The sequence below is a fragment of the Manis pentadactyla genome, chromosome 10 (genome assembly GCF_030020395.1).
Source record: "Manis pentadactyla isolate mManPen7 chromosome 10, mManPen7.hap1, whole genome shotgun sequence".
NCBI lineage: Eukaryota > Metazoa > Chordata > Mammalia > Pholidota > Manidae > Manis > Manis pentadactyla.
The window spans coordinates 43,535,636-43,679,814 of record NC_080028.1 but is presented as its reverse complement, the minus strand read 5'-3'; positions in this window follow the sequence as shown (position 1 = coordinate 43,679,814).

The window sequence follows — 144,179 nt, the reverse complement described above, 5'->3', positions numbered from 1 at the left end:
TGTTATATTTGGTTATCTTTCTATTAATGTCTACAGCATCTACTATCAGTTCCTGGTTTTTGTTACTTTATGGTTTATACATGATGTCTTACATATATATAGGGCCTATGTTAAGTTAATGGTCTCTAACACTTGAACATATTCTATCACTGTTACTGTTTTATTTCCCTTCCTTCACATTTATCATTTTTGTCTTCTTTTACCTCTTTTCATTTAGTGATTCCCTTAACTAATTATTAGAAGTGACTGATTTTACTACTTTCATCTTTCAACCTTCATGTTAGCTTTTAAGTGACAGATCTACCAAATGTTATGTTTGCTTTTACTGGTGAAATTTACATTTTATCATTGTCTTGCTTCTAATCTTGGCATTTTCTATTCCTCTTAATATTTCCTGTAAGGCTGGTTTAATGATGGTAAACTCCTTTATCTTGTGTTTATCTGGGATGTTCTTTACTTCTCCTAGAATTCTGAATAATAACCTTGCTGAGTAGAATATTCTTGTTTGTAGAAATTCCCCATTCAGCACCTTGAATGTATCAGGCCACTCCTTTCTGGCCTGCAGAGTTTCTGAGAAATCTGCTGATGGCCTTATGGAGTTTCCCTTCTATGTAACTTGTTTCTATTCTCTTGCTGCTTTTAATATTCTCTCTCTGTCTCTGTCTTTGCCTCTGTCCCTTTCTCTCTCTCTCTGATTTTGGACATTTCAATTACTATGCGTCTTCATGTGGGCCTCCTAGAATTCATCTTGTTTTGTGCCTTTTGTGCTTCAACGACCTGAATGACTGTTTCTTTCCCCAGATTAGGGCAGTCTTCAGCTATTATTTCTTTAAATAGTCATTCAGTTTCTTTCTCTCCCTCATTGTCTGGGTCTCCTATAATGCAAATATTAGGACGTTTGATCTTTTCCTAGAGGTAAATGAATATATCCTCGTTATTTATGCCCTTATTTGTTTCTGTGGTTCAGCTGGAATGCTTTTATTCTTTCTACCAAACTTCTGATCCTTTCTTCATCCTCTAATTTGGTGTTGTTTACCTCTAGTGTATTTTTCATGTCATACTGTGTTATATATATCTGGTTGGTTCTTTTTATATTTTCTATATGTTTCTTGAAGTCCTCCCTTAGTTCATCTGCATCTTTGTATCCATTCCTTTAAAATCTTTGTTCCTTAGATTTAAAAAATTTGTCTCATTTAGTTCTTTTTCTGAAGCTCTGTCATGTTCTTTCATTTCAAGCATATTCCTCTGTCACTATATTATATTTGACTCTATCTGTTTCTCTAGGTCAGTTGAAAGGGCTCTCTGTCCCCATCTTGCAGGTGCAGCTTGGGTAGGGATGTCCTCTTGGTAGACAGCCTACGTTGTAGTTCTGGGTGGCTGGTTCTAGGCTAGGAGGTCATGGGCTGTGGTGTGTCAATGACAGAGCTGCTATGGTGTCGGGTGAGGTCTTCCAGGTTGGATTCAGTGGGGCCCTGGTGGTGGGGTGGCCACGGCAAGAGGCATGTGACCCAGGGGTATCTTGTGTGGGTGCTGGGCCTGGGCTTTGCTGGCTGGGCAACTTGTGGGGGAACAGCATCATCCACAGTCTCCCAGGTGGGTGCTAGTTACAGCCTCACAAACATGGTGGCCAAAGTTGGATGGGAATTAGGCATGTGAATATGTGGGGACACAATGCTTGTTCTATCTTGGCAGGACATGGGGATCAATCTCATGTGTATTTGGGTGCATGCAGGTTCCAGGAGACCACACTGTTTAAGTCTGTAGCTGGTGTGTGTACCCTGACCCTACTACCATCTACACCTTAGGATGTGCGTGTAAACAGTGGTGCTCACACTGCTACCTCTTCGCTATCAATGTGTGAGGGCAACATAAACAATGGAAGTCATCAGAACCTCTGGTCCCAAGGACAGTTCTCACACTTCCCTCATTGTTTGGCTGATGCTTTTGTTCTGAAAACTGTTTTTTTCCAAATAGTGTGGTTCCCTTTAAATGCCTTAAATCCTGTCCTGTTTTCTGTATCCATTGCAATTGAATCTTCATTCTGGTCTCTCAGTGATAAACTTCCCTATGCAGGAGTGAGTTGGGGTGGAGATCCTTCTGTCAGCACGTGTCTGTCTATTCTGTCATTTTGTACATGGTCTTTTTATCACTTTCTGTGCCTAAGGTGTTCAACTCATGCTTCAGTTCTTCCTCAAAATGATTTCCTCAGTGTGTCAGTGTAGATTCTCTCTGTGTGTGGAAAGATGTGGTTAAAGGCTTGTGGGTAAAATTGCAATATTCCCAGAATCTCTCTCCTGGCATTAATTCATCACCATTCAATGAGTGTTTCCAGGGGATAGAGAAGAGTAGTCTGTCTCCATATCACTAGGTAATTATAAGGGTGAGAGAGGGTTTATCTGGACCAGAGAGGTTGGGTGGGGGCAGCTGGGTCGTGAGAGACTTGTGAGAGCAGAAGTGAACTGCTTGTAAGAAATAAACGAATTTCATAAACTTTATTTTTCCCTTTGACCTATTTCTGTTTCAAAGGTGTTTTGTGTGGGAGTTTCCCCCCAGAGTTACAAGGCTCTATCTATGCTGACAGCTAGGGCCCACTTCTCTCCCAATTGTTTTAGTATGAATTTCTTTGATTAATATCTACACAGAACACTCTCTCATGTGTTTACTGGTCATGCCTATGTTCTTTGGAAATGCCATTTTACGTTTGTCCTCAATTATTTATAAGGTTATGTCTTTGTTGATGTGTAGGTGTTAGTCACAAAAATAGATATGAGTGGGGTGGAGAGAGAAATAAGGCCAGTAAAGTCCACTAAAAGGGACTTAAAGAATTAACCAGTTAAAAGCAGAGCCAGAAAAGACTCACAGAGTTAGTTTATCAGTTGTATATCCAAAGGCCAGGAGTAACTTGAAACGTCCAGATATTTCCCAGAGAAAGAAAAGTATCTGAGCACAGCCCATGCCTTCATTGTGTCAATTAGATCATGCCATTGAAAGATTTAGTATCAGTTACTAAAAAGCCCAGCTTATTGTTTAACTTAACCTATATACTCTTTTATTTTTTTCAATTTTTTAAAATTTTGGTATCATTAATCTACAATTACATGAGTGACATTATGGTTACTAGCGTCCCCCCATCATCAAGTTCCCACCACATACCCCATTACAGTCATGGTCCATCAGTGTAGTAAGAAGCTATAGAGTCACTATGTGTCTTCTCTGTGTTGTACAGACCTCTCCGTGTTCCCCACCTTCTACATTATGTCTGCTGATCATAATGCACCCTTTCCCCCCTTGTCCCTCCTTTCCCACGCATATTCCCCAGTCCCTTTCCCTTTGGTAACTGTTAGTCCATTCTTGGTTCTGTGAGTATGCTGCTGTTTTGTTCCTTCAGTTTTTTTCTTTGTTCTTATACTCTACAGATGAATGAAATCATTTGATACTTGTCTTTTCCGCCTGGCTTATTTCACTGAGCATAATACCCTGTAGCTCCATCCGTGTTGTTGCAAATGGTAGGATTGTTTTATTCTTATGGCTAAATAATATTCCATTGTGTATATGTACACACGTCGTCTTTATCCATTCATCTACTGATAGACACTTAGGTTGCTTCCATATCTTGGCTATTGTAAATAGTGCTGTGATTAACATAGGGGTGCATATGCCTTTTTCAAACTGGGCCTCTGCATTCTTAGGGTAAATTCTTAGGAGTGGAATTCCTGGGTCAAATAGTATTTCTGTTTTGAGTTTTTTGACAAACCTCCATACTATTTTCCACAATGGTTGAACTATTTTACATTCCCACCAACAGTATAGGAGGGTTCCCCTTTCTCCACATCCTCGTCACCACTTGTTGTTTTTTGTCTTTTGTATGGTGGCGAGCCTTACTGGTGTGAGGTGATATCTCACTGTGGTTTTAATTTGCATTTCTCTGACGATTAGTGATGTGGAGCATCTTTTCATGTGCCTGTTGGCCATCTGAATTTCTTCTCTGCACAGTGTGTGTTCAGATCCTCTGACCATTTTCAATTGGATTATCTACTTTCTCTTTGTTGAGGTGTGTGAGCTCTTTATATATTTTGGATGTCAGTCCTTTATGGAATATGTCATTTATGAATATATTTTCCCATACTGTAGGATGTCTTTTAGTTCTATTGATGATGTCCTTTGCTGTGCAGAATCTTTTCAGCTTGCTATAGTCCCAATTGTTCATCTTTGATTTTGTTTCCCTTGCCTGGGGAATATGTTCATGAAGAAGTTCCCCATGTTTATGTCCAAGAGATTTTTGCCTGTATTTTTTTCTAAGAGTTTAATGGTTTCATTACTTACATTCAGGTCTTTGATGCATTTTGAATTTACTTTTGTGTATGAAGTCAGACAATGATCCAGTTTCATTCTCTTACATGGAGCTGTCCAGTTTTGCTAACACCAGCTGTTGAAGAGGGTGTCATTTCCGCATTGTATGTCCATGGCTCCTTTATCATATGTTAATTGACCATATGTTTGGGTTAATATCTGGAGTCTCTATTCTGTTCCACTTGTCTGTGGTTCTGTTCTTCTACCAGTACCAAATTATCTTGATTACTATGGCTTTGTAATAGAGCTGAAGTTGGGAAGCGAGATCCCTCCCACTTTATTCTTCCTTCTCAGGATTGCTCTGGCTATTTGGGGTCTCTTGTTGTTCCATATGAATTTTAGAACTATTTGCTCCAGTTTCTTGAAGAATGCTGTTGGTATTTTGATAGGGATTGCATTAAATCTGTAGATTGCTTTAGGCAGGATGGCCATTTTGACAATATTAATTCTTTCTACTCAATCGCATGGGATGAATTTCCATTTTTTAGTGTCCTCTTTAATTTCTCTTAAGGCTGTCTTGTAGTTTTCACGGTATAGGTCTTTCACTTCCTTGGTTAGGTTTATTCCTAGGTATTTTATTCTTTTTGATGCAATTGTGAATGGAATTTGTCCTGATTTCTCTTTCTGCTAGCTCATCATTAGTGTATAGGAAAGCAACAGATTTCTGTGCATTAATTTTGTATTCTGCAATGTTGCTGAAATCAGATATTAGTTCCACTGGTTTTAGAGTAGATTCTTTAGGTTTTTTTATGTACAATATCATGTCATCTGCAAATAGTGACAGTTTGACTTCTTCTTTAACAATCTGGAGGCCTTTTATTTCCTTGTTTTGTCTAATTGCCATGGCTAGGACCTACACAACTATGTTTAATTAAAGTGGGGAGATTGGACAATCCGGTCTGCTTCCTGATCTTAGGTGAAAAGCTTTCAGCTTCTCTCTTTTAAGTATGATGTTGGCTGTGGGTTTGTCATATATGGCCTTTATTATGGTGAGGTACTTGCCCTCTATACCCATTTTGTTGAGAGTTTTTATCATGAGTGGATGTTGAATTTTGTCGAATGCTTTTTCAGAATCTATGGAGATGATCATGTGCTTTTTGTCCTTCTTTTTCTTTATGTGTTGGATGATGTTGCTTGATTTTTGAATGTTGTGCCATCCTTGCATCCCAGAGATGAATCTCACTTGATCATGTTGTATGATCCTCTTGATGTATTTTTGAATTCGGTTTGCTAATATTTTGTTGAGTATTTTTGCATCTATGTTCATCTGGGATATTGGTCTGTAATTTTCTTTTTTGGTGGGGTCTTTGCCTGGTTTTGGTATTAGTGATGCCGGCCTCATAGAAAGAGTTTGGAAGTATTCCCTCCTCTTCTATTTTTTTTGAAAACTTTAAGGAGAATGGGTATTATGTCTTCTCAATATGTCTGGTAAAATTCAGCAGTGAATCCATCTGACCCGAGGGATTTGTTCTTGGGTAGTTTTTTGATAACCGATTCAATTTTGTTGCTGCTAATATGTCTGTTTAGATTTTCTCTTTCTTCCTTGGTTAGGCTTGGAAGTTTGTATTTTTCTTGGGAGTTGTCTTTTTCTTTTAGGTTTTCCAGCTTGTTAGCATATAGATTCTTATAGTATTCTCCAATAAGTCTTTGTTTTCTGTGGGATCCGTCGTGATTTTTCCTTTCTCATTTCTGATTCTGTTTATGTGTGTAGATTCTCTTTTTCTCTTAATAAGTTTTGTAGGGGTTTATCTATTTTGTTTATTTTCTCAAATAAACAGCTCTTGGTTTCATTGATTTTTTTCTATTGTTTTATTCTTCTCAATTTTATTTATTTCTTCTCTGATGTTTATTATGTCCCTCCTTCTGCTGACTTTGGGCCTCATTTGTTCTTTTTCCAATTTTGATAATTGTGACTTTAGACTATTCATTTGAGATTGTTCTTCCATCTTTAAATAGGCATGGATTGCTATATACTTTCCTCTTAGAACTGCCTTCGCTGCATCTCACATAAGTTGGGGCTTTGTGCTGTTGTTGTCATTTGTGTCCATATATTGCTTGATCTCTGTTTTAATTTGGTCATTGATAAATTAACTATTGAGGGTCAAGTTGTTAAGCCTCCATTTTTTTGTGAACCTTTTTGTTTTCTTTGTACAATTTATTTCTAGTTTTATATCTTTGTGTTCTGAGAAGTAGGTTTGTAGAATTTCAATCAATCTTTTTGAATTTACTGAGGCTGTTTTTGTGGCCTAGTGTGTGGTCTCTTCTGGAAAATGTTCCAAATGCACTTAAGAAGAATGTATATTCTGCTGCTTTTGGGTGTAGTGTTGTGTAGGTGTCTGTTAGGTCCATCTTTTCTAGTGTGTTGTTCAGTGTCTCTGTGTCCTTACTTATTTTCTGCCCGGTGGAGTGTCCTTTTGAGTGTGTGGTGTGTTGAAGTCTCCTAACATGAATGCATTGCACTCTATTTCCCCCTTTAATTTGGTTCTTATTTGTTTCACATTTGTCTGTGTTCCTGTGTTGCATGCATATATATTTATAATGTTTATATCCTCTTGTTGGACTACCTAGTTTATCATTATGTGCTTTCTTTGTCTCTTGTTTCTTTCTTTGTTTTGAAGACTATTTTGTCAGATATAAGTACTGCGACACCTGCTTTTTTCTCCGCATTGTTTGCATGAAATATCTTTTTCCATCCCTTCACTTTTAGTCTGTGTATATCTTTGGGTTTGAGGTGAGTCTCTTGAAAGCAGTATATAGATGGAACGTGCTTTTTCATTCATTCCATTACTCTGTGTCTTTTGATTGGTGCATTCAGTCCATTCACATTTAGGGTGATTATCAATATATATGTACTTGTTGCCACTGCAGGCTATGGATTCGTGGTTAACAAAGGTTCAAGGGTAGCTTCTTTACTATCTAACTGTCTAACTTAACTCTCTTCTTAAGCTATTATAAACACAGTCTGATGATTCTTTATTTCTCTCCCTTAATATTTTTCCTCCTGCATTCTTTATATGTTAGATGTCTTATTCTGTACTCTTTTGTGTTTCCTTTGTCTGTTTTTGTGGATAGTTGTTTTTATTTTTGGCCTTTAGTTAGTATTTGGTTGGTCTGCTTTCTTTGCTGTGATTTTATTTTCTCTGATGACATCTATTTAGTCTTAGGAGTGCTTCCATCTAGAGAAGTCCCTTTAAAATACCCTGTAGAGGTGGTTTGTGGGAGGCAAATCCTCTCAACTTTTGCTTGTCTGGATATTGTTTAATCACTCCATCAAATTTAAATGATAATCATGCTGGACATAGTATTCTTGATTCAAAGCCTTTCTGTTTTCTTGCATTAAATATATCATGACTTTCTCTTCTGGCTTGTAAAGTTTCCGTTGAGAAGTCTGATGATAGCCTGATAAGTTTTCCTTTGTAGGCAATCTTTTTTCTCTATATGGATGCCTTTAATACCCTATCCTTGTCTTTGATCTTCACCATTTTAATTATTATATGTCTTGGTGTTGTCCTCCTTGTGTCCTTTGTGTTGGGAGATCTGTGGGCTTCCATGTTTGAGAGACTATTTCCTTCCCCAGCTTGGGGAAGTTTTCAGCAGTTATTTCTTCAAAGACACTTTGTATCCCTTTTTCTATCTCTTCTTCTACTGGTACTCCTATAATACGAATATTGTTCCATTTGGAGGGTCACACAGTTCTCTTAATATTCTTTCATTCTTAGAGATCCTTTTATCTCTCTGTGCCTCAGCTTCTCTGTATTCCTTCTCTCTGATTTCAATTCCGCTAACACTCTCTTGCACCTCATCCAGTCTGCTGTTAAGTCCTTCTATGGATTGTTTCAATTTCTGTCATCTCCCTCGAGACTTCTTCCCTTAGCTCTTGCATATTTCTCTGCAGGTCCATCAGCATGGTGATGACTTTTATTTTGAATTATTTATCAGGAAGATTTGCTATATTTGTCTCACCAGGCCCTCTCTCTGAGGTTGTCTGAGTGATTTCTGACTGAACCAGGTTCTTCAGCCTTGTCATGGAGACAGAAGTGCTCACAGGCAGGTAACATATGTGTCAGCTGGGAGAACAAAGTCCCTTCCTCCTTTTTGGTTGCCTTGCCCTTCTCCACTGCCTGTGCTGGGTACCTGCACAATCTGGGACAATCTCCTGAGCTGCTGTTGTTGGGGCTGCCCTTGGGCTAGCCTAGAGCACTGTGGGGAGTCACAGCCATTTCAGGTGCATTCTGCTCTGAAAAGTGCTTGCCTTAATGTTTCTGGAACTTGCTCCAGCTTCCGTTGCTTGTCCCAGCTAGCTGTGTGCTAGGAGGAGTCTCTGGGTGCTTACTGTGGGAAGGGCTGCTTTCTGGCTGCTCTGCAGCTGTGGTGATTCAGCTAGTTTGCTTGCAGCACCAGCTGGGGGGAGCAAATGGCAGGCTGATTAACTCTGTGTGGGGTTTCAGGGCTTCTTTACCCCCATGAGTTTAGGGGGCCCAGAGTTCCTCAAGATTCTCAGCCTGCTGGGCTCAGTGTGCTGGGACGATTTTGTTCAGCTGTTGAGGTCCTTTCCCTTTAATAATTTTAAAAAGCACCCTTTCCTTTTGTCTCAGGGGAGCCGGCTGTGAGGTCCCACTCACAGTCTCCACCTGGGACCATACCGTTCCATTTTTCTAATATCCAGCACACCATGTAATGTGTTTCTGTGCTTCCAGAGCAGATTACTAGGGCTGGTTATTTAGAAGTTCTGCACTTCCACTCCCTCCCCACTCCGACTCCTTTGTTCCTGCCAGTGATCTTAAGTGGGGGAGTGCTTGGGTCCTGCCAGGTCATGGCTTTGTATCTTACCCCCTTCGTGAGATGCTGAGTTCTCGCAGATGTAGATGTAGCCAGGCTGTTGTACTGTATTCTCTGGTCTCTTTTTTAGGAATAGTTGTATCTCTTGTATTTTCAAAAGTATATATCGTTTTGGAAGAAGATTTCTGCTGCCCTACTCACACCACCATCTTGAGCCAGATCCCTATATGCTCTTTTCTCCTCCTTCCCCTAATCAAGAAATCTGCAACCTTGGCAGGAGACAAGCATCATGATTAATGTAGCAAACAAGTCCAGCTATGAACAGTATATTAAAAATAGTAAGGATTCCATCTTATTGCTAACACTGCATTTTAAAACACAAGAAGTTGAGAAGTAAGATTTTTAACATACTCTTGAGTAAATAGACAGTAACTCATCCCACCTTGGGAGCAGGGCAAACAATCTTAATTGTTGTGTCCCTAGAGGGAAGCTGCTATCCTGGAAAGGAATCCGAGCAGTAAATCTCTCATGTTAATTTTGCAGAATTACCTAAAAGACTGATAATAGAAGAGACTTAGTGTCTCTCATCAAAGACAAACATATTGGGACCACTTGATAAGTCCACACCCCTAGCCTTTTGTCACATACACTGAAAAAAAACCACAACCTTTCATTGTGCACATCTCTCTGAGGTAGCCTGCACTTTTTAAGTGTGTAGCCTTAAATAAAACTTTTTCTCAATGTTTCAGTGCCTCTTCTCTTATGTAGCCCACAATCCCTTTTCTAGAATTGTGCAAATTTTTGCCTTAAATAAAACTTTTTCCCAAACTTTCAGGGCATGCCTCTCTCTGAGATCGCCCACACATTCTACCTTTAAATAAAATTTATACCTTTCAGGGGGCCTCTCCTACTTGAGGTCACCCACACTTTTTCTCTCTTTAAGTGCATTACTTTAATAAAAGTTTTACTCTGCTACACTACTGTGTCTCTGCCCTTCAATTCTTTGTTGCAGTGAAGACCAGAACCAAGGAAAATAAACAAAGCACCCCTAACATAGGGGTCCTTTCAATATATTGGTAATAGAATTTTTAGTTTGTAATTTCCTTGGTTCTCCAAATTTTATTACCTTTTTACTGAGGTACAAATTACAAAAATAAAATGCACTAATTTCACACCTACAGTCCAATGAGCTTTGACAAATATTTCTTTCTGGATTTTAATAGTTTTTATGATTTTTTCAGTTTTTATATCTGTAAATGAATTAAAGAATTATCAATGGTTGTTGAATCTTTGTCAGGGCCTGGGGGTTTTCTTCAAGGTTTTGGGACAACGTGAAGAGCAAAGAAGGCAGTGGGAGTCATCATCAAAGGTGCTCAAAAGAGGCCACTTTATTTTTCATAAAGCTATATTTCTTATACTGCTATAATACTGATTTATGGTTGCATAATTGTTTAAGACACACATGCATGTGGCCTTCATGACCACGTGTCCAGACTTCAAGGCCCTTATCTAGCTCCTTTCCCATGGGTACAACATGCTGTGTTTTCAGGTTTCTCAAGGCCAGACATACCTGGCTCCATACAAGGCCAGACATATTTGGGGAGAAGCAGCAGACAGCTGTTCTCATAGAACAGCAGGAAAAGTGGAAGAGGGATGCCTTCCCTCCAATCTCACATTTCTTTTTTTATCATTCTTCAATTTTCTTGTGACCATGTGATGATTTAGATTTATACATTTTCTAAAGTAATGCCTTCTACATAGAATGCACACTTTTCATTCTTAGTATTGTTTTTTAAAGCCTACTAAAAACCAGTTTTGGCTTTTTTGCTATTTTTTATTGTGTTTTGTTCTGGAGTCCATTAATTTTGGCATCCATTTTACTTCATTCTTCAAATTTCTTTTAATTTGATATTATTTATATAACCTTTTAAAATGTGTTGGTAATTAATTTTTAGCCTTTCCTGCTTTTTGGAGTATGAAGTTTTTTTCCAGTTTTTCAAAATTGTGGTAAAATATCCATAAGAAAGGAAAGGAAGGGAATTCTGACATATGCTATGACATGGACGAACCATGAGGACAGTATGCTATGTGAAAGAAGCTGGTTAGAAAAAGGCAACTACTGAGGTACTTAGTGTAGTCCAACTTTTCAAAGGAGAAGTTACAGTTGGAGTTATCAGTGTTTGGGAGGAGGGAATAAAGGGGAGTTTTTGCTTAGTATGTACATAGTTTGAATTTTCTAAGGTGAGTAGAGGTATGGAGATGGATAGTGGCGATGGTTGCACCTCATGATGAATGTATTAATACCTCTGAAATGTACATTTGAAAATGGTAAGGTGGTAAATTTCACATTATGTATATTTTGCCACAGTAAAATAAATTGGAAAGAAAGCATAGAATGTGATACCACTTGTGTAAAGTTTAAAACACACAAAAATTTGTGCTATGTGTTGTTTGAGATTTAGGTGTATGTAGTAAATGTATAAAATAATACAGAGAAAACAACAATGCTAAATTGTAGATAAGGATACATCCAGAGATGGGAGAAAGTGACTAGAAAGATTCCAAAAGAAACTTCCAGTGTATTTGAACTATTGAATTCCTTAAGTTGAGTATGGTTACATTATTTACTCCCCAGTATTCTTTTTTGTTTCATCAGAATATGAATATTTTCTTTTTGTTTTTTATTAAAATATAGACTTATTTAGCTTGACATAATAGTTTCCAGGTACATGCATATTGTCCAAATGACAAGATTTCTTTCTGTTTTATAACTGATTAATATTCCATTGTATATATTATACCACATCTACTTTATCCCTTCATCTATTGAACATAGATTTTTTTGCATATATTGACTATATCTGAAAACTATAAGACACTGGTGAAAGAAATATAAAATGATAATCATGGCAGTAAAGTTGATGCTTATGCATAGGAAGAATTAGTGTTGTTAAAATAGCCATAGTTCTCGAAGCCACCTATAGTGTCAGTGCAATTCCTATCAAAATACCAATGACATTTTTCAAAGAACTAGAGAAAATAATCTTAAAATTTGTATGGAAGCATAAAAAAATTAACTAGCTAAAGCAATTTTGGGAAAGAAGAATAAAGCTGAAAATATCACACTCCCTGATTTCAAACTATAGTAAGAAGCTATAGTAATCCAAATGGTATGGTTCTAGAAAAACAAACAAACAAACAAACAAAAAAAGACACATAGAGGAATGGAACAGAATAGAAAGCCCTAAAGTAAACCTATGCTTACATTGTCCATTAATATATGACAAAGGAAGCAAGAATATGTAAAGGGGGAAAGACAGTCTCCTCAAAAACGGTATTAGGTAAACTAACTGGGCAGCTACATGAAAAGAATGAAACTAGACCACTGTCTTATACCATACACAAAATGAACTAGAAATATAAGGCATAAAACCATTAACTTCCTATAGGGAATTATGGGCAGATACATTTGCATATGTATATATAAATACATGACCCTTTTCTGTATGAATTTGCTAGAAATAGTAATAATGTTTGCTTAAAGGAAAAAACATCAATGATTATGTAAAGGGGAAAACATCTTTTTAATCTCATGTGTCTCTTTGTGCTTTAAAAATTTCACATTATGTGTACATTTTAATAATTTTTAGAAAGTAGTTAAGGAAAATAATTCACCTAACAAGGACAAAAAAAGAAAATGCAGCGAGTAAACTCTTGAACATTGGCATTAGCATTTTTTGTCTGGATATGTTTCTCCAAGCAAGGGGAAAATAAAAAAAGTAAATGACTGTTTTACATTATTTTTATACTTTTTTTTGTCTGAAATATTTTATAACAGCAGTTCAGATTGTCACACAATTCCACCTGTAAAAGGTCCTTAGGCTCCTCAGGAAACTGTAATGAGTGAGTTGCACCCCACTCAAATTCACATATAGACATCCAAACTCCCTGTACCTCAGAATGGGACTTCACTTGGATGCAAGATAATTAAAGAGGTAAGAAGTTAAAAAGAGGTATTAAGGCTGGGCCCTAACTCAATACGACTACATCCTTGTAAGAAGAGGAGATTAGGACATAGATGAATACAGAGGGAACACCATATGAAGACCCAGGAGAAGATGGTCATCTACCAGCAAAAGAGGGAGGTTTCTGAGAAAACCAACCCTGAATTTGGAATTTTAGCGTCCTGAACTGTGAGAACATATATTTCTGTTCTGCCACATTTAAAAATGTATTCTGCATATTTGGGATATATATTGCTACATATATCTATTATCTGTCTTGTTCATTTTTTTTTTTTTAGATAATTATTTTTTATTGAAAGGTAGTTGATGCACAGTATTACATTAGTTTCAAGTGTACAACACAGTGATAAAACAATTATATACATAATTCTAGGTTCCAGCTATCACCCTACCAAGCTGCTACAATATTTTGACTATATTCCTTATGCTATACATTACATCCCGGTTACTTATTTATTTTACCATTGGAAGTCTGTCCTTTTTTTTTTTTTTTTGTGAGGGCATCTCTCATATTTATTGAACAAATGGTTGTTAACAACAATAAAATTCTGTATAGGGGAGTCAATGCTCAACGCACAATCATTAATCCACCCCAAGCCTAATTTTCATCAGTTTCCGAACTTCTGAGGCATAACAAACAAGTTCTTACATGGAGAACAAATTCTTACATAATGAATAAGTTACATAGTGAACAGTACAAGGGCACTCATCACAGAAACTTTTGGTTTGGCTCATGCATTATGAACTATAAACAGTCAGTCCAAATATGAATACTCATTTGGTTTTTATACTTGATTTATATGTGGATAATACATTTCTCTCTTTATTATTATTATTTTTAATAAAAAGCTGAAGTGGTAGGTAGATACAAGATAAAGGTAGAAAATATAGTTTAGTGTTGTAAGAGAGCAAATGTAGATGATCAGGTGTGTGCCTGTAGACTATGTGTTAATCCAAACTATACAAGGGCAATAAAACATCCACGTATGCAGAAGATTTCTCTCAGAACGGGGGGGTGAGGTTCTAAGCCTCACCTCTGTTGATCCCCAATTTCTCACCTGATGACCCCCCTGTGACTGTGCCTGTCTTAGGTTGTTCCTCCCTTGAGGAATCTTACCCATCTCTGGCTAACCAGACATCTTCCAGGGCCATACAGGGAAATGTAAAGTTGGTAAGTGAGAGAGAAGCCTTATTGTTTGAAATGGTTAGCTTTTTATTTCTTTGCATATTTATGCCCTGTAGCTTCTATGCCCAGCATTTGTCTTGAGGTATCTTTACCACTTGGAAGAATTATGATACTCGGTAAATTTGGTATGAGGCACGAATTCTATTTAAGGGTTGTAATTAGGAAGGAAGAAGAAAAGCTATAGAAGTAGCAGGCGGAAGAAAACATGGGAAGATTGATTATTTCTTTGAAATATCTTCTTGTAGAGTAACTTCTGCATGTATAGGTTTTAAGCTACTACTTAAATTGCGCACACACATTAACATAATAGGATTATAGTTACATAACCAAAGCATATCTGTAATTACCAGATATCTCCAGTGAAACCAAGAAAACCAGTTAGGCACCTTAGGCATTTGTGAAAACTTATCTATGATATGGTGGATATTGTCCAACTGAACTTGAACAAACTGAGAGAAATCAGAAAAATTAAAACAACCCATTCCTGGGGAATGTTCACATCCCTTATGTTCTTTTAACAGTAAATAGTCTGTAGTTGTAAGATTTTGGAGTGCTACAATTTGCAATTCTCCTAATTCTTGGTAGAGTTCCAACAGTATAGATCCAGTCAAATTTGCTGTTTTACTGTATGCACAGGCCAGCTTAGATATATCCTTCATTCCCATGGCAAGTCCAGGAGCTGGTGGGATGAGTGCATCTACAGCTGTAGCAGTGCGTGGATCTTTGTTGGGGTTTTTTGATGATCATCTTCTGGCATGAGTCTTCCAGAGAGTGCTGATGTTGGAAGTTCTCTTTCATATCGTATCTTAGTTCATTTTTGGGGTAGCACAATTAGGCTTTGATCCTCTGTATAAACACAAACAGAACCTTTGCCTACACTTTTATATGCCCTTTATACCCTTGTGTAGAAATTATTGGAGTTTACCACACAGGAACTGCCCTTTTATGTTTTGTTTTGTTTTGTTTTGTTTTTGGTATCACTAATCTACACTTACACGTGAATATTATGTTTACTAGGCCCTCCCCTATAACAGGTCTCCCCTATAAACCCCTTTACAGTCACTGTCCATCAGCATAGCAAAATGTTGTAGAAACACTACTTGCCTTCTCTGTGTTGTACAGCCATCACTTTTCTCCTACCCTCCCAAGCATGTTAATCTTAATGCCCCCCTACTTCTCCCCCCACATCCCTCACTACACAACCATCCATCCCAGTCCCTTTCCCTTTGGTACCTGTTCGTCCATTCTTGAGTTCGGTGATTCTGGTGCTGTTTTGTTCCTTCAGTTTTTCCTTTGTTCTTATATTCCACAGATAAGTGAAATCATTTGGTATTTCTCTTTCCCAGCTTGGCTTGTTTCACTGAGCATTATACCCTCCAGCTCCATCCATGTTGCTGCAAATGATTGGATTTGCCATTTTCTTATGGCTGAGTAGTATTCCATTGTGTATATGTACCACATCTTCTTTATCCATTCATCTATCGATGGACATTTAGTTGCTTCCAATTCTTGGCTATTGTAAATAGTGCTGTGATAAACATACGGGTGCACTGATCTTTCTCATACTTGATTGCTGCATTCTTAGGGTAAATTCCTAGGAGTGCAAATCCTGGGTCAAATGGTAAGTCTGTTTTGAGCATTTTGATGTACCTCCATACTGTTCCCACAATGGTTGAACTAACTTACATTCCCACCAGCAGTGTAGGAGGGTTCCCCTTTCTCCACATCCTCGCCAACATTTGTTGTTGTTTGTCTTTTGGATGGCAGCCATCCTTACTGGTGTGAGGTGATACCTCATTGAAGTTTTAATTTGCATTTCTCTGATAATTAGCGATGTGCAGCATCTTTTCATGTGTCTGTTGGCCATCTGTATTTCTTTTTTGGAGAACTGTCTGTTCAGTTTCTCTGCCCATTTTTTATTTATGTTATTTGTTTTCTGTTTGTTGAGGCGTGTAAGCTCTTTATATATTCTGGACGTCATGCCTTTATCAGATGTGTCATTTTCAAATATATTCTCCCATACTGTAGGGATCCTTTTTGTTCTAATGATGGTGTCTTTTGCTGTACAGAAGCTTTTCCGCTTAATATAGTCATACTTACTCATTTTTGCTGTTGTTTTCCTTCCTGAGGAGATATGTTCAAGAAGAGGTCACTCATGTTTATGTCTAAGAGGTATTTGCCTATGTTTTCTTCCAAGGATTTAATGGTTTCATGACTTACATTCAGGTCTTTGATCCATTTTGAGTTTACTTTAGTATATGGGGTTAGACAATGGTCCAGTTTCATTCTCCTACATTTAGCTGTTCAGTTTTGCCAGCATAACCTGTTGAAGAGACTGTCATTTCGCCATTGTATATCCATGGCTTCTTTATCAAATATTAATTGACCATATATATCTCTGTTAATGTCTGGATTCTCTAGTCTTTTCCTTTGGTCTGTGGCTCTGCTCTTGTGCCAGTACCAAATTGTCTTGATTACTATGGCTTTATAGTAGAGCTTGAAGTTGGTGAGTGAGATCCCCCCTACTTTATTCTTCTTTCTCAGGATTGCTTTGGCTATTCGGGGTCTTTCGTGTTTCCATATGAATTTTTGAATTATTTGTTTCACTTCATTGAAGAATGTTGCTGGTAGTTTCATAGGGATTGCATCAAATCTGTATATTGCTTTGGGCAGGATGGCCATTTTGACGATATTAATTCTTCCTAGCCATGATCATGGGATGAGTTTCCATCTGTTTGTGTCCCCTTTAATTTCTCTTAAGAGTGACTTGTAGTTTTCAGAGTATAAGTCTTTCCCTTCGTTGGTTAGTTTTATTCCTAGGTATCTTATTTTTTTTGATGCAATTGTGAATGGAGTTGTTTTCCTGATCTCTTTTTGTTGGTTCATTTTTAGTATATAGGAAAGCCACAGATTTCTGTGTGTTGATTTTGTATCCTGCAACTTTGCTGTTCCGATATCAGTTCTAGTATTTTTGGGGGTGGAGTTTTTAGGGTTTTTTATGTACAGTATCATGTTATCTGCAAATAGTGACAGTTTAACTTCTTCTTTACCAATCTGGATTCCTTGTATTTCTTTGTTTTGTCTGATTGCCGTGTCTAGGACCACCAGTACTATGTTAAATAACAGTGGAGAGAGTGGGCATCCCTGTCTAGTTCCCGATCTCAGAGGAAATGCTTTCAGCTTCTCGCTGTTCAATATAATGTTGGCTGTGGGTTTTTCATAGATGGCCTTTATTATGTTGAGGTACTTGCCCTCTATTCCCATTTTGCTGAGAGTTTTTATCATGAATGGATGTTGAACGTTGTCAAATGCTTTTTCAGCATCTATGGAGATGATCATGTGGTTTTTGTCTTTCTTTTTGTTGATGTGTTGGATGATGTTGATGGACTTTCGAATGTTGTACCACCCTTGCATCCCTGGGATGAATCCCACTTGGTTATGGTGTATGATCCTTTTGATGTATTTTTTAATTCGGTTTGCTAATATTTTGTTGAGTATTTTTTCATCTACGTTCATCAGGGATATTGGTCTGTAGTTTTCTTTTTTGGTGGGGTCTTTGCCTGGTTTTGGTTTTAGGGTGATGTTAGCATCATAGAATGTGTTTGGGAGTATCCCCTCCTCCTTTATTTTTTGGAAAACTTTAAGGAGAATGGTTGTTATGTCTTCCCTGTATGTCTGATAAAATTCCGAGGTAAGTCCATCTGGCCCGGGGATTTTGTTCTTTGGTAGTTTTTTGATTACCACTTCAATTTCGTTGCTGGTAATTGGTCTGTTTAGATTTTCTGTTTCTTCCTGGGTCAGCCTTGGAAGGTTGTATTTTTCTAGGAAGTTGTCCATTTCTCTTAGGTTTCCCAGCTTGTTAGCATATAGGTCTTCATAGTATTCTCTAATAATTCTTTGTATTTCTCTCGGGTCCGTCATGATTTTTCCTTTCTCGTTTATGATATTGTTGATTTGTGTTGACTCTCTTTTCTTCTTAATAAGTCTGGCTAGAGTCTTATCTATTTTGTTTATTTTCTCGAAGAACCAGCTCTTGGTTTCATTGTTTTTTGCTATTGTTTTATTATTCTCAATTTTATTTATTTCTTCTCTGATCTTTATTATGTCCCTCCTTCTGCTGACCTTAAGCCTCATCTGTTCTTCTTTTTCCAATTTCTATAATAGTGACATTAGACCATTCACTTGGGATTGCTCTTCCTTTTTTAAATATGCTTGGATTGCTATATACTTTCCTCTTAAGACTGCTTTTGGTGTGTCCCACAGAACTTGGGGCTTAGTGTTGCTGTTGTCATTTGTTTCCATATATTGCTGGATCTCCATTTTGATTTGGACATTGATCCATTTATTATTTAGGAGCGTGTTGTTAAGCCTCCATGAGTTTGTGAGCCTCTTTGATTTCTTTGTACAGTTTATTTCTTGTTTTATGCCTTTGTGGTCTGAAAAGTTGGCTGGTAGGATTTCAATCTTTTGGAATTTTCTGAGGCTCTTTTTGTTTCCTAGTATGTAGTCTATTCTGGAGAATGTTCCATGTGCACTTGAGAAGAATGTATATCCTGTTGCTTTTGGATGTAGAGTTCTATAGCTGTCTATTATGTCCATCTGCTCTACTGTGTTGTTCAATGCTTCCGTGTCCTTAATTACTTTCTGGCCAGTGGATCTATCCTTTGGGGTGAGTGGTGTGTTGAAGTCTCCTAGAATGAATGCATTGCAGTCTATATCCCCCTTTAGTTCTGTTAGTATTTGTTTCACATATGCTGGTGCTCCTGTGTTGGGTGCATATATATTTAGAATGGTTATATCCTCTTGTTTGACTGAGCCCTTTATCATTATGTAGTGTCCTTCTTTATCTCTTGTTACTTTCTTTGTTTTGAAGTCTATTTTGTCTGATATTAGTACTACAACCCCTGCTTTCTTCTCACTGTTGTTTGCTTGAAATATGTTTTTCCATCCCTTGACTTTTAGTCTGTACATGTCTTTGGGTTTGAGGTGAGTTTCTTGTAAGCAGCATATAGATGGGTCTTGCTTTTTTATCCATTCTGTTACTCTGTGTCTTTTGATTGGTGCATTCAACCCATTAACATTTAGGGTGACTACTGAAAGATATGTACTTATTACCATTGCAGGCTTTAAATTCGTGGTTACCAAAGGTTCAAGGTTAGCCTCTTTAGTATCTTACTGCTTAACTTAGCTCGCTTATTGAGCTGTTATATACACTGTCTTGAGATTCTTTTCTTCTCTCCCTTCTTGTTCCTCCTCCTCGATTCTTCATATGTTGGGTGTTTTGTGCTGTGCTCTTTCTAGGAATGCTCCCATCTAGAGCAGTCCCTGTAAGATGTTCTGTAAAGGTGGTTTGTGGAAAGCAAATTCCCTCAGCTTTTGTTTGTCTGGGAATTGTTTAATCCCACCGTCATATTTGAATGATAGTCGTGCTGGATACAGTATACTTGGTTCAAGGCCCTTCTGTTTCATTGTTTTAAATATATCATGCCATTCTCTTCTGGCCTGTAGGGTTTTTGTTGAGAAATCTGATGTTAGCCTGATGGGTTTCCCTTTATAGGTGATCTTTTTCTCTCTAGCTTCCTTTAACACTCTTTCCTTGTCCTTGATCTTTGCCATTTTAATTTTTATGTGTCTTGGTGTTGTCATCCTTGGATCCTTTCTGTTGGGGGTTCTGTGTATTTCCGTGGTCTGTTCGATTATTTCCTCCCCCAGTTTGGGGAAGTTTTCAGCAATTATTTCTTCTAAGATACTTTCCATCTCTTTTCCTCTCTCTTCTTCTTCTGGGACCCCTATAATACGGATAGTGTTCCTTTTGGATTGGTCACACAGTTCTCTTAATATTGTTTCATTCCTGGAGATCCTTTTGTCTCTCTCTATGTCAGCTTCTATGCGTTCCTGTTCTCTGATTTCAATTCCATTAATGGCCTCTTGCATTCTATCCATTCTGCTTATAAGCCCTTCCAGAGTTTGTTTCATTTCTGTGGTCTCCTCTCTGGCATCTGTGATCTCCCTCCGGACTTCATCCCATTTTTCTTGCGTATTTCTCTGCATCTCTGTCAGCATGTTTATGATTCTTATTTTGAATTCTTTGTCAGGAAGACTGGTTAGGTCTGTCTCCTTCTCTGGTGTTGTCTCTCTGATCTTTGTCTGCCTGTAGCTTTGCCTTTTCATGGTGATAGGAATAGTTTGCAGAGCTGGGACTGGTGACGGCTGGAAGGACTTCCTTTCTTGTTGGTTTGTGGCCCTCCTCTCCTGGGAGAACAGCGACCTCTAGTAGCTTGTGCTGCGCAGCTGCGCGCAGACAGGGTTTGTGGTTCCTGCCCGGCTGCTATGGAGTTAATCTCCGCTGTTTCTGTGGGCGTGGCCTGGCTCGGGCAGCTACCCCAAAGTGGTGGAGTCGCGTTTGAGCAGGAGCGGCTGGGAGGTTATTTATCTCCATAAGAGGCCTCCGTGCTCCCTGCAGCCCAAGGGTTAGGGTGCCCAGAGATCCCCGGATTCCCTACCTCTGGATTAAGTGTCCCACCCTGCCCCTTTAAGACTTCCAAAAAGCACCCGCCAAAACAAAACAACGACCATCAAAAAAATATATATATATTTGAATTATAAAAAAAAATTTAATAAAAAAAAAGAAGGTGGTCACTTGTTTTTCTTTATTCTCTGGTGCCAGCCTCAGGCCTCTGCTCACCGGTCTTGCTGCCCTGTTTCCCTAGTATTGGGGTCCCTATCCCTTTAAGACTTCCAAAAAGCACTCGCCAAAACAAAACAGCAAAAAAGCAAAAAAAAAAAAAATCGTCGCGCGCATTTCTTATGTCCTCCCACAGCCGGCCTCCAGTGCCCGCTCACTGTTCTTGCTGCCCTGTTTTCCTAGCATTTCCTAGCCCTGCACTCTGGCCCAGATGGCTGGGGTTGTGTGTTCGGCAGTCCTGGGCTCCGTCTCCCTCCCGCTCTGCCTACTCTTCTCCCGCTGGGAGCTTGTGGGAGGGGCGCTCGGCTCCCGCCGGGCCGGGGCTTGTATCTCACCCCCTTCGCGATTTGCTTGGTTCTCTCAGGTGCGGATGTGGTCTGGATGTTGTCCTGTGTCCTCTGGTCTTTATTCTAGGAAGGGTTGTCTTTGTTATATTTTCATAGATATATGTTGTTTTGGGAGGAGATTTCCGCTGCTCTACTCACGCCGCCATCTTCCGCCCCTCCCTGTCTTGTTCATTTTATTGATCAAATCTTAATTTTACTTACTAATTATTTTTTTCTACTTGTTTTGTTAATTACTTGGAAAAAGACTTCAAATATTTTTTAATCTTTTTGAATTGGACTATTTTACCTTATAGATATATACACCATAAGTGTGTATATATCTATGTAGAGGAAAAGATGTACATTATATATTTCATGTGATTTATTTGGTCTGGTCCTTGTTCCTGGCAGAGAACTCCTAACTCATGGAATTTGCTGATTGACAGGAGTGTCTTTTATTACCTTGAGGTTATACTAAAGCATCTTCCAATGGGGCTCCAAGGGAGCCTAAATGGAGTGGTCATCAGGAAGACCCAAAGATTAGGAGATCGGGACTTTCAGTACACACACTGCTCTCTGTTTCTGAGTAGTATCCATTATAATAAATTAGTAATAGTAAGTATAGCACTTACATGTTACTATGGGCAATATTGAGAAAAACAAACATCAAAACAGTAGTTTATTTTAAGATATTACAATCTCCATGGTTTTTTTCAGTTTTCATATCTACATTGAATTTACATATATTAAATATATTTGTGAATGCAATTTTAGGTAAGAAAGCTATCTTCTTACTCATCGCATAATCTGTGTGCGGACAAACATAAATGGGCAGGTCTTCGAATTGCCGCTGGAGTCATGCTTTTACAGGGAGACTCCGATTGTTGCCGTTATGGCTTCCTCGCCTCAAAAGGACATTATATCCGTGGGTGTTTGGCTTAGAACTGTTTCTGGCACAATAAATACAAGTTTAAATTCATCAGAGACTTTGAATGAGCACCTCCAAGGATTTTTTTTTCAGTTGTTTCATTCACAACTGTTGCAGATGGACAAAACAAATAGAGTCATAGGTGTGAAAACCTGTTTGTCTAGAAAAATCAGAACATGCTATTTCTCTGAGTGGCTTAAGTCCTCTTTGCTCTTTGAACATTACCATTTTCTTATTAGCTACTCAGAGTATTCAGAAGTGTTCTTTTTTAGTTAGGATGGTATTTTTTATAAATTCAGAAAGCATATATGAATATACAGAAAGAGAATATTTGGGAGCAAGTGTCGAGGAAGGCAATGCAATAATACTACTAGGATATTTTTGCTCAACTGTGAAACTCACCTAGGTCATTTGAGGGATAGATTCCTGGCTAAACAATTAAGAATGTCAAAGCTAAGTCATGGAGTATTTTCAAGCCCACCATTTAGAAACTGTGTGTAGCACTCATTTAACACATCATTATGCTGTTGCAGTATCATATACAATGATCTGACTGACACATGGAAAATGCTTTTTAATCTCTATTCTTTTTCTCTCCTTTTCTCTTTCTGTGTCTGTATTTCAATTACCAATCAGGATCATCTATATATTTATATCTCATATATGTGCATTATCATTGCAAACATTCTTTTTAAAAATAATTTTCTTTCAGTACCAGTATCACCAGTGTGCAAATTCAGCATCATAAATCCAGGAAAATGTCCCATTTTCTAACATAATATCATATCCTGTCAATGTTGCTGTTAAATCTGTACTTAGTAGGAATTGATATGACTCTTTTAAACCTCTTAGTAACTCCATGAGGTAGTATTCCACATAACTCTACTTTACATATTAGGAAGCTGAGAGCATACATGGATTAAATGATTTGCCCAACGTCACTCAGTTAGTAGATGACAGAGATGTGACTTGAGCCTAGACAAATGGTTCCAAGATCCATACACTGAAATATGTGTCACACTTTATGTCATGAAGGTGGGAGAGCAAAACATGTTTTGATATCTTACATCTGTTTACACTTTTACTCACATTTTTTCAAGTTATATTAAAACAGTTATGCATCAAAAGATTCTCTGCTTAAGAAAGAAAGTAAATGAATAATATAGAAATTTACAGGAGTAAAGAGAAAGAGCTTTAGTCAAGTACCTGGGAGAAATCTGACTTGACTTTACAAAATGCCTAGATCATTAAAGGAGGGATCTGGAGAATTTAGCTAAGGATCATTATCATCTCCTTTATATATCCATTATCAGGCACCACAACATAAATCAAAGGATTTATAAAATTTAGCTTTTGAGTATTAAAATTTGGAATGAAAATACTGTATGTACCAGGAAAACATAGCTTAAAAGCTGTCAATTCCTGATCCTAAGTGGAAATCTCTACCAAACCATGGACTTAAAATGTTAATTGGAAATAAAGCTGTGTATTGGGATATTCTTGAATATTTAAAACAATGTCAGTAGTAGTAATTTTAAGGAGAAACTTCCTATGAGCTTTGCTTTCATGTGGAACATGTCAGTTGAGGGAGTTGAAGGAATTATCTCATCAAATCACTATTATCAAATAACAGAAGGAAATGCATGTGATTGGGTTTGCTTGGCATTGACAGACACTGTGTCCCCTGACCCTGTTTGACATTGTTCTTCAGATTCAATTTCTGTGACTTTTATGTGAAGATTGGCAATAGGCGAAGTCAGTGATGAGAAATCATTCAGCAGTAACAATGTTCTTCATCCTGGGACTGACAAGTGACCCACAGCTAGAGATTCTGGTTTTTACCTTTTTGTTTATCACATATACATTTTCTGTACTTGGGAATCTGACCATAATTTCTCTCATCTTCATTGATTCTCACTTAAAAACAGCAATATATTTTTTACTTCAAAATTTTTCTTTCTTAGAAATCTCACTCACAAAGGCTTGTGTCCCCGCATACCTGTGCATCATATCAAGTGGGAACAAAGTCATTACCATCAAAGCCTGTTTCATTCAAGTATTTTTTGTCATCCTCTTTGGAGCTACAGAATTTTTCCTGTTGGCTGTGATGTCCTATGACCACTGTGTGGCCATCTGCAAACCCCTGCATTACGTGACCATCATGAACAGCAGAGTCTGCAGGAACCTCATCCTCTGTTGTTGGACATCTGGTTTACTGTTCATCCTTTCACCCCTTGTTTTGAGCCTTAATCTGGAATTCTGTGACTCTGTTATTGAACATTTTGTCTCTGACGCTTTTCCTATACTGAAGAATTCATGTACAGATACGTGGTTCATAGAGCAGCTGGCCATACTCTGTGCTGTGTTGACTCTCATTGTGACACTTATGTGTGTGGTTCTGTCCTACATGTACATCATTAGGACGGTTCTAAGATTATCCTCTTCCCAGCAGAGGAAAAAAGTCTTTTCCACCTGTTCTTCCCACATGATTGTGGTTTCCATCAGCTATGGCAGCTGCATTTTTATGTATATCAAACCTTCAGCTAAGGATGAGGTGTCCATTAATAAGGCTGTTTTTCTGCTTATTGTGTCTGTTGCCCCTTTGTTGAACCCCTTTATTTATACCCAGAGAAATAAACAACTAAAGCAGTCTTTCCATGACATCCTCAAAAGACTTGTATTCCTTTCAAATAAATATTAGATTTTCATATTGGATATTACATTAAAATAAAAACATTATATCCATTGGAGGGAAAATGAATAATGGGAAACCCAGTCTCTTACTGTTGAGAAGAATGAAGAGAATGAGAAGAAATCCTAAGAAAGCTGTGTGAGCCAGCGAGCATTCCACAGATGGTTATTTCCCTTCTTCACTGCAACTTCTATGTTTCCTCGTCCACATTTCAATCAACTCTGTTTACTCTTGTCAAATGTACATTATTCTTTAGTCTCATTTGTCCCTATCACTGTTCTTACCTCCTTGCAACACCACCTCCTTTTTTTAAAAGATAAAATTCCTATACCATCCTATATTAATTTCATGTGTATGACTATATATTTAACACTTATGTACATTATGTAATTCTCATCACAATAAATGTAGGTATAATCTCTCATCGTACAAAGTCATTACAATATTATTGAATATGTTTTCTATGTTTAATTGTTATCCCTTTGACTTAGTTATTTTGTAATTGTTAGTGAGTGGTTGTTGATCCCAATACCTATTTCCCCTGTGTTCCTAGCCTTCTTTATGACCACCAATTATCTCTTGTCTATATTTTTAAGTGTATTTGTTACTTTGAGTGTTCAGTTTTTTATTTTTAAGGTACCACATATAACCTAAATCTATGGTATTTGTTTCTTCTACCTTATTTTAACTTAGTACCATTTAAGTATATCCATATTGTAACAAATGGTTAATAGTTTTTATGGCTGAATAATATTCCACTGTATATGTAAACCTAATTTTCTTTTTCCATTCATCTAGGGATGGACGCTGATGTTGCTTCTTTTTCTTGACTATTATGATCAATTCCATAATGAGCATAGGGTGCATATACCTTTGTGAATTAGTAGTTTCCTGTTCTTCAGTAAATACCTTGAAGTGGAATTAATGGGTTGTACAGTATTTCTGGTTTTAGTTTTTGAACTACCTCTGTACTGTTTTCTGTACATTGCCACCAAAAGGATACAAGGGATTCCTTTCCTTTACAAACTCACCAACATTTGTTATTTCTCATGTTTTTGATATCAGCCCTTTTATTATGTGTCAGGTAATACCTTAGTGAGGTTTTGATTTTTATTTCCCTGAAGATTAGGTTTGATGAATATCTTTTGATGTGTCTGTTGGCTAAATATAACTTCTTTTTTTGGAAAATTTCTATTTAGGTCCTCTGTATATTTGTCAAGCAGCTTATTTGCTTTTTGAGGGTTGACTTGAATGAGTTCTTGGTATATTTTGTATATTAAACATTATCAGAATTATTACATAAAAATACATTGCAAACAGTAGGTTGCCTTTTCATTCTGTAGATGGCTTTCTTTACTATAAAGAAGTTCTTCAGTTTGACATAGTCACACTTGTTATTTTTTTGCTTTTACCCCTTGCCTTAGGCGACATGTAGAAAAAAATAAAACTATTGCCTATGTTCAAGGTTTTATGCCTATGTCTTCTTTTGGTATATTTTGTGATTTCATTTTTCATATTTAGTTCCTTAATCCATTTCAATCTTATGTTTGTGTATAGTGTAAGAGAGCAGTCTGCTTTATTCATTTCCATGTAGATCTCCAGGTTTCCCAACACCATTTTGGAAGAGACAGTTATTTCCACTTACAGCACAACCTCTTTTTTTAAGTGCCTTCTCTTTACAAGAGGATAAGAATATTGACTTTTTAAGGTAATATAGGTTGTATTAAAGAAATTCAACCTTTTTCATGCTGCATCACAATAAAGATGTAGCTTTGAACAAAATTATAATATAATAATATTCATTACCTCCTATAATCTGAATTTATTAAAATCTACAAAATAAATCATCAACCTAAAGTAAAATATATCTAATTAGTCTAATGATTATCATTTGACTTCCTCTGTGACTAACTGTACCAGAAACAACAAGTTATTAACATAAAAACCTTAGGTTGTGGCGGAAACAAGGAGGATGAGAAAAGCTGAGATTCTGGAGAGGGTAGCACTGGGTAAAAAGATGAATAATCTGCACATAGTTGCTCCAGCCTGAGGGCATTTGCAGAATCATGACTCTGATGTATTACAGATACCTGGACATCCCTTGTTACTTTCTGAGACAGAAAATGGAGCTTCCTTACTGTTCCTTTTGACCTGAACTGACCCTTTAACTTGATGCTGGCCATTAGAATGTGGTGAAATTGCAGGTGTGTCCCTTCAGGGTTACTTAGCCATGGAGGTTCCACCTCTGTCGAACATATTCTCTGGGCAATGCAGATGTCATGTGAGATTGTGGAATTCCTTTGTTCTCATTTTCTGAAAGAAAAATTCAGTCGAAATACCGGATAGAGATTTAAAGCTGCAAGGTTTTTTTTATTTAACAAATTAAAACTAAAGTGGCGTGAGTAGGACAGTGGGAATCTCCTCACAAAAACATATATACTTTTGAAAATACAACAAACACAACTAGCCCTAAAAGAGAGACCAGAAGACGCAGGACAGAGGCCAGACTGCAGCTACACCAGCAAGAACCCAGCGACTGATGAAAGGTGTAAGATACAAGCCCCGGCCCGGCGGGACCCGAGTGCCCCTCCCCCCACCTTCCGGTGGGAGTAGAATATGCAGAGCGGGAGGGAGACGGAGCCCAGGACTGCTGAACACCTAGCCCCAGCCACCCACACCAGAGGACAGACACAATGCTTGGGCGGAGGGCCCTGGATACTGGGGGAACAGGGCAGTAAGACCTCTTAGCGAGTGCCGAAGCTGATGCCCCTGTGACAAAGAAAAGCGGGGGCTTTTTGAAAGTCTTAAAGGGACAGGGACTTAACACCTTGATGGAAACAACCCAGGTCACAGTACAGGAGCTGGAAATTACAGGGAAAACCGGGCGCACTAACCCCCTGGGCAACAGCTCTGAGACCCCTCACGGAGGTAAACAGTCAAGCAGCCTCCCCATCCATTACCCCTCCGGGCACTGCGAAAGCAGAGAAGAAGCCTGAGACAAACTCAGCCCACAGAAAGGGAAATTTCTCCCTTCCGGCCAGGCAAGACACAAAGACCAACTCTACACGCAATTACCCACCACAAGCCACTAGGGGTCGCAGTTGTACCAGTAAAGAAAGGCCAGTAGCAAGTGAAAATTTTAGCTCTCCCAGCTGACAGTCAATAGCACATGTCGACATGACAAGGCAAAAAAATATGATCCAGACAAGACTAACCCAGACAGCTACAACATCTGCTACATCTTCCTCTGAGAAGGAATCTGGGGAGATAGATTTAGCCAGTCTTCCTGAAAAAGAATTCAAAACAAAAGTCATAACCATGCTGATGGACTTGCAGAGAAATATGCAAGAACTAAGGAAGGAGAATTCAGAAATAAAACAAGCTCTGGAAGGACTTCAAAACAGAACGGACGAGATGCAAGAGACCATTAATGGACAAGAAAACAGAGAACAGGAACGCAGAGAAGCTGATGCAGAGAGAGATAAAAGGATCTCCAGGAATGGAAGAATTTTAAGAGAGCTGAGTGACCAAATGAAAAGGAACAATATAAGAATTATAGGTATTCCGGAAGAAGAAGAAAGAGAAAAGGGGATAGAAAATGTCTTTGAAGAAATATTTGCTGAAAACTTCCCCAAACTAGTGGAAGAAATGGCCTCTCAGACCACAGAGGTACACAGAACTCCCATGACAAAGGATCCAAGGAAAGCAACACCAAGACACATAATAATTAAAATGGCAAAGATCAAAGACAAGGACAAAGTATTAAAGGCAGCCAGAGAGAAAAAAAAGGTTACCTACAAAGGAAAACCCATCAGGCTATCATCAGACTTCTCAACAGAAATACTACTGGCCAGAAGAGAATGGCATGATATACTTAATGCAATGAAACAGAAGGGCCTCGAACCAAGACTACTGTATCCAGCACGAATATCATTAAAATATGAAGGAGGGATTAAACCATTCCCAGACAAGCAAAAGTTGAGGGAAATTGCCTCCCACAAACCACCTCTACAGGGCATCCTACAGGGACTGCTCTAGATGGGAGCACTCCTAAAAAGAGCACAGAACAAAACACCCAACATATGAAGAAGGGAGGAGGAGGAATAAGAAAGGAGAGAAATAAAGAATCATCAGACTGTGTTTATAAGAGCTCAACAAGCAAGTTAAGATAGACAGTAAGATAGTAAAGAAGCTAACCATAAACCTTTGGTAACCACAAACTTAAAGCCTGCAATGGCAATAAATTCTTACCTTTCAATAATCACACCAAACGTAAATGGACTGAATGCACCAATCAAAAGACACAGAGTAATAGAATGGATATAAAAGCAAGATCCATCCTTATGCTGCTTACAAGAGACTCACCTCAAACCCAAAGACATGCACAGACTTAAAGTCAAGGGATGGAAAAAGATATTTCAAGCAAACAACAGAGAGAAGAAAGCAGGTGTTGCAATTCTGGTATCAGAAAAAACAGACTTCAAAATAAAGAAAGTAAGAAAAGACAAAGAAGGACATTACGTAATGATAAAGGGCTCAGTCCATCAAGAGTATATAACCATTATAAATATATATGCACCCAATACAAGAACACCAACAACCTGAAACAAATATTAACAGAACTAAAGGAGGAAATAGAATGCAATGCATTCATTCTAGGAGGCTTCAACACACCACTCACTGCAAAGGACATATCCAACAGACAGAAAATAAGGACACAGAGGCACTGAACAACACACTAGAACAGATGAACCTAATTGTCATCTACAGAACTCTACATCCCAAAGCAACAGGATACACGTTCTTCTCAGGTGCACATGGAACATTCTCCAGAATAGACCACATACTAGGACACAAAAAGAGCCTCAGTAAATTACAAAAGATTGAAACCCTACAAACCAACTTTTCAGACCACAAAGGCATTAAACTAGAAATAAACTGTTCAAAGAAAGCAAAAAGGCTCCCAAACACATGGAGGCTAAACAACACGCTCCTAAATAATCAATGGATCAATGACCAAATCAAAATGTAGATCCAGCAATATATGGAAACAAATGACAACAAAAATACTAAGCCACAACTTCTGTGGGACACAGCAACAGCAGTCTAAAGAGGAAAGTATATAGCAATCCAAGCTTATTAGAAAAGGAATAACAAGCCCAAATGAACGGTCTAATGTCATAATTATCAAAATTAGAAAAAGAAGAACAAATGAGGCCTAAGGTAAGCAGAAGGAGGGACATAATAAAGATCAGAGAAGAAATAAATAAAATTGAGAAGAATAAAACAATAGCAAAAATCAATGAAACCAAGAGCTGGTTCTTCGAGAAAATAAACAAAATAGATCAGCCTCTAGCCAGACTTATTAAGAGGAAAAGAGAGTCAAAACAAATCAACAGTATCAGAAACGAGAAAGGAAAAATCACTACGGACCCCACAGAAATACAAAGAATTATTAGAGACTACTATGAAAACCTATATGCTAACAAACTGAGAAACCTAGGAGAAATGGACAACTTCGTAGAAAAATATAACCTTCCAAGACTGACCCAAAAAGAAACAGAAAATCTAAACAGACCAATTACCAGCAACGAAATTGAATCGGTAATCAAAAAACTACCAAAGAACAAAACTCCCGGGCCAGACGGATTTACCTTGGAATTTTATCAGACATACAGGGAAGACATAATACCCATTCTCCTTAAAGTTTTCCAAGAAATAGAAGAGGAGGGGATACTCCCAAACTCATTCTATGAAGCTAACATCACCCTAATACCAAAACAGGCAAAGACACCACCAAAAAAGAAAACTAAAGACCAATATCCCTGATGAACGTAGATGCAAAAATACTCAACAAAATTTTAGCAAACCGAAATAAAAAATACATCAAAACCATCGTACACCATGACAAAGTGGGATTCATCCCTGAGATGCAAGGATGGCACAACATTCGAAAGTCCAACAATATCATCCACCACATCAACAAAAAGAAAGACAAAAACCACATGATCATCTCCATAGATGCTGAAAAACATTTGACAAAGTTCAACATCCATTCATGATAAAAACTCTCAGCAAAATGGGAATAGAGGGCAAGTACCTCAACATAATAAAGGCCATCTATGAAAAACCCACAGCCAACATTATATTGAACAGCGAGAAGCTGAAAGCATCTCCACTGCGATCGGGAACTAGACAGGGATGCCCACTCTTCCCACTGTTATTTAACATAGTACTGGAGTCCTATAAACGGCAATCAGACAAAACAAAAAATACAAGGAATCCAGACTGGCAAAGAACAAGTTAAACGGTGACTATTTGCAGATGACAAGATACTGTACATAAAAAATCCTATAGAACTACTAGAACTGATATCGGAATTCAGCAAAGTTGCAGGATACAAAAACAACACACAGAAATCTGTGGCTCTCCTTTACACCAACAATGAACCAACAGAAAGAGAAATCAGGAAAACAACCCCATTCACAATTGCATCAAAAAAAATAAAATACCTAGGAATAAACCTAACCAAAGAAGTGAAGGACTTATATTCTGAACACTATAAGTCACTATTAAAAGAAATTAAAGGGGACACTAACAGATGGAAACTCATCCCATGATCATGGCTAGGAAGAATTAATCTAGTCAAAATGGCTATATTGCCCAAAGCAATATACAGATTTGATGCAATCCCTATGAAACTACCAGCAACATTCTTCAATGAACTGGAACAATAATTCAAAAGTTCATATAGAACCACCAAAGACACTGAATAGCCAAAGCAATCCTGAGAAAGAAGAATAAAGTAGGGGGGATCTCAATCCCCAACTTCAAGCTCTATTATAAAGCCATAGTAATCAAGACAATTTGGTACTGGCACAAGAACAGAGCCACAGACCAATGGAACAGACTAGACAATCCAGACATTAACCCAGACATATATGGTCAATTAATATTTGCTAAAGGAGCCACGTACATACAATTTCGAAATGACAGTCTCTTCAACAGATGGTGCTGGCAAAACTGGACAGCTACATGTAGGAGAATGAAACTGGACCATTGTCTAACCCCATATACAAAAGTAAACTCAAAATGGATCAAGACCTGAATGTAAGTCACGGAACCATTAAATTCTTGGAAGAAAATATAGGCAAAAACCTCTTAGACATAAACATGAGTGACCTCTTCATGAACATATCTCCCCGCGCAAGGAAAACAACAGCAAAAATGAACAAGTGGGACTATATTAAACTGAAAAGATTCTGTACAGCAAAAGACACCATCAATAGAAGAGAAAGGAACCCTACAGTATGGGAGAATATATTTGAAAATGACACATCCGATAAAGGCTTGACGTCCAGAATATATAAAGAGCTCACAAGCCTCAACAAACAAAAAACAAATAACCCAATTAAAAAATGGGCAAAGGAACTGAATACAGTTCTCCAAAAAAGAAATACAGATGGCCAACAGACACATGAAAAGATGCTCCACATCGCTAATTATCAGAGAAATGCAAATTAAAACTACAATGATGTATCACCTCACTCCAGTAAGGATGCCTGCCATGCAGAAGACAAACAACAACAAATGTTGGTGAGGCTGTGGAGAAAGGGGAACCCTCCAACACTGCTGGTGGGAAAGTAAATTAGTTCAACCATTGTGGAAAGCAGTATTGAGGTACATCAAAATGCTCAAAACAGACATACCATTTGTCCCAGGAATTGCACTCCTAGGAATTTACCTTAATAATGCAGCTATCAAGTATGAGAAAGACCAATGTACCCCTATGTTTATCGCAGCACTATTTACAATAGCCAAGAATTGGAAGCAACCTAAATGTCCATCTATAGATGAATGGATAAAGAAGATGTGGTACATATACACAATGGAATACTACTCAGCCATAAGAAAAGGGCAAATCCAACCATTTGCAGCAACATGGATGGAACTGGAGGGCATTATGCTCAGTGAAACAAGCCAAGCAGAGAAAGAGAAATACCAAATGATTTCACTCATCTGTGGAATATAAGAACAAAGGAAAAACTGAAGGAACAAAACAGCAGCAGAATCACAGAACTCAAGAATGGATTAACAGGTACCAAAGGGAAAGGGGCTGTGGAGGATCGTGGGTGGGGAGGGATAAGGAGGGGGAGAAAACAAGGGGTATTAAGATTAGCATGCGTAGGGGGTTGGGAGAAAGGGGAGGGCTGTACAACACAGAGAAGACAAGTAGTGATTCTACAACATTTTGCTACGCTGATTGACAGTGACTGTAAAGGAGTATATAGTGGGGACCTGGTATAAGGGAGAGCCTAGTATTCAAAATATACGTCATGTAAGGGTAGATTAATGATAAAAAAAAAAAAGCAGTTCCTGTGTGTTGACCTCCAATGAGTTCTACACAATGATATAAAGGGCATATAAAAGTGTAGGCAAAGGGTTTGTTTGTGTTTATACAGAGGATCAAAGCCTAATTTGGCTACACCGAAAATGAACTGAGATATGATATGAAAAAGAACTTCCAACATCAGCTCTCACGGGAAGACTCATGACAGAAGATGATCAGCAAAAAAAAAAAAAAAAAACCCCAACAAAGATCCACGCACTGCCATAGGTGTAGATGCACTCATCCCACCAGTTCCTGGACTTGCCATGGGAATGATGAAGGAGATATCTAAGCTGGCCTGTGCATACAGCAAAACAACAAATTTGACTGGATCTATACTGTTGGAACTCAACCAATAATTAGGAGAAGTGCAAATTGTAGCACTCCAAAATCTTACAACCACAGACTATTTACTGTTAAAAGAACATATGGGATGTGAACAGTCCCCCGAAATGGGTTGTTTTAATTTATCTGAATTCTCTCAGACTGTACAAGTTCAGTTGGACAATACCCACCATATCATAGATAAGTTTTCACAAATGCCTAAGGTGCCTAACTGGTTTTCCTGGTTTCACTGAAGATGGCTTGTAATTACAGGTATGCTTTGGTTATGTAACTATATTCCTATTATGTTAATGTGTGTGCACAATTTAATTAGCAGTTTAAAACCTATCCATGCTGAAGTTACTCTACAAGAAGATATGTCAAAGAAATAATCAATCTTCCCAGGTTTTCTTATGCCTGCTACTTCTATAGCTTTTCTTCTTCCTACCTAGTTACAACCTTTAAACAACCACATGTTGAATTTACCGAGTATCATAATTCTTCCAAGTGGTAAACACACCTCAAGGCAAATGCTGTGCATAGAAGCTACAGGGCATAAATATGCAAAGAAGTAAGAAGCTAACCTTTTCAAACAATAAGACTTCTCTCTCACTTACCAACATAACATTTCCCTGTATGGCCCCGGAAGATGACTGGTTACCCGGAGATGAGTATGATTCCTCAAGGGAGGAACAACCTAAGACAGGCACAGTCGCAGGGGGCCATCTGGTGAGAAAAATGGCAAGCAGCATAGGTGAGGCTTAGAACCTCCCCCCTCATGTTCTGAGACAAATCTTCTGCATACATGTATGTTTATTGCCCTTGTCTAGCTCGGATTAACACATAGTCTACAGGCACACACCTGATCATCTACATTTGCTCTCTTACAACACTAAACTCTGTTTTCTACCTTTATCTCGTATCTACCTACCACTTCAGCATTTTATTAAAAATAATAATAATAGAGAAATGTGGTATCCACATATAAATCAAGTTAAGAAATCAGATGAATATTCATATTTGAACTATTTATAGTTCATAATACATGGAAAAAACCAAATGCTTCTGTGATGACTGCCCTTGCACTGTTCACCATGTAACTTATTCACTATGTAAGAATTTGTACTCCATGTAAGAATTTGTTCGTTATGCATCAGAAGATTGGAGACTGACGAAAATTAGGCTTGGGGTGGATTAATGATTGAGCATTGAGTATTGACCCCCCTATAGAGAAATTTATTGTTGTTAACAACTATTTGATCAATAAATATGAGAGATGCCCTCACAAAAAAAAAATATATATATATATATAAACACACTTCCAATTGTAAAATGAATAAGTAACCGGGATGTAATGTATAGCATAAGGAATATAGTCAAAATATTGTAACAACTTGGTATGGTGATAGCTGGTACCTAGAATTATCATGTATATAAATATTGAATCACTGTGTTGTACACCTGAAACTAATGTAATGTAATACTGTGTGTCAACTACCCTTCAATAAAAAAAAAAACAATAAAAAAAAAAAAAGTAAGGTAAGGTCCAAAGACAGATGGGGATCTGCCCCTGAAGTTGGGTAGCCACCTGTGTGATTTTATGTTGTGTCTTTTTATGGCTTTCTTGGTTTCCTGTCTTCCATCTTGCCATTTTGCATCATCCTTTGGATCCTTCTTGCTTCCTCGCCTGCAACCTCCTTGCCCAAATTCATGGACATCACTTTTTTCATGAGGGTCTAAGCAACACTCATGGTGGGGCTAAAACTACAATGTAAATTATGTAATGATGATATAATGGCCTCAGAGTCAATTTTTCCTGAAGTACATATGCTATAAAATCGGGAAAGTCCCAGTAACCCATATTTTTGCTCATTAGTTTGTACTGAATGGCAAAAGTGGTTTGTCTAAGGGAAACAGGGTGGCCTCCAGGCAGGGACGGGGTGCAGACTGGGTGCTCAGCTACCCTCTTTTCTCCCTTCTGATCATGTCTGTCTAACTGCCTTCTCTAGCATTCCCCCCTCAAGGACACTAGCCTGAAATCTTTACAGATAAGAGCAATGAGTCACTTCTGGAACTGCCTCCTCTTAGAAGGGATGATGTCTTCAGAGTAGTAGCCCTTGCTGTCCATCAGGAGAGGGAGGTGGGAGCAGTGGGGTCATTGTAGGGCAGCCACTGCAGGAGATCCTACTGGCTGTATTCAGGAGGATTCATGTGTACCTGTGTTGGTAGAAATTAGTTGATATCCTTGTAGTATGACCATTTAAAAGTAAATTGCTTCTAAACAATTAGAGACCAATCCTTTTAGTAGGTTTAAGAGACAGGATGCAAAGAGAAGAAGGAAAACAGAGACCAGAGGTCCCATGAAGGGAGGAGGCACACGAGCCAAGTCCAGGACTTTCCCCAGGAGAGCTCTTCCTGGGTGGCTCTTCCTGGAGTCTGGAAGCCTTTTATAAGAGACTTTGGCTGTCCTGTGGACTTGGCCTGTTTGTTTTACCCAAAAGCAGCATTCTGTAATCAAGGGGTAGCAGCCTCCCTGAGCCAGTCAGGGCATCTAGGCCCCTTCAGTTTCGGCAAAGAACCACTGCCAAGCTTCGGATTGGCATTCTCTCAGCTTAGCCAGACGTTCTGTCTTTGTTTCTTGCCTAAACTGTTCATGAGGTCCTAAATAGGGAGATGACAGCGACCGTCTCACTTAGGGATCAGAACAGGAAAAGGCCTTTCTCATACTAAACCTGAAACTTCTCTGGGCCCCTGCCCCCCGCCCCCTCAAGCAGGCAGGCCCTCCCATCTTTGTGTGACGGGGAAACCAAGAGTGGCTCTGAGAAGGCTCACCCCGACATGGGGTGCGATCAAGGCTTCAGGTGGTTATCCACCAAGGAAATAGATTCAGTAACCAAGATGGCCTGGCTGTCTTGGGACAGTGGCAGCCACTGTGTTCTTAGCACAAGAAGCCTCTAAAATACAATGGACCAACCCTAGAAATCTCTACTTCCCATCAGGCAGCTGCCATGCTGGGGCTGAAAGGGCCACCAGCTCTCCAGCTGTGCACTGCTGTGAGGTCAAGTCCTCAAGTCCTGCTGTTAGAGAACCCCGGCATGACCATCAGGGTGCTCCACGCGGAACCCAGCCACTCTGCTGCTTGTCTCAAACACTCAGTCTTACAGTGAATTATATGAATAATATGTGATTTATGCATATGAATTAAATACCAATGTGACTAAAATATGAACATAAAATTTTGATACAAATGAAATAGAAATACATTTTATATAGTACATATGTTCATTTGTTGATGAATACATTGTATGGATTGTATTTGTATGCAGTACTTGTGTATAATTTTATGATGAACACTTGCCTTCATTGTATAGTTTTTTTATACATAGTTGTTGAATGAAATAATTACGTTAAATTTAGTGACCTATAATAACGTTTTTTAGCACTATTAGCATTAAATATTTGTTAAACAAATCAATAACATAGATTATTATTCACATATTACTACTTAAGCCCAATTCCTATTATATCTAATGTAATTTATGGTATTTTTACATGCCCAAAAAATTATATAAGAGAAAAACATTAAAAAATATATACAGTATCTGGCAAATCAAACAGTTTTATATTTTTAAATTAAAAGACTTAAAGAATACGCAAAGCAGTAGATAACAAATATAGAAACAACAATTATCCATTTGCATGTCCTCTCTAAAATATAATATTTTTATTTTACTTTTTTATTTTGGTATCATTAATCTATAATTACATGAAGGACATTATGTTTACTAGGCTCCCCCCTTCACCAAGTCCCCCCCACTTTCCCATTCAGAGTCACTGTCCATCAACATAGTAAGATGCTATAAAATCACTACTTGTCACCAAGTTCACAGTCACTGTCATTCAACATAGTAAGATTCTGTAGAATCACTACTTGTCTTTTCTGTGTTGCACAGCCCTCCCCGTGCCCCCCCAACACTATGCATGCTAATCGTAATGCCCTCTTTCTTTTCTTCCCACCCTTATGCCTCCCTTCCCACCCATCCTCCATAGTCCCTTTCCCTTTGGTAACTATTAGTCCATTCTTGGGTTCTGTGCTTCTGCTGCTGTTTTGTTCCTTCAGTTTTCTATTATTCTTATACTCCACATATGAGTGAGATCATTTGGTACTTGTCTTTCTCCACCTGGCTTATTTCACTGAGCATAATACCCTCTAGCTCCATCCATGTTGTTGCGAATGGAAGGATTTGTTTTTATCTTAGGGCTGCGTAATATTCCATTGTGTATATGTACCACATCTTCTTTACCCAATCATCTACTGATGGACCTTTAGGTTGCTCCCATATCTTATCTACTGTAAATAGTGCAGCTATAAACACAGGGGTATATCTGTCTTTTTGAAACTGGAGTGCTGCATTCTTAGGGTAAATTCCAAGAAGTGGAATTCCTGGTTCAAATGGTATTTCTATTTTGAGCATTTTGAGGAACATTCATACTGCTTTCCATAATGGTTGAACTAATTTACATTCCCACCAGCAGTGTAGGAGGGTTCCCCTTTCTCCACAACCTCAACCACATTTGTTGTTGTTTGTCTTTTGGATGGTGGCCATTCTTACTGGTGGGAGATGATATCCCAGTGTGGTTTTAATTTGCATTTCTCTGATGACAAGCGATGTGGAGCATCTTTTCATGTGTCTGTTGGCCATCTGAATTTCTTCTTTAGAGAACTGTCTATTCAGCTCCTGTACCCATTTTTTAACTGGATTATTTGCCTTTTGTTTGTTGAGGTGTGTGAGCTCTTTATGTGTTTTGGATGTCAACCCTTTATTGGATCTCTCATTTTCGAATATATTCTCCCATACTGTATGATACCTTTTTGTTCTATTGATGGTGTCCTTTGCTGTACAGAAGCTTTTCAGCTCAATATAGTCCCATTTGTTCATTTTTGAGTTTGTTTCCCTTGTCCGTGGCAATATGTTCAAGAAGAAGTCACTGGTGACTTTACCTTCTATAAATCCTTTGTTTCTATTCTTACCTTCTATTCCTCTGTGACAGTATTCAAAATCAGGTCATATATCATAGAACAAGGTAATCTCAGATTTGTCTGTTGATTCCTTTTCTGGAATACTGTCAACATTACTTGGAACCTAAATTTGATTCTGTTAGTTTCCAGGGCATGAATATCTGTCAGAACCCACTTGATCACACTCACCTCTCTGATCGTCTTTTATGGCTTCTGTGTACAGTTGAATCACAAAGATTCTGAGTGTGACTGAAAGCTGGGTAGGTGTGAGTGACTAGAAAAGAGTCAGTGTAGATCTTGTCACATTATTTTTGTGAAACCCCACACTACTGGGCACAGAAATTCTGTAAGTTCTCCTCAGTGACTAATGTCTATTAATGCCCAGTCACCTTTCTTCTTAAGAAATTTAAAAGAACCAAATTCCAAATATATTGCTCCACTCTATCAATTGGAAAAATGTTTATATATTCTGGTTAACTGAGAAGATAGACATGGTAGAAACTGATAGGAACTCTCTCCAGTTTGGTAAATGGATATTTACGTTTCTGAACAGGGAATCGGGTCTCCCACTGAATTTTATATTTAAAAGAACACCAATAGCTATATCTGTTGAGTCTGCAAGAGGTGTGGGGCAATGAAGTGAATGAACAAACAAAAGATTCCCTTCAGTGTCAAGTTCAATTGTCATTAATTAATCTACAGTGTAAAGGATTTGAACGAACTCTTTCAAATAAAAAATTTAAATATATATCACAGAGGAGTGGTCTTTGGAGACAGGAAGATGCCACAATAGGTCATGTGCAAAACATTAAGATGAAAAGCATAAGGCTTGATTCTTTTCACAAGTGTTGGTTATTTCAGTTTACCTTGGGAGGAGGGGGTTCCCTGCATGCAACAAATTATCTATGATCTGGTGAGACTGAAGGAAAAGAAGGGCAGGAGTTTGTAAATGAAAATGTTATTTTCACAGCTCAATCTCTCCTTGCTCCAAAACCTGGCTGTCAGCTCTCTCTCTCCAGTGTGCTTCACCACCTCCTTCTCTGGCTGAACATGTGTTGGTGGGTCCCCAGTGACTGGAGGGCACCTGACTGTTTACTTTCTGGGAATGGAGATGAGGAGAGAATGAGGGATACCCATTCACCCCTACCCCGACTGGCAATCCTGTGACTGAGCAATGGCTCTGCTGCCAGTAAACATCCCATAATATGCAAACATGCTCTTATTATATACACAATGGGTGTTATAAAGCCTGGGTGGGAATCTTCGTTAGGAAGTTCCATTTCCCCACATCCAGTCTGCTCGAAATTCCCCAAGGACAGCCAGAATGGACTTCATCTCAAGGAAGAGAGAGGAAACAGTCCTGTCTCTAGTCTAAGCAGCTTATTCCTCTGGTGTCCACTCTTCATATGAGATATCGCAAATAATTAGGGCAATTTGTTTTCTTATTTTTGACTTAAGTCAGTCAGTTCCTGACCATATTCATGAAACTGTACAATGTCGTAGTTCTGTAGGGTGTATAAGCCTAGAGATCAAATGTACAACATGACTATAGTTAGTGATTCTGTACTGAATATTGGAAAACTTCAGATGTTTTCACCACACACACACACACATACACAAATGTAACTATGAGGAGTTAGGTTAAGTAGCTTGTCTGTAGTGATGTTTCAAGATGTGTATGTGTGTGTATATATATATATATATACACACATATATATATAAAATGATTATGTTATACACCTTAAATATCTACAATTTTTATTAAAAATAAAGGCCAGTTGGTAGTTGCTATTCAACTCAAAACAAAAATTGAAACAAATAGAGCAGTATTATCATTTTATAACATGATTTCTTTTTTCTTTCATTCAATAAATAAAATGTTATAAAATATTTTCTCTGTTCAGTACACTATCATATATTTGGGGTAGGATAAATGTGGGACTCTCTAATGTTATATGAAACCTAATTAGTGTCATAGTTAGGTAATTAATATTGAGGTTTTCCACATTGTCCTTGTCCTGTGTATGTTAAGTAGTCTTTATATGTTGTCTGCTATAATTCTTTATGAGAACACTTATGGGTAGGTTATATGACTGTCCCCATTCTACAATGAAAAGTTGAGAAGTTGAAAGTTGGGAAAGTAAATAATTTTTTCAAGACCATATGTTTACTAAGAGGTAAAGTTTAGAGTTGAACTTATGTTTGACTAATCACAAAGTCCATGATTCATAAATATAATATATTGTCTTCCTATGCTTCAAAGAACAAGGATTTAAAGCTAAAGATCACCTGGTGTAATTTATTGTGGGAAAGGAAAGGGGTCATAGTCAGTAACATTGTTTCTGCAGAGCCCTGAAAGAAATCCTGCCCCTGGGATGCAGGAAAGGACACACACACCACGCCCCTTGACTGCTACCCCTGCCATCATCCTAGGCCCTCCCGTGAGCTGCCCCACACATGGCAGCTTAGGGGATTAACCCAGAGGCTGCTCCCTGCATGCGGCCAACCAGCACAGACAGCGGAGACAGACACGGTGGTTGGTAAGCAGGAAGGGACTATTTTCTCTGAGCTGACACCAACGCCACTCACCTATGACCACTCCCATTGCTCCAGGACAGTGAAAAGGCAGAAGAACCTTGTTCAATCCGAAATCCCTCAAACGCCAGAATGATGGGTTGGTGAGACTGAAATCACGAATCTTCCTCAAAAAGAATTCAAAATAAAAGTCATAAGCATGCTGATGGAGCTACAGAAAAATATTCAAGAGCTAAGGGATGAATTAAGGAAGGAGATAACTGAAATGTAACAAACAATGTTGGGATTTAAAAGCATATTAGAAGAGGTGGATTGGACAATTAATGGAATAGAAATCAGAGGACAGGAATACAGAGAAGCTGAGGTAGAGTGAGATAAAGGGACCTGTATGAATGAAATAATATTAAGAGAAATGTGTGACCAATTCAAACAGACCAACATGCACATTAGAGGGGTGCCAGAAGAATAAGAAGAGAGAAAAAGGGATAGAAAGTGTCTTTGAAGATATAATTGCTGAAAATTTACCCAATCTGGGAAGTCCACATATCTCCCAACACAAGGATCCCAAGGAGGACAAACCCAAGACCTATAGTAATTAAAGCGGCAAAGATCAAAACTAAGACAGAGTATTAAAAGCAGCAGAGATGAAAAAAAGTTCACCTACAAAGGAAACCCCATTAGGCTATTATCAGACTTCTCAGAAGAAACATTAGAGGCCAGAAGGGAATGGCATGATATATTCAATGCAATGAAATAGAAGGGCCTCGAACCAACGATACTCTGTCTGGCAAGATTATCATTTAAATTTGAAGGAGAGATTAAACAATTCCCAGATAAGCAAAAACTGAGGGAATTTACCTCCCACAAACCATCTCTGCAGGGTATTTTAAAGGAACTGCTGTAGATGGAAGGGCACCTAAGACTAAATAGCTGTTCAGAGAAAATAAAATCGAAGCAAAGGAAGTAGACCAACTAAATACTAACCAAATACAAAATTAAATTAGCTACCCATGAAGTCATTCAAGGGATACACCAGATGTACAGAATATGACACCTAACATGTAAAGAGTGGAGGAGGAAGAAAAAAAAGGGTGAGAGATAAGAATCATCATACTGTGTTTATAATAGAATAATAAGTGAGTTAAGTTAGATTGTTAGATAGTAAAGAAACTACCCCTGAACCTTTGGTAACCATGATCCAAAGCCTGCAAGGCAATAAGTACATATCTTTCAATAATCACCATAAATGTAAATGGACTGAACGCAACAATCAAAAGACACAGAGTAATAGAATAGGTAAAAAAGCAAGATCCGTCTATATGCTGCTTACAAGAGACTCACCTCAAACCCAAAGATATACACAGACTAAAAGTGAAGGGATGGAAAAATATATTTCATGCAAACAATAGGAGAAAAAAGCAGGTGTTGCAGTACTTGTATCAGACAAAATAGACTTCAAAACAAAAAAAGTAACAAGAGATAAATCAGGACATTACATAATGATAAAGGGGTCAGTCCAACAAGAGGATATAACCATTATAAATATATATGCACCCAATACAGGATATTCAACATATGTGAAACAAATACTAACAGAATTAAAGGAGGAAATAGAGTGCAATGCATTTGTTCTAGGAGACTTCTACACACCACACTCACTCCAAAGGACAGATCAACCAGACAAAAAATAAGTAAGGACACAGAGGCACTGAACAACACATTAGAACAAACATGACACATTAGAACAGAGAGACCTAACAGACATCTGCCAAACACTCCACCAAAAGCAACAGGATACACATGTTTTCTCAAATGCACATGGAACTTATCCAGAACTGATCACATATTAGGACCCAAATATAGAGTCTCAAAAAATTAAAGAAGATTGAATTTGTAAGAAGCATCTTTTCAGGTCACAATGGTATGAAACTAGAAATAAATTACACAAAGAAGAAAAACTGACAAATACCTGGAGGCTAAACAACATGGTTTTCAATAATCAGGGGATCAATGAGCAAATCACAAAGTAAATTAAGCAATACATGGAGATTAATGAGAACAAAAATACAACAGTTCAAAATATGTGGGACACTACGAAGCAGTTTTAAGAAGGAAATACATACCAATACAAGTCTACCAAGAAACAAGCATAATTCCTGATAAACAGCCCAAAGTCACAACTAAATATACTAGAAAAATAAGAACAAAGAAAACCCAATGCTAGTAGAAGGAAGAACATAAGAAACACAACAGGAGAAAAACATAATATGGGTTAGAATAAAAGAATAGAAAATATCAGTGAAGCCTAGAGCTGGTTGAGAAATAAACAAAATAGACAAACTCATAGCTAGAATTATCAAGAAAAAAGAGAGAGGACACAAATAAAATCAGAAATTAAAAAGGAATATTTAAAACCAATATAATGTAAGTAGAAATACTTACTAAAGAAGTCTAGAAAAGATATATGCCAATAAATTGGACAATGTAGAAGAAATGGATAAATTCCTAGAAAAGGAAAACATTCCAAGACTTAGCCAAGATGAAACAGAAAATCTGAACAGTAATGAAATTAAATGGTAATAAAAACACTCCCAAGAAACAAAATTCCACAACCAGATAGCTTCACAGCTTAATTCTACCAAACCTTTCAAGAAGAAATAATACCTATCCTTCTTTAAGTATTCCAAAAAGTGGAAGAGGAGGGCATACTTCCAAACTTATTCTACGATACCAGCATCATTCTAATTAAAAAACAAGGCAAAAACACTACAAAAATAGAAAATTATAGACCAATATTCCTGATGAATATTGATGCAAAAGTCCTCAACAAAATCTTAGCAAACCAAATTCAATAATATGTCAACAGGATCATCCGTTATGACCAAGTGGGATTTATTCCAGGGATGAAACGATGGTACAAAACTCATAAGTCAATCACTGTGATATACCACATTAACAAAAGGAAGGATACAAACCATATGATCATCTGAATAGATGCTGAAATATCATTTGACAAAATTCAACATCCATCCATAAAAACACTCATAAAAACAAAATGGGAATAGAGGGTACATAGCTGAAGATAATACAGGCCATGTATGACAAACCCACAGCTAACATCATAGTCAGTGGCAAAAAAATGAAAGTTTTTCTCCTAAGAGCATGAAGAAGAAAAGGATGTCCACTCTCATCAGTTTTAATCAGCATAGTACTGCATGTCCTAGCCATGGCATTCAGACACAATAAAGAGATAAAACACATCCAAATTGTTTATAAATAAGTATAACTGTCACTATTGGCAGATGGAATGATAATACATATAGAACACCCTAAAGACATCACCAGAAAAATATTAGAACTTATAACTGGATTCAGCAAAGTTGCAAGATACAAAATTAACACACAGGAATCTGTGATCCTATTCACTTAAAGAAAAATAGCAGAAATATTAATCAGGAAAGCATTTCCATTTATAATTGCATCAAAAATAATAAAATACATTTTAATAAACCTAATAAGGAGGTAGAAGACCTGTAATCTAAAAACTAAAAGACTTTGATGAAATAAATATAAGAAACCAATAAATGGAAATACTTTCTGCACTGGTGAATAAGAAGAAATAATATTTGAAAATGATCATCCTGCACAAAGCAATTTACAGATTAAATGCAGTCCCTATCAAAACACCAACAGCCTTCTTCAGTGAACTAGAAAAAATACTTCTAAAATTCATATGGCACCACAAAAGACCCTGAAGAGCCAAAACAATCCTGAGAAAGAAGAACAAAACTGGGCTATTACACTTCCTGACTTCCAGGTGTGCTACAACACTACAGTAATCAAAACAGCATGGCTCTGGACCAAGACCAGAGCCATAGATCAATGGAACAGAAAAGAGAGTCTAGATATAAACTCACACAAATATGGTAAATTAATATATGATAAAGGAGGCTTAATATACAATGGAGAAAGGCATCTCTTCAATAAATGGTGCTGGGAAAGCTAGTGTGAGTAAAATTGTAATATTTCCAGAATCTCTCACCATGCTTTAGTACATCTGCATATCAATAGGTGTTTCCAAGGGGTGGAGAGTGTAGTCATTTACATATCATTAAGTAATGACAAGGACATGGGAGGGCTTATCTGCACTGGAGAGGTTGGGTGGAGTTCTCTCTTTGGCCGCAGCCTGGTTGAGAGAAACGGGATGACTGATTTTAACAAATAAACAGGTTTCTTAAATACTGATTTTTTACTTTGACTTCAGTTTCAAAGATATATATAAATATATATATATTTTGAGGGTGCATCTCTCATATTTATTGATCAAATGGTTGTTAACAACAATAAAATTCTGTATAGGGGACTTAATGCACAATCATTAATCAACCCCAAGCCTAATTTTCAACAGTCTCCAATCTTCTGAAGCATAAAGAACAAGTTCTTACATGGTGAACAAATTCTTACATATTGAATAAGTTCTTATATGGTGAACAGTGCAGCGCAGTCATCACAGAAACTTTCGGTTTTGATCACGCATTATGAATCATAAACAATCAGGTCAAATATGAATATTCATTTGATTTTTATACTTGATTTATATGTGGATCCCACATTTCTCCCATTATTATTATTATTATTTTTAAATAAAATGCTGAAATGGTAGGTAGATGTAAGATAAAGGCAGAAAACATAGTTTAGTGTTGTAAGAGAGCAAATGTAGATGATCCGGTGTGTGCCTGTAGACTATATGTTAATCCAAGCAAGACAAGGGCAATAAAACATCCACGGATGCAGAAGATTTCTCTCAAAACTGCGGGGGAGAGGTTCTAAGCCTCACCTATGTTGTTCCCCAATTTATCACCTGATGGCCCCCATGCGACTGTGCCTGTCTTAGGTTGTTCCTCCCCTGAGGAATCTTACCCGTCTCTGGCTAACCAGTCATCTTCTGGGGCCATACAGGGAGATGTAAATTTGGTAAGTGAGAGAGAAGCCATATTGTTTGAAAACGTTAGGTTTTTACTTCTATGCAGATTTATGCCCTGTGGCATTCTATGCCCAGCATTTGTCTTGAGGTATCTTTACGACTGGAAGAATTATGATACTCAGTGAATTCGATATGAGGTATGAATTCTATTTAAGGGTTGTAATTAGGAAGGAAGAAGAAAAGCTATAGAGGTAGCAGATGGAAGAAAACATGGGGAGATTGATTATTTCTTTGACATATCTTCTTATAGAGTAATTTAAGCATGTATAGGTTTTAAACTACTAATTAAATTGCACACACACATTAACATAAGAGGAATACAGTTACATAACCAAAGCAGATCTATAATTACCAGCCATCTCCAGTGAAGCTAAGAAAACCAGTTAGGCACCCTAGGCATTTGTGAAAATTTGTCTATGATATGATGGATATTGTCCAACTGTACTTGAACAGTCTGAGAGAAATCAGACAAATTAAAACAGCCCATTCCTGGGAACTGTTCACATCCCATATGTTCTTTTAACAGTAGATAATCTGTAGTTGTAATATTTTGGAGTGCTACAATTTGCACCTCTCCTAATTCTTGGTTGAGTTCCAAAAGTATAGATTCAGTCAAATTTGTTGTTTTACTGTATGCAGAGGCCAGGTTAGATATCTCCTTCTTCATTCCAATAGCAAGTCCAGGAACTGGTGGGATGAATGCAGCTACAACTGCAGCATCGCCTGGATCTTTGTTGAGGATTTTTGATGATCATCTTCTGATATGACTATTCCAGAGAGTGCTGGAAGTTCTTCTTCATATCGTATCTTAGATCATTTTCTGGGTAGCCAAATTAGGCTTTGATCCTCTGTATAACTACAAACAGACACTTTGCCCACACTTTGATCTGCCCTTTGTACCACTGTGTAGAACTCATTGAAGGTCACCACATAGGAGATGCTTTTCTTTTTTTTTTTTAAGAGAAAGGAATATTATCAGAAAAGAGAACCTCCATACACGATCATCTGAAACCCTTTAAGTGATCAAAGTTAAGAATATTTAAAGCATACCTTAATTGTTGATTCATAGTTAGTTTTATCCTTTCATGGAGTAATCCCCCTTTTCTATTTATTTTTGTTATCTTTAATCTACACTTAAATGAAAAATATTATTTTTACTAGGCTCTCCCCTATACCGGGTCCCTGCTATAAACCCCTTTATAGACACTGTCCATCAGCAGAGCTAAATGTTGTAGAATCACTACTTGTCTTCTCTGTGTTGTACAGCCCTCCCCTTTCTCCCACCCCCCTATGCATGCTGATCTTAATAACCCCCTTCTTCCTCCCACCCTTATACCTCCGTACACACCCATCCTCCCCAGTCCCTATCGCTTTGGTACCTGTTAGTCCATTCTTGGGTTCTGTGATTCCGCTGCTGTTTTCTTCCTTCACTTTTTCCTTTGTTCTTATACTCCACAGATGAGTGAAATCAGTTGGTATTTCTCTTTCTCCGCTTGTCTTGTTTCACTGAGCATAATACCCTCCAGATCCATCTATGTTGATGCAAATGGTAGGATTTGCCCTCTTCTTATGGCTGAGTAGTATTCCATTGTGTATAAGTACCACATCTTCTTTATCCGTTCATCTACTGATGGACATTTAAGTTGTTTACAATTCTTGGCTATTGTAAAAAGTGCTGCGATAAACATACGGGTGCACTGATCTTTCTCATACTTGATTGCTGCATTCTTAGGGTAAATTCCGAGGAGTGCAATTCCTGGGTCAAATGGTAAGACTGTTTTGAACATTTTGATGTACCTCCAAACTGCTTTCCACAATGGTTGAACCAATTTACATTCTTAGCAGCATTGTAGGAGGGTTCCCCTTTCTCCACAGCCTTGCCAACATTTGTTGTTGTTTGTCATTTGGATGGCAGCCATCCTTACTGGTATGAGGTGATACCTCATTGTAGTTTTAATTTGCATTTCTCTGATAATTAGCGATGTGGAGCATCTTTTCTTGTGGCTGTTGGCCATTTGTATTTCTTTTTTGGAGAACCATCTGTTCAGTTCCTCTGCCCATTTTTTGATTGGGTTATTTTTTTTTGTTTGTTGAGGCGTGTGAGCTCTTTATATATTCTGGACGTCAAGCCTTTATCGGATGTGTCATTTTCAAATATATTCTCCCATACTGTAGGATCCTTTTTGTTCTATTGCTGGTGTCTTTCGCTGTACACAAGCTTTTCCGCTTAATATAGTCCAACTTGTTCATTTTTGCTGTTGTTTTCCTTGCCCGGGGAGATACGTTCAAGAAGAGGTCACTCGTTTTTATGTTTAAGAGGTTTTTGCCTAAGTTTTTTTCCACGAGTTTAATGGTTTCATGGTTTACATTCAGGTATTTGATCCATTTTTAATTTACTTTTGTATATGGGGTTAGACACTGGTCAAGTTTCATACTCCTACATGTAGCTGTCCAGTTTTACCAGTATCATCTGTTGAAGAGACTGTCATTTCCCCATTGTATGTCCATGGCTCCTTTATCAAATATTAATTGACCATACATGTTTGGGTTAATGTCTGGAGTCTCTAGTCTGTTCCACTGTTCTGTGGCTCTGTTCTTGTGCCAGTACCAAATGGTCTTGATTACTATGTCTTTATAGTAAAGCTTGAAATTGGGGGGTGATATCCCCCCTACTTTATTCTTCTTTCTCAGGATTGCTTTGGCTATTCAGGGTGTTTGGTGTTTCCATATGAATTTTTGAATTATTTGTTCCAGTTCATTGAAGAATGTTGCTGGTAATTTGATAGGGATTGCATCAATTCTGTGTACTGCTTTGGGCAGGATGGCCATTTCGATGATATTAATTCTTCCTAGCCACGAGCATGTGATGAGTTTCCATTTGTAGTGTCCCCTTTAATTTCTCTTAAGAGTGACTTGTAGTTTTCAGAGTATATGTCATTCACTTCTTTGGATAGATTTATTCCTAGGTATTTTATTCTTTTTGATGCAATTGTGAATGGAATTGTTTTCCTGATTTCTCTTTCTGTTACTTCATTGTTAGTGTACAGGAAAGCTACAAATTTCTGTGTGTTAATTTTGTATCCTGCAACTTTGCTTTATTCCGATATCAGTTCTAGTAGTTTGGGGTGGAGGCTTTAGGGTTTTTTATGTACAGTATCATGTCATCTGCAAATCATGACAGTTTAACTTCTTCTTTACCTATCTGGATTCCTTGTATTTCTTTGTTTTGTCAGATTGCTGTGGCTAGGACCTCCAGTACTATGTTAAGTAGCAGTGGGGAGAGTGGGCATCCCTGTCTAGTTCCTGATCTCAGAGGAATAGCTTTCAGCTTCTAGCAGTTCAGTATAATATTGGCTGTGTGTTAATGACATATGGCCTTTATTATGTTGAGGTACTTGCCCACTATTCCCATTTTGCTGAGAGTTTTTATCATGAATGGATGTTGAATTTTATCGAATGCTTTTTCAGCATCTATGGAGATGATCATGTGGTTTTTGTCTTTCTTTTTGTTGATGTGCTGGATGATGTTGATGGATTTTCAAATGTTGCACCATCCTTGCATCCCTGGGATGAATCCCACTTGGTCATGGTGTATGATCCTTTTGATATACTTTTGTATTCGGTTTGCTAATATTTTATTAAGTATTTTTCCATCTACATTCATCAGGGATATTGGTCTGTAATTACCTTTTTTGGCAGGGTCTCTGCCTGGTTTTGGTATTAGGGTGATATTGGCTTCAAAGAATGAGTTTGGGAGTATTCCCTCCTCTTCTATTTTTTGAAAACTTTAAGGAGAATGGATATTATGTCTTCTCTGTGTGTCTGATAAAATTCTGAGGTAAATCCATCCGGCCCTGGGCTTTTGTTCTTGGGTAGTTTTTTGATTACCATTTCAATTTCTTTGCTTGTAATTGGTTTAAACTTTGTGTTTCTTCCTTGGTCAGTCTTAGAAGGTTGTATTTGTCTAGGAAATTGTCCATTTATTCTAGGTTTTCCAGCTTCTTGGGATTTAGAATTTCATAGTAGTCTTTAATAATTCTTTGTATTTCTGTGGAGTCTGTCATGATTTTTCCATTCTCTTTTGTTATTCTGTTGATTTGTGTTGATTCTCTTTTTCTCTTAATAAGTTTGGCTAGAGGCTTATATATTTTGTTTATTTTCTCAAAAAACCAGCTCTAGGTTTCATTGATTTTTGCTATTGTTTTATTCTTCTCAATTTTGTTTATTTCTTCTCTGATCTTTATTATGTCCCTCCTTCTCCTGACTTTATTCCTCATTTTTCCTTCTTTTTACAATTTCGATAATTGTGATGTTAGACTATTCATTTGGGATTGTTCTTGCTCCTTCAAGTGTGCCTGGATCACTATATACTTTCCTCTTAAGACTGCTTTCGCTGCATCGCACAGTTGTGGGGCTTTGTGTTATTGTTGTCATTTGTTTCTTTATATACCTTGATCTCTATTTTAATTTGTTTGTTAATCCATTGATTATTTAGGAGCATGTTGTTAAGCCTCCATTTGTTTGTGAGCCTTTTTGTTTTCTTTGTAGAATTTATTTCTAGTTTAATACCTTTGTGGTCTAAAAAGTTGGTTGTAAGAATTTCAGTATTTTGGATTTCGCTGAGATCTTTTTCTGGGCTACTATGTGATCTATTCTGGAGAATGTTCTATGTGTACTTGAGAAGAATGTATATCCTATTGCTTTTGGATGTAGAGTTCTATAGATGTCTTTTAGTTCCATCTGCTCTACTGTGTTGTTCAGTGCTTCCATGTCCTTACTTATTTTCTGCCCAGTGGATCTATCCTTTGGGGTGAGTGGTGTGTTGAAGTCTCCTAGAATGAATGCATTGCAGTCTATTTCCCCCTTTAGTTCTGTTAGTATTTGTTTCACATATGCTGGTGCTCCTGTGTTGGGTGCATAGATATTTAGAATGGTTATATCCTCTTGTGGGACTGAGCCCTTTATCATTATGTAGTGTCCTTCTTTATCTCTTGTTACTTTCTTTGTTTTGAAGTCTATTTTGTCTGATATTAGTACTGCAACCCCTGCTTTCTTCTCGCTGTTGTTTGCCTGAAATATGTTTTTCCGTCCCTTGACTTTTAGTCTGTACATGTCTTTGGGTTTGAGGGGAGTTTCTTGTAATTAGCATATAGATGAGTCTTGCTTTTTTATCCATTCTCTTACTCTGTGTCTTTTGATTGGTGTATTAGTCCATTAAGATTTAGGGTGACTATGAAAAGATATGTACTTATTGGCATTGCAGGCTTTAAATTCGTGGTTACCAAAGGTTCAAGGTTAGCCTCTTTAGTATCTTACTGCCTAACTTAGTTTGCTTATTGAGCTGTTATATACACTGTCTGGAGATTCTTTTCTTCTCTCCCTTCTTATTCCTCCTCCTCCATTCTTCATATGTTGGGTGTTTTGTTCTGAGCTCATTCTAGAAGTGCTCCCATCTAGAGCAGTCCCTGTATGATGTCCTGTAGAGGTGGTTTGTGGGATGCAAATTCCCTGAGCTTTTGTTTGTCTGGGAATTGTTTAATCCCATCATCATATTTAAATGATAGTCATGCTGGATACAGTGTCCTTGGTTCAAGGCCCTTCTGTTTCATTGCATTAAATATATCATGCCATTCTCTTCTGGCCTGTAGGGTTTCTGTCGAGATGTCTGATGTTAGCCTGATGGGTTTTCATTTATAGGTGACCTTTTTCTCTCTAGCTTCCTTTAAACTCTTTCCTTGTCCTTGATCTTTGCCATTTTAATTATGCGTCTTGGTGTTGTCCTCCTAGGATCGTTTCTGTTGGGGTTTCTGTGAATTTCCGTGGTCTCTTCGATTATTTCCTTCCCCAGTTTGGGGAAGTTTTCAGCAATTATTTCTTTCAAGATACTTTCCATCCCTTTTCCTTTCTCATCTTCTTCTGGTACCCCTATAATATGGATATTGTTCTTTTTGGATTAGTCACACAGTGCTCTTAATATTGTTTCATTCCTGGAGATCCTTTCATCTCTCTCTTTGTCAGCTTCTATGTATTTCTGTTCTCTGGTTTCCATTCTATCAATCGCCTCTTGCATCCTATCCATTCTGCTTATTAACCCTTCCAGAGTTTGTTTCATTTCTGTAATCTCCTTTCTGACATCTGTGATCTCCCTCCGGACATCATCCCATATCTCTTGAGTATTTCTCTGCCTTTCTGTCAGCATGTTTATGATTTTATTTTGAATTCTTTGTCAGGAAAACTGGTTAGGTCTGTCTCCTTCTCTGGTGTTGTCTCTGTGATCTTTTCCTGCCTGTAGTTTTGCCTTTTCATGGTGATAGGAATAGTTTGCAGAGCTGGGATAAGTAGCGGCTGGAAGAACTTCCCTACTTGTTGGTTTGTGGCCCTCCTCTCCTGGGAGAACAGTGACCTCTATTGGCTTTGCTGGGTATCTGCGTGCAGACAGGGCTTCTGCTTCTTTCCTGGCTGCTATGGAGTTTATCTCCTCTTTTGCTGTGCCCATTGCCTGGCTCTGGCTGCCGCTCCAAAGTGGTGGAGTCGCATTGGAGGGGAAGCGGCCAGGAGGCTATTTATCTCCATAAGGGGCCTTCATGCTCCCTGCAGCCCAGGGGATTAGGGTGCCCAGAGATACCAGGATTCCCTACCTCTGGATTAAGTGTCCTGCCCTGACCCTTTAAGACTTCCAAAAAGCACCTGCCAAAACAAAATGACCGCAAAAAAAAATTTAGAAAATTTAAAAAATAAATAGATTTTAAAAAATGGCCACTAGTTTGTCTTTATTCTCCGGCACCAGCCTCAGGCATCTGCTCACTTTTGTAGCCCTTTATCTCCTTCATCCTCCTTGCCCACCCACCACAACCCCTCCCCATGATAACAAGCTGTCTGTTTTCAATGTCTTTGATTTCACTGCTATTTTGTTCATTTTGTTTTGTGAAAATAAGTTAAAATTATATGTATTTGTCTTTCTCCACCTGGCTTATTGCATTTATTATAATAACTTCTAGGTTGAGCCATGTTTTTGCAAATAGCAGAATTTCTTCCTGCCTTGTTTCCCTAGTATTGGGGTCCCTATCCCTTTAAGACATCCAAAAAGTGCTCGCCAAAACCAAGCAGAAAAAAAAAATTGCCACTCGCTTTTCTTATGTCCTCTGGTGCCAGGCCTCCAGTACCCACTCACCATTCTTATTACCCTGTTTCCCTAGTATGCAGGGCCCCGCACACGCACTGTGTCTCTGCTCTAGTCCAGATGGCTGGGGCTGGGTGTTCAGCAGTCCTGGGTTCTTCTCCCTACCGCTCTGCCTACTCTTCTCCCACTGGGAGCTGGGGGGAGGGGCGCTTTGGTCCCGCCGGGCTGGAGCTTGTATCTTACTCCCTTCACGCAGTGCTGGTTTCTCGCAGGTGTGGATGTGTTCTGGATGTTGTCCTGTGTCCTCTGGTCTTTATTCTAGGAAGAACTGTCTTTGTTATATTTTCATAGATATATGTGGTTTTGGGTGGAGATTTCTGCTGCTCTACTCATGCCGCCATCATGGCTCCACCTCTCAAAGATATTTTTAACCCAAGATTTTCCCTCCACAGTTACAACTGGACAGCTACTGAATTATGCTGTCTAACCCAATACACAAAAGTAAACTCAAAATAAATAAATGACCTGAATGTAATTAACAAAACCATAAAACTCTTAGGAGAAGACAGGCAGAAATCTCTTGACTACAAGCATGATCAATTTTTTACTGGACACATATACTTCTGCATGAAAACTAAATGAAAAAATGAACAAGTAGAACTATATCAAATTAAAATCTGTAATGTACAGGATGCCATCAACAGAACAAAAAGGCAGCCTACACTATGGGAGAATATATTTGTAAATGATTGATCCAATAATAGGTTAACATCCTAAATACATAAAGAACTCATATGAGTCTTTTTCCAAAAAAGACATACAGGTGACCGAAAAGCATATTTAAAGATGATCCACATTGCTAAACAAAAAGTGAATACAAAACAAAACCACAATGAGATATTACCTCATATAAGTTAGAATGTTCACTATGCAAAAGATAAGATATACAAGTGTTGGTGAGGAAGTGGAGAAAAGGGAACCCTCCTACACTGTCGGTGGGAATGTAAATTAGTGCAGCCACTGTGTAAAGCAGTATAGAAGTTCCTCATAAAACTAAAACCAGAAATACCATAGGACCAGTTGTCTCAAGTTGTAGGAATTTACCAGAGGAAAACAAAGTCTCTAATTCAAAAAGATATTTGTACCCTATGTTTATTGCCACATTATTTACAATAAACATGATGTGGAAGCAAAGTGTCCATCAATAGGTAAGTGGATAAAGAAGATGTGGTTCATATATACAATGGAATATTATTCAGCCAAAAATAGGAAGAAATCCTGCCATTTGCAAAAACATGGCTCAACCTAGAGGGTATTATAATAAATGCAATAAGCCAGGTGGAGAAAGACAAATACATATAATTTCACTTATTTTCACAAAACAAAATGAACAAAATAGCAGTGAAATCAAAGACATTGAAAACAGACTGCTTCTTATCATGGGGAGGGGTTGTGGTGGGTGGGAAAGGAGGATGAAGGAGATAAAGGGCTACAAAAGTCAATATAAGTTTGTAACAGAAGCCTGGAGAATATATCCAAAGGTTCTCTACATCTTTCTCTATTGACAGATAAATACTGCACTAATGGGGATGATGATTTAATAATGTGTGTAACTGCTTTATCACTGTGTTGTATACTTGAAGACAATATAATATTGCATTACCACTGTACCACAATTTAAAAAAATCTAATGATAGCCTTATAGGGTTTCACTTTTTTGTAACTCATTGCTTTTCTCTTGCTAGTTTTAATTTTTTAATTTTATTTATTTTTTTGTAGATAATTATTTTTTATTGAAGTGCAGTTGACACACAGTATTACATTAGTTTCCGGTGTACAATACACTGATTTAACAATTATATACATGATAATTCTAGGTACCAGCTATCATGATACCAAGTTGTTACAATATTATGACTATATTCCTTATGCTATACATTACATCCCGGTTACTTATTTATTTTACAATTATAAGTGTGTACTTTTGTTTTTATTTGTGAGGGTATCTCTCATATTTATTGATCAAATGGTTGTTAACAACAATAAAATTCTGTATAGGGGAGTCAATGCTCAATGCACAATCATTAATCCACCCCAAGCCTAATTTTCATCACTCTCCAAACTTCTGAAGCATAACAAACAAGTTCTTACATGGCGAACAAATTCTTACATAGTGAATAAGTTACATGTGAACAGTACAAGGGCAGTCATCACAGAAACTTTTGGTTTTGCTCATGCATTATGAACTATAAACAGTTGAAATGTGAATACTCATTTGATTTTTATACTTGATTTATATGTGGATACCACATTTCTCTCTTTATTATTATTATTTTTAATAAAATAGTGAAGTGGTAGGTAGATACAAGATAAAGGTAGAAAACATAGTTTAGTGTTGTAAGAGAGCAAATGTAGATGATCAGATGTGTGCCTGTAGACTATGTGTTCATCCAAGCTAGACAAGGGCAATAAAACATCCATGGATGCAGAAGATTTCTCTCAGAACAGGGGGGGTGAGGTTCTAAGCCTCACCTCTGTTGATCCCCAGTTTCTCACCTAATGGCCCCCCTGTGCTTGTGCTTGTCTTAGGTTGTTCCTCCCTTGAGGAATCTTACCCATCTCTGGCTAACCAGTCATCTTCCGGGGCCATACAGGGAAATGTAAAGTTGGTAAATGAGAGAGAAGCCTTATTCTTTGAAAAGATTAGCTTTTTACTTTTTTGCATATTAATGCCCTGTGGCTTCTATGCCCAGCATTTGTCTTGAGGTATCTTTACCACTTGGAAGAATTATGATACTTGGTAAATTTGATATGAGGCACGAATTCTATTTAAGGGTTGTAATTAGGAAGGAGAAAGAAAAGCTATAGAGGTAGCAGATGGAAGAAAACATGGGGAGATTGATTATTTCTTTGACATATCTTCTTATAGAGTAATTTAAGCATGTATAGGTTTTAAACAACTAATTAAATTGCACACACACATTAACATAAGAGGAATACAGTTACATAACCAAAGCAGATCTATAATTACCAGCCATCTCTAGTGAAACCAAGAAAAACAGTTTTTTTTGTTTTTATGCCATACATACAACTTATGTATGCCATACATAAGTTAGGCACCTTAGGCATTTGTGAAAACTTATCTATGATATGTTGGATATTGTCCAACTGAACTTGAACAGTGTGAAAGAAATCTGACAAATTAAAACAAACGACTCCTGGGGACTGTTCACATCCCATATGTTCTTTTAACAGTAAATAGTCTGTGGTTGTAAGATTTTCGAGTGCTAAAATTTGCACTTCTCCTAATTCTTGGTTGATTTCCAACAGAGTAGATCCACTCAAATTTGTTGTTTTACTTTATGTACAAGCCACCTTAGATATCTCCTTCTTCATTCCCATGGCTAGTCCAGGAGCTGTTTGGATGAGTGCATCTACACCTGTAGCAGTGCGTTGATCTTTGTTGGGGTTTTTTGGTGATCATCTTCTGACATGAGTCTTCCAGAGAGTGCTGAAGTTGGAAGTTCTTCTTCATATGGTATCTTAGTTCATTTTTGGGTTATCCAAATTAGGCTTTGATTCTCTGTATAAACACAAACAGACCGTTTGCCTACACTTCTATATGCCCTTTATTCCAATGTGTAGAACTCATTGGAGGTCACCACACAGGAACTGTCTTTTTTTTTTCTTTTTTTGGTGTCATTGATCTACACTTACATGGCGAATATTATGTTTACTAGGCTCTCCCCTATGCCAGGTCCCCCCTATGAACCCATTTACAGTCACTGTCCATCAGCATAGCAAATGTTATAGAGTAACTACTAGTCTCCTCTGGGTTGTACAGCCCTTCTCTTTCTCTCACCCGCCCCATGCATGCTAATCTTAATACCCCCTTCTTCTTCACCCCCCTTATCCCTCCCTATCCACCCATCCACCCCAGTCTCTTTCCCTTTGGTACCTGTTAGTCCATTCTTGAGTTCTGTGATTCTGGTGCTGTTTTGTTCCTTTAGTTTTTCTTTTGGTCTTATACTCGAGAGATGAGTGAAATCATTTGGTATTTCTCTTTCTCCACTTGTCTTGTTTCACTGAGCATAATACCTTCCAGCTCCATCCATGTTGCTGCAAATGGAGGGATTTGCCGTCTTCTTATGGATGAGTAGTATTCCATTGTGTATATGTACCACATCTTCTTTATCCATTCATCTACTGATGGACATTTAGGTTGCTTCCAATTCTTGGCTATTGTAAATAGTGCTGCTATAAACATAGGGGTGCATCTGGCTTTCTCAAACTTGATTGCTGCATTCTTAGGGTAAATTCCTAGGAGTGCAATACCTGGGTCAAAAGGTAAGTCTGTTTTGAGCATTTTGATGTACTCCATACTGCTTTTCACAATGGATGAACAAACTTACATTATCACCAGCAGTGTAGGAGGGTTCCCCTTTCTCCATAGCCTCGCCAACATTTATTCTTGTTTGTCTTTTGGATGGCAGGCATCCTTACTGGTGTGAGGTGATAACTCATTGTAGTTTTAATTTGCATTTCACTGATAATTAGCGATGTGGAGCATCTTTTCATGTGTCTGTTGGCCATCTGTATTTCTTTTTTGGAGAACTGTCTGTTCAGTTCCTCTGCCCATTTTTTAATTGGGTTATTTGTTTTTTGTTTGTTGAGGCATGTGAGATCTTCATATATTCTGGAAGTCAAGCCTTTATCGGATCTGTCATTTTCAAATATATTTTCCCACACTGTAGGATCATTTGTTCTATCGATGGTGTCTTTTGCTGTAGAGAAGCTTTTCAGCTTAATATAGTCCCACTTGTTCATTTTTGCTGTTGTTTCCTTGCCCTGGGAGATATGTTCAAGAAGAGGTCACTCATGTTTATGTCTAAGACGTTTTTGCCTATGTTTTCTTCCAAAATTTTAAGGGTTTCCTGACTTACATTCAGGTCTTTGATCCATTTTGAGTTTACTTTTGTATATGTGGTTAGACAATGGTCCAGTTTCATTCTCCTACATGTAGCTGTCCATTTTTGCCAGCACCATCTGCTGAAGAGACAGTCATTTCGCCATTGTATGTCCATGGCTCCTTTATCAAATATTAATTGACCATATATATCTGGGTTAATGTCTGGATTCCCTAGTCTGTTCCATTGGTCTGTGGCTCTGCTCTTGTGCCAGTACCAAATTGTCTTGATTACTGTGGCTTTATAGTAGAACTTGTAGTTGGGGAGTGAGATCCACCTATTTTATTCTTCTTCCTCAGGATTTCTTTGGTTATTTGTGGTCTATGGTGTTTCCATATGATATTTTGAATTATTTGTTCCAGTTCTTTGAAGAATGTTGCTGGTAGTTTCATAGGGATTGTATCAAATCTGTATATTGCTTTGGGCAGGACGGCCATTTTGACGATATTAATTCTTCAAAGCCACGACCATGGGATGAGTTTCAATCTGTTAGTGTCCCCTTAAATTTCTCATTATACTGACTTGAGTTTTCAGAGAATAAGTCTTTCACATTTTGGTTAGGTTTATTACTATGTATTTTATTATTTTGATGCAATTGTGAATTGAGTTGTTTTCCTGATTTCTCTTTCTGTTGGTTCATTGTTAGTGTAAGGGAAAGCTACAGATTTCTGTGTGTTGATTTTGTATCTTTCAACTTTGCTGTATTCCAATATCAGTTCTAGTAGTTTTGAGGTGGAGTCTTTAGGGTTTTTTATGTACAATATCATGTCATTTGCAAACAGTGGCAGTTTAACTTCTTCTTTACCAATCTGGATTCCATGTATTTTTTTGTTTTGTCTGATTGCCGTGGCTAAGAAATCCAGTACTATGTTAAATAACAGTGCGGAGAGTGAGCAACCCTGTCTAGTTCCCGATCTCAGAGGAATAGCTTTCAGCTTTTCGCTGTTTAATATAATGTTGGCTGTGGTTTTATGATATATGGCCCTCACTATGTTGAGGTACTTGCCCTCTATTCCAATTTTGCTTAGAATTTTTATCATGAATGAATGCTGAACTTTCTAAAATGATTTTTCAGCATCTTTGGAGATGATCATTATGTGGTTTTTGTCTTTATTTTTGTTGATGTGGAGAATGATGTTGATGGACATTCTAATGTTGTACCATCCTTGCATCCCTGGGATGAAACCACTTGTTCATGATGCACGAACCTTTTGATACATTTTTTGAATTCAGTTTCCTAATATTTTGTTGAGTATTTTTGGATCTATGTTCATCAGGGATATTGGTCTGTAGTTTCCTTTTTTGGTGGGGACTTTGCCTGGTTTTGGTACTAGAGTGATATTAGCTTCATAAAATGAGTTTGGGAGTATCCCCTCCTCTTCTATTTTTTGGAAAACATTAAGGAGAATGGGTATTATGTCTTCCCTGTATGTCTGATGAAATTCCAAGGTGAATCCATCTGTCCCAGGGTTTTTTTTCTTTTGTTGTTTTTTGATTACTGCTTCGATTTCGTTGCTGGTAATTGGACTGTTTAGATTTTCTGTTTCACTCTGGGTCAGTCTTGGAAGATTGTATTTTTCTAGGAAGTTGTCCATTTCTCCTAGGTTTCCCAGCTTGTTAGCATATAGGTTTTCATAGTACTCTCTAATAATTCTTTTTATTTCTATGGGGTCTGTCATGATTTTTCCTTCCTCGTTTCTGATACTGTTGATTTGTGTTGACTTTCTTTTCCTCTTAATAAATCTGGTTAGAGGCTTATCTATTTTGTTTATTTTCTAGAAGAACCAGCTCTTGTTTCATTTATTTTTGCTATTCTTTTAGTCTTCTCAATTTTATTTATTTCTTCTCTTATCGTTATTATGTCCCTCCTTTGGCCGACCTAAGGCCTCATTTGTTTTTTTTCCAGTTTTGATAATTGTGACATTAGACCATTAATTTGTGATTGTTCTTCCTTCTTTAAATATGTCTGGATTGCTATATACTTTCCTTTTAAGACTGCTTTTGCTCTATCCCACAGTAGTTGGGGATTTGTGTTGTTGTCATTTGTTTCCATATATTGCTGGATCTCCATTTTGATTTGGTAATTGATCCATTGATTATTTAGGAGCTTGTTGTTAAGCCTCCATGTGTTTGTGAGCCTTCTGCTTTCTTTGTACAGTTTATTTCAACTTTTAGGCCTTTGTGGTCTGAAAAGTTGGTTGGTAGGATTTCAAACTTTTGGTATTTACTGTGGCTCTTTTTGTGGCCTAATATGTGGTCTATTATGGAGAGTGTTCCATGTGCACTTGAGAGGAATGTGTATCCTGTTGCTTTTGGATGTAGAGTTCTGTAGATGTCTATTAAGTCCATCTGTTCTAGTGCATTGTTCAGTGCCTCTGTGTCCTTACTTATTTTCTGTCTGGTGGATCTGTCCTTTGGAGTAAGTGTTGTGTTAAAGTCTCCTAGAATGAATGCATTGCATTCTATTACCTCCTTTATTTCAGTTAATATTTGTCTCAGGTATGTTGGTGCTCCTGTATTGGGTGCATATATATTTATAATAGTTATATCCTCTTGGTGGACTGAGCCCTTTATCATTATGTAATGTCTTCCAAAGTCTTTTGTTACTTTCTTTATTTTGAAGTCTGTTTTGTCTGATACCGGAATTGCAACACCTGCTTTCTTCTCTCTGTTGTTTGCATGAAATACCATTTTCCATCCCTTTACTTTAAGTCTGTGAATGTCTTTGGGTTTGAGGTGAGTCTCTTGTAAGCAGCATATGGATGGATCTTGCTTTTTTATCCATTCCATTACTCTTTGTCTTTTGACTGGGGCATTCAAACCATTTACGTTTAGGGTGATTATTGAAAGGTATGTACTTATTGTCACTGCAGGCTTTAAGTTTGTGGTTACCAAAGGTTCAGGGTTAGCTTCTTTACTCTCTTACTGTCTAACTTAACTCGCTTGATGAGCTATTATAAATGCGGTCAGATGATTCTTTATTTCTCTCCCTTCTTATTCCTTTTCCTCCCTTCTTCGTAAGTTGGATGTTTTGTTCTGTGCTCTTTTTAGGAGTGCTACCATCTAGAGCAGTCCCTGTAAGATTCCCAGTAGAGGTGGTTTGTGGGAGGCAAATTCCCTCAACTTTTGCTTGTCTGGTAAGTGTTTAATCCCTCCTTCATATTTAAATGATAATCGTTCTGGATACAGTAATCTTGGTTCGAGGCCCTTCTGTTTCATTGCATTAAGTATGTCATGCCATTCTCTTCTGGCCTGTAAGGTTTCCATAGAGAAGTCTGATGATAGCCTGATGGGTTTTCCTTTGTTGGTGACCTTTTTTGGTCTCTGGCTTCCTTTAATACTCTATCCTTGTCTTTGGTCTTTGCCATTTTAATTATTATGTGCCTTGGTGTTGCCCTCCTTGGATCCCTTGTCATGGGAGTTCTGTGTAGCTCTGTGTTCTGAGAGGCCATTTCCTCAACTACTTTGGGGAAGTTTTCAGCAATTATTTCTTCAAAGATATTTTCTAACCTTTTTTCTCTTTCTTCTTCTTCTGGTATTCCTATAATGCAGATATTGTTCCATTTCGATTGGTCACTCAGCTCTCTTAGAATTCTTTCATTCCTGGAGATCCTTTTATCTCTCTCTGCATCAGCTTCTCTGCATTCCTGTTCTCTATTTTCTAGTCCATTAATGGTCTCTTGCATCTTGTGAATTCTGCTTTGAAGTCCTTCCAGAGATTGTTTTATTTCTGTATTCTCCCTTCTAAGTTCTTGCATATTTCTCTGCAAGCCCAACTAGCATATTTCTATGCTAGCCCAAATACTGTATCCAGCATGATTATCATTTAAATATGAAGGAGGGATTAAACAATTCCCAGACAAGCAAACTTTGAGGGAATTTGCTTCCACAAACCACCACTACAGGGCATCTTACAGGGACAGCTCTAGATGGGAGCACTCCTAAAAAGAGCACAGAACAAAACACCCAACATATGAAGAATGGAGGAGGAGGAATAAGAAGAGTGATAAATAAAGAATCATCAGACCATGTTTATTATAACTCAATCAGTGAGTTAAGTTAGACAGTAAGATAGTAAAGAAGCTAACCTTGATCCTTTGGTAACCATAAACATAAGCCTGCAATGGCAATAAGTACATACATTTCAATAATCACCCTAAATGTAAATGGACTGTATGCACAAATCAAAAGAGACAGAGTAATATAATGGATAAAAAAAGCAAGACCTATCCATATGCTGCTTACAAGAAACTCACATCAACCCAAAGACAAGCACCAACTTAAAGTCAAGGGATGGAAAAAGGTATTTTATGTAAACAACAGAGAGAAGAAAGCAGGTGTTCCAAAACTGGTATCAGACAAAATAGACTTCAAAATAAAGAAAGTGTCAAAAGATAAAGAAGAACATTACATAATGATAAAGGGCTCAGTCCAAGAAGAGGATATAACCATAATAAATTTATATGCACACAATACAGGAGCACCAACATATGTGAAACAAACGCTAAAAAGAATTAAAGAAGGAAATAGAATGCAATGAATTCATTTTTGGGAGTCTTCAGACACCCCTCACTCCAAAGGACAGATCTAACCAACAGAAAATAAGTAAGGACACACAGGCACTGAACAACACACTAGAACAGATGGACCTAATAGACATCTAGATAACTCTACATCCAAAAGCAACAGGATACACATTCCTCTCAGGTGCACATGGAACATTCTATAGAAAAGACCACATACTAGGCCAGAAAATGAGCCTCAGTGAATTCCAAAAATTGAAATCCTACCAACCAACTTTTCAGATCACAAAGGCATAAAAGTTGAAATAAATTGTACAAAGAGCACAAAAGCTCACAAACACATGGAGGCTTAACAACATGATTCTAAATAATCAATGGATCAATAACCAAATTAAAATGGAGATCCAGCAACACATGGAAACAAATCACAACAAAACAAAGCCCCAACTACTGTGGGATAGAGCAAAAGCAGTCTTAAAAGGAAAGTATATAGCAATCCAGGCATATTTAAAGAAGGAAGAACAATCCCAAATGAATGGTCTAATGTCACAATTATCAAAATTGGAGAAAGAACAAATGAGGCCTTAGGTCAGCAAAAGGAGGGCATAATAAAGATCAGAGAAGAAATAAATAAAACTGAGAAGAATAAAACAATAGCAAAAATCAATGAAACCAAGAGCTGGTTCTTCTAGAAATTAAACAAAATAGATAAGCCTCTGGCCAGACTTTTTAAGAGGAAAAGAGAGTCAACACACAGCAACAGAATCAGAAACTAGAAAGGAAAAATCATGACGGACCACACAGAAATACAAAGAATAATTAGAGAGTACTATGAAAACCTATATGCTGACAAGCTGGGAAACCTAGGAGAAACAGACAACTTCCTAGAAAAATACAACCTTCCAAGACTGACCCAGAAAGAAATAGAAAATCTAAACAGTCCAATTACCAGCAATGAAATTGAAGTGGTAATCAAAATACTACCAAAGATCAAAACCCCTGGATGAGATGGATTTACCCCGGAATTTTATCAGACATACATAGAAGACATAATACCCATTCTCCTTAAAGTTTTCCAGAAAATAGAAGAGGTGGGAATACTCCCAAACTCATTGTATGAAGCCAACATCACCCTAATACAAAAACCAGGCAAAGACCCCACCAAAAAAGAAAACTGCAGACCAATATCCCTGCTGAAAATAGATGCAAAAATACTCAACAAAATTTTAGCAAACCGAATTCAAATATAGATCAAAAGGATCATATGCTATGACCAAGTGGGTTTCATCTCAGAGATACAAGGATGGTACAACATTTGAAAATTGATCAACATCATCCACCACATCAACAAAGAGAAGACAAAACCACATGATCATCACCATAGATTCTGAAAAAGCATTTGACAAAGTTCAACATCCATTCTTGATAAAAACTCTCAACAAAATGCGTTTAGAGGTCAAGTACCTCAATATAATAAAGGCCATATAATAAACCCAGAGCCAACATCATACTGAACAGGGAGAAGCTGAAAGCTTTTCCTCTGAGATCAGGAACAAGACAGGGATGCCCACTATCCCCACTGCTATTCAACATAGTACTGGAGGTCCTAGCCACGGCAATTAGACAAAACAAAGAAATACACGGAATCCAGAGTAGTAAAGAAGAAGTTAAACTGCCACTATTTGCAGATGACATGATACTGTACATAAAAAACCCTAAAGACTCCACCTCAAAACTACTAGAGCTAATATTGGAATTCAGCAAAGTTGCAGGATACAAAATTAACACACATAAATCTGTGGGTTTCCTATACACTAACAATAGACTAATGGAAAGAGAAATCAGGAACACAATTCCATTCACAATAGCATCAAAAAGAATAAAATACCTATGTGTAAACCTAATCAAGGAAGTGAAAGACCTATATCCTGAAAACTGTAAGACACTCCTAAGAGAAATTAAAGAGGTCACTAAAAAATGGAAACTCATCCCATGCTCCTGGCTGGGAAGAGTTAGTATCGTCAAAATGGCCATCCTGCACAAGGCAATATACAGATTTGATGCAATCCCTATCAAATTACCAACAGCATTCTTCAATGAACTGGAATAGTTCAAAAAGTCATATAGAAACACCAAAGATACCAAATAGCTAAAGCAATCCTGAGAAGGAATAATAAAGTGGGGGTTATCGCACTTCCCAACTTCAAACTCCACTACAAAGCCACAGTAATCAAGACAATTTGGTACTGGCACAAGAACAGAGCTACAGACCAATGGAGCAGAATAGAGACTCCAAACATTAAACCAAACATATATGGTCAACTAATATTTGCTAAAGGGGCCATAGACATACAATGGGGAAATGAAAGTCTCTTCAAGAGATGGTGCTAGCAAATCTGGACAGCTACATGTAAGAGAATTAAACTGGATCACTGAATAACCAAATACACAAAAGTAAATTTCAAATAGATCAAAGACTTGAATGTAAGTCATGAAACCATTAAACTCTTAGAAAAAACCATAGGCAAAAATCTCTTAGACATAAACATGAGTGACCTCTTCACGAACATATCTCCGCAGACAAGGGAAACAAAAGCAAAAATGAACACATGGGACTATATCAAGAAGAAACTCTTCTGTAGAGCAAAGGACACCATCAATAGAACAAAAAGGTATCCTACAGTATGGGAGAATATATTCATAAATGACAGATCAGATAAAGGGTTGATATGCAAAATAAAGAGTTCACACAACTCAACAAACAAAAGGCAAATAAACCAAATAAAAATGTGCAGAGAAGCTGAATAGACAGTTCTCTAAAGAAGAAATACAGATGGCCAACAGACACATGAAATGACGCTCCACATCTCTTGTCATCAGAGAAATGCCAATTAAAACCACAATGAGATATCATCTCACACCAGTAAGGATGGCTACCATCCAAAAGACAAACAACAACAAATATTGGCGAGATTGTGGATAAAGGTGAACCCTCCTACACTGCTGGTGGGAATGTAAATTAGTTCAACCATTGTGGAAAGCAGTATGCAGTTTTCTCAAAATGCTCAAAACAGACTTACCATTTGAATCAGGAATTTATCTCCTAGGAATTTACCCTGGGAACGCAGCAATCAAGTTTGAGAAAGCCAGATGCACCCCTATGTTTATCGCAGCACTATTTACAATAGCCAAGAATTGGAAGCAACCTAAATGTCCAATGATAGATAAATGGATAAAGAAGATGGGGGTACATATACACAATGGAATACTAGACACCCATAAGAAAAGGGCAAATCCTACCATTTGCAGCAACATGGATGAAGCTGAGAGCATTATGCTCAGTGAAATAAACCAAGCAGAGAAAGAGAAATACCAAATGATTTCACTCATCTGTGGAGTATAAGAACAAAGGAAAAACTGAAGGAAGAAAACAGCAGCAGAATCACAGAACTCAACAATGGACTAACATGTACCAAAGGGAAAGGGACTGGGGAGAATGTGTGGGTAGGGAGGGATAAGGGAAGGGAAGAAGAAGGGGGGTATTAAGATTAGCATGCATGGGAGGTGTGGGAGAAAGGGGACGGCTGTACAACAGAGAGAAGACAAGTAGTGATTCTACAACATTTTGCTCTGCTGATGGACAGTGACTGTAAAGGGGATTATAGGGGGGACCTTGTACAGGCGAGAGCCTAGTAAACATAATATAGGTCATATAAGTGTAGATTAATGATAGCAACAACAAAAAAAGCAGTTCCTGTGTGATGACCTCCAATGAGTTCTACACAATATTATAAAGGGCATATAAAAGTGTAGGCAAACTGTCTGTTTATGTTTATACAGAGGATCAAAACCTAATTTGGCTACCCAGAAAATGAACTAAGATATTATATGAAAAAGAACTTCCAACATCAGAACTCTCTGGAAGACTCATGCCAGAAGATGATCATCAAAAAAACCCAACAAAAATCCACGCGCTGCTACAGCTATAGATGCACTCATCCCACCAGTTCCTGGAATTGCCATGGGAATGAAGAATGAGATATCTAAGCTGGCCTGTGCATACAGTAAAACAACAAATTTGACAGGATCTATACTGTTGGAACTCAACCAAGATTTAGGTGAAGTGCAAATTGTAGCACTCACAAATATTACAACTACAGAATATCTACTGTTAAAAGAACATATGGGATGTGAACAGTTCCCAGGAATGGGCTGTTTTAATTTTTCTGATTTCTCTCAGACTGTTCAACTACAGTTGGACAATATCCATCATATCATAGACAAATTTTCACAAATGCCTAGGGTGCCTAACTGGTTTCCTTGGCTTCACTGGAGATGGCTGGTAATTGTAGATCTGCTTTGGCTATGTAACTGTATTCCTATTATGCTTTGGCTATGTTAAATAGCATAAATATAGACCAACTTAAAAGTGGTCATATATTTGCAACATATATCACAAATTGTTAATAAAGAATAAGTAATAACAATGCTCACTTCTAGGAAATATTATAAAAAGGAAAAGATATTTATAGTAAAATGACTGCAACACACCTGAAAGTTGATATATAAAATCATGTGTGTAATAAAAATTATAGAATCATATAATAAGCTCAAGGTAGTCATTCTTTATAATAGTGAATTTTTTCTTTAAGAAGTCACAAAGTTTCAACTCTTAGGTTTGATTTCAAATCATAATGTAATTAACTAAATAGAAATATTATTCTCCAAATGATGATGATACAAATTTATAACCATTGAGTAAAAAAAGAAGTTTATTTTTAATTATCAAAGCATTTTAAAACCTACCCACAAGGGACAATTCATATTTATGAATATGCAAATTAATAAGAATATACTACATGGAATTTTATGGAAGGGTATAATAGAGACATTAAGTGTCATTACTACTTTTAAGCTTAATTTTTCCATTTTTATTATGTTAATGTTTTAATAAAACATAGAAATTACACAAGGTGAAAATATGTTACCAAAGTACAAAAGTAATTATATTCTGTCATGGTAATTAGCAGTTAAAGATGTTATTGAATAAAAGGATATAAAGGTAGGGTTGCTCTTTTTCATTTGATTTTTATTTTCTGTGAAGTCCTCTGTTGCATATCACTGTGGAATCTTCAATTCTCTGAGGACATTGTCCCCACTGCTGCCTGTTTCAGGGTCTTTGCCAAAAGATTACACACAAGATTCATAAATAACTCTGGATCCTAATTCATCTGGGACTTGAGTCCACATACAAGCCATGCAAACCTTTCCTCATCCATCTAACCCTCAGGATCTTCAGGGATAAACAAGCAACTGAAACCAGTATGTCTGTAGTCTTTGTGAGACTAAGAAAATTATTTTCTTTAAAAAACAGTTTGATGTATTTTACCAAGATCAATGGATAGTTACTTGAATTGTGCTAAAAAGAAACAAGAGTTTATAATTTTGAGTTAATTGAAGATTTTGATAGGGCTGGATCTGTATATCAAAAATGTTAGGTCACTTAAAAATCGGTGAATCAAAGGACTTCTTTAAGCAACCTTAAATTGGAAATCATCAGCTGACAACAGATTCCTGCAGTTTTTTAAAAGACAAAGTAAGGAAACATACATTAGTGAAACAATAGTATCTATAAATTTTTTCATGATATTTAGGAGCAAGGACATGGCTCAAATTTCCAGACTTGTGTAAAGCACAGGGTGTTAAGACTGAAGAAAATAGAGGTAGGTGGGTGTAACGTTTCTTTTTCTATGTCTCGAGTCTCTTATTCTACTTAATTATTTTAATTGCTTAATCTTTTGCAACTAGTCATTTAATTTATTGTTAGTTGTGTGATATTCATATTCAGGGGAGTGCCCAGCTCATCCTAAAACATCAAACCAGGGTCATCCCTGCATCTCTTTCCCAAAACCTGAAAACTCTAAGGTAATTACTATGGGAAATGGGCAGATGGTGTGTACAGAGTATCTCCTACTAATGAAGGAAAGGATATTTTAAACTTATTAAGTGAAACCTTTACATAGCCAGTTAATTAGAATTTGCATAATGGTTGATGTGGTTTTTCATCAAATTATTTATGGCCTTTAAGTAGTGTTGGAGATTGAAGTCATTTTAGAAGGAATTAGTGCAGTTATTTGTTGTTAAGTAAGGATCAACCACAGAGCAGGCGATGGTCCAAAAGCAGAATTTAAGAGTTTTATTCTGTGGTGTGAATATATTTCTGGCAAGTGTATTGAGTAAATATGAATAGAATCCAAAAAAGGAAAGCTATTTCTCTGCCAAACACAGTGGTAAGTTAGGTAACAATTTTTGCCTCAGTGTTGGTATTATATAAATGCTGAGTACATAGTCAGGTCAGGGTGTGACTCAGGAGCCACACAGAACGTTTCCTACACCAAATATAAAAGCCACCAGTAATCTCCTAAAATAGAGTTAATATATGGCACAAGTAAGAGTTGTCAGAGTAGTTTTAAAATTGAGTCCACATAATAAATTTTATAACTTATCTAGGTCTGGGAGTAAATATTACCTTGAATTAACTCTATATCTAAGTCTCCTACAGCTCTGTGGTTATTGCATCAAACTAGATGAAAATGCTGTTTCCAACAAATTTTTTACATCCGCTATTAAGCATGAAGTGTGACAGAAACACAGAGAAAATTCTTAATGTGGCTTGGGAGATTGGGAAGGACTTCTCTGAAGAGTTAAATAAAAACAGAGGAATGAATCACAAAGACCCAGGTATAGGTCAGAATCAGCCTAGTGGATGTAGTAAGGGCGAGGGAAAAAACATAAATGATTACACAAAACTTTTTCCAGTCAGGTAGTACATATAAGATGACTTGTGCAGTGGAACAGTCTTTGACAGCATTGGTAGAGGAAACTAGAAATATCTTGTGTCACACACACCTGTTGTGTTTTTAGTTCATTCAGGAAAAAAATGCTGCAAGCAGAAAGTGACAATGAGGAAAACCTTGGTTATTGATAAGGGAAATATTCTTAAGGGAAGTAGTATACCAAGAGGTAATCTATTCCAAAGTGCAAATTAAAATAATAGTTCACATTAAAAAAATTCTCATGGAAAATTCTATGTTCCTTGGACAACAGTATTCAAAAAATTCCATAAAAACATTATTTTTTTTTACACACACAGTCATGAACATATAGTAGGCTATAAAATCAACTTGATGATGCATGTGTTTATTTTTAATGAGATATATTAGAACATAAACATCAGAGAGTAGATAACCTAAGGGTTAGTTATTTGTTTAAAATATACATGTTTAAGTACATGTGTAGGTGTGAGCAGGTACACTGGGCTGCAATATGAAATGTCTACCTGACCTTGTGTAGTAGTAAAAAAACATTTGAAAGGCAGATTTATGGTCCACCAATGATATGCTATCAACAGAGCCAAGAGTATGAATTATTTTTAAAACTCATTATCAAGAAAAACAAAACACATGTAAAATACAATGCTTAGCTTTTATGAACAAAACCCACTGTAAGACAATTTTTCCACTCTCTACTCAGATCTTACTTCCATTGCTTTTACATGCAGACTGGGAAAAAGGCAGGACCCTGGAATGTGAAACCAGACATCTCTAACCAGTTTCATCCTTCTGGGATTAACAGATGACCCTCAGCTACAAGTTCTGATTTTTATATTTCTACTGATCACCTACATGTTGAGTGTAACTGGAAACCTGAGCATCATCATCCTCACGTTAGTGGATTCTCACCTTAAAACTGCAATGTACTTTTTTTCTCCAAAATTTTTCTTTGTTAGAAATCTCATTCACTTCTGCCTGCATTCCTAGATTCTTGTACAGTATATCAACAGGTGACAGGACTGTTACATATAATGCTTGTGTATGCCAACTATTTTTTACGTATGTTTTTGGAATAACGGAAATTTTTCTCCTGGCTACCATTTCCTTTGATCGATATGTAGCCATCTGCAAACCCCTGCATTACATGACTATTATGAACTACAGGCTCTGCAAATGGCTTGTCTTCTGCTGTTGGGTGACTACTGTACTGATCATATTGCCACCACTTAGCTTGGGACTGGACCTTGAATTCTGTGCCTCTAATGCCATTGACCACTTTGTCTGTGATGCTAACCCTATGCTGAAGATCTCATGCTCAGATACATGGCTCATAGAGCAGATGGTTATTGTTGGTGCTGTGATGATTTTCCTGATGACTCTGGTGTGTGTGTTTCTGCCCTACATGTACATCATCAGAACAATCCTAAGACTCCCCTCTGCACAGCAGAGGAAGAGAGCCTTTACCACCTGTTCTTCCCACATTATTGTGGTTTCCATCACCTATGGCAGCTGCATTTTTGTTTATATCAAACCTTCAGCAAAAGATGAAATGGCCATTAATAAGGGAGTAACTATACTCACTACTTCCTTTTCCCCCATGTTAAACCCATTCAATTATACTCTGAGGAACAAACAACTGAAATAAGCCTTTAATGACTTAGTTAAAAGATTTATATTGCTGTCAAGGAATTAGGGGAACATTGATGTCCAGATCCCTAAGCACTTTTTCTTCTGTTTCTATCTAATTTTGTCTTTTCTTCATCTATATTTGGCTTTCCATTCAGTACTGACCCTCGTCAATTTACCACTTTCATCTCCTTATAAAAAAGCTTCTTTCAGATGATAATTGTAATGAAGAAAAATGAGAATAGGTGTTTCAGGAAATCTAAACGTGACTTCACTCCTACGACTTCCTTACCACTGCTGAAAGGATGGGGAAATTTACCTTAAAATAGTGGAACAATAGTGAACATCATCACTCAAAAGAAAGCACACACACACAGAAAAATGGAAATAAGACAAAAACCTTACTCAAATGAGAAGGGACTTAATATTGAAAAGAATCAATACTTTTCTAAGTGTTATGTGTTAAAATTTCATAAATGCAAAATATTTTTCAAGTAGGGAATATGTATAAGATTTATGATATGAAAGAAACAATAAATAATGGAGTATCGTTAAAATCACTTGATTCACATATTATTTTATTGACTGGACCCTGTGCAATATAAAAGTTATTTAAAATTTTCCAAAGGGACATGATTTAAGTTACAATGATGAGAGAAATGCACTGGCAATTCCTGTTTAAGATAAATCATTCACTGAAGTTACATAAAACAGATTAACATTGATATTCCAATTAAAATCTTAAATCTTGAATGTAGAGCATTTAAAAAACAGATGGCAGCAAGCAGAAGGAAACTAATGTAGGGCTAGAAGAGTGATAAATAAGCAGTAAGCCAAATATACTGGGAATGATAAAAAGAATAAAATGTGAATACAAATATCAATGAGACGATTTTCTATTTTAAAAGGAAAAAAGACTTTTCAAGAATCCAAATTATGCACCTAACAATAATTCCTTTAAGGAAGACTAGCATTTCATTACTCAATGCATTATGTACCGACTTCCACTTCTAAAGTTGAACATAGCAAAATTTCCTTTGATTCTTGTTCTCATACTTCAGGCCACTTCTCATCTGTCACTTATGCAGGCAGGAATTGTCCCCTAATTTTTCGACTTCCAATCCGAAAGGGACCTCCAGTTAAAATGACATTCCCACAGGAATTTTTTGGTGACCTTGTCTTATGATTGCACCAACAGTACCACCTGGCCTTGGTCAGTCTGACTCATTCACACTAGTGTCATCACTTACCTGCTGCTTTCATTCCTTACCAAAATGCATTTCTTCTTTACTTGTCCTTCTACTCTCAGGCACAAATGCCTTGGAAAATGTTTGCTTCACATGTCAAATTCTAGAATGGTTAATGTCTGATGCCTAGACCAATATTAGTTACATAAGGGATAAGTTACCAATATGATGATTTGAAGCTTCAGAAGATGCAAATGAGAACTAACATATGAAGAGAAAATCACTGAAGTAACAATGACTTGAATCTGTGAATAACAGATAAAGAATGGCATGACTGTAAGAACAATCCTGTTAAAATATTTATTTTTAATATCTAAAGGAAATAAAATGTAAGCCACAATTTGTTGAAAATGTATATTGATAAACCTGAAAATAATCCTACAATATATATGTGTATTCATAATTTACACTGGAGAAATGTGGAGAAATCAAAGTTTAAAAGCATGAATTATAGAAAGGTGATAAAGATGATGGCATGAGAAGTGAGACAGAAACCTTCTCCCAAAACGACATATAATATGAAAATACAGTAAACACAACTAATCGTAAAAGAGCAACAGGAAAGAAGGCTGCACCAGACTGCATACACCTAGAGAAAAGGACAGAACTCATGGAACAGGGCAATGTATCAAAGCTGTGATCAATTTGGATCCAAGCCCTGCCCAACCCCAGATCACTGCCATGATGAAGAGAAATGGAGTGGGGAGGGGGTTCAGACCTAGGACTGCTGAAGATCCAGCCCTGGAGATCTGCTCTGGTAGTGTGAACCTACATTGCCTAGTGCTCTGGAGATTAGTGGGGTTGGAAAGGTTAAACAGGTAGAATACTTGGAGAGACTGAGATTCCAGTTGCTTGTGGAAAGCAGGGATCCACATCTGGCTGCTCTGGGACAAAAGAAAGGCAGGTCATCTGAGAGACTTCCTAACAGCAGGAGGGCTGCTAAAGGGGCAAGGATTACAGAGAGCTTGCTGCTCAGGAGAAAGGACAGGTGGACAAAATCGGGCACACTCTGCCCAGCAGATAGGGAAATAACAAGACCTATAGTTGCTCCATTCCCATGCCTGGTTACCCTGCTCTGAGGCCTCCCACCATTATACGCAGCCCACAGCACCTTCCTCCCAGCTGGCACCACTGGCTACCTCCGCTCTTGCAACAGGCCAGTGAGTGGGAGGCCCAGCCTATTGCAGCTACAAGCACAAACCATAGAGGACTTTACCTGCATGCTTGGCCCAATGGTCTTGGCAATGGAGAAAAGTGCTACACTGAGAAGCAGGAAACAGCTCTTTCTTCCTGACAAGCAGCAGTGCACCTCACCTGTGACCCCTGCCATTGCTCCAGGGGCTGAGCAGTTCCAGAGAGGAGAGCTTCTGGCACTAGAGGGTACCACATACAAACATGAAATGCCAAAGGAACCTGGTTCAAACCAAAATCCCACATACACCAGAAAAGGGCCAAGTGAAACTGAATTTATCAATCTTCCAGAATGAGATTTCAAAATAAAAAATCATAAACATGCTCATGGAGGTACAGAAAAATATTCAAGACCACAGGGAAGAATGAGATTCAATCATTAAAGAATACAGTATCTGAAATGTAAAAAACACAATGGAGGGATTTTAAAGCAGATTAGAAGAAGCAGAGGAGACAGTAGGAGAATCAGAGAAGAGGAATACAAAGAAGCTGAGGCACAGAGAGAAATAGGGATCGCTAGAAATAAAAGAACATTAATAGAACTATGTTACCAATCAAAACAGAGTAAAACATTTGCATTATAGGGATACAACGAGAAGAAGAGAGAGAAAAAGGAAGAAAGTGACTTTGAGGAGATAATTGATGAAAACTTCTCCAATCTAGGGAAGGAGTTATTCTCTCAGGCCATGGAGGTGCACAGAGCTCCCAACACAAGGTACCCAATGAAGGCAACACCAAGACATATTATAATTAAAATGTCAAAGATTAGGGATAAGGCCAGAATATTGGAAGCAACCAGAGAGAGAATAAAGATAACATACAAAGGAAAACCCATCAGGCTATCATCAGACTTCTCAGGAGAAACCTTATAGGTCAGAAGGGAGTGGCATGATATATTTAATACAATGAAGCAGAAGGGCTCGAAACAAAAATACTCTTCCCAGCAAGATTTTCATTTAATATGAGGAAAGGATTAAACAATTTTCAGATAAAAAGCTGAATTTAGCTCCCACAAACCATCTATCCAGTGTATTTTGGAGGGACTGCTATAGATGGAAGTGTTCCTAAGGCTAAATAACTATCACCAGAGAAAATAAAACCACAATAATAAAGTAGAACAATTAATTACTAAGCAGATGCAAAATCAAATCAACTACCCCCAAAGTCTATCAAGGGATACATAAGGAGTCCAGAATATAAATACCTAATATATTAAGAATTGCAGAGGAAGAAAAAGGAGGAAGAAAAAACAGAACCATTATATTGTGTTTATAATAGCATACTAAGTGAATTAAATTAGACCATTAGATAATAAGGAAGTTACCCTTGAACCATTGATAACCACAAAATTAAAGCTTGAAATGGTAATAAGTACATACCTATCAATAGTCACTCTAAATGAAAATGGTCTGAATGCACCATCAAAAGACATAGAGTCACTGAATGGATAAAAATACAAGACTCAACTATATGCTGCCCACAAAGGCTCACTTGAAATCCAAAGTCATACAAGGACTAAAAGTGAAGGGAAGGAGAAAGATCATTCATGCAACTAATAGGGAGAAAAAACAGGAGTTGAAGTACTTGTATCAGACAAAATAAACTTCAAAACAAAGAAGTAACAAGAGACAAAAAAGAACATTACATAATGATAAAGGGATCAGTCAAACACAGGGATGGAATCATGATAAATATCTATGAACCCAACACAGGCACATCTACATATGTGAAACAAATATTAGCAGAATTAAAGGGGGAAATAGAATGCAATGCATTCATTTTAGTAGACTTCAATACACCATTCATTCCAAAGGACAGATCAACCAGACAGAAAATAAGGAAACAGATGCACTGAACAGCACATTTAGAAGAGATGGGCTTAATAGACATCTACAGAGTCATCCATCAAAAACAGCAGGATACATATTCTTCTCAAGTGTACATTGAATGACTTCAAGAATAGATCGTATAGTAGGCCACCAAAAGAGCCTCAATTAATTCAAAAAGAGTGAAATTGTACCAACCATCTTCTCATACAACAAAGGTATGAAACTAGAAATAAATTACACAAAGAAAATGTAAAAGCCCACAAACACATGCAGGCTTAACAACATGCTCCTAAACAATCAATGGATCAATGACCAAATAAAAACAGAGATCAAGCAATATATGGAAACAAATGGCAACAATAATTCAGCACCAAAATATCTCTGGGACATAGAAAAGGCCATGCTAAGATGGAAGTATATTGCAATATATTCCTACTCAGGAAAGAAGGACAATCCCATATGAACAGTCTAAATTCACAATTAATGAAACTAGAAAAAGAACAAATGAGGCCCAAGTAGGAGGGACATAATAAAGATTAAAGCAGAAAATAAATAAAATTGAGGAGAAAAAACAATAGAAAGAATCAATGAAACAAAGAGCTTGTTCTTGGAGAAAATAAACCAAATAGGTGGACACCTAGCAGACTTATCAAGAAAAAAATAGAGTCTATGCACATAAACAGAATTAGAAAGGAAAAATCACTAAGGACACCACAGAAATAAAAATAATTATTAGATCGTACTATGAAAAATTATATGCTAACAAACTGGATAATCTAGAAGAAATGGACAACTTTGTAGAAAAATACTATCTTCCTAGGATGACCCAGGAACAAACAGGAAATATGAACAGACTAACAGCAATTAATTGAATTGGTAATCAAAAAACTACCTAAGAACAAAATCCCTGGACCATTGAATTTTATAAAAGACTTAGTGAAAATATGCTACCCATCCTCCTTAAAGATTTCCAGAAAGCAGAAGAAGAGGGAATACTTCCAAACTCATTCTATGATGTCAGCATAAGAATAATACCAAAACCTGGCAAAGGCACCACAAAAAATGAAAACTACACATCAGTATCCCTGATGAACATAGATAAAAATATAATTAACAAAATATTAGCAACTTGAATTTGAAAATACATCAAAAAGATCATCCATCATGATCAAGTAGGGTCTATTCCTGTGATGCAAGGATGGTACAATATTTGAAAATCCATCAGCATCCACCATATCAACAAAAAGGACAAAACCACAGGATCATCTCCAGAAATGCTGAAAAAGCATCTGAAAAAATTCAACACCCATAAAAGAAATATCTGTGAGTACTAAATTTTAACAAAATTAATTTTATTAACAAAGTGTGAAAAAAGTAAAATGTAATATATTTTATGATATATACTATGAATATTAAAATAATGGTAATAAATGATGTTAATTGGATTATATACTATAAAAACTGTAAAATTACATTAAAAATCAGGTAATAAATATAGAGAAGTAATCAGTGGAAATGGAAAAATAAGTAAAAATCAGAGGAGAGGAGAAAAGGAAAAATGGTCTATAGCCTGGATATTCAATCTCATTGAGGAAATGCTGCCTCTAGGCATTTTTCTAATTGCTAATCATCTGTTCTGTGTAGAGCCTCCTCAGGTGAGCCCATCAAGAACATAGAGGGTCCTGCATGGATTTCTCAGTATTTAAGGGTGTTTGAGAGAAAGGTTCTCCAATTTTTAGTCCCCACTGAATACCAAAAATGTTTAGTATCCTTCCATATCTCAACCAGATGAAAGCATCTAGGCAGGTATCCTCACCCTATGGCTACCTAAGATTTCTGAGATATTTAGCTTCTCTGATTCTTTGATTCTGCCATAACGTATGCTATTAATCCATCATCTTAAATCTAGAGAATATATATACTTCAGTTAATATTTTACTTTTGTTTTTTTTCCCCAAGTGGGAGTTCCTTAGCCTATGTACACCACTACACGAAGGGTGTAGAGTTCAACTTCTGAATATCATGTCCTCAGTGATACGAGTGAATGTAACTACTGTCACACCACTGATTTCGGACTCCTTTAACCAAAGGTGAAAAATCATTTTCTATTCAAGCCTGGTTTATCCTCTGGTCTCATAGCTTGGTCACAAATGTATATGTTATCCATGATATTAGTTTTCTAGACCATAACCTGGTTGCTCTTTGCTACTATTTAGTCACACATTACCTCAATGTGAGATCCGAACAAATGATAAACATGCTCATGATTCAGATGAGTTTAAATAGTTATTTCATTCATGATAAATACAGATTGAAGAATATGGCTAAGAGGAGGGAGGTTGCTTAAACTGGTGTGACTTTCCTGTCATGTTAGAAGCCAAGCAATTCTTCTATCATTAGGCAATGACACTGTCCCCGAGAGCTGACTCAGTGGTGAGTAGAGGAAAGAGGGCCATGTGCTTGCCTTACACATAGCCAGTTACGAGTAGTGCTTTATTCGAATCTCATCAAGCAGATAAATTTTGTAGAAAATTATTCAGTAACCTAGGTTTTGCAAAAGTTCTTGGGTGGGGATTTTTAAACATTTATAAAAGGAGACAAGATACAATACTTACCAGACATGTACTCCTTGTCTGGCTTCCATAGTTATCAATATATTAAAAATACTTTTCTCTATCACTCTCTGATATTTTATGTTTTGGCTGGCATTCACCTTATACCATTCACCCATACATTCATTATATTTCACCCGCAAGTTTATCTGTAAATATGGCTGGCTGATAAGGAAAATTTCTTAATAAGAATAATACCATTATGACATTATACCACATATCAATATTATCAGTAAATCATAATGGATTTTTATATTCTGTGTGTATTCATATTTCCCTGGGTCACATAAAGATGTTTTGTTTTTTGTTTTGTATTTCTTTTAGGTAAGGTGTTTGGATCAAAATCTAACACATTACTTTTGGTAGTTATGTTATTTACATCATTTAGAAATTTCCTTATGATCCTTTCACTTTTTCTTGCTTTAGTTAAGGGAGAAATGATGTCATTTGTACTGAATGACATCTTCGACTATTTAACTGATTGCTTCCTTATGGAGTCACTTATATTGTTTCTCAATCAACCAGTTTCTTCTTACATGTTAGCTAAATTTAATTATTGATTTGATTTAGATTAATGGTTTTAACAAAATGATCAGTAGGTGAGGTGGTATGTTTTCTGTTGTACCACATCGTGACCCTTATAATGTACATTTGATATACTTTTAGCAATGCTTAGATTAGTCAGTGTATTCAAGTCTTGGCAGCCTGATGTCTCTATTATGAATATCTCCATCAATAATTCACAAATGGTGTTTAGCACACAGTAACTCATTGTTGAGCTTCATTATTCTCTTAATAGGTTTTAAAGCATTGTTTTCTTTTTTATTTCTGTGAATTCATGGCTTTTTTGATAATGTATTTGACTCCAAGAAAAGGTAGAAAGGAGCATTCACTCCTTTATCAATGTTTTGTGGTAGTAATCTGATGTCCTAGTGACTTCCACTAGTGATCAATTTCCATTTAAAGACTACATGATCACGGATTTAAAAAATATATAATCTATGTTTTATTAAATTCATTATGCTATTTCAAACTCAAATTGTCCCATTTCATTTCATTTTATTTTTTTTATGTTGCTATCATTAATGTACAATAACATGAGCAACCTTGTGGTTACTAGACTCCACACATTATCAAGTCCCCACACCATACCCCATTACAGTCACTGTCCATCAGCTTAGTAAGATGCTATAGAATCACTACTTGATTGTCTTCTCTGTGCTGTACTGCCTTCCCTGTGCCCCATCCCCCCTACATTGTGTTTGCTAATCATAATGCCCCTTTTCCCCTTATCCCTAACTTCCCACACACCCTGCCCAGTCCCTTTCCCTTTGGTAAGCTAACTGTTAGACCATTCTTGGGTTCTGTGCGTCTGCTGCTGTTTTGTTTCTTCAGTTTTTGCTTTGTTCTTATGCTCCACAGATGAATGAAATCATTTGGTGCTTGTCTTTCTCCACCTGGCTTATTTCACTGAGTATAATACCCTCTAGCTCCATCCATGTTGTTGCAAATGGTAGGATTTGTTTTCTACTTATGGCTGAAAATATTCCATTGTGTATATGTACCACCTCTTCTTTATCCATTCATCTACTGATGGACACTTAGGTTGCTTCCATTTCTTGGCTATTGTAAATAGTGCTGTGATAAACATAGGGGAGCATATGTCTTTTTGAAACTTGGCTCCTGCATTCTTAGTGTAAATTCCTAGGAGTGGAATTCCTGGGTCAAATGGTATTTCTATTTTTAGTTTCTTGAGGAACCTCCATACTGCTTTCCACAATAGTTGAGCTAATTTACATTCCCACCAGCAATGTAGGAGGGTTCCCCTTTCTCCACATACTCACCAGCATTTGTTGTTTGTCTTTTGTTTGTTGGCCATCCTAACTGGTGTGGGGTGATATCTCATTATGGTTTTAATTTGCATTTCTCTGGTGGTTAGCGACGTGGAGCATCTGTTCATATTCCTGTTGGATATCTGAATTTCTTTTTTGGAGAATTGTCTGTTCAGATCCTCTGTCCATTTTTAATTGGATTATTTTCTTTTTGTTTGTTGAGGCATGTGAGCTCTTTATATATTTTGAATGTCACCCCTTTATCAGATAAGTCATTTATGAATATATTCTACCATACTGTAGGATGGCTTTTTGTTTTACTGATGGTGTCCTTTGCTGTACAGAAGCTTTTTAGTTTGATATAGTCCCACTTGTTAATTTTTGCTTTTATTTCAGTTGCCCAGGGAGATATGTTCATGAAGAAATTGTTCATGTTTATATTCAAGAGAGTTTTGCCTATGTTTTCTTCTAAGAGTTTATGGTTTCATGACTTGCATTCAGGTCTTTAATCCTTTCTGAGTTTACTTTTGAGCTTGGAGTTAGACAATAATCCAGTTTCATTCTCTTACATATAGCTGTCCAGTTTTCCAAACACCAGTTGTTGAAGAGGCTGTCATTTCCCCATTGTATGTCCATGACTCCTTTATTGTATATTAACTGACTATATATGGCTAGGTTTATATCAGGGCTCTCTAACCTGTTCCATTCTTCTATGGGTCTGTTCCTGTGCCAATACAAATTTTCTTGATTACTGTGTCTTTGCAGTAGAGCTTGAAGTTGGGGACAGTAATTCCCCCTGCTTTATTCTTCCTTCTCAGGATTGCTTTGGCTATTCAAGGTATTTTGTGGTTCCATATGAATTTTAGGACGATTTTCTCTAGTTTGTTGAAGAATGCTGTTGGTATTTTGATAGGAATTGCATTGAATCTTTAGATTGCTTTAGGCAGGATGGCCACTTTGACAATATTAATTCTTCCTATACATGAGCATGGGATGTGTTTCCATTTATTGGTATCTTCTTTAATTTCTCTCATGAGTGTCTTGTAGTTTTCAGAGTATAGGTCTTTCACTTCTTTAGTTAGGTTTGTTCCTAGGTATTTGATTCTTTTTGATGCAACTGTGAATGGTTTTGTTTTCCTGATTTCTCTCTCTTCTATTCATTGATAGTGTATAGGAATGCCACAGATTTCTGTGTATTAATTTTGTTTGCTGAATTCAGATATTAGATCTAGTAGTTTTGGAGTAGATTCCTTAGGGTTTTTTATGTACAATATCATGTCATCTGCAAACAGGGACAGTTTAGCTTCTTCCTTGACAATCTGGATGCCTTTTATTTCTTTGTGTTCTCTGATTACCATGGCTAGGCCCTCCAGTACTATGTTGAATAGAAGTGAGGAAAGTGAGCATCCTTGTCTTGATCCTGATCTTAAAGGAAAAGCTCTCAGCTTCTCGCTGTTAAGTGTGATGTTGTCTGTGGGATTGTCATATATGGCCTTTATTATGTTGAGGTACTTTCTTTCTATAATCTTTGTGCTGAGAGTTTTTATCATGAATGGATGTTGAATTTTGTCAGATGCTTTTTCATCATCTATGGAGATGATCATGTGGTTTTTATTCTTTTTGTTGATGTGATGGATGATGTTGACAGATTTTCGAATGTTGTACCATCCTTGCATCCCTGGAATAAATCCTACTTGATCTTGATGGATGATCTTTTGATGTATTTTTGAATTCAGTGTGCTAATATTTTGTGAGTAATTTTGCATCTATATTCATGATGAATATTGGTCTGTAGTTTTCTTTTTTTGTGGTGCCTTTGCCTGGTTCTGGTATTAGAGTGATGCTGGCCTCATAGAATGAATTTGGAAGTATTCCCTCTTCTACTGTTTGGAAAATTTAAGGAGGATGGGTATTAGGTCTTCACTAAATATTTGATAAAATTCAGCAGCGAAGCCTTCTGGTCCAGGTGTTTTGTTCTTAGGTAATTTTTTGATTAGCAGTTTGATTTTGTTGCTGGTAATTGGTCTGTTCATATTTTCTGTTTCTTCCTTGGTCAGCCTTGGAAGGTTGTACTTTTCTAGAAAGTTTTACATTTCTTCTGGGTTATCCAGTTTGTTAGCATATAATTTTTCATAGTATTCTCTAATAATCCTTGTATTTCAGCAGTGTCCATAGTGATTTTTCCTTTATCATTTCTGACTCTGTTTATATGTGTAGACTCTCTTTTTTCTTGATGACTCTGGCTAGGGATTTATCTATTGTGTTCATTTTCTCGAAGAACAAGCTCTTGGTTTCATTGATTCTTTCCATTGTTTTATTCTTCTCGATTTTATTTATTTGTGCTCTAATCTTTATTATGTCCCTCCTTCTTCTGACTTTGGGCCTCATTCGTTCTTCTTTTTTCTAGTTTCATTAATTGTGAGTTTAGACTGCTTATATGGGATTGGTCTTCTTTCCTGAGTTAGGCCTGTATTGCAATATGCTTTTCTCTTAGCACGGCCTTGGCTGCATCCCATGGATTTTTCAGTGTTGAATTATTTTTGTCATTTGTCTCCATATATTGCTTGATCTCTGTTTTTATATGGTCATTGATCCATTGGTTACTTAAGAGCATGTTGTGAAGCCTCCATGTGTTTGTGGGATTTTTCATTTTCTTTGAATAATTTATTTCTAGTTTCATACATTTGTTTTCTGAGAAACTGGTTGGTACAATTTCCATCTTTTTATTTTACTGATGTTCTTTTTAGGCCTAGTATATGACCTATTCTTGAAAATGTTCCATGTGCACTAGAGAAGAATGTGTATTATTCTGCTTTTGTGTGTAGACTTCTATATGTCTGTTAGTTCCATCTGTTCTAATGTGTTGTTCATTGCCTCTGTGTCCTTTCTCATTTCTGTCTGGTTGATCTGTCCTTCAGAGTGAGTGGAGTGTTGAAGTCTCCTAGAAAGAATGCATTGCATTCTATATCCCATTTTATTTCAGTTAGTATTTCTTTCACATATGTAGGTGCCCCTGTGTTGGGAGCATATATATTTATAATGGTTATATCTTCTTGTTGGATTGTCCCCTTTATCATTATGTAATGTCCTTCTTTGTCTCTTGTGACTTTCTTTGTTTTGAAGTCTATTTTGTCTGATATAAGTACAGCAACTTCTGCGTTTTTCTCTCTATTAATTTTGCATGAAATATCTTTTTCCATAACTTCACTTTTAGTCTGCGTATGTTTTTGGATTTAAAGTGTGTCTCTTGTAGACAGCATTTGGATGGGTCTTTTTTCATCCATTCAGTGACTCTATGTCTTTTGATTTGTGCATTCAGACTATTTACATTTAGGGTGATTAGCGATAGGTATGTAGTTATTGCCATTGCAGACTTTAGATTCATGGTTACCAAATTTTCAAGGTTGACTTCCTTACTATCTAAGAGTATAACTTAACTAACTTAATATCCTATTAGAAACACAATGTAAACACAATGTTTCTCTTCTTTTTCTCCTCCTTTTCTTCCTCCTCCATTCTTTAACTATTAGGTGTCATATTCTGCACTCTTTGTCTATCCCTTGATTGACTTTGGGGATAGTTAATTTTATTTTGCATTTGCTTAGTAATTAACTGTTCTACTAACTTTACTGTTCTTTTATTACCTCTGGTGACAACTTTAAATCTTAGGAACACTTCCATCTATTGCAGTCCCTCCAAAATAGACTGTTGAGATGATTTGTGGGAGATACATTCTCTCAGCCTTTGCTTATCTGGAAACTGTTTAATCCCTCCTTCAAGTTTAAATGATGATCTTGCTGGGTAAAACATTTTTAGTTCCAGGCCCTTCTGCTTCATTGCATTAAATACATAATGCCACTCCCTTCTTGCCTGTAAGATTTCTGTTGATGTTAGCCTGATGGGATTTCCTTTGTATGTGATCTTATTTCTCTCTCTGGCTGCTTTTCACATTCTCTCTTTATCCTTGATCTTTGCCACTTAAATTACTATGTGTCTTGGTGTTGTCTTCTTTGATTCCCTTATGTTGGTAGATCTGTGAATCCATGGCCTGAGATAATGTCTCCTTCAGCAGATTGGGGAAGTTTTTAGCAATTACCTCCTCAGAGACACTACTTTCTATCCCTTTTTCTCTATTGCTTCTTCTGGTGCCCCTATAGTGTGAATATTTTTCTATTGGAATTGGTCACACAGTTCTCTCAATATTCTTTCACTCTTAGAGATCCTTTTTTTCTCTCTGTACCTCAGCCTCTTTGTATTCCTATTCTCTAGTTTCTATTTCATTTACATTCTCCCCCACCATATCTAATCTGCATTTAATACACTGCATCGTGCTCTTCAATGATTGGATCTCTTATCGGAATTCATTACTGAGTTCTTAAATATCTCTCCGCACCTCCATTAGCATGGTGATGATTTTTATTCTGAACTCCATTTCAGGAAGAGTCTTATGTTCCATTACTTTTTTTTTATTTTTTAGATAATTATTTTTATTGAAGGGTAGTTGACACACAGTATTACATTAGTTTCAGGTGTACAACACAGTGATTCAACATTTATATACATGATAATTCCAGGTACCAGTTATCACGATACCAAGTTGTTACAATATTTTGACTATATTTCTTATGCTATACATTACATCCCGGTTACTTATTTATTTTAAAATTGGAAGTGTGTACTTTTTTGTGTGTGGGGGGGGGCATCTCTCATATTTATTGATAAAATGGTTGTTAACAATAATAAAATTCTGTATAGGGGAGTCAATGCTCAATGTACAATCATTAATCCACCACAAGCCTAATTTTCATCAGTATCCAATCTTCTGAAGCATAATGAACAAGTTCTTACATGGAGAAAAAAATTCTTACATAGGGAATAAGTTACATACTGAACAGTACAAGGGCAGACATCACAGAAACTTTTGGTTTTGTTCATGCATTATGAACTATAAAAAGTCAGTTCAAATATAAATACTCATTTGATTTTTATACTTGATTTATATGTGGATAACACATTTCTCTCTTTATTATTATTATTTTTAATAAAATGGTGAAGTGGTAGGTAGATACAAGATAAAGGTAGAAAACATAGTTTATTGTTGTAAGAGAGCAAATGTAGATGATCAGGTGTGTGCCTGTAGACGATGTGTTAATCAAAGCTAGACAACGGCAATAAAACATCCACAGATGCAGAAGATTTCCCTCAGAACAGGGGGGGTGAGGTTCTAAGCCTCACCTCTGTTGATCCGCAATTTCTCATCTGATGGCCCCTCTGTGACTGTGCTTGTCTTAGGTTGTTCCTCCATTGAGGAATCTTACCCGTCTCTGCCTAACCAGTCATCTTCTGGGGCCATACCGGGAAATGTAAAGTTGGTAAGTGAGAGAGAAGCCTTATTGTTTGAAAAGGTTAGCTTTTTACTTCTTTGCATATTAATGCCCTGTGACTTCTATACCCAGCATTTGTCTTGAGGTATCTTTACCACTTGGAAGAATTACGGTACTTGGTAAATTTGATATGAGGCACGAATTCTATTTAAGGGTTGTAATTATGAAGGAAGAAGAAAAGCTGTAGAAGAAGCAGGTGGAAGAAAACATGAAAGATTGATTATTTCTTTGACATATCTTCTTGTAGAGTAACTTCAGCATGTATAGGATTTAAACAACTAATTAAACTGTTCGCACACATTAACATAATAGGAGTATAGTTAAATAAAAAAAGCATACCTGTAATTACCATCCATCACCAGTGAAACCAAGAAAACCAGTTAGCCACCTTAGGCATTTGTGAAAACTTATCTATGATATGGTGGATATTGTCCAACTGAACTTGAACAGTCTGAGAGAAATCAGACAAATTAAAAAAACCCATTCCTGGGGACTGTTCACATCCCATATGTTCTTTTAACAGTAAATAGTCTGTAGTTGTAAGAATTTGGAGTGCTACAATTTGCACTTCTCCTAATTCTTAGTTGAGTTCTAACAGTGTAGATCCAGTCAAATTTGTTGTTTTACTGTATGCACAGGCCAGCTTAGATATCTCCTTCTTCATTCCCATGGCAAGTCCAGGAACTGGTGGGATGAGTGCATCTACACCTGTAGCAGTGCGTGGATGTTTGTTGGGGTTTTTTGATGATCATCTTCTGGCATGAGTCTTCCAGAGAGTTCTGATGTTGGAAGATCTTTTTCATATCGTATCTTATTTGATTTTCGGGGTAGCCAAATTAGGTTTTGATCCTCTGTATAAACACAAACAGGCCCTTTGCCTACATTTTTATATGCCCTTTATACCCTTGTGTAGAACTCATTGGAGGTCACCACATATCATCTGACTTTTTTCTTTTTTGGTATCATTAATCTACACTTACATGACGGATATTATGTTTACTAGGCTCTCCCCTATACCAGGACAACCCTATAAGCCCCTTTACTGTCACTGTCCATCAGCATAGCAAAATGTTGTACAATCCCTACTTGCCTTCTCTGTGTTGTTCAGCCTTCCCCTTTCCCCCACCCACCCATGCATGCTAATCTTAATACCCCCCTTCTTCTTTCAGCCCCCTTATCCCTCCATACCCACCCATCTTCCCCATTCCCTCTCCCTTTGGTACCTGTTAGTCCATTCATGAGTTCTGTGATTCTGCTGCTGTTTTGTTCCTTCAGTTTTTCCTTTGTACTTATATTCCACAGACGAATGAAATCATTTGGTATTTCTCTTTCTCTGCTTGGCTTGTTTCACTGAGCATAATACCATCCAGCTCCATCCAAGTTGATGCAAATGGTAGGATTTGCCCTTTTCTTATGGCTGAGTAGTATTCCATTGTGTATATGTACCACCTCTTCTTTATCCATTCATCAATCGATGGACATTAAGGTTGCTTCCATTTCTTGGCTATTGTAAATAGTGCTGTGATAAACAGAGGGGTGCATTGGTCTTTCTCAAACTTGATTGCTGCATTCTTAGGGTAAATTCCTAGCAGTGCAATTCCTGTTTCAAATGGTAAGTCTCTTTTGAGCATTTTGATGTACCTCCATACTGCTTTCTACAATGGTTGAACTAATTGACATTCCCACCAGCTGTGTAGAAGGGTTCCGCGTTCTCCACAGCCAAGCCAACATTTGTTTTGTTTGTCTTTTGGATGGCAGCCATCCTTACTTGTTTGAGAAGATACCTCATTGTAGTTTTAATGTGCAATTCTCTGATAATTAGCGATGTGTGGCAACTTTTCATGTGTCTGTTGTACATCTGAATCTCATTTTTGGAGAACTGTCTGTTCAGTTCCTCTGCCCATTTTTTAATTGGGTTATTTTTTTTCTGTTTCTTAAGGCATGTGAGCTCTTTATATATTGTGGACGTCAAGCCTTATCGGATCTGTCATTTTCAAATGTATTCTCCTTTACTTTAGGGTTCCTTTTTGTTCTATTGATGGTGTCTTTTGCTCTACAGAAGCATTTCAGCTTCATATAGTCCCACTTGTTCATTTTTGCTGTTGTTTTCCTTGCCCGGGGAGATATGTTCAAGAAGAGGTCACTCATGTTTATATTTATGAGGTTGCTGCCTATGTTTTCTTCCAAGATTTTAATGGTTTCATGACTTACATTCAGTTCTTTGATCCATTTTGAGTTTACTTTTGTACATGGGGTTAGACAACGGTCCAGTTTCATTCTCCTACATTTAGCTATCCAATTTTGTCAACTCCATCTGTTGAAGAGACAGTCATTTCACCACTGTATGTCCATGGCTCCTTTATCAAATATTAATTGACCATATATGTCTGGATTAATGTCTGGATTCTCTTGTCTGTTCCATTGGTCTGTGGCTCTGTTCTTGTGCCAGTACCAAATTGTCTTGATTACTATGGCTTTATAGTAGAGCTTGAAGTTGGGCAGTGAGATACCCCATTCTTTATTCTTCTTTCTCAGGATTGCTTTGGCTGTTCGGGGTCTTTGTTGTTTATATATGAATTTTTTAATTATGTGTTCCAGTTCATTGAAGAATGTTGCTGGTAGTTTCATAGGGATTGCATCGAATCTGTGTATTGCTTTGGGCAGGATGGCCATTTGGACGATATTAATTCTTCCTAGCCACGAGCGTGGGATGAGTTTCCATCTGCTAGTGTCCCCTTTAATTTCTTAGAAGAGTGTCTTGTGGTTTTCAGAGTATAAGTCTTTCACCTCTTTGGTTAGGTTTATTCCTATGTATTTTATTTTTTTTGATTCAATTGTGAATGGAGTTGTTTTCTTGATTTCTCTTTCTGTTGGATCATTGTTAGTGTATAGGAAAGTCACAGATTTCTGTGTGTTGATTTGTATCCAGCAAATTTGCTGTATTCCGATATCACCTCGAGTAGTTTTGGGGTTGAGTCTTTAGGGTTTTTTATGTATAGTATCACATCATCTACAAATAGTGACAGTTTAACTTCTTCTTTATCAATCTCGATTCCTTTTGTTTTTTTCTTTTGTCTGATTGCCGTGACTAAGAACTCCAGTACTATGTTAAATAACAGTGCGGAGAGTGGACATCCCTGTCTAGTTCCCAGTCTCAGAGGAAATTCTCTCAGCTTCTCGCTGTTCAATATAATGTTGGCTGTGGGTTTATCATAGATGGACTTTATTATGTTGAGGTACTTGCCCTCTATTCCCATTTTGTTGAGAGTTTTTATCATGAATGGATGTTGAACTTTGTCAAATGATTTTTCAGCATCTATGGAGATGATCATGTGGTTTTTGTCTTTCTTTCTGTTGATGTGGTGGATGATGTTGATGGATTTTCGAATGTTGTACCATCCATTATTCCCTGGGATGTATCCGACTTGGTCATGGTGTATGATCATTTTGATGTGTTTTTGAATTACGTTTGCTAATATTTTGTTGAGTATTTTTGCATCTACATTCATCAGGGATATTGGTGTGTACTTTTATTTTCTGGTGGGGTCTTCACCTGTTTTTTGTATTAGGGTGATGTTAGCTTCATAGAATGAGTTTTGGAGTATCCACTCCCCCTCTATTTTTTGGAAAACTATAAGGAGAATGAGTATTATGTCTTCCCTGTATGTCTGATAAAACTCCGAGATAAACCCATCTGGCCCGGGTATTTTGTTCTTTGTTTGTTTTTTGTTTACCACTTCAATTTCGTTGCTTGTAATTGGTCTGTTTCGCTTTTCTGTTTGTTTCTGGTTCAGTCTTAGAAGGTTGTATTTTTCTAGGAAGTTGTCCATTTTTCCTAGGTTTACAAGCTTGTTAGCATATAGGTTTTCATAGTATTCTCTAATAATTTTTTGTATTTCTGTGTGGTCCGTCATTATTTTTCCTTTCTTGTGTCTGATACTGTTGATTTGTGTTGACTCTCTTTTCTTCTTAATAAGTCTGGCTAGAGGCTTATCTATTTTGTTTATTTTCTCGAAGAACTAGCTCTTGGTTTCATTGATTTTTGCTATTGTTTTATTCTTCTCAATTTTATTTATTTCTTCTCTGATCTTTATTATGTGCCTCCTTCTGTTGACATTAGGCCTCATTTGTCTTCTTTTTCCAATTTCAATTACTGTGACATTAGTCAATTCATTTGGGATTGTTCTTCCTTTTTTAAATATGCTTGGATTGCTATATGCTTTCATCTTAAGACTGCTTTTGCTGTGTCCCATAGAAGTTGGGGCTTAGTGTTGTTGTTGTCACTTGTTTCCATATATTGCTGGATCTCCATTTTGATTTGGTCATTGATCCATTGATTATTTAGGAGCTTGTTGTTAAGCCACCATGTGTTTGTGAGCCTCTTTGCTTTATTTGTACAGTTTATTTCTAGTTTTATGCCTTTGTGGTCTGAAAAGTTGGTTGGTAGTATTTCAATATTTTGGAATTTTCTGAGGCTCTTTTTGTGGCCTAGTATGTGTTCTATTCTGGGGAATGTTCCATGTGCACTTGAGAAGAATGTATATCCTTTTGCTTTTGGATGTAGAGTTCTATAGATGTCCATTAGGTCCATCTGCTCTACTGTGTTGTTCAGTGCTTCCGTGTCCTTACTTATTTTCTGCCCAGTGGATCTATCCTTTGGAGAGAGTGTTGTGTTGTAGTCTCCCAGAATGAAAGCATTGCTGTCTATTTCCCCCTTTAGTTCTGTTAGTATTTGTTTCACATATGCTGGTGCTCCTGTGTTGGGTACATATATATTTAGAATGGTTATATCCTCTTGTTGGACTGAGCCCTTTATCATTATGTAATGTCTTTCTTTATTTCTTGTTACTTTCTTTGTTTTGAAGTCTGTTCTGTCTGATATTTGTACTGCAACCCCTGCTTTCTTCTCGCTGTTGTTTCCCTGAAATATGTTTTTCCATCCCTTGACTTTTATTCTGTACATGTCTTTGGGTTTGAGGTGTGTTTCTTGTAAGCAGCATATGGATGGGTCTTGCTTTTTTTTCCATTCTATTACTCTGTGTCTTTTGATTGGTGTATTAATCCATTAACATTTTGGGTGACTATTGAAAGATATGTACATATTGCCATTTCAGGCTTTAAATTTGTGGTTAGCAAAGGTTCAAGGTTAGCCTCTTTAGTATCTTAATGCCTAACTTAGCTCGCTTATTGAGCTGTTATATACACTGTCTGGAGATTCTTTTCTTCTCCCCTTCTTATTCCTCCTCCTCCATTCTTCATATGTTGGTTGTTTTGTTCTGTGCTCTTCCTAGGAGTGCTCCCATCTAGAGCAGTCCCTGTGAGATGTCCTGTAGAGGTTGTTTGTGGGAAGCAAAACCCCTCAGCTATTGTTTGTCTGGGAATTGTTTAATCCCACCGTCATATTTAAATTATAGTCGAGCTGGATACAGTGTACTTGGTTCCAGGCCCTTCTGTTTCATTGCATTAAATATATCTTGCCATTCTCTTCTGGCCAATAGAGTTTCTTTTGAGAAGACTGATGTTAGCCTGATGGGTTTCCCTTTATAGGTGAACTTTTTCTCTCTAGCTGCCTTTAAAACTCTTTCTTTGTCCTTGATTTTTACCATTTTAATTATTATGTGACTTGGTGTTGTCCTCCTTGGTCCTTTCTGTTGGGGGATCTGTTTATTTCCATGGTCTGTTCGATTATTTCCTCCCCCAGTTTGGGGATGTTTTAAGTATTTATCTCTCCAAGATACTTTCCATCCCTTTTCCTCTCTTTTCTTCTTCTGGTACTCCTATAATACAGATATTGTTCCTTTTGGATTGGTCACACAGTTCTCTTAATATTGTTTCATTCCTGTAGATCCTTTTATCTCTCTCTATGTCAGCTTCTATGTGTTCCTGTTCTCTGGTTTCATTTCCATCAATCGCCTCTTGCATCCTATCCATTTTGCTTTTAAACCCTTCCAGAGTTTGTTTCGTTTCTGTAATCTCCTTTCTGGCATCTGTGATCTCCCTCCAGACTTTATCCCATATCTCTTGCATATTTCTCTGCATCTCTGTCAGCATGTTTATGATTTTTATTTTGAATTCTTTGTCAGGAAAACTGGTTAGTTCTGTCTCCTTCTCTGGTGTTGTCTCTGTGATCTTTGTCTGCCTGTAGTTTTGCCTTTTCATGGTGATAGGAATAGTTTGCAGAGCTTGGACGAGTGACGGCTGGAGAACTTCCCTTCTTGTTGGTTTGTGGCCTTCCTCTCCTGGGATGACAGCGACCTCTAGTGTCTTGTGCTGGGTAGCTGTGCACTGACAGTGCTTCTGCTTCCTGCCCAGCTTCTATGATGTTTATCTCTGCTGTTGCTGTGGGCGTGGCCTGGCTCGGGCTGCTGCTCCAAAGTGGTGGAATAGTGTTGGAGGGTGACCAGCTGGGAGGCTATTTATCTCCATAAGGGGCCTCCATGCTCCCTGCAGCCCAGGGGATTAGGGTGCCCAGAGATCCCCAGATTCCCTACCTCTGGATTAAGTGTCCTGCCCTGCCCCTTTAAGACTATCAAAAAGCACCTGTCAAAACAAAACAATGACCACAAAAAAAATATGTATTTAAAATAAAATAAATAAATAAATAAAAAATGCCGCTCGTTTTTTTTTTATTCTCCAGCACCAGTCTCAGGCATCTGCTCACCTGCCTTGCTGCCCTGTTTCCCTAATATTGGGGTTCCTATCTCTTTAAGACTTCCAAAAAGCACTCGCCAAAACAAAACAAACAAAAAAAATGGCTGCTCACTTTTCTTATGTCCTTCGGCCCCAGGCCTCCAGTAGCTGCTCACCATTCTTGCTGCCCTGTTTCCGTAGTATCCAGGGCCCCACGCACGCACTGTGTCCGAGCTCTGGTCCGGGTGGCTGGGGCTGGCTGTTCAACAGTCCTGGGCTCCATCTCCCTCCCGCTCTGCCTATTCTTCTTCTGCCAGGAGCTGGGGGGAGCGGCGTTCAGAGCCCGCTGCACTGGGGCTTGTACCTTACCCACTTCGCGTGGCACTGGGTTCTTGCAAGTGTGGATGTGGTCTGTATGCTGTCCTGTGTCCTCTGTTCTTTATTCTAGGAAGAGTTGTCTTTGTTATATTTTCATAGATATATGTGGTTTTGGGAAGAGATTTCCGCTTCTCTACTCACGCCACCATCTTGGCTCCTGGTCCATGTCTTTTAAATCTTTCTCAAGAGTTACATTAATTTTACTCTGGACCAGGTTCCTTTGGCATTTCATATTTCTGTATGGAGCCCTCTAGTGTCCAGAAGCTCTGCTCTCTGGAGCTGCTCAGTCCCTGAAGCAATGTTGGGGGTTGCAGTGAAGCGGTATTGGTGCCTTGGGGGAGGAAAGAGCTGTTTCCTGCTTCCCAACTGCTATGTCTGTCTCCATTGCTTGATCCAGTGCACCAAGCATACAGGTATAAGCTTTTGTCCCAGAGCAGCTAGATATGGATCCCTGCTTTCCACAAGTAGCTAGAATCTCAGTCTCTCCAGTATTTATGACTGTCTTAGCTTTCCAACCCTGTAATCACACAAGTATCATGAAAGCACCATGAAATGTAGGTTTGTGCTCCCAGAGCAGACCTCCAGAGTTAGATATTCAGCAGTCCCAGGCTTCCACTCCCTGCTTGCTCAGCTCATCTTCCTCCCGCCGGTGAGCTGGGGCAGGGGGAGGGTTAGGGTCCTGCTTGGCTAAAGCTTTGGTACGTGACCCTGTTCCATGACATCTGTTCTTTTCTCTAGGTGTATGCAGTCTGGCGCTCTCCTCTTTCCTTTTGTTCTCTCAGGATTAGTTGTATTAGTTTTATTTTCATATTATATGTGATTTTAGGAGGAAGTCTCTGTCTCCCCTCTCACGCTGCCATCTTTAACCTATTATTTACTTTTTATTAAGGTATTATTGGTATACACTGATATGAAGATTTCACATGAAAAATAATGTGGTTACTACATTCACCCATGTTATAGACCCCCTCTTACCCCAGTCCTGTCACTTTCCACAAGTGTAATAAGATGGCACCGAGGCACTATTTGCCTTCTCTGTAGTACACTGTCTTCCCCATGATCCCCCCACACCATGTGTGCCAATCATAATACCCCTCAATCTCCTTCTCCCTCCCTTGCCATCCGTCATCCCTCACCCATCCCCTGTGGTAACTGCTAGTCCCTTCTTGGAGTCTGTGAGTCTGCTGGTGTTTTGTTCCTTCAGTTTTACTTCATTGGTATAGTCCACAAATGAGGTAAATCATCTGGTATTTGTCTTTCTCTGCCTGACTTATTTCACTGAACATAATTTTGTCCAGTTCCATCCATATTGTTGCAAATGGTAGGATTTGTTTCTTTCTTATGGCTGAATAGTATTCAATTGTGTATATGTAGCACATCTTCTTTATTCTCTCATCTACTGATGCACACTTAGGTTACTTCCATATCTCAGCTACTGTAAATAGTACTGCAATAAACATAGGGGTGCATATGTATTTTTGAATCTGAGAACTTGTATTCTTTGGATAAATTCCTAGGAGAGGAATTCCTGGATGAAATTGTATTTATATTTTTAGATTTTTGAGGAACCTCCATATTGCTTTCCACAATGGTTGAACCAGCTTATATTCCCACCAGCAGTGTAGGAGGGTTCCCCTTTCTCTGCATCCTCACTAGCATTTGTTGTTTACTTAGTCTTTTCAATGCTGGCCATCCTGACTGGTGTGAAGTGATAGCTCATTGTGGTTTTTATTTGCATTTCCCTGATAATTAACAATGTGAAGCATCTTTTAATATGCTTGTTAGCCATCTGAATTTTTTCTTTGGAGAATTGTCTGTTCTTATCCTCTGCCCATTTTTTAATTGGGTTATTTGCTTATTGGGTGTTGAAGTGTGTGAGTTCTTTATGTGTTATGGATGTTAACCTCTTGTCAGATATGATATTTACAAATATGTTCTCCCATACTGTAGGATGCCTTTTTGTTCTGTTGATGGTGTCCTTTGTTGTACAGAAACTGTTAAGTTTGATGTAGTCCCATTTGTTCATTTTGCATTTGTTTCCCTTGCTTGAGGAGATGCGTTCAGGAAAAAGTTGCTCATGTTTATATTCAGGAGATTTTTGCCTATTTTTCTTCTAAGAGTTTTATGGTTTCATGACTTACATTTAGGTCTCTGATCCATTTTGAGTTTTCTCTTGTGTATGGGGTTAGACAATAATCCATTTTCAATCTCTTGCATGTAGGCATCCAGTTTTGCCAACACCTGTTGTTGAAGAGGCTATCATTTCCCCATTGTATGTCCATAGCACCTTAATTGTATATTAATTGACCATATATGCTTGGGTTTATATCTGTGCTCTCTATCCTGTTCCATTGGTCTATGGGTCTGTTCCTGTGCCAGTACCAAATTGTCTTGATTACTGCGGCTTTGTCATAGAGCTTGATGTCGTGAAGCATAATCTTCCAGTTTCATTTTTCCTTCTCAGGATTGCTTTGGCTATTCAAGGCGTTTTGTGGTTCCTTATGAATTTTAGAAGGATTTTCTCTAATGCATTGAAGAATGCTATTTGTATTTTGATAAGAATTGCTTTCAATCTGTAGATTGCCTTAGTCAAAATGGCCTTTTTTACAATATTAATTCTTCCTATTCATGAGAACGTGATATATTTTTATTTATTGGTATTTTCTTTAATTTCTCTCATGAGTGTCTTATAGTTTTCAGAGTATAAGTCTTTCACTTCTTTGGTTAGGTTTGTTCCTAGGTATTTTATTCTTTATGTTGCAATTGTGAATGGAATTGCTTTCCTGATTTCTCTTTCTGCTAGTTCCTCTCTAGTGTATAGGAATGCAACAGATTTCTGTGTATTAATTTTGTATCCTTCAACTTTGCTGAGTTCATATATTAGATCTAGTAGTTTCAGAGTGGATTCTTTAGGGCTTTTTATGTACAATATCATGTCATCTGCACTCCTTGTCAATTAATATTTGTGGAGCTTTATTTCTGGTCTGTCTATTCTACTCCATTGTTCTGTAGATATGTTTTGATGCCACGACCGTCTGTAGCTTTCTTGTTTAGTTTATAATCAGGAAGTGTGATCCCCCCATATTATTATTTTTTCTGATTATTACTCTGCTTGTTTCATAGAAAACTATTAAAATAAATATTGAAATATTTAACTTTCTATTAAATATTAAATGAAAATTTTTATTTAACATTTTCAATATTTAGTAATTAAATATTTTATTCGCCAGGCAGACATGGACACCTCAGAGGCTGCACAAGCAATCCTGAGCGCTCCTCTTCTCCAAGTGAAAGAATTTTAAAGGATAATTAGAAGAATTTTATTTTACTTTGACATTCTATAATATTAGAGAACTAGTTGTTTTCTTCAGTGTAATAGTAATATCATTTGAATAAAAAGGTTTTTCCTCAAGAAATGAATACTCAAGTATTTAGAGATGAGGGCCTTGCTGTTGGCAAGCAATTTGCAAGTTTTTCAGCAAAAATTATTGAAATGTAATTTATTACATATATAAAGTAAATATAGTAAAATGTTAAAGTGATTAAATCTAGGGTGACCATTCTTTTGAACTTTAGATATCTTTGAGATTTTTTGCAATAACTTGGAGAACATTTTTTAAATATCAATGCATGATTTATGATTGGCACACATGGTGTGGGGAGGTCACAGGGAATGCAGTGTAGCACAGAGAAGACAAGTAGTGACTCCTTGGCATCTTACTACACTGATGGGCAGTGCCTGCAATGGGGTGTAGGGGAGGACTTGATAATATGTGTGAATATGGTAACCACAATGTTTTTCATGTGAAACCTTCATAAGAGTGTATATCAATGACCCCCTAATAAAAAATATATATATCAAAAAAATATATATTTTATTCATTGTTAATAAATTAATAAATATGAAACAGAAATAATTTCAAAAGTAAATAGCATGAGTCACTTAAAAAATTCTGAGTATGATAGATATGAAAAATATATAAGGCCTATTTAGAAAAATAGAAATTTTTTCTGAAAAGTAACATAGTCACAATACACATAACAGGATATATGTACATAGGTAACAAGATATATATACATAAGTATTAGTAATTTATGCTTAGTTTTAGGAAATATTTTCAGTAGAACAAGATATTTGTACAAAAATGTCTGTATCACAGCTGAAGTTTGAGTTAAAAGGTTTATGTATTTATAATAAAAATTGTAGAATCACTTAATAAGCTCAAGATAGTCATTTTATATAATAGTGAAAGGATTTTTTTATTCTTTATTTTATATTTTTTTTAATTTTGGTATCATTAATCTACAGTTACATGAAGGACATATGTTTACTAGGCTCCCCACTTCACCAAGTCCCCACCACATCCTCATTCACAGTCAATGTCCATCAAAATAGTAAGATGCTGTAAAATCTCTACTTGTCACAAAGTTCACATTCACTTTCCTTCAACATAGTAAGATGCTGTAAATCACTACTTGTCTTGTCTGTGTTGCACAGCCCTCCCCATGACCCCAATACTATACATGCTAATCGTAATGCCCCCTTTCTTTTCTTCCCACCCTTATCCCTCCCTTCCCACCCGTCCTCCCCAGTTCCTTTCCCTTTGGTAACTATAGTCCACTCGGGTTCTGTGCTTCTGCTGCTGTTTTGTTCCTTCAGTTTTCTTTTGTTCTTACACTACACATATGATTGAAATCATTTGGTACTTGTCTTTCTCCAACTGGCTTATTTCACTGAGCATAATAACCTCTAGCTCCATCCATGTTGTTGCGAAAGGTAGGATTGTTTTATTCTTATGGCTGAACAGTATTCCATTGTGTATATGTACCACATCTTCTTTATCCATTCATCGACTGATGGACATTTAGGTTGCTTCCATATCTTGGCTATTGTAAACAGTGCAGTGATAAACATAGGGGTGCATCTGTCTTTTTCAAACTGGAGTGCTGCATTCTTAGGGTAAATTCCTAGAAGTGGAATTCGTGGGTCAAATGATATTTCTATTTTGAGCATTTTGAGGAACCTCCATACTGCTTTCCACAATGGTTGAACTAATTTACATTCCCACTAGCAGTGTGGGAGGGTTCCCGTTTCTCCACAACCTCACCAACATTTGTTGTTTGTCTTTTGGATGGTAGTCACCCTTACTGGTGTGAGATGATATCTCAATGTGGTTTTAATTTGCAATTCTCTGATGACAAGCGATGTGGAGCATCTTTTCATGTGTCTGTTGGCCATATGAATCTCTTCTTTAGAGAACTGTCTATTCAGCTCCTCTGCCCATTTTTTATTGGATTATTTGCTTTTTATTTTTTGAGGTGTGTGAGCTCTTTATATATTTTGGATGTCAACCATTTATCGGATCTGTCATTTTCGAATATATTCCCCCATACTGTAGGATAACTTTTTGTTCTGTTGATGGTGTCCTTTGCTGTACAGAAGCTTTTCATCTTGATATAGTCCCATTTGTTCATATCTGCGTTTTTTACCTTGCCCGGGGAGATATGTTCAAGAAGAGGTCACTCATGTTTATGTCTAAGAGATTTTTGCCTATGTTTTTTTCTAAGAGTTAAATGGCTTCATGACTTACATTCAAGTCTTTGATCCATTTCGAATTTAATTTTGTGTATGGGGTTAGACAGTGATCCAATTTCATTCTCTTACATGTAGCTGTCCAGTTTTGCAAGCACCATCTATTGAAGAGACTGTAATTTCCCCATTGTATGTCCATGGTACCTTTATCAAATATTAGTTAACCATATATGTTTGCTTTAATATGTGGAGTCTCTATTCTGTTCCATTGCTCTGTGGCTGTGTTCTTGTGCCAGTACCAAATTGTCTTGATTACTGGGTCTTTGTAGTAGAGCTTGATGTTGGGGAGTGAGATACCCCCCACTTTATTCTTCTTTCTCAGGATTGCTTTGGCTATTCGGGGTCTTTGGTGTTTCCATACGAATTTTTGAGCTTTTTGTTCCAGTTCATTGAAGAAAACTGTTAGTAATTTGATAGGGATTGGATCCAATATGTATATTGCTTTGGGCAGGATGGCCATTTTGACGATATTATTTCTTCCTAGCCAAGAGCATGGGATGAGTTTCCATTTGTTAGTGACCTCTTTAATTTCTCTTAAGAGTGTCTTATAGTTTTCAGGGTATAGGTCTTTCACTTCAAAGGTTAGGTTTAATCCTATGTATTTTATTGTTTTTGATGCTATTGTGAATCGAATTGTCTTCCTGATTTCTCTTTCCATTAGTTTATTGTTAGTGTAAAGGAAAGCCACAGATTTCTCTGTATTAATTTTGTATCCTGCAACTTTGCTGAATTCCGATATTAGCTCTACTAGTTTTGTAGTGGAGTCCTTAGGGTTTTTTATGTACAATGTCATGTCATCTGAAAATAGTGACAGTTTAACTTCTTTACCAATCTGGATTCCTTGAATTTCTTTGTTTTCTCTAATTGCCGTGGTTACGACCTCCAGTGCTATGTTGAATAACAGTGAGGATAGTGGGCATCCCTGTCTTGTTCCTGATCTCAGAGGAAAGGCTTTCAGCTTCTCGCTGTTCAGCATGATGTTGAGTGTGGGTTTATCATATATGGCCTTTATAATGTTGAGGTACTTGCCCTCTATACCCATTTTGTTGAGAGTTTTTATCATGAATGGATGTTGAACTTTGTCAAATGCTTTTTCAGCATCTATGGAGATGATCATGTGGATTTGTCTTTCTTTTTGTTGATGTGGTGGATGATGTTGATGAATTTTTGAATGTTGAACCATCCTTGCATCCCTGGGATGAATCCCACTTGGTCATGGTGTATGATCCTTTTGAGGTATTTTTGAATTCTGTTTGCTAATATTTTGTTGAGTATTTTTTCATCTACTTTCATCAGGGATATTGTTCTGTAGTTTCTTTTTTGGTGGGTTCTTTGCCTGGTTTTTGTATTAGGGTGATGTTGGCTTCATAGAATGAGTTTGGGAGTATTCCCTCCTCTTCTGTTTATTGGAAAACTTTAAGGAGAATGCGAATTATGTCTTCTCTATATGTCTGATAAAATTCTGAGATAAATCCATCTTGCCCAGGGGTTTTGTTCTTTGGTAGTTTTTTGATTACCGCTTCGTTTTTGTTGCTGGTGATTGATCTGTTTAGATTTTCTGTTTCTTTCTGGGTCAGTCTTGGAAGGTTGTATTTTTCTAGGAAGTTGTCCATTTCTCCTAGGTTTCCCAGCTTGTTAGCATATAGGTTTTCATAGTACTCTAATAATTCTTTGTATTTCTTTGGGGTCCGTCGTGATTTTTCCTTTCTTGTTTCTGGTTCTGTTGATATGTGTTGACTCTCTTTTCCCCTTAATAAGTCTGGCTTGAGGCTTATCTATTTTGTTTATTTTCTCGAAGAACCAGCTCTTGGTTTCATTGATTTTTGCTATTGTTTTATTCTTCTCAATTTTATTTATTTCTTTTCTGATCTTTATTATGTTCCTCCTTCTGTTGACCTTAGGCGTCATTTGTTCTTCTTTTTCCAATTTCGATAATTGTGACATTAGTCCATTCATTTGGGATTGTTCTTCCTTTTTCAAATATGCTTGGATTGCTATATACCTTCCTCTTAAGACTGCTTTTGCTGTGTCCCACAGGAGTTGGGGCTTAGTGTTTTTGTTGTCATTTGTTTCCATATATTGCTGGATCTCCATTTTGATTTGGTCATTGATCCATTGATTATTTAGGAGCGTGTTGTTAAGCCTCCATGTGTTTGTGAGCCTTTTTACTTTCTTTGTACAGTTTATTTCTAGTTTAAAGCCTTTGTTGTCTGAAAAGTTGATTGGTAGGATTTCAATCTTTTGGAATTTACTGAGGCTCTTTCTGTGGCTAGTATGTGGTCTATTCTGGAGAATGTTCCATGTGCACTTGAGAAGAATGTGTATCCTGTTGCTTTTGGATGTAGAGTTCTATAGCTGTCTATTATGTCCATCTGCTCTACTGTGTTGTTCAATGCTTCCGTGTTCTTACTTACTTTCTGGCCAGTGGATCTATCCTTTGGGGTGCGTGGTGTGTTGAAGTCTCCTAGAATGAATGCATTGCAGTCGATTTCCCCCTTTAGTTCTGTTAGTATTTGTTTCACAAATGCTGGGGCTCCTGTGTTGGGTGCATATATATTTATAATGGTTATATCCTCTTGTTTGGCTGAACCCTTTATCATTATGTATTGTCCTTCTTTATCTTTTGTTACTTTCTTTATTTTGAAGTCAATTTGGCTGATACTAGTATTGCAACACCTGCTTTTTTCTCTCTGTTTTTTGCATGATATATCTTTTTCCATCCCTTGACTTTAAGTCTGTGCATGTCTTTGTGTTTGAGGTGATTCTCTTTTGAGCAGCATATGGATGGGTATTCCTTTTTTATCCATTTTATTACTCTGTGTCTTTTGATTGGTACATTCCATCCAGTTCCATTTAGGATGATTATTGAAAGGTATGTACTTATTGCCATTGCAGGCTTTAAGTTTGTGGTTACCAAAGGTTCAAGGTTAAACTCTTTACTATCTTACTGTCTAACTTAACTCGCTTATTGAGGTGTTATATAACACGGTCTGATGATTCTTTGTTTATCTCCCTTCTTATTCCTCCTCCTCCTTTCTTCATATGTTGGATGCTTTTTTCTGTGTTCTTTTTAGAAGTGCTCCCATCTATAACAGTCCCTGTAAGATTCCCTGTAGAGGTCGTTTGTGGGAGGCAAATTCCCTCAACTTTTGCTTGTCTGGGAAGTGTATAATCCCTCCTTCATATTTAAATGATAATCGTTTTGGATACAGTAATCTTTGTTCGAGGCCCTTCTGTTTCATTGCATTAAGTATATCATGCCATTCTCTTCTGGCCTGTAGTGTTTCTGTTGAGAAGTCTGATGATAGCCTGATGGGTTTTCCTTTGTAGGTGACTTTTTTTCTCTCTGGCTACCTTTAATACTTTGTCCTTGTCTTTGATCTTTGCCATTTTAATTGTTATGTGTCTTGGTGTTCCCATCTTGGATCCATTGTCATGGGGGTTCTGTGAACCTCTGTTGTCTGACAGGCCATTTCCTCCCCTTTTCTGGGTAAGTTTTCGGCAATCATTTTTTCAAAGACACTTTCTTTCCCTTTTTCTCTCTCTTCTTCTTCTGGTACCCCTATAATGCAGATATTGTTCCATTTCAATTGGTCATTCAGTTCTCTTAAAATTCTTTCATTCCTGGAGATCCTTTTAACTCTCTCTGCATCAGCTTCTCTGCTTTCTTGTTGTCTATTTTCTAGTCCATTAATGGTCTCTTTCATCTCGTCCATTCTGTTTGAAGTCCTTCCAGATCTTGTTTTATTTCTGTATTTTCCCACCTTTGTTCTTGCATATTTCTCTGCAAGTCCATCAGCATGGTTATGACTTTTCTTTTGAATTCATTTTCAGGAATACTGGTAATATCTATCTCACCAGGTTCCTTTTTAGTGTAAGTAGTAGAAGATGTTGAAGCTGTCTGTGTTAGTCTTGTCTGGATCAAATTTTTTTGCCTTTTCATGTTGATAGGTGCAATGGTGTGCTATTTACTTTCTGTCAGCTGGGAGGGCCAAGGCTTTCCACTAGCTCCTGGCCTTTTTTCACTGGGACAACTGCGAACCCTAGTGCCTTGTATTGGGCAATTGCATGTAGACTGTGTCTCTGTATCTTGCCCGGCTGGTATGGAGGAAGCTCCCTTGCTGTGAGCATGGCCAGCCTCAGGCTGCTCCTCTGCTATGGTGGGGCCCTGGGAAGGGCAATGGACGGGGGACTGTTTGACTGTTTACCTCTATGAGGAATCTCAGATCTGTTGCCCAAGCGGGTTAGTGCACCCGGGGTTCCCTGTAATTTCCAGCTGCTGGAATTTGACTGGGGTAGCTTCCGTCCACCTGTGGCATCTCTGTCCATTTAAGAATTTAAAAAAGCACTCGCTTTTCTTTGTCACTGGAGCACCATCTTCGGGACCCGCTCAAAGGTCTTGCTGTCCTGTTTCCGTAGTTTCCAGCACCCCATGCATGCACTGTGTCTGTGCTCTGGTGCAGGTGGCTGGAGCTGGGTATTTAGCAGTCCTGGGCTCCCTCTCCCTCCCCATTCCGACTGTTCTCCTCCCACCAGTAGCTGGGATGAGCGGTGCTCGGGTCCTGCTGGGCTGGGCTTTTATCTTTCCCCTTTCCCGAGGCACTGTGTTCTCGCACATGTGGATGTACTGTGGCTGTTCTCCTGTGTCTTCAGGTCTCGCTTTTATAATTAGTTGTATTTGTTGTATTTTCAAAAATAGATATGTTTTTGGGAGGAGATTCCCACTGTCCTACTCATGCCACCATCTTGACTCCCCCCCTTCAGCAGTTCAGTAGTGAAAGGTTTTTTAAGCAATCACAAAGTGTCAACTGTTAGAATTGATTTCAAATTGTGATGGAATGCACCAAAATGTAATAGTGCATCTTCTCCAAATGGATCAATTTCTGGGTATTGAGTAAAAAGGTTTGGTATTAATTGTCAAAATAATTTGAAAGCTTTAACATAAAGGATGTTTCATATTTGTGAATATGTCAGTTCATAAGAATATATTTACGTTGGATTAGCTGGAAATGTATAATCGACTTAGGGGTGGTTATTAACTTTAGCTTATTTTTCCATTTTTCTTATGTTAATTTTTAACAATAAATAGGCATTACTTATGGTAAAAATATGTTACCAAAGAAGAAAAGGTGTAATTGTATTCTCGTACAGTAATTAGCCACTATAGGTGTTATTGAAGAAAAGGAGTAAAAAGTAGGCTTGCTCTTTCTCATTTGATTTATATTTTGTGTAAAGTAAATTGTTGGATAGCACTGTGGAATCTTCAGTTCTCTGAGTACATTGTCCCCACTGCTGCCTGTTTCAGAGTCCTTGCCAAAATATTACACAAAAGATTCATAAATAACTTTGGATCATAATTAATCTGGGACTTGAGTCCACATACAAGCCATGAAAACCTTTCATCATCCTTCTAACCCTCAGGATGTTCAGGGTTAAAGAAGCAACTGAAACCACCATGTCTGTAGTCTTTGAGAGACTTAGAAAAATTATTTTCTTTTAGAAACAGTTTTATATGTTTTACCAAGATTACAGAGATATGAATAGTTAATTGATTTGTACTAAAAAGAACAAGAGTTTATAATTTTGAGTTGACTGAAGGCTTTGATAGGGCTGGATTTGTATATCAACATATATTAGGTCACATAAAATAGGTGAAACAAAGGACTTCTGGAAGCAAGCTTGAATTGGAAATCATCTGCTGACATAATTTAGATCCTTGCACTCTAAAATGTTTAGTTTTCTGTAAGACAAGAGAAGTAAACATACAGTAGTCAAACAATAGTGTTAATTTATTTTCAAGATATTTGGGAGCAGGGACATGGCCTAAAGTTTCAAGACTTGTGTAGGGCAGAGTTGTGCTATGACAGAAGAAAGGAGAGGTAGGTGGCCTGTATATGTTTCCTTTTCCATATTTGTGTTGACCCAACTATTTAATTATTTTAATTACTGAACCTATATAACTATTCACTTAACTTATTGTTCGTTGTGTGATGTTCACATTCATGAGAGTGCCCTGCTCATCCTAAAACATCAAACCAGGATCATCCTTTCATTCCTTTACTGAAACCTGAAAACTCTTGGAGATTTACTACGGGTAACAGGCAAGTGGTTGATACAGAGTATGTCCCACCTCTGAAGGAAAGGACTATTTTTAAAGTAATTAAGTGAAACATTCTCATAGCCAGTTAATTAGAATTTCTATAACAAATGACTTTGTTATTCTTCAATTTACTTATGGGTTTAAGCAAACATTGGAGATTGAAATCATTTTGGAAGGAATTAGTGTAGTTATTTGGTGTTAATAAGGATCAACCACAGAGCAGCTGATGGTTCTAATGCAGGATTTAAGAGTTTTAATCTGTGGCATTAATATATTTCTGGCAGGTGTAGTGAGGAGGTATGAATGGAATCCGTAATGGAAAGCTACTTCTATGAAAAAAACCAGTGATATGTCAGGTAAAACAATTTGCCTTCGCAGGTATTACATACATGCTGAGTGTGCAGTCAGGCTATGGTGTGACTCAGGAGCCACTCAGAGCATTTCCTCCACCACACATAAAAGCCAACAAGAATAACCTAAAGTAGAGTAAGAGGTTCGGCAAAAGTAACAGTTGTCAGAGTAGTTTTTTTGTTTTGTTTAGTTTTTTATTTTGGTATCATTAATATACAATCACATGAGCAACATTGTGGTTACTAGATTCCCCCCATTATCAAGTCCCCACCACATACCCCATTACAGTCACTGTCTGTCAGCATAGTAAAGTGCTACAGAGACACTACTTGTCTTCTCTGTTCTATACTGCCTTCCCCATCACCCCCCTACATTATGTATGCTAATCTTAATGCCCCTTATTCTCCTTCTCCCTCCATTCCCACCCACCTCCCCCAGTCCCTTTCCCTTTAGCAACTGTCAGAGTAGTTTTAAAATTGTATCCACATTTTAAAGAAATGATTATCGAGATCTGAGGTTATATATTACCTTGAAGTAACTCTATATCTCAGTCCACACTGCTCTGTGCTTATTACATTAAACAAGATGAAAATCCTGTTTCCAGCAAATTTTTACTCCCTCTAATTAACATATAGTGTGAGAAAAACACATGGAAAATTTGTAAAGTGTCCTGGGAGATTTGGAAGTACTTCTCTAAAGAGTGCAAGTAGAAAACAGAGGAATGAATCACAAAGAGTCAGGTATATGTCAGAATCAGCAAAAGGATTAAGTAAGGGGGAGAGAGAAAATAAAACAATTAGATAATATTCTTTTTCTTGAAAGGTAGTCCATGTAACATGACTTGTGCAGGGGAACAGAGACTTCAGCGGCATTAGTAGATGGATCTAGATACATCTTGGGTCAAAAACACACCTCATGTGTTTTTAGTTTGTTCAGGGAAAAAAAGGGCTACAAAGAGATAGTGAAACTGGGTAAAATTTTGGTTATTGATAAGGGAAATATTCTTAAGGGAACAAATGCGTGATGAACTAATCTATTCCAAAGTGCAAATTGAAAGAATAGTGCTCATTTAAGAAATTATCAGGGAAAATTTTGTTTTCCTTAGACTATATTATTCAAAAGATCCATAAAAACTTTAATTTTTCCCAACACATGTCATGACCATTTTAGTAGGCTATAAAATCAATTTGATGGTATTTGTATTTATTTTTAATGAAATACATTAGAACATAAAACATCAGAGATCAGGGCACCAGAGGATCAGTATTTTATTGTCATTTTTGTTCCCCATATATGTGTGTAAGTACTTGTGTGGGTGTGAACTTGTACACTGGGATGCAGTATAAAATGTCTATATTACCACATGTTGCAGTAAAAACATTTGAAAACAAGGTTTCTGATCCATATAATGATATGCTATCAACACAGCCGAGTATGAGTTATTTTTAAAATTCATTATTAAGAGGGAGGGGAGGTAGATGGCGGTGTGAGTAGAGCAGCGGAAATCTCCTCCCAAAACCACATATATCTATGAAAATATAACAAAGACAACCCTTCCTAGAATAAAGACCAGAGGACACAGAACAATATCCAGACCACATCCGCACCTGAGAAAACCCAGCGCCTCGTGAAGGGGGTAAGATACAAGCCCCGGCCTGGCGGGACCCGAGCACACCTCCCCCCATCTCCCGGCGGGAGAAGAGTAGGCAGAGCGGAAGGGAGACGGAGCACAGGACTGCCGAACACCCAGCCCCAGCCATCCGGGTCAGAGGGCAGACACAGTATGTGCCCAGGGGGCCCTGGATGCTAGGGAAACAGGGCAGCAAGAACAGTGAGCGGGCACCGGAGGCCAGGTGCGGAGGACATAAGAAAAGCGCGCGATCATTTTTTTTTTTGCTGCTTTGTTTTGGCGAGCGCTTTTTGGAAGTCTTAAAGGGATAGGGCCCACAATACTAGGGAAACAAGGCAGCAAGGACAGTGAGCGGGCTCCGGTGGCCTGGCGCTCGAGGAAACCAGAAAAGCATGCGACCATTTATTTATTTATTTATTTTTGCTGTTTTGTTCTGGCGAGTGCTTTTTGAAAGTCTTGAAGGGATAGGAAACCCAATACTAGGGAAACAGGGCAGCAAGACCGGTGAGCAGATGCTTGAGGCTGGCTATGGAGAATAAAGAAAAACGAGCAGCCACTTTTTTTTTTGTGGTCGTTGTTTTGTTTTAGCGGGTGCTTTTTGGAACTCTTAAAGAGGCAGGGTGGGACACTTAATCCAGAGGTAGGGAAGTGGGGTATCTCTGGGAACCCAAACCCCTGGGCTGCAGGGAGCATGAAGGCCCCTTACAGAGATAAATAGCCTCCACGCCACTCCATCTCCAATGCCACTCCACCAAGAACCAGGCCACGCCCACAGCAACAGTGGACATAAACTCCATAGCAGACCGGCAGGAAGCAGAAACCCTGTCTGCACGCAGCTGCCCAGCACAAGCCATTAGAGGTCGCTGTTCTCCCAGGAGAGGAGGGCCACAAACCAACAAGAAGGGAAGTTCTTCTAGGCGTCACTCGTCCCAGCTCTGCAAACTATTCCTATCACCATGAAAAGGCAAAGCTACAGGCAGACAAAGATCACAGAGACAACACAAGAGAAGGAGACAGACCTAACCAGTCTTCCTGACAAAAAATTCAAAATAAGAATCGTAAACATGCTGACAGAGATGCAGAGAAATACGCAAGAGAAATGGGATGAAGTCTGGAGGGAGATCACAGATGCCAGAAAGGAGATCACAGAAATGAAACAAACTATGGAAGGGTTTAATAGCGGAATGGATAGGATGCAAGAGGCCATTGATGGAATTGAAATCAGAGAACAGGAACGCATAGAATCTGACATAGAGAGAGATAAAAGGATCTCCAGGAATGAAACAATGTTAAGAGAACTATGTGACCAATCCAAAAGGAACAATATTCATATTATAGGGGTTCCAGAAGAAGAAGAGAGAGGAAAAGAGATGGAAAGTATCTTAGAAGAAATAATTGCTAAAAACTTCCACAAACTGGGGGAGGAAATAATCGAACAGACCACGGAAATACACAGAACCCCCAACAGAAAGGATCCAAGGAAGACAACAATAAGACACATAATAATTAAAATGGCAAAGATCAAGGACAAAGAAAGAGTTTTAAAGGCAGCTAGAGAGAAAAAGGTCACCTATAATGGAAAACTCATCAGGCTAACATGAGACTTCTCGACAGAAACCCTACAGGCCAGAAGAGAATGGCATGATATATTTAATACAATGAAACACAAGGGCCTTGAACCAAGGATACTGTATCCATCAAGACTATCATTCAAATATGACGGTGGGATTAAACAATTCCGAGACAAACAAAAGCTGAGGGAATTTGCTTTCCACAAACCACCTCTACAGAACATCTTACAGGGACTGCTCTAGATGGGAGTACTCATAGAGAGAGCACAGCACAAAACACCAAACATATGAAGAATCGAGGAGGAGGGATAAGAAGGGAGAGAAGAAAAGAATCTCCAGACAGTGTATATAACAGCACAATAAGTGAGCTAAGTTAGGCAATAAGATAGTAAAGAGACTAACCTTGAACCTTTGGTAACCACAAATTTAAAGCCTGCAATGGCAATAAGTACATATCTTTCAATAGTCACCCTAAATGTTAATGGGCTGAATGCACCAATCAAAAGACATAGAGTAATAGAACGGATAAAAAAGCAAAATCCATCTACACGCTGCTTACAAGAAACTCACCTCAAACCCAAAGACATGTACAGAATAAAATTCAAGGGAAGTCAAGGGATGGAAAAACATATTTCAAGCAAACAACAGCGAGAAGAAAGCAGCGGATGCAGTACAAATATCAGACAAAATAGACTTCAAAACAAAGAAAGTAACAAGAGATAGAGAAAGACACTACATAATGATAAAGGGCTCAGTCAAACAAGAGAATATAACCATTCTAAATATATATGTACCCAACACAGGAGCACCAGCATATGTGAAACAAATACTAACAGAACTAAATGGGGAAATAGATTGCAATGCATTAATTCTGGGAGACTTCAACACACAACTCACTCCAAAGGATAGATCCACTAGGCATAAAATAAGTAAGGACACGGAAGCACTGAACAACACAGTAGAGCAGATGGACCTAATGGACATCTATAGAACTCTACATCCAAAAGCAAAAGGATATACATTCTTCTCAAGTGCACATGGAACATTCCCCAGAATAGACCACATACTAGGCCACAAAAAGAGCCTCAGAAAATTTCAAAAGATTGAAATACTACCAACCAACTTTTCAGACCACAAAGACATAAAACTAGAAATAAACTATACAAATAAAGCAAAGAGGCTCACAAACACATGGAGGCTTAACAACACGCTCCTAAATAATCAATGGATCAATGACCAAATCAAAATGGAGATCCAGCAATATATGGAAACAAATGACAACAACAACACTAAGCCTCAACTTCTGTGTGAAGCAGCAAAAGCAGTCTTAAGAGGAAAGCTTATAGCAATCCAAGCATATTTAAAAAAGGAAAAACAATCTCAAAAGAACGGTCTAATGTCACAAATATCGAAATTGGAAAAAGAAGAACAAATGAGGCCTAAGGTCAGCCGAAGGAGGGACATAATAAAGATCAGAGAAGAAATAAATAAAATTGAGAAGAATAAAACAATAGCAAAAATCAATGAAAACAAGAGCTGGTTCTTCGAGAAAATAAACAAAATAGATAAGCCTCTAGCCAGATTTATCAAGAAGAAAAGAGAGTCAACACAAATCAACAGTATCAGAAACGAGAAAGGAAAAATCATGACGGACCCTACAGAAATACAAAGAATTATTAGAGAACACTATGAAAACCTATATGCTAACAAGCTGGAAAACTTGGGGAAATGGACAACTTCCTAGAAAAATATAACTTTCAACGATTGACCCAGAAAGAAACAGAAAATCTAAAAAGACCAATTACCAGCAACGAAATTGAAGCAGTAATCAAAAAACTACAAAAGAATAAAACCCACGGGCCAAGTGGATTTACTTCGGAATTTTATCAGACATACAAGGAAGACATAATACCCATTCTCCTTAGAGTTTTCCAAGAAGTAGAGGAGGAGGGGATACTCCTAAACTCATTCTATGAAGCTAACATCACCCTAAAATCAAAACCAGGAAAAGACCCCAGCAAAAAAGAAAACTATAGAACAATATCCTGATGAATGTAGACTCAAAAATACCCAAAAAAATATTAGCAAACCGAATTCAAAAATACATCAAAAGGATCATACACCATGACCAAGTGGGATTCACCCAGGGATGCAAATATGGTACAACATTCGAAAGTCCATCAACATCATCCACCACATCAACAAAAAGAAAGACAAAAACCACATGATCATCTCCATAGATGCTGAAAAAGCATTTGACAGCGTTCAACATCCATTCATCCTTAAAACTCTCAGTAAAATGGGAATAGAGTGCAAGTACTTCAACATAATATAGGCCATCTATGATAAACCGAGAGCCAACATTATATTGAACAGCGAGAAGCTGAAAGCATTTCCTCTGAGATCGGTAACTAGACAGGGATGCCCACTCTCTCCACTGTTATTTAACATAGTACTGGAGGTCCTAGCCACGGCAATCAGACAAAACAAAGAAATACAAGGAATCCAGATTGGAAAAGAAGAAGTTAAACTGTCACTATTTGCAGATGACATAATACTGTACATAAAATACCCTAAAGCCTCCACCCCAAAACTACTAGAACTGATATCGGAATATAGCAAAGTTGCAGGATACAAAATCAACACATAGAAATCTGTGGCTTTCCTATACACTAACAATGAACCAACAGAAAGAGAAATCAGGAAAACAACTCCATTCACAATTGGACCAAAAATAATAAAATACCTAGGAATATACCTAATCAAGGAAGTGAAAGACTTATACTCTGAAAACTACAAGTCACTCTTAAGAGAAATTAAAGGGGACACAAACAGATGGAAACTCATCCCATGCTTATGGCTAGGAAGAATTAATATCGTCATAAATGGCCATCCTGCCCAAAGCAATATACAGATTTGATGCAATCCCTATGAAACTACCAGTAACATTCTTCAATGAACTGGAAAAAATAATTCAAAAATTCATATGGAAACACCAAAGACCCCGAATAGCCAAAGCAATCCTGAGAAAGAAGAATAAAGTAGGGGGGATCTCACTCCCCAACTTCAAGCTCAACTATAAAGACATAGTAATCAAGACAATTTGGTACTGGCACAAGAGCAGAGCTACAGACCAATGGAACACACTAGAGAATCCAGACATTAACACAGACATATATGGTGAATTAATATTTGATAAAGGAGCCATGGACGTATAATGGCGAAATGACAGTATCTTCAACAGATGGTGCTGGCAAAACTGAACAGCTACATGTAGGAGAATGAAACTGGACCATTTTCTAACCCCATATACAAAAATAAATTCAAAATTGATCAAAGACCTGAATTTAAGTCACGAAACCATTAAACTCTTGGAAGAAAACATAGGCAAAAACCTGTTAGACATAAACAAGAGTGACCTCTTCTTGAACATATCTCCCCGGGCAAGGAAAACAACAGCAAAAATGAACAAGTGGGACTATATTAAGCTGAAAAGCTTCTGTACAGCAAAAGACACAATCAATAGAAAAAAAAGGAACCCTACAGTATGGGAGAATATATTTGAAAATGACACATCCGATTAAGGCTTGACGTCCAGAATATATAAAGAGCTCACACGCCTCAACAAAAAAAACACAAATTACCCAATTAAAAAATGGGCAGAGGAACTAAACAGACAGTACTCCAAAAAAGAAATACAGATGGCCAACAGTCACATGAAAAGATGCTCCACATCGCTAATTATCAGAGAAATGCAAATTAAAACTACAATGAGGTATCACCTCACACAAGTAATAATAGCTGCCATCCAAAAGACAAACAACAACAAATGTTGGCTTGGCTGTCGAGAAAGGGGAACCCTCCTACACTGCTGGTGGGAATGTAAGTTAGTTCAAACATTGTGGAAAGCAGTATGGAGGTACATCAAAATGCTCAAAACAGACCTACCATTTGAACCAGGAATGTCACTCCTAGTAATTTACCCTAAGAATGCAGCAATCAAATATGAGAAAGATCAGTGCACCCCTATGTTTATTGCAGCACTATTTACAATACCCAAGAATTGGAAGCAACCTAAATGTCCATCAATAGATGAATGGATAAAGAAGAGGTGGTACATACACAATGGAATACTACTCAGCCATAAGAAAAGGGCAAAGCCAACCATTTGCAGCAAACATGGATGGAGCTGGAGGGTATTATGCTCAGTGAAACAAGCCAAGCAGAGAAAGAGAAATACCAAATGATTTTACTTATCTGTGGAATGTAAGAACAAAGGAAAAATTGAAGGAACAAAACAGCAGCAGAATCACAGAACTCAAGAATGGACTAACAGGTACCAAAGGGAAAGGGCCTGTGGAGGATGGGTGGGTAGGGAGGGATAAGGGGAGGGAGAAGTAGGGGGTATTAAGGTTTGCATGCATGGGGTTAGGAGAAAAGTGAGGGCTGTACAACATAGAGAAGGCAAGTAGGGATTGTACAACATTTTGCTATGCTGATGGACAGTGACTGTAAAGGGATTTATACGGGGTACCTGGTATAGGGGAGAGCCTAGTAAACATAATATTGATCATGTAAGTGTAGATTGGTGAAACCAAAAAAAAAAAAAAAAAGGGCAGTTCCTGTGTGGTAACCTCCAATGTGTTCTACACAAGAGTATAAAGGGCATATAAAAGTGTAGGCAAAGGGTCTGTTTGTGTTTATACAGAGGATCAAAGCCTAATTGGGCTACCCCGAAAATGAACTAAGATACGATATGAAAAAGAACTTCCAACATCAGCCCTCTCTGGAAGACTCATGCCAGAAGATGATCATCAAAAAACCCCAACAAAGATCCATGCACTGCTACAGCTGTACATGCACACATCCCACCAGTTCCTGGACTTGCCATGGGAATGAGGAAGGAGATATCTAAGCTGGCCTGTGCACACAGTAAAACAACAAATTTGGCTGGATCTATACTGTTGGAACTCAATCAAGAATTAGGAGAAGTGCAAATTGTTGCGCTCCAAAATCTTATAACTACAGACTTCTTACTGTTAAAAGAACATAAGGGATGTGAACATTCCCCTGGAATGGGTTGTTTTAATTTGTCTGATTTCTCTCAGACTGTTCAAGTGTAGTTGGACAATATCCACTATATCATAGATAAGTTTTCACAAATGCCTAAATTGCCTAACTTGTTTTCTTAGTTTCACTGGAGATGGCTGGAAATTACAGGTATGCTTTGGTTACGTAACTATACTCCTATTATATTAATGTGTGTGCGCAATTTAAGTAGTAGCTTAAAACCTATACATGCTGAGGTTACTCTACAAGAACATATGTCAAAGAAATAATCAATCTTCCCAGGTTTTCTGCCTCCTGCTGCTTCCATAGCTTTTCTTCTTCCTTCCTAATTACAACCCTTAAATAGAATTCGTGCCTCATATCAAATTTGCCGAGTATCATAATTCTTCCAAGTGGTAAAGACACCTCAAGACAAATGCTGGGCATAGAAGCTAAATTGAATAAATATGCAAAGAAATAAAAAGCTAACCATTTCAAACATCAAGGCTTCTCTCTCACTTACCAACTTTACATTTCCCTGTATGGCCCCGGAAGATGACTGGTTAGCCAGAGATGGGTAAGATTCCTCAAGGGAGAAACAACCTAAGACAGGCACAGTCGCAGGGGGGTCATCAGGTTAGAAATTGGGGATCAACAGTGATGAGGCTTAGAACCCCACCCCCTCTGTTTTTAGAGAAATCTTCTGCATCCATGGATGTTTATTGCCCTTGTCTAGCTTGGATTAACACATAGTCTACAGGCACACACCTGATCATCTGCATTTGCTCTCTTACAGCACTAAATTATGTTTTCTACCTTTATCTTGCATCTACCTACCACTTCAGCATTTTATTAAAAACAAAAATAATAATAATAATAATAAGGGAGAAATGTGGGATACACATATAAATCAAGTATAAAAATCAAACAAATATTCATATTTGACCCGATTGTTTATAGTTCATAATTCGTGATCAAAACTGAAAGTTTCTGTGATGGCTGCCCTTGTTCTGTTCACCATGTAAGAACTTATTCACTATGTAAGAATTTGATCACCATGTAAGAACTTGTTCGTTTTGCTTCAGAAGTTTGGAGACTGATGAGAATTAGGCTTGGGGTGGATTAATGATTGTGCATTGATTCCCCTATACAGATTTTATTGTTGTTAACAACCATTTGATCAATAAATATGAGAGATGCCCTCACACACACACACAAAAAAAGTATACACTTCCAATGGGAAAATAATAAGTAACCGGGATGTAATGAATATACTCAAGATATTGTAACAGCTTGGTATGGTGATAGCTGGTACCTAGAATTCTCATGTATATAAATGTTGAAACACTATGTTGTACACCTGAAACTAATCTAATGTAATACTGTGTGTCAACTACCCTTCAATAAAAAAATTATTATCTATAAAAAAAAAGTTCATTATTAAATAGCACAAAACACATGTAAAATACGGGTGACTTTTCTGAACAAAACTATAATAAGACTATTTTACCACTGTATTCTAAGAACTTACATCCTTCACTTTTACATGCAGTTTGGGCAAAATTCAGCCCCCCTGGAATGAGAAACCACACATCTGTAACCAGTTTCATCCTCCTGTGATTGACAGATACCACTCAGCTATAGATTGTGATTTTTATATTTCTACTTATCATCTACATGTTGAGAGGAACTGGAAACCTGAGCATCATCATCCTCACAATAGTGGATTCTCACCTTAAAACTGCGATGTACTTTTTTCTCCAAAATTTCTCCTACTTAGAAATCTCGTTCACGTCTGCCTGCATTCCTAGATTATTGTACAGTATATCGACAGGTGACAGGACTACTACGTATAATGCTTGCATATGCCAACTTTTTTTTACATATATTTTTGGAAAAACAGAATTTTTACTCCTGGCTACCATGTCCTTTGATGGATAAGTAGCCATCTGCAAACCCCTGCATTACATGACTATTATGAACTTCAGGATCTTCAAACGGCCCATCTTCTGCTGTTGGATGACTACATTGTTGATCATGTTACCACTACTTAGCTTGGGACTGGATCTGGAATACTGTGCCTCTAATAACATTGACCACTTTGTCTGTGATGCTAACCCTATGCTGAAGATCTCATGCTCAGATACATGGCACATAGAGCAGATGATTATTATCAGCTCTGTGATGTCTTTCCTCATGAGTCTGCTGTGTGTGGTCCTGTCCTACATATACATCATCAGGACAATTCTAAGACTCCCCTCTGCCCAGCAGAGGACAAGAGCCTTTTCCACCTGTTCTTCCCACATTATCTTGGTTTCCATCACCTACGGCAGCTGCAGATTTGTTTATATCAAACCTTCAGGAAAAGATGAAATGGCCATTAATAAGGGAGTAACAGTACTTACTACCATTTGCCCCATGCTGAACCCATTCATTTACACTCTGAGGAACAAGTGAAACAAGCCTTTAATGACTTAGTCAAAATATTTAAGTTGCTGTCAAAGAATTAGGGGAATGTTGATGTCAGTATCCATAAGCATATTTTCTTCAGTTTATGTCTCCTTTTGCCTTTTCCTGATATAGATTTGGCCTTCCATTCTGTACCAGCCCTGGTCAAGTCACCTCTTTGATCTCCTTATAGAAAAGCTTCTTTCAAATGATAATTGTAATGAAGAAACATGAGAATAGATGTCTCAGGAAATCTAAGCATGACTTCACTCCTAACATTTCCTTTCCAATTCTAAGAGGTTTGGGAAATTTATCTTAAACTATTAATACAATAGTGACCACCATTCCTTTAAATAGAACACACACACAAAACAAACCAAAAACCTTACTTAATAAGAGACTTAATTTTGAAAAGAATCAATACTTGTCTAAGTGTTATAAGAAAAATTTCATAAACTGAAGATATATTTTTTATCTGTAAATGTACTGAAATACAAATGAGGAATAAGTATAAGATTTAGGATTTGAAAGAAGCATTTACTAATGGAAAAATCTTTGAAATCACACAATTCACATATTTTATTGACTGGATCCTATCTAACATGAAAGTTATTTAAAATTTTCCAAAGGGTCATGAATTAAGTAACAATGAAGAGAGAAATGCACTTGTAATTTCTGTTAAAGATAAATCCTTCACTGAAGTTACATAAAGTATATTTATGTTGGTATCCCAATTAAATTGCTTAATCTTGTACATAGAATATTTTAGCAAACAGATGGCAGCAAGTCCAAGAAAACTAACATAGGGCTAGAAGAGTGATATATTAATAAGCGTTAAGCCAATTATATCAGGAAAAAACGAATGAGAAACAGAATAAAATGTGAATATAAATATCAATGTGATGATATGCTTTTTTTAATTGAAAAATATGTCAGTTCAAGAGACCAAATTACACACCTAATTATAATCCTTCAAAGAAACACCAGCATTTCTTTATTCAGTACATTTTGTTCCAACTTCCTCTTCCATAATCAACATAGTAAAATTTCCTTTGATCCTTTTTCTGTATTTCAGGCCACTTCTCATTTCATGGACAGTGTAGGCATGAATTTACCCCTCATTTTTCAACTTCCTAACCTCCAGTTTAGATGACATTCCCACAAGGAATTTATTGCTGACCTTGTCTTATGATTCCACCAACAGGACCCCAGGCCTGGGTTAGTCCAACTCATTCCCACTACTGTCATCACTTACCCGCTGCTTTCATTCCTTAACAAACTGCAATTGCATGTTTACTTCTTCTTCTTCTACTTTCAAAGGCAAATACATTTGACAAGGTCTCCTCATAGGCCAAATTCTAGAAAGCTATATGCCTGACACAGACAAATATTAGTTACTTAATAGACAAATTTCCAATATGATGATTTGAAACTTCTGACAATGAAAAGTGAGAACTAATATGTGAATAGAAAAAACACAGAAGTAACATTTGACATGAATCTGTGCATAACAGAGTTGGTAAAATCACATTTCCAGAATCTCTCACCCAGCCTTAGTGCATCTCCATATCAACAGGTGTTTCCAAGGGGTGGAGAGGAGTAGTCCATCTGAACCAGAAAGGTTGGGAGAAGTATTTGCTCGCTTCTGATGCAACAGGAGAGAGAGAGACAGACACGGGATGAATGCTTGTAAGCAATAAATGGGTTTTAAACTTTATTTCTCCCTTTGACTGATTTCAGTTTCAAAGGTATTTTGCCCTGGGATTTCCTCTCTGGAGTTACATCTCATGGTAGTTGGCAGGACCTCTGAACCTGAAATATGTCTGCACGGGTGTGACCCTTTGGTGGGCTGACCCTAGAGGTAGTGAGGAGATGCCTAGAACCTCCAGTGTAGATAGTGGGAAGGCACCAGTGGCTGCAGTAGTAGAAGGTGCAGCTTCACCTGCTAAGCCCCTACCTGTTTTGCTTCCAATTGGGGAGCTCTTAGTGGGGGAATTGATCTGACATAAAGTACCTCCAAGAGGGTTTGGGCCTTCCCTAGAATTGGGGAAGGTTGGAAACATCAAATGCTGCAAAATTAGCTCACTGTGATAAAGAAGGGTGCTTAGAGGCCTGAGTGCCTTTGTAGCAGCTGGCATTGTAAGATCTTTGTTTGTCGAGATAGTGGAAAGGGTTATTGAGGAGAGAGAAAGACTTGTGCGTTGCTTGGAGGTGCTGGGTGGTAACCTATGGGAAGCCCTTAAGAAGAGAGACCATTATTGAGATGATGGATCACGCTCCTGGGACGAGGCAGCAGAAGCCACATTGCAGAAGGTTGTTGGGGAGTAGAAGGAAGGAGCATTGCCTTCAGCTCTGGAGATGGTGGAGGAGCTGGAGCTGGGGGAGGGAAGAAGTGGTAAAGAGGATGAGGATGTGGGGCCAGAGCTGATGTACTGCCAAAGCCACTGCCCGAGGCACCGCCTGTACTGTGTTAAAAGCCCTCGTAGCTGTAATTAAAAAAATAAAAATGAAAAAATCGCGGGCTCTTCTGGGGAGGAGTCACCCCTCCCCAGGTTGTGGAGCACTCCATGCTCCACCCCTATACCCAGGTTGAGGTGGGAGACATGAGTGTCCAGTACAGGCAGAAGCCAACGGAATCTTTGCCTGCATGGCTTTAATGTCTCTGGGATGTGGGGGTGGAAAATACTGTCATGTCTGGTCCTGAAATGTGTAGACTGGCTTCCCTGATGACTCACCCTTCCCTCTGGCTACAGTTGCAAAGTGCCCATCATGCCTCAGGGAATTAGACACCTCTGGATTGGCTGACAGCTGCCATCAGGGCAGTTTGGCCTAATCAGCGTGATTTATCATACTTACCCACTAGCTGGAAAACATATGTAGAGCTACAACAGGTATGGCAGAAATTGGGCATGAAAACTATTGTCTGTAGTACGGACATCAAGTCACCAAAGAGGAGTTGTTCAAAGTGGGAATGAGAAATCTGGAGCTCCATACAACTTCCACATCTTTCTTTGGGTCCCTAGTGACTACTCTTGCCCGCCAGATAGGGCAACCCAAACTGAGGATACTTGAAGTTTAGCAGATCTGGGAGAGATTGAAGCAATAGGAGCACAGAAGTAGGTATAGGCTATTACTGGAAGGCGAGGTGCAAAAGACCCATCGAGGACCCAGATGTGGGTTGATTTGATAATGGCTGGGGCAGTGAAAGAAAACTTTGATGGACAGCCCATAGGAACTTGTTAGAACTGTGGCACCAATTAAAGCCTGAGCAGTGCATCTGGCTGCTGAGGTCCAGGACACAGAAGCTGGAGTCAAAGTCTCACATCTGGCTTGAGTCCCTGCAAAACTTCCTGGGGGAAAGTACTCAGAATTTGCTTGGGCCCCCACACCACAGGAGGGCCGTTGGACATCATGGTTCCAGTCGGGGAGGTAAAGATCCCTATCTTGGAGGACATGGTGGGGAACAGAGGCCACATGTAGAATTAGCAATTCCTTGGTACCCTTAATTGTGAATGAATTGTAAAAAAAGTTGTACAATGTGTCTTGATGCTAGTGGACACAGGAACTGAGTGTTCTCTATAGCAAACCAGAGCATTTTCCTAGAACTTCTGCTGTGATGGATGGCTATGGAGGTAAGCCAATTAGAGTGAAGAAAGTCCAAATCCCACTGGGGCTGGGGCATGTACCCCCAAAAGAGTGTGTACTGCGTACATTTCTCCCATCCTTGATTATACTTTGGAGGGATATATCCTGCAGGGCCTGTGGCAACATGTCACTGCAGGTGAGTGCAGACAGAGGATGCATGTGGTGAAGGCCGTTCTGAGGGGACATGCTGAGCATCCACCTGTAGCTCTGACTTTACTTTTGCAGATGACAAATACTAAACTGTATAAATTGCTTGGGGTGCACAAGGAAATTGGAGAAGCTCTACAAGAGTTGGAGAATCATAAAGCCCACTCACAGTCCTTTTAATTCCCCAGTGTGACCAGTAAAAAGTCCAGATTGCTCCTGGCATATGACCATGGACTACAGGGAATTGATCATTATGGATACACTCAATCATGAACTGGGGATGTTTAATTATATCGTAGACCTGGCTAATGCTTTATTCTTTATTGACATAGCACAGAAAAGTCAGAAACTGTTTGCATTCATGTGGCAAGGCTGGCAGTGCTCATTCACTGTCCATGCACAGGGATTCCTCCACAGACCCACCATATATCATGGACTTGTAGCCACATGGAAGAAACCGCAAACAATGTGGTTGTATCACTACATTATCATGCTCACATCAGATTCTCTTGCATATTTAGAATGGGCAGTTCCTAGACTACTGCAACATCTACAAGAAAAAGGATGGGCTGTGAAGAGCATCAATGTTCAGGGACCTGGGTTGTCTGTAAATTCTTAGGCATTGTCTGGCTTGTATAACTAAAGTTATCCCAGAAGCAGGCATAGACAAGGTGCAGGCTTTCCCTCCTCCTACAACTGTGGCAGTATTACAAGAGTTTTGGGGTCTCTTGAGCTACTGGAGATTATTTATCTTGCACTTGGCACAAATTCTGAACCCCTTATACTGGTTGGTACAATTCGGCATCAGGTGGGACTGGGAAGAAATATGTGCAGCTGATTTTATTGCTTCTGACTGAACAGCCAAGCAGCCAAGGCCATACAGGTCTTGGGTGTAACGGACTCATGAAGATCATGTGAGTTAGATGCTCATGTAACCAAAGATGTTTATGGAATGGGTCTTTAGCAGCGACTTGAACATACCAACCCTTTGGATTCTGGTTGCAACTATGGAAAGGAGAAGATTTCTGGTGCACCTTGATAGAGAATCAACTGGCTGCTGTGTATCATGCCTTGCTGGCTATGGAACCAATCACTGGAAAAGCTCCAGCTAAGGTAATAACCACCTATCCCATTGCAGGGTGGGTGCAAACTGGACCCAAATGCCATTGAGTGGTGGGCACATTTGTTTGCTCTGGCCAAATGGGGTGCATGCATACAGCAGCATAGTGCTCTGTCTTCCAGCACCGTAAGTGGAAAACTCCAGTGAGTAATGGGATCAGTGACATACAGTATTGGAAAGCAGTAAAAACTTGCTTTGAGCCATTGGTAGCCAAGAGTCCTTATCAAGAGAGAAAAGCCCCTATACCAGAAGATGCTGGTTATACAGATAACTCAAGTTGTGGGCAGCCCCTGAAGTGGAGGGCTGTGACTTTCCTCCCAAGACTGAGACAATATGTATGGAGAATGGAGACGGCAAGAGCAGACAATGGGCTGAGTTGCCGGCAGTATGGCTCGCGATCACTCAGGTGCCCTACACTGTAGTTGTCTGCACTGACAGCTAGACCATCTATCAGGGCTTGACCCTGTGGTTACTAACATGGTACCATGCCATCTGGATGGTTGGTCACCGTCCCCATTGGGAGCAAGAGGTGTGGCAAGACCTATGGGCCTCTGATCAGACTAGGACAGTTACTGTACAGCACATGCGTGTCCATTTCCCTTTGGTATCCCCAGGGAATGATAAAGCAGACTTTTCATTACAGGTCTGCTGGCTAGAAGGAAAGTCTACATCTGAGGTAGTTCAATGGGTACATCAGAATCTGTTGCACACAGGGCAGAATACAATGTTAGCTGTAGTCTGTCTTTGGGGCATGCTGCTGACCTTTTAGGAAGTCAGCAGAGCCCAGAAGGAATGCCTTGTATGCTCTAAGAGGGACTTACACTGAGTCCTGCAGCAACATGGCACAGCAGTAAAGGGGCTGATACCACTTGTCAGGTGACAGTAGATTATATTGGACCTCTGCCAATATCAGAATGATATTGGTATACCGTGACTTGTGTTGATGCATCTACTGGACTATTCTTTTCTTTTCCTGCACAACTTGCAGATAAGAAGTGACCAAAACGTACCTAGAATGTCTCTTTGCAGCCTGTGGCCGACTGCATGTGATTGAGAGTGATCAAGGCATCCACTCTACTGGATGTGCAGAACAAGAATGGGTTCAGCAATTATTAATAAAATAGAAGTTTCATGTACCACATAACCCTATTGGGGAAGGCATGATAGAAAAGTACAATGGTTTGTAGAAATCTTGTCTGAAGGCAGACACCAATAGTCTTTCAGCAGGTCTTGTCATCTTGCTTATGGACATACGGTGATACAGCATTTGGGTGAGAATCCCTGAAGGAGAGCCTTGAGTCCTGTAGACATACAAACACACATTGTTGTCTGTCCTATACAGTTGTATTTGAAAACCAAAAAGGAGTTATTGCAGCCAGTATATGGCCAGCGGGGCAAAATCCTCCTGCCAGGACCATCTGCTTTTAACCCTGGAGGCTCTGTCGGGTGGGCGTGTTCCTGGAGATTTTGACTCATGGACCAGTAATGGCTGACCCTTCTGCTACCTTTTGAAAAGGTCTGGAAGCTGGACTTCTCTGTGTTCCTGGAGTAAAAGCAGAGTGGTCTCCAATGATCACAATAGTGTTCCCAGAACGACGGGGAGGTAAGAGCATCTTAAGGGGAAGTTTTCTTTTTATGTAAATGGCCAGTACATGTACATCCTGCAGCAATATATACTGACCCACCTGTAACTCCCTCAGTGATGGGGGAGAAAGTCTGGTAAACCAGACCAGGATGAAATCCCATTACTGCCACTGTGCCATCACAGGACCACTCTCTTGCATGCATAATACCGGATGGATAAGATTTGCATATTCTAGTGTTATTGAAACATGTATTTTATTGCCCTTAATGTTATTTTCTTCTATAATCTCTGTGGCTTTGACCCTCCCCATTTCTCCAGATGTTACCTTATGACAGCTCTTAACTCCCTAGCTACTGGCTTCCCGTGGCATGGGCAAGCTAAGGACTTAATCTACATAGGACTTTGAACCTTGGTAAGCTCTCTGGATTGAGGATTGTCATGATTTTTTTGCTGTTGTTGTTGTATGTTATTAGTCTTGTTACAGTACTCCTGTTTTCTTGAACAGGACCCATTGCGGAAGATGGGGAGTGAGTACATTGTGAGATGAAGTTTCTGAAGGGTGGGATGTGGATAAAAGTGCAATACTTCCAGAATCTCCCTCCAGGCCTTAGTGTGCCTCCATGTCAACAGGTAATTACAAGGAGCTGTTGGCAGCTAGGGCCTATCTGGACTGGAAAGGTTTGGTTGGGTCCTTTTACAGTGGGGTTGGGATAGATAGAAGAGAGCAGGGGTAGACGAATGTTTGAAAGCAATAAATGGGTTTCTTCCATTTTATTTCCCCTTTTGATTGATTTTGGTCTCAAAGGTTATTTGCCCTGGGCTGGGAGCATATTTTTCTTCCCAGAGTTACCAGGGGACACAGAGATAGACAGGCTTGGAGAAACAGAGTCAGGGGCACATTCACATGGGTCTGTTTCTATGCTTCCTGTCTTATTCTTTGGTAGTCAAGAGTCCTTATCAAGAGAGAAAAGCCCCTATACCAGAAGATGCTGGTTATACAGATAACTCAAGTTGTGGGCAGCCCCTGAAGTGGAGGGCTGTGACTTCCCTCACAAATAAAATTTTGTTCTATTTCAGGAGTGTTTTTCTAGACTTAGTCTTCTGCATTGCCAAACAAATTTTAGAATCAGACTTTTACTTTACAGAAAAATAGTTTGCTAGTATTTTGATGGATTTTTTGAAATGGATTGATTGATTGACCAAATCAATGCAACAATTGGTCAGTGTACAATTTACATTTGTAGAGTATAGAGCCTTTCAGTCTATTAACATGTTATCCCTGTTCACTCATTTAGTTATTCTTTAACTTTTTTCAATATCTTATAGTTTTACTTTTAAGTGCATAGTTGTTGGTGCCCTTAGAATTATTGCAATGACAAATTAAATTTATTTTAAAGTATTCATTGGTTTTGAATGATATTATAAAGGAAATGATTGCAATACTTATCTTCTAATTTCTTTCCTTTAGTACATACGAGCAAAATTGATTATTGTGTAATAACTTGTTGTCCATGAAATTTAAGTTGCCTAAAAAATTTTAAAACTTTTTCTTAGATTATTTTGAATTTTCAACATAGACATAAATTCTTTTCTAAATTTACAACTTTATGCATTTAAAAAATTTCTTATATTTAATTTCCTTTTCTGTTAATTGTTCTATCTAGAGCCTCCAATATAATGTTGAGCAAAAATGATGTATCAAATATCATTTTCTTATTGCAGACTCAGAAGTATTCTATCAACATTCAACATTGAGCATGATGTTTGCTAAGCATTTGTGGGTATATAAACAGTTTATCAGATTAGAGGAGTTCCCTTTTTTTTGATGGGTTATCAAAAATAGATATGGAATTTTATACATTTTAAAATCAACTGAGAGATTCACAGGATTTTATTCATATTCTATGAATGTAATAATACTGTATTAATTATTTTCAAATATTAAACGAGCCTATGATCTCAGGAATTAATAGAAGTATATGCTGTTTTACCATCCTTTCTGTATTGCACTAGACCTATGTTGTTAACATGTGTTTGGGACATTTGTATGTTTAATCACAAGAGAGATTATTCTGAAATATTCCTTTCCTGTAATGTGTGACAGGGTGTTACTGAAAAACAGCATCATTGAGATGTAATTCATACACCATACATTTTACCCAGTTAAAGTGTATGATTTAATGGTTTTTAGTATATTCATATATTTGTGTCACCATCACCATAGTCCATTTTAGGATATTTCCATCACTACCAAAGAGGCCCCCATTTTAGCTTTTATGTCCAACACATGTCCCTTTCCCATCCTTAAGCAATCACTAATCTGATTTCTGTCTTTATGTATTTCCCTGTTCTGAGGTTTCGTATGAATGAAATCATATGATATTTGGTCTTTGTGACAAGCTTTTATCACTCAGCACAATGTTTCCAAAATTCGTCCAAGTCATAGCTTGTATTAGTTCTTCATTTTCATGGCCTATATCATTCATCAGAGTATTAAATATAACCAGTCATGCAGAGGTTGCCATATTGACTATAGTACAGGCACAGGTATATGCTGCAATAGGACCCCTTTGAAATATAAATGTATATGAATATACCACATATAATTTATTCATTCATCCACTGATAGTCATTTGGTTCTTTTCTACATTTTTGTTTTTGTGGATAATGCTTCCATAAGCACTTGTATATGGGTTTTTGTGTGGATATATGTTTTCATTTCTCTTGGGTATATGTTTAGGAATGGAATTGTGGTGAATAGACTCATATTATACTCTACATTTAATCTTTTGTGTAAATGCAAGTCTTTTCCAGCATGGCTGCACCATTTTACATTCCCACCAGCAATGTATGAGCCTTCGTATTTCCCCACAACTTTGTCAGTACTTGTTAATAACTGACTTTTTTATTCTATCCATCCTATTGGCTGTGAAGAGGTATCTGGTTCCATTGATTTATTTTTCCATGATGATTAATAATATTCAGCACTTTTTTGTGTGTTTACTGGTCATTTGGGTATCTTTTTTGGATGAAGGATAACATTATTAGCTATAAGGTACATTAAACCACATATAAGTATATGTATAAATGTATATATCATCTATACAGATCAGTGTATGCTTAGCGAATTTTCGCAAAGTGAATGTATCCTTGTAACCATAGTCAGAATAAAGATAAATTATTATAAAGAATCCCCTTCCATAACAAAGAATACTTATCTGTTCAAAGGTGACAAGAGTCTTGACCTTAACAGTTGCAATAATTATTTTTAACTTTTCTTGAGTTTATATAAGTCGAATCACAAAGTTTCTGGGATTTTTTGCATCCAAAATTATATTTGTGAGCTTATACATATTGTTTTATTAAGTCATTGACCATTTTCACTGCATAAATATATAACAATTCAATCTTTTACTACTCAAGATCAGTAGGGTGATTCCTGTTTAGTGGTATTTATAAGGAATGCTGCTATACACATTTTTCATATTTCATTTTTTGGTGGTATTTATTAACAATGTTGCTATGCACACAATGTTGCTATGCACATTTTTATTCTTCATTTGAGGGACAAATAAATATTTCTTTTGCTTCAATATTATATACTTAGGAGTGCTATTATTGTATCAAAGGTGTATTTTGTGGTAATAGGCGCCAGAAACAGATCTCCAACATCATGGTACTAATTAGTGCTCTCACACTAGTAGTAAATGAAAATTCTAGCAGCAAATCCACAGCAGTGTGTGATATATTTTTTTAATTTTAGATATTGTAGTGATTTTGGAACAATGAAAAATAGGAAACAAGCAAAAAGATGATAAATGTAAATCTAAATGTGCAGAGATTGTAATATTAGATGAAGTACAGAGTCAAACTATATGCTATACTAGGCATCCTTTTGAAATACAAATATACAGATATTTTAAAAGTGGAAGGTTGTTAAATAAACAAATACATAATTACACAGAATATTTCAAAACCCTTTTTTCAAGCATTGATAGAGCATATCCAGAGAAATGGAAAAGACATAGAAGGCTGCAATAATACTAACAATTGCCTTGTCCAAAATGACCTTTAGGGATAACACCCCCAAAGTGAAGGTGAGCACACATTCCTCTTAAGTGCTCATGGACAATTTACCAACATAATCAATATTCTGGAGCATAACAATATCTTAACAAATCTGGAGATTTGAAATGCAAGAATATTAATTCTCCAAAAAGGAATTCAATAAGACCTAGAAATAATTAATGTTTGTTATGTTTCCATATTATGTATACTTTTGGTTTATTTATTTTTAACTGTATAAAAAAGCTTTTAGTGGCTAACCTATTGCTTAGAATATTGGTTGTTCAGGAGCATTCTGTTTAATTTCCACATATTTTGGATTTTCCAATTTTTTTCTGGTATTAATTTCTAGTTTCATGCTCTTGTGGGGCAGAAAAGATACTTGATATGGTTTCAGTCTTCTCAAATTTAAGACTTATAACCTAACATGTGATCTATGTTGGAGAAATGAGCTGTAGATGCGTGAGAGGATTTTGTACATGGCTGCCATTTGGTAGAATGCTCTGTGTATGCCTTTTAGATCCATTTGTCCATTGTATTTTTCAAGTCATGTTTCCTTATTGGATTTCTGTCTGGATGTTTTATCACTGATGAAATTGGTGTCCTGAAGTCTCCTAATATTTTGGTATTTCTATTTTTCCTTTTAGGTCTGTTAAGTATTGTTTTATATATTTAGGTGTTGTGATGTTGAGTGCATATATATTTATAATGGTTATATCTTCGTGGTGAATTTTTTACCAAGATGTAATTTAAACAGAACATTGTGTAAATTTCAGGTCTACAATGTCTTAATAGGTACATTGTATATGGCAATATGACTACCAAATAGCTTTAATTAACATCTCTATCATATCACATAATTATCACTTCTTTTGTGGTGAGAACTTTTCAGACTACTCTCTCAGCAATTTTTAAGTATATAATTCAGTATTGTTGATTTTAACCACTATGCTGTGCATTAGAGTTCCAGAACTTATTCATCTTCTAATTGCAAGGTTATACCCTTTAACGGCATCTCTGCATTTCCCCCCCTTACCATCTCCTGGTAACCACCATTCTTCTCTCAGTTTCTATGAAAACAGATTGTCATAGAAACTTTTTCGATTGCACACATCAGTTGTATCAGTCAGTATTTGTCTTTCCCTGAGTTATCTCCCTTAGCATAATGCCCTCAAGGCATATCCATGTTGCCACAAATGGCAGAATTTCCTTCTTTCTTGAGGATGAATAGTACTCCATTATATATGTGTACCACCTCTTCGTCCTTCCTTCATCTGTTCACAGAGAATTAGGTTGATTCCTTTCCTGCCTATTATGAATAACGCTGCAGTAAGCATGGGAGTACGTGTGTCACTTCAGCACCTGTTTTCATTCCCTTTGTCTATGACCCCAAAGTGGATTGATGGATCAGAAGGCACTCTGTTTTTAGTTTTCTGAGGACAATCCATACTGTTTTCCAAACTGGCTGACCAATTTACATTCCCACAGACAATGTAGGAGGGTTCCTATTATTTGGCATCCTAACCAACAGTTATTACTTATTGTTTTCTTGATGATAGCCATTCTAACAGGTGGTAACTGATAGTTCATTGTGGTTTTGATTTGCGTTTTCTGGTTATATATGATGATCATATTTTCATATACCTGTTCTCCATGTGGATGACTTCTTTTAAAAATGCCTGGTTAGTTCAACTGTCTATTTTTTAAATCAGGTTTTCATTTTGTTGTTGCTATTAAGTTGTATGTGTTTCCTACATGTTTTTAATTTTTTGAGGGCCCTAAATACAGTTTATCTGGTATGGTTTGCAAAAATTTTCTCCTGTTTGGTAGTTTGCCTTATCAGTTTGTTGATGGTGTCCTTCCGAGCAAAATTTTCATAGTTTGATATTGTCCTACTTATTGATTTTTGCTTTTGTCACTTGTGGTTTTGTGTCATATCCAAAATATTATTCCCAAGACTAATGTAAAGGAGATTCTTCCCTATACTGTCTTCTAGGAGCTTTATCAAGTCTTATGTTCACATCTCTAATTCATTTCCAGTTAATTTTCAGGAGCTGTGTAAGAGTGGAGTTCAATTCCATTTCCCTGTATGTGGTCATCCAGTTTCCCAACACCATTATTGTAAATATTCCTTTCTCCAATAAGTGTTCTTGGCTTCCTTGTCAAATAATATATGTGGATGTTTATTTCTGGGCCATCTATTCTCCTGCATTGGTATATGTGCCTGCTTTTATGCCAGAACCATAGTGTTTCAACTGTAGCTTTGTAGTATAGTTTGAAATCAGGAAGTGTGATACCTTCAGATTTGTTCTTTTATCTAGTTATTACACTGGTTCATAGAAAGTTTTGAAAATCAACAATAAATTATTTAACTTTTTATACAATATTAATAAATGTTAAAATATTGTATAAACATTAAATATTTATTAAATAAATATTTATTTGGTATTGATAAAATTAATAAATATTAAACAAAAATAATTTCAAATATAAATAGCAGGACTCATTTAAAAAGTAGGAAGCATAAAGGATATGAAAAATGTATGAGGCATATTCAGAAAAAAATAATTTTTTTCTGAAAGGTAACATGAAATTCTATGTATATAAAATAGCATAAATAAAGACCAACTTAAAAGTGGTCAAATATTTGCAACATATATCACAAATTGTTAATATAGAATAAGTAGTAACAATGCTTAGTTCTAGGAAATATTATAAAAAGGAAAAGATATTTATAGAAAAATGACTGCATCACACGTGAAAGTTGATATATAAAAAATCATGTTGATAATAAAAATTATAGAATCATATAATAAGCTCAAGGTAGTCATTCTTTATAAGAGTGAATTTTTTATTTAAGAAATCACAAAGTTTCTACTGTTAAGATTGATTTCAAATCATAATGGAATAAACTAAAAAGAAATATTACTTATTCTCCAAATGATGACACAAATTTACAACCAATGAGTAAAAAGAAAAGTTTGATTTTAATTATCAAAGTAGTTTAAAAACCTACCCACAAAGGAGATTTCATGTTTGTGAATATGCCAATTAATAAGAATATACTACATGGAATTTTATGGAAGTGTGTAATAGAGACATTAAGTGTCATTATTACTTTTAAGCTTAATTTTTCCGTTTTTGTTATGTTAATGTTTTAATAATACGTAGCAATTACATAAGGTGAAAATATGTTACCAAAGTACAAAAGTAATTGTATTCTGTCATGGTAATTACCAGTTAAAGATGTTATTGAATAAAAGGAGATAAAGGTAGGCTTGCTTTTTTTTCATTTGATTTTTATTTTCTGTGAAGTCCTCTGTTGCATATCACTGTGGAATCTTCAATTCTCTGAGGACATTGTCCCCACTGCTGCCTGTTTCAGGGTCTTTGCCAAAAGATTACACAAAAGATTCATAAATAACTGGCTCCTAATTCATCTGGGATTTGTGTCCACATACAAGCCATGCAAAACTTTCCTCATCCTTCTAACCCTCAGGATGTTTAGGGATAAACAAGCAACTGAAACTAGTATGTCTGTAGTCTTTGTGAGACTAAGAAAATTATTTTCTTTAAGAAACAGTTTGATATATTTTACCAAGATCAATGGATAGTTAATTGAATTGTGCTAAAAAGAAACAAGAGTTTATAATTTTGAGTTGATTGAAGATTTTGATAGTGCTGGATCTGTTTATCAACAAATGTTAGGTAACCTAAAAATAGGTGAAATGAAGGACTTCTGGAAGCAACCTTGAATTGAAAATCATCAGCTGACATAACTTAGATTCCTGCAGTTTTTAAAAGACAAAATAAGGAAACATATATTAGTGAAACAATAGTGTCTATTAATTTTTTCAAGTTATTTAGGAGCAAGGGCATGGTTAAAATTTCGAGACCTGTGTAAAGCACAGGGTGTGTTAAGACTGAAGAAAAGGGAGGTACGCGGGTGTAATGTTTCTTTTTCTCTGTCTCATGTCTCTTATTCTACTTAATTATTTTAATTGCTTAATCTATTACAACTATTCATTTAATTTATTGTTAGTTGTGTGATATTCATATTCAGGTGAGTGCCCAACTCATCCTAAAACATCTAAGCAGGGACATCATTGCATTCTTTACCAAAACCTGAAAACTCTTAGGTATTTACTATGGGAAATGGGCAGAGGGTGTGTACAGAGTATATACTACTTCTGAAGGAAAGGCTTTTTTTAAACTCATTAAATGAAACCTTTACATAGCCAGTTAATTCGAATTTGCATAATGATTGATGTGGTTTTTCATCAAATTATTTATGGTCTTTAAGAAGCATTGGAGATTGAAATCATTTCAGAAGGAATTATTGTAGTTACTTGTTGTTAAGTAAGACACAACCACAGAGCAGATGATGGTCAAAAAGCAGAATTTAAGAGTTTTATTCTGTGGTGTTAATGTATTTCTGGCAAGTGTATTGATTTAATATGGATAGAATCCAAAAAAGGAAAACTATCTGCCAAACAGTGATTAGTTACATAACATTTTTTTTTCCTCAATGTAGGTATTATATATATTCTGAGTACATAGTCAGGTCAGGGTGTGACTCAGGAGCCACTCAGAACATTTCCTACCCCAAACAAAAAGCCACCAAGAATCTTCTGAGTTAGAGTCAAGATATGGCAAAAGAGTTAGAGTATTTTTAAAATTGAGCCCACATAATAAATATTATAATTTATCTAGGTCTGGGGATAAATATTACCTTGAATTAACTCTATATCTAAGTCTCCTACAGCTCTGAGGTTATTACATTAAACAAAATGAAAATGCTGTTTCCAACAAATATTTTACATCTGCTATTAAGCATAAAGTGTGACAAAAACACAGAGAAAGTTCTTAATGTGGCTTGGGAGATTTGGAAGAACTTCTCTAAAGAGTTAAATAGAAACAGAGGAATGAATCACAAAGACCCAGGTGTAGGTCAGAATCAGCATAATGAATGTAGTAAGGGCAAGGGAAAAAACATAAATGATTGCACAAAATTTTTTCCACACAGGTAGTACATACAAGATGACTTGTGCAGTGGAACAGTCTTTGCCAGCATTGGTAGAGGAAACTAGAAATATCTTGTGTCACACACACCTGTTGTGTTTTTAGTTCATTCAGGAAAAAAATGCTACAAGCAGTAAGGGACAATGAGGAAAACCTTGATTATTGATAAGGGAAATATTCTTAGGGGAAGTAGTATACCATGAGCTAATCTATTCCAAAGTGCAAATTAAAATAATAGTGCATATTTTAAAAATTCTCATGGGAGATTCTATTTTCCTTGAACTACAATATTCAAAAAATTCTTTAAAAACATTATTTTATTTCTGAAATACAGTCATGACCATTTAGTAGGCTATAAAATCAACTTGATGATACATGTATTTATTTTTAATGAGATATGTTAGAACATAAACATCAGAGAGTAGAGAACCTAAGGGTTAGTTTTTTGTTTCCAATATATGTGTTTAACTATTTGTGTAGTTGTGAGCAGGTACACTGGGCTGCAATATGAAATGTCTACCTTATAATATATTGTTGTAAAAAACATTTGAAAGCCAGGTTTATGATCCACCTAATGATATGCTATCAACAGAGCCAAGAGCATGAATTATTTTTAAAATTCATTATCAAGAAAAACAAAATACATGTAAAATACAGTGCTTGGCTTTTCTGAACAAAACCCATTGTAAGACAATTTTTCCACTCTCTACTCAGATCTTACTTCCATTGCTTTTACATGCAGACTGGGAAAAAGGAAGGACCCAGGAATGAGAAACCACACATCTCTAACCAGTTTCATCCTGCTGGGATAGACAGATGACCCTCAGCTACAAGCTCTGATTTTTATAATTTTACTGATCACCTACATGTTGAGTGTAACTGGAAACCTGAGCATCATCATCCTCACGTTAGTGGATTGTCACCTTAAAACTGCAATGTAATTTTTCTACAAAATTTTTCTTTGTTAGAAATCTCATTCACTTCTGCCTGCATTCCTAGATTCTTGTACAGTATATCAACAGGTGACAGGACTGTTACATATAATGCTTGTGTATGCCAACTATATTTTATGTATGTTTTTGGAATAATGGAATTTTTCTCCTGGCTACCATTTCCTTTGATCGATAGGTAGGCATTTGCAAACCCCTGCATTACATGACTATTATGAACTACAGGGTCTGCAAAAGGCTCATCTTCTGCTGTTGGGTGACTACTCTGCTGATCACATTGCCACCACTTAGCTTGAGACTGGACCTGGAATTCTGTGCCTCTAATGCCATTGACCACTTTGTCTGTGATGCTAACCCAGTATTGAAGATCTCATGCTCAGATACATGGTTCATAGAGCAGATGGTTATTATCTGCTCTGTGATGGTTTTTATTGTGACTCTGGTGTGTGTGTTTCTGTCCTACATGTACATCATCAGAACAATTCTAAGATTCCCCTCTGCTCAGCAGATGACAAAAGCCTTTTCCACCTGTTCTTCCCACATTATTCTGGTTTCTATCACCTATGGCAGCTGCATCTTTGTTTATATCAAACCTTCAGCAAAAGATGAAATGGCCGTTAATAAGGGAGTAACTATACTCACTACTTCCATTTCCCCCATGTTAAACCCATTCATTTACTCTTTGAGGAACAAACAAGTGAAACAAGCCTTTAATTACTTAGTCAAAAGATTTATACTGCTGTCAAAGAATTAGGGGAACATTGATGTCCAGATCCCTAAGCACTTTTTCTTCTGTTTCTATCTAATTTTGTCTTTTCCTCATCTATATTTGTCCTTCCATCCAGTACTGACCCTGGTCAATTTACCACTTTCATCTCCTTATAAAAAAGCTTCTTTCAGATGATAACTGTAATGAAGAAAAATGAGAATAGGTGTTTCAGGAAATCTAAACTTAACTTCACTCCTAAGATTTCCTTACCATTGCTGAAAGGATTGAGAAATTACTCTTAAAATATTAGTAAAATAGTGAACATCATCACTCAAAAGAAAGCACACAGAAAAACAAAAATAAAGCAAAAACCTTACTCAAGTGAGAAGGGACTTAATATAGAAAAGAATCAATACTTTTCTAAGTGTTATGAGGTAAAATTTCATAAATGCAAAATATTTTTCAAGTACAGAATATGCATAAGATTTATGATTTGAAAGAGGCATTTATTAATGGAGTATCTTTAAAATCACTTGATTCACATATTATTTTATTGACTGGATCCTGTCCAATATAAAAGTTATTTAAAATTTGCCAAAGGAACATGATTTAAGTTACAATGAAGAGAGAAATGCACTGACAATTCCTGTTTAAGATAAATCATTCACTGAAGTTACATAAAACAGATTAACATTGATGTCCCAATTAAAATATTCAATCTTGAATGTAGAGCATTTAAAAAACAGATGGCAGCAAGCACAAGGAAACTAATGTAGGGCTAGAAGAGTAATAAATAAGCAGCAAGCCAAATATATTGGGAATGAAAAAAAAGAATAAAATGTGAATACAAATATCAATGAGATGATTTTCTATTTTAAACAGATAAAAGACTATTCAAGAATCCAAATTATGCACCTAATGATAATTCCTTTAAGAAAGACTAGCATTTCATTACTCAATACATTATGTACAACTTCCACTTCTATAGCTGAACAGAGCAAAATTTCCTTTGATTCTTGTTCTCGTATATCAGGCCACTTCTCATACTGTCACTTACGCAGGCAGGAATTGTCTCCTCATTTTTCAACTTTCAAACCCAAAGGGTCCTCAAATTTAAATGACATTCCCACAGGTATTTTTTGGTGACCTTCTCTTATGATTGCACTAACAGTACCACCAGGTCTTGTCAGTCCGACTCAACCACACTAGTGTCATCACTTACCCGCTGCTTTCATTCCTTACCAAACTGCAATTTCACCTTTCCTTTTCCTTCTACTCTCAGTTGCACATGCCTTGGAAAATGTTTGCTTCATATGTTAATTTCTAGAATGCTTTATGCCTGATGCCTAGACCAATATTAGTTACATAAGGGATAAGTTACTAATATGATGATATGAAGCTTCAGAAGATGCAAATGAGAACTAACGTATGAAGAGAAAAACATCGAAGTAACAATGACTTGAATCTGTGAATAATAGATAAAGAATGGCATGACTGTAAGAAAGAATCCTGCTAAAATATTTATTTTTAAATATCAAAAGTAAATAAAACGTAAGACACAATTTGTAGAAAATGTATATTGATAAACCTGAAAATAATTCTACAACATATATGTGTATTCATAATTTACACTGAAGATGTGGAGAAATCAAAATTTAAAAGCATGAATTATTGAAAGGGGATTAAAGATTTTGGCATGAGAAGTGCGACAGAAACCTTCTCCCCAAACCACATACAATATGAAAATATAGTTAATACAACTAATCCTAAAAGAGCAACAGGAAAGAAGGCTGCACCAGACTGCATACACTTAGAGAAAAGAAAAGACTTCATGGAACAGAGCAATGTATCAAAGCTGTGATCCACCAGGATGCAAGCCCTTCCCAACCCCAGATCACTGGCATGAGGAAGAGAAATAGAGTGGGGAGGGGGTTCATCCCTAAGACTGCTGAAGACCCAGACCTGGATATCTTCTCTGATAGTACAAACCTACATTACATGGTGCTCTGGAGATTAGTGGGCTTGGAAAGCTAAAACAGGTGGAATACTTAGAGAGGCTGAGATTCCAGCTGCTTGTGGAAAGCAGGGATCCACATCTGGCTTCTCTGGGACAAAAGAAAGGCAGGCAGTCTGAGGGACTCCCTAACAGCAGGAGGGCTGCTAAAGGGGCAAGGATTGCAGAGAGCTTGCTGCTCAGGAGAAAGGACAGGTGGACAAAATTTAGCACAATCTGCCCAGCAGATTGGGAACTTTCAAGAGCTATAGGTGCTCCACTTCCCTGCCTAGATACCTGGCTCTGAGGCCTCCCACCATAATACGCAGCCCACAGCACCTTCCTCCTCGCTGGCACCAGCTTGCAAACTGGCTACCCCTGCTCTTGTACCAGGCCAGCCAGAGGGAGGCCAAGCCTATTGCAGCTACAAGGACAAACCATAGAGGATTCTACCTGCATGCTTGGTCCAATGGCCCTGGCAATGGAGACAGGCACTGCACTGATAAGAAGGAAACAGCTCTTTCTTCCTGACAGGCACCAGTGACACTCACCTGTGACCCCTGCCGTTGCTCCAGGGGCTGAGCAGGTCCGGAGAGTAGAGCTTCTGGCACTAGAGGGCACCACATACAAATATGAAATGCCAAAGAAACCTGGTTCAAACCAAGATCCCACAAACACCGGAAAAGGGCAAAGTGAAACTGAATTTATCAATCTTCCACAAAGAGATTTCAAAATAAAAATCATAAACATGCTCATGGAGGTACAGAAAAATATTCAAGACCACAGGGAAGAATGAGATTCAATCATTAAAGAATACAGTATCTGAAATGAAACACACCATGGAGGGATTTTAAAGCAGATTAGGAGAAGCAGAGGAGACAGTAGGAGAATCAGAGAAGAGGAATACAAAGAAGCTGAGGCACAGAGAGAAATAAGGATCTCTAGAAATAAAAGAACATTGATAGAACTATGTGACCATCAAACCAGAATAAAATATTTGCATTATAGGGATACCAGGAGAAGAAGAGAGAGAAAAAGGATAGAAAGTGACTTTGAGGAGATAATTGATAAAAACTTCTCCAATCTAGGGAAGCAGTTATTCTCTCAGGCCATGGAGGTGCACAGATCTCCCAACAAAAGGGACCCAAGGAAGACAACACCAAGACATATTATAATTAAAATATCAAAGATCATGGATAAGGACAGAATATTAAAAGGAACCAGAGAGAGAATGAAGTTAACATACAAAGGAAAACCCATCAGGCTATCATACGATTTCTCAGCAGAAACCTTATAGGCCAGAATGGAGTGGCATGATATATTTAATACAATGAAGCAGAAGGGCCTCGAAATAAAAATACTCTACCCAGCAAGATTATCATTTAATTTGAAGAAAGAATTAAACAATTTTCAGATAAAAAGCTGAATATAGCTCCCACAAACCATCTATCTAGTGCATTTTGGAGGGACTGCTATAGATGGAAGTGTTCCTAAGGCTAAATAGCTGTCACCAGAGAAAATAAAACCACACTAATAAACTAGAGCAATTAATATCTAAGCAGATGCAAAATCAAATCACCTATCCCCAAAGTAAATCAAGAGATAGATAAAGAGTCAAGAATATAATACCTAATATATGAAGAATTGCAGAGAAAGAAAAAAGAGAAAGAAAAAAATAGAACCATTATATTGTGTTTATAAACACAATAATAGCATACTAAGTGAATTAAATTAGACCATTAGATAATGAGGAAGTTACCCTTGAACCTTTGATAACCACAAAACTAAAGTTTGAAATGGCAATAAGTACATACCTATCGATAATCACTATAAATATAAATGGTCTGAATGCACCAATTGAAAGACATAGAGTCACTAAATGGAAAAAAAAACAAGACCCAACTATATGCTGCCCACAACAGCTCACTTCAAACCCAAAAACATACAAGGACTAAAAGTGAAGGGATGGAGAAGGATATTTCATGCAACTAATAGGGAGAAAAAACAGGAGTTGAAGTACTTGTACCAGACAAAATAAACTTCAAAACAAAGAAAGTAGCAAGAGCAAAGAAGGACATTACATAATGATAAAGGGATCAGTCAAACACAGGGATGAAATAATTATAAATATCTATGAACCCAACACAGGCACATCTACATATGTGAAACAAATATTAACAGAATTAAAGAGAGAAATAGAATGCAATGCATTCATTTTAGGAGACTTCAACACACCATTCTCTCCAAAGGACAGATAAACCAGACAGAAAATAAGTAAGGAAACAGAGGCACTGAATAACACATTTAGAAGAGATGGACCTAACAGACATCTACAGAGCCCTCCATCCAAAACAGCAGGATACATATTCTTCTAAAGTGCACATTGAATGTTTTCAAGAATAGATCATATACCAGGCCACGAAAAGAGCCTCAGTAAATTCAAAAAGATTGAAATTGTACCAACCATCTTCTCAGACCACAAAGGTATGAAACTAGAAATAAATTACACAAAGAAAATGAAAAAGCCCAAAAACACATGGGGGTTTAACAATATGCTCCTAAATAATCAATAGATCAATCACCAACTAAAAACAGAGATCAAGCAATATATGGAAACAAATGACAGCAATAATTCAACACCAAATTATCTCTGGGACATAGAAAAGGCAGGCTGTGCTAAGAGAGAAGTATATTGCAATATATGCCTACTCAGGAGAGAACAATCCCATATGAGCAGTCTAAATTCACAATTAATGAAACGAGAAAAAGAACAAATGAGGCCCAAGTAGAAGAAGGGACATAATAAAGATTAAATCGGAAAATAAATAAAATTGATGAGAAAAAAACAATAGAAAGAATCAATGAAAGCAAGAGCTTGTTCTTGGAGAAAATAAACCAAATAGATGAACACCTAGCAGACTTATCAAGAAGAAAAGAGTCTATGCGCACAAACCGAATTAGAAAGGAAAAATCACTAAGGACACCACAGAAATACAAAGAATTATTATATAGTACCATGAAAAATTATAAGCTAAAAAACTGGACAATCTTGAATAAAAGGACAACTTTCTAGTAAAATACAACCTTCCAAGGATGACCCAGGAATAAACAGGAAATATGGACAGACTAATTAACAGCAATAAATTGAATTGGTAATCAAAAAACTACCTGAGAACAAACCCCCTGAACCAGATGGATTCACCATTGAATTTTATCAAAGACTTAGTGAAGACATGCTACCCATTCTCCTTAAAGATCTCCAAAAATCAGAAGAGGAGGGAATACTTCCAAACTCATTCTATGATGCCAGCATAAGAATAATACCAAAACCAGGCAAAGACACCACAAAAAGTGAAAACTACACATCAGTATCCCTGATGAACACAGATAAAAAAATACTTAACAAAATATTAGCACCTTGAATTTGACAATTCATCAAAAGGATCATCCATCATGATCAAGTAGGGTCTATTCCAGTGATGCAAGGATGGTACAATATTTGAAAAACCATCAAAATCCACCACATCAACAAAAAGGACAAAGCCACATGATCATCTCCAGAGATGCTGGAAAATCATTTGACAAAATTCAACAACCCATAAAAGAAATATCTGTAAGTACTAAATTTTAACAAAATTTATTTTATTAACAAAGTATGAAAAAAGTAAAATGTAATATATTTAGATGATATATACTATGAATATTAAAATAATGGTAATAAATGATGTTAATTGGATTATATACTATAAAAACTGTAAAATTACATTAAAAATCAGGTAATAAATATAGAGAAATAAGTAATAAGTGGAAATGGAAAAAGAAGTAAAAACCAAAGGAGAGGAGAAAAGAAAAAATGGTCTTTAGCCTGGATGTCCAATCTTATTGAGGAAATCCTGCCTCTAGGCATTTTTCTAATTGCTAATCATCTATTGTGTGCAGAGCCTCCTCATGGGAGCCCATTAAGAACATAGAGAGCCCTGCATGGATTTCTCAATATTTAAGGGTGTTTGAGAGAAAGGTTCTCCAATTTTTATCCCCACTGAATACCAAAAATGTTTAGTGGCCTTCCACATCTCAACCAGATGAAAGCATCTGGGTAGGTATCCTCACCCTGTGGCTACCTCAGATTTCTGAGATATTTAGCTTCTCTGATTCTTTGATTCTGCCATAACCTATGCTCTTAATCCATCATCCTAAATCCAGGCAACATATATACTTCAGTTAATATTTTATTTTTGCTTTTTGCTCCAAGTGGGAGCCTATGTACACGACTACATGAAGGGTGTAGAGTTCAACTTCTGAAAATGAAGTCCTCAGTGATACAAGTGAATGTAACTACTGTCACACCACTGATTTCTGACGTCTGTAACCACAGATGAAAAATCATTTTCTATTTAAGCCTGGTTAATCCTCTGGGCTCATAGCTTGGTCACAAATGTATATGTTATCCATGATATTAGTTTTCTAGACCATAACCTGGTTGCTCTTTGCTACTGTTTAGTCACACATTATCTCAACGTGAGATCTGTACAAATGATAAACATGCTCATGATTCAGATGAGTTTAAATAGTTATTTCATTTACGGTAAATACAGATTGAAGAATATGGCTAAGAGGAGGGAGGTTGCTTAAACTGGTTTGACATTCCTGCCGTGTTAGAAGCCAAGCAATTCTTCTAACATTAGGCAATGACACTGTCCCCGAGAGCTGACTCAGTGGTGAGTAGAGGTAAGAGGGCAGTGTGCTTGCCTTACACATAGCCAGTTACGAGTAGTGATTTATTCTAACCTCATCAAGCAGATAAATTTTGTAGAAAATTATTCAGTAACCTAGGTTTTGCAAATGTTCCTGGGTGGGAATTTTTAAACATTCATAAAAGGAGACAAGATACAATAATAACCAGACGTACTCATTATCTGGTTTCCATAGTTATCAATATATTAAAAATACTTTTCTCTATCACTCTCTGATATTTTATGTTTTGGCTGGCATTCACCTTATACCATTCACCCATACATTCATTACATTTTACCCACAAGTTTATCTGTAAATATGGCTATCTGAAAAGGAAAATTTCTTAATAAGAATAATATCATTATGCCATTATCCCACATATCAATATTATCAATAAATCATAATAGATTTTTATATTCTGTGTGTATTCATATTTCCCTGGGTCACATAAAGATATTTTGTTTTTTGTTTTGTATTTCTTTTAGGTAAGGTGTTTGGATCAAAATCTAACACATTACTTTTGGTAGTTATGTTATTTACATCATTTAAAAATTTCCTTATGATCCTTTCACTTTTTCTTGCTTTTATTAAGGGAGAAATTAGGTCATTTGTAGTTAATGATATCTTTGAATATTTAACTGCTTCCTTATAGTGTCACTTATCTTGTTTCTCAGTCATCCAGTTTCTTCTTACATGTTAGCTAGATTTAATTATTGATTTGATTTAGATTCATGGTTGTAGCAAAATGATCAATAGGTGAGGTGGTATGTTTTCTGTTGCACCACATCGTGACCCTTATAATGTACATTTGATATACTTTTAGCAATGCTTAGATTAGTCAGTGTATTCAGGTCTTGGCAGCCTCATATCTCTATTATGAATATCCCCATCAATAATTCACAGATGGTGTTTAGCACACAGTAATACATTGTTGAGCTTCATTCTTCTCTTAATAGGTTTTAAAACATTGTTTTCTTTTGTATTTCTGTGAATTCATGGCTTTTTTGATAACATATTTGACTCCAAGGAAAGGTAGAAAGAAGCATTGCCTCCTTTATCAATGTTTTGTGGTAGTAATCTGATGTCCTAGTGACTTCCACTGGTGATCAATTTCTATTTAAAGACTATATGATCAGGGATTTTAAAAATATATTATCTATCTTTTATTTGATTCATTATGTTATTTGCAAACCCAAATGTCCCATTTTATTTTATTTTATTTTTATGTTGGTATCATTAATGTATAATTACATGAGAAACATTATGGTTACTAGACTCCAACCATTAACAACCCTCACCATACCCCATTACTGTCATTGTCCATCAGCATCGTAAGATGCTATAGAATCACTACTTGTCTTCTCTGTGCTGTACTGCCTTCCCTAAGCCCCATCCCCCCTACATTATGTTTGCTGATCATAATGCCCCCCTTTTTCCCCTTATCCCTACCTTCCCACCCACCCTGCCCAGTCCCTTTCCCTTTGGTAACTTAGTCTATTCTTGGGTTCTGTGAGTCTGCTGCTGTTTTGTTTCTTCAGTTTTGGCTTTGTTCTTATGCTCCACACATGAGTTAAGTCATTTGATACATATCTTTCTTCGCCTGACTTATTTCACTGAGTATAATACCACCTAGCTCCATCCATGTTGTTGCAAACGGTAGGATTTGTTTTTTTCTTATGGCTGAATAATATTCCATTGTGTATATGCACTACATCTTCCTTATCCATTCATCCACTGATGGACACTTAGATTGCTTCCATTTCTTGGCTATTGTAAATAGTGCTGTGATAAACATAGGGGTGCATATGTCTTTCTGAAACTTGGCTCCTGCATTCTTAGTGTAAACTCCTAGGAGTGGAATCCCTTAGTCAAATGGTATTTCTATTTTTAGTTTTTTGAGGAACCTCCATACTGCTTTCCACAATAGTTGAGCTAATTTACATTCCCACAAGCAGTTTAGGAGGGTTCCCCTTTCTCCACATGCTTTCCAGCACTTGTTTGTCTTTTGGATGTTGGCCATCCTAACTGGTGTGAGGTGATATCTCATTATGGTTTTAATTTGCATTTCTCTGATAGTTAACAATGTTTAGCATCTTTTCATGTGCCTGTTGGTCATCTGAATTTCTTGTTTGGAGAATTGTCTGTTCAGATTCTCTGCCCATTTTTTAATTGGTTAATTTGCTTTTTGTTTGTTGATGCACATAAGCTTTGTATATATTTTGGATATCAACCTCTTATCAGATTTGTCATTTATGAATATATTCTCTCTCCCATAGTGTAGGATACCTTTTTGTTCTACTGATGGTGTCCTTTGCTGTATAGAAGCTTTTTAGTTTAATATGGTCCCACTTGCTCATTTTTGGTTTTGTTTTCCTTTCCCGTGGAGATATGTTCATGAAGAAGTTCCTCATGTTTATATTCAAGAGAGTTTTGCCTATATTTTCTTCTAAGAGTTTTATGGTTTCATGACTTACATTCAGGTCTTTGATCCATTTGGAGTTTACTTTTGTATATAGAGTTAGACAGTAATCCAGTTTTATTCTCCTACATGTAGCTGTCCAGTTTTGCCAACACCAGTTGTTGAAGAGGCTGTCATTTCCCCATTGTATGTCCATGGCTCATTTATCATATATTAATTGACCATATATATTTGGGTTAATATCTGGACTCTCTATTCTGTTCCACTGGTCTGTGGCTCTGTTCTTGTTTCAGTATCAAATTGTCTTGATTACTGTGGCTTTGTAGTAGAGCTTGAAACCGAGAAGTGTAATCCCCCCCAGCTTTATTCTTCCTTCTCAGGATTACTTTGGCTATTCAGGGTCTTTTTTGGTTCCATATAAATTTTAGAACTCTTTGCTCTAGTTTGTTGAAGAATGCTGTCAGTATTTTGGTAGAGATTGCATTGAATCTGTAGATTGCTTTAGGCAGGATAGCCATTTTGACAGTATTAGTTCTTCCTATCTGTGAGCATGGGGTCTATTTCCATTTATTGGTATCTTCTTTAATTTCTCTCATGAGTGTCTTGTAGTTTTCAGAGTATAGGTCTTTCACTTGCTTCATTAGGTTTATTCCTAGGTATTTTATTATTTTTGATGCAATTGTGAATGGAATTGTTTTCTTGATTTTCTTTCTGTGAGTTCGTTAGTGTATAGGAATGCCAACATATTTCTGGGTAATAATTTGGTACCCTGCAACTTTGCTGAATTCAGATATTAGTTCTAATAGTTTTGGAGTGGATTCTTTGAGGTTTTTTTATGTACAATATCATGTCATCTGCTAACAGTGACAATTTAAATTCTCCCTTACCAGTCTGGATGTCTTTTATTTCTCTGTTTTGTCTAATTGCCATGGTAAAGACCACCAGAAGTATATTGAATAAAAGTGGAGAGGGGGGGCATCCTTGTCTTGTTCCCGATCTTAAAGGATAGGCTTTCAGCTTCTCACTGTTAAGTAGTATGTTGGCGGTGGGTTTGTTATATATGACCTGTATTATGTTGAGATACTTGCTCTCTATATCCATTTTGTTGAGAGATTTTATCACGAATGGATGCTGAATTTTGTTGAATGCTTTTTCAGCATCTATGGGGATGATCATGTGGTTTTTGTCCCTCTTTTTGTTGATGTGGTGGATGATGTTGATGGGTTTTCAAATGATGTACCATCCTTGCATCCCTGGGATGAATCCCACTTGATCATGGTCTATGATCCTCTTGATGTATTTTTGAATTCTGTTTGCTAATATTTTACCTCTTGTTTTCTTGATTATAGCCATACTAACAGGTGGGAACTGATAGTTCATTGTGGTTTTGATTTGCCTTTCCTGATTATTTATGATGTTGATCATATTTCCACATACCTGTCCACCAAGTGGATGACTGACTTCTTTTTAAAAATGTCTGTTTAGTTCAATTGACAATTTTTTTAATCACGTTTTTTTTTTGTTTCTATTGTGTTGTATGTGTCTCCTACATATTTTGGAATTTTTGATGGCCATCCATATAGTTTATCTGATATTGTTTGCAAATATTTTCTTCTCTTTGGTAGTTTGCCTTATCAGTTTGTTGATAGTTTCCTTCTGAGCAATATCTTCTTAGTTTCATGTAGTCTTACTTACTGATTTTTGCTTTTGTCACTTGTGGTTTGTGTCTTATCCAAAATATTATTCCAAAGACTAATGGAAAGCAGGTTCTTCCCTATTCTGTTGTCTAGGGGCTTTATAATTTCAAGTCTTATATTTAAGTTTTTGGTCCATTTCCAGTTACTTTTCATGAGCTGCATAAGACAGGGGTCCAGTTCTATTTTTCTGAATATGGTCATCCAATATTCCCAACACTGTTATTGAAAATATTCCTTTCCCTGCTGAGTGTTCTTGGCTTCCTTGTCAAATAATGTATGTGGACATTTATTTCTGGGCTCTCTATTCTGTTCCATTGTTCTGTGTGTCTGTTTTGATGCCAGGACCATAGAGTTTTAACTGTAGGTTTGTAGTATAGTTTCAAAAAAAGGTGTGATACCTCCAGATTTGTTATTTCCTCTGTTTACTACTCTGGCTTTTTCATTGAAAACTATTAAAATCCATATTGAAGTATTTAGCCTTTTATTACATGTTAATAAATGTTAAACAATTTTTACTGTATATTTTAATTAAATATTTTATTTAATATTAATAAAATTAATGAATATTAGAAATATGTACAAAAATAAATAGCATGAGTCCGTTAAAAAGTATATAGTATGAAGGATATGAAAAACATATGAGGCCTGTTCAGAAAATTGAAATTATTTTCTAAAACATAACATAAGAGTCTATGTAAAGAAAATAGTATACACACATTTAAAGACCAACTTACAAGTGGTGATAAATGTGCAATACACATTACAAGTCATTGATAGAAAAGTATTAACAATTAATGCTCAGTTCTAGGAAATATTCTAAGAGGAAAAAGTTTTTTATACAAAAATGTCTCCATCACAGATAAAAATTGATTTAAAAGGAAATATTTATAATAAAATTGTGGAATCATATGAAAAGCTCAAGGTTGTCATTCTTTATAATAATTAAAGTTTTCTTT